General features: G+C 36.0%; 1 protein-coding gene across 2 annotated transcripts; it reads right to left on the bottom strand.

Annotated features, from left to right (window-relative positions):
- Positions 1–89,128: 89,128 nt before the first annotated feature.
- LOC149083927 (uncharacterized) lies at positions 89,129–121,145 on the bottom strand. Of its 2 annotated transcripts, none has more exons than XM_089234305.1 (2): positions 120,009–121,145; positions 89,129–90,393 (listed from the first exon to the last, which is right to left on the bottom strand). In XM_089234305.1, the coding sequence occupies exons 1-2, from the start codon at positions 120,490–120,492 to the stop codon at positions 89,741–89,743; spliced, it is 1,137 nt and encodes a 378-aa protein (XP_089090431.1). In that variant the 5' UTR covers positions 120,493–121,145; the 3' UTR covers positions 89,129–89,740. The 2 variants fall into 2 exon arrangements, with proteins under 2 accessions (XP_089090431.1, XP_089090430.1); XM_089234304.1 differs by having other exon boundaries at positions 89,269–90,411; positions 120,009–121,125.
- Between the last annotated feature and the right edge of the window lie 18,888 nt (positions 121,146–140,033).

Here is a 140,033-nt window from a genome sequence, read left to right as displayed (position 1 = left end):
ATTTACAAATGGACTTTCATGGTTCGTATGCAATATCATGTTGAGGAATGATTGATCGTTGAGAAGGTTTTCCTGTTGGGAGAGCAATTCGTTTATCAAGCTTTTTCTTCTTCTTTTTTTTTTCAAAATTTGGTATTAATCTATTGATAATTTAAATTTAATTGTTCGGGGGAAAAAATAATCATGTTCTTTTGATATCGTTGTTATTTAGAACAATAAATAATCATCTACTATTAAAGGGGTGTGCCACGGAAATTAAAGTCGATTTTTTTTTTAAAAAATCACTGAAGAATACAGTCATGCACGCTGCAGTTTGCAGTTAGGGAGGGCCTTACCACTGGGCCACAGAGTACTGACTGAAATATACAGACATGACCGCTGACCGCCCAGAGAGACCATCTGGGGATGGTTTGCGCTCTTTTCCAAAGGGCTAGTCCAGTAATCCGGTGTTTTTAGGTGGGTTTTCTTCAAGGATAGCAAGAGAAAAATACAGTTGGATCCCGTTTTAACGAATACAATTATAGCGAAAATCTCGTTTTAACGAACACTTTTGTAAGATAAGTTTACAAGGGAACAATGCGAAACCTGGAACTCCTTCATAACTAAATTTCGTTACAACGAAGTGATTTCTCCGGTCTCTTGGAGTTCGTTACAACGGGATTCGGCTGTATATCACTGCATGTCTGTGCAAAGAAGTTTAATTTTTTTTTTCGAGCAAATAATTTTTTCCTGGTTGATGACGCACATTGAAAGTCAGTATAAAATTATTTAAAAAAATATATTTTGAATTGCACTGCTTATACAGGGCCTTATCGAAGCCGTGCAAAGCCCCCCAAAAAATAGCACATGAAATACAGCTATTGAAATAATACTACTTTCTTTGTGATTCAAACTATCATAAGAAAAAAATTTAAAAATTTGGGTTGCAAATTTCAAAAGTAAAAAAGAAAAACATTTTAACAAATTAGCGAAACCACAGCCGCACATGCTATACAACAAACAGAGTTGCTGTCGTTAAATGGGACATCTATCAGCAAATTAAGAATGCAAAATGTAAAGAATATGACCTCACCTTATGTGTAAAGGCAATTTTGAATTTTTATCTTCAAACTGGTTGCAGTAATGAACATTTAAAGAACGCTCTGCACATATGCAAAACTACGCATTTGAGGGTTAAATGGACATTTCCAAATAACTGCTAGTACTCCCGTTCTTCCAGTTTCTCCGGTTCTCCAGTACTCCCGCACACCCTTGTCTGATATGCGCCGGATCATCGAGAGTTTACTGTACTCCATTTCAACACCAAGCAAATGAAAAAAATAAATAAAATAAAATCACCAATCGCGGGAAATGAAGCAATACCTACTGTAAATTGCAGTGGATAAAAATATTCCACGAAAAAAAGTTGAACATGACAAATATGTAAGATGAATATTTAGAGTATCTGTATTTTTTAGTCACAATTATCATAATTGTTGAGAAAGTGTTGATTAATAAGTTGCAAAAAAATTTTGAAATTTCGATTTCACACAGTGAAGAGTTCATTTTACCGAGGCTTCAATGAATGTTCGTAAAAAACGGGATCTTTTACGAAAAAAAAAAGTTGAGATGACCGAAAAATCAAATGACTAAATTAATGTACGTGCGAAATAAATCAGTTTCCGTGATAAGCACCCTCTAATTTTTGACTTTAAATATTACTTCAAACTTTGCACGTATACAATTTTGGACGTATAATTTCATTTTCTATTTTTTTCTTATCTAAGAAATAGTACAAGCCAAGGGGAGAAGATGCGTGGTTCAGGACGTGATCTGGCCACGCCGGAGGGCTCACCCGAGGCAACAAGCCAATGAGGGAAAACGTGGTTCAGGACCTGGTGCTTGGCCACCGAGAACAACAAAGGGCTCAAGCTCAATAGAGCTACAAAGACATCAGAAGAGCTCATCGGAATAAATTGTATATTGCATAATATAAATATTTAAATCTGTATATATATATATATATTTTTAATAATGTGTTTTTATATTCATAAAAACACACTTTATTATGCATGTGTTTTTATGAATATAAAAACACATGCATAATAAAGCACCCAACACCGCCCAGCCCGGGGCAATGGCTAAAATTGACAATGGTCGATAGAGCCTGGGCGGTGCACGGTATGAAATGAATGTCTAAGAAATAAATTTCTCAATATAATTTACAGAATACTTAATTATCTTGATACGTTACTTATGAAATAATCGGATGCAGTGAAATATCGGTGAATACTATGTTTCTTATACTTTCAAGAGCCTTAACCATCAGGGTAGAATTTCGTAGGGCTTATCAACAGGGCTACTACTACTGCTTAACTATACATGCACCTCGTACTCATTCCTCTACGGCAGCGGTTCTCAACCTTTTTGTGACTCGCGCAGCCCTTTGAAGTGAAAGAATTCTATAGCGGAGCCCCGTAGGCCGATTTCCTAATTATTTTTTCATCAAAGTTACAGATTTTACTATTCAAAAATATTTATATTTATTTTTTTATTTTCCTTAAGCGGCCGCGGAGCCCCTGGAGAGTGCACAAGGAGCACGAAGGGCTCCACGGAATTTCCAACGTACCGGTACATAATTTTGCGATGCATAATCGGTACAATTTTGATTGTGTTTTTAATTGGGTTGCTGTATTTTTGAAACATATGACATCCATATTTTTGTTATGGGTATCTTTTTCTCAGCCACCTCATTAGGCATTTTGCCTGTTGTGGCCTTTGTATTTGTATATAACGGTGAAATTTTTTTGCAATGACGAGAAGCACTAATTTCTACTTGGATGATTTTCCCTAAAAGACTTTTCACCGCTTTTCTTTCACTATTATTGTACATAATTTGTCTCCTGCGATTATTTTCCGGCTCGCGGCTATGAGCTAATTCCTAATTGGAAATTTGTTGTACAATTTTCATCGTCGTGGATTGTCTATTTGCAGATCTCTAATGAATTCGTTTGTTCTGCGATATTTATTAATTTGTGATATATAAACAATTAACTTTTTTCCGTGATTTCTGGAAACAGACTCCATATCCACAAAAAAGAAGATGCATAAAAATCACATTTTTGTTTTCTGTGGTATGAGTAGAACTCCCAGAAATAATTTAAAAATACCTCGGATAAAATTTGTTGAGATCACTTTGTACCTTTATCAACTGTCGCATATTTATTATAATAGGAAAAAGAGGAATAGACTACGTTTAGTTTGATGTCCGAGTAAGAACAGTCTATCTGATAATAAATTTAGATGAAAAATTTACCTGCCATGTTTTTAGAAATCGGGAGTGAGGGCAAACGACACCCGTCTTTCTGAAATTTAGGTGACGGCAATCGACTCATTTTTTCTGAAAAACAACTCAGTGTGAGGGCAATCGATCTACACTCAATCAATCATAGAAAACCCAATAAAAGCTCTATATATTTTTAAATTTTCTATGATTAAATATACTCTGTTTCTGCAAATCTCACTGCTAATCCATGCACCATCGAAAAACAACTTCAAAAGTAAATTTAAAATATGTAAATTAAATATGAAACACATACGAATACCGTAAATCAAAATTTTCTCAGGGTTATTTTCCCATTCATGAAAAACCAATCTCGTCTTATTTCGAATCAATTTGCGCGTCCTACTGACTTTTAGTTCAAATTTGAAATACCTCTAAAAAGCACAGTATTAATATAAAAATTTGGTGATGAAAGAGTAAAAAAATCATGAGAAAGGAAAGTTTGAAAAGGATCGTGACATATATTAGGGAATCGAGAATTCTTTAAAACATTATCATTATCAATTCCATGTAAAATAAAATAATATTACATGAAAAGGCGAGGGGGAAAAACCACACAATCGTGCAAATACGGAGGTGGTTTTAAAAATTGGATTCTTTTATGAGTATTATTCCACCCGTGATAAGAATCTTATCAATCAATTCCTTTTTATATTTTCAATTTCGCAAAGCGGCAACCAGCTTTGTAATTTTAGTTGAAACGTGTTAAGAAATAATAATAAATAAAAATTATTATTATTATTTATTTCTTTATCTCGAGAACAACGACAGCTATTAATAAATTACTAGTCGAATGGGTGAAAAGAAAAATGGCTGTTTTTGTGTGTGTGTGTTTGCGTTCCTTCCGATTACTATCAAAGTTGTAAAAATCACGTTTTCTATATATCGCCGACCATTACCACTAGCAGAAAAGGAGGTATAATTGAAAATATTGGCCCTAGAGTTGGTGCTAGTGTGTGTGTGTGTGGTATCGCTAAGTGAGATCTTGCTTGATGCTTTGCCTCCGAGCTATGCTGTTTCTAGCGTCTCTTTTCCATGTTTCTTTTTTTCTAACTTACTAGCGTAACTGGTTTCTTATCCAAACATCTGTAAAAACTCAGTTGTTTGTATGTGTCTCCTATATGTTTTTTTCCTTTCCCAGTGAAACTTCGTGATTTTATACGATTGGATTCGGATGTTTCTGGATATTGATGCTTGGGTATTCCAATATGAAATCCATTCACATGAAAACATCATTCTGAAGAACATATATATATTTTTTTGGTTTTTTTTTTGAGTATATAACGAAATTAATACAAACACAAACACAAAGGCCACAACAGGCAAAATGTCCAATGAGGAGGCTAAAAAAAAAGATGCCCATAAAAAATATGGACGTCAAATATAACCAAAATACAGCAAACCCAGTATAAAAGCATATATCACGAAAGAAAACAACAACAACACAAAGAAACTAATAATTAAATACTATATAATGCTCTGCCCATAAAAATGATTATGGTTGCCTTACCTAATTATGGACAGCCTCTCGATTTATTCCAATATGCCTATCGTACCTCTTTTTAAACGTGACAATTGTGTTAGAATTCACGACACCCGGAGGCTAACTATTCTATTTATGAACAACCCTATACATTGGAACCTCCCCTAACGGACATTCCCCGTTAACGGACACATTTCTTGATTTTCGGTCCCGTGGGATAGCGCTTTAATGCATTTCATCACCCGTTAGTTGCGCTCTCGATTAGCGGACGGTAAAATCAGGCAAACTCTAATTTTCTTCCCAAACTCTGACTTATTAATTTTTGGTCATAAATTTATGTTACATGAATTTATCATATTTCAACTACGATTGTTTTCAATCTCAAGCTAGTGTTGGTAAATGTGATAAATCGTCAATTAAATACCTGAACATATCTATGGTCCAAATGGTGAATTCAAATGCTAATGTTGGTTTTGTTTGTTGATACGCGCGAAGAAAGCCACCATTACTAGACTGTTAATGCTATTATGCATTCTTTTTATCATCTTCACAATTATTTTAGTTTAGTTTTTATTGAAATATATGTGTATTTCCATGTACGAGTAAAAATAATTAATTGGTTTAATGAAGAGGAGAAAGAAACGTTATAAATTTTCCTCATATCAGACTTGTTTCAAACTTTATTTGGGAATTATGCATTATAGCCGGTAAAAGTGATAAATGTAATGAAATTTAATAAAACGTTTTAATCGAGACGATTGGTGATTATGTGAATAACCACCGGTGTGTCGCTTTTGCAGTAACAGATGCATTTGGAACCAATTGCGACCGAAGCCAAACGTCGTATAAATGTGAAAATTGTATAAACAAGGAACAAGGTTCCACTGTATATCGCACATCTATATTAGCGGACACTCCCCGTTAGCGGAAAATTTTTTGATCCCATGTGTGTCCGGTATCAAGAGGTAAACGTAATCAACAGCAAATACTTATATGTTCTGGGACAGACCGAGCAAGTTCCTAGGAGCTGTATAGTGCAAGCATTATTTTGTTGTGTTTCCTTTCTTTTGAATTCTTGTTTTGTATCGAATATTGTTTATGCAATTAAAAAAGTACTCAAAAATTATATTACAGCATTCTAAAATCATACAGGGTGCATTAATATTTACATCACGCATCGCAAATTACTGGCAAACAGTTGATCCTAGAGGCATACTTGCAATTACAGAAAGTATCCAAACAACTTGTAAACCTAACATACATCATTAATATTAGAAAGGGTTGTAAAGTTATTGAAATAAAAAATGTAACTTTTTATATACGATCACCCTGTGCTTAAGAACCCAGTTAGAAAGTTTTTTCTGCGTCTCTCCCGAGGCCAAGAAAAGAATTCCTCGTTTCTAAGTGCAATATTCGCCTAGATATTTGAATTGAATGAAACGGAGAAAAATTGGGGAACAACATAAATAGGGGGGAGGGGAAGTAAAATCGCATTTATGCTGTTTTTAGTTTTATAAATCTTTGACGATTTCCTGCCTTTTGCCTAATCATGGCACCGTTGATTAACGAACTTTTGGCATTTTCAGCATGAAAACATTTCAATAGAAATTAGTCAATGCCGTCGAAATTTTTCTCTTCCGTTCTTTCGCCGATGTTCTTTAATTCAATAAAAAATTTTGTTACTGCTTGACACTTGAGAGAGCTTGAGAAATTCCGTACTATTGCCGCTGGGGTCCAAGTACCTCCATTTGGGAATCGCTGGAATGTAACTACGAATAATTTATTTGTTTTATGTACAGTCGAACGTGGTTAATTCGAAATCTAAAGCCACTGGAAAAAAATTCGAATTATCCAATTTATCTAACATGGATCCATAAAATGACTGCAAATTGCAACATAATTATTAACATTTACATAAGATAATAATTATCAATTATTTAAAATTTCATCATGTGTTACAAAACTGTTTTCCAAATTATAATAATTTGTAATTATAATAACAGATCTTAGCTGCTTCATTATTCCACTGTTCTGGAATCATCATCACTGCAGGGTTTCTTGACCATGTTCAAAGCTTGATTAACAGAAACAGTTCATGATGTTTCCCAAATTTTGCTCATCATTTTTGTGTAATCAAGGAAATATACTTTCATTTACGTATTGCACAATGTGTACTCTCCGATACTTTCCATACTATAAATGATAAAAAAATCCAGCTTGTGAATGGTACATCTTGATCCAAAGATAAAGTTAAAATGGGCATTAAGTTATCAAAGGAAGAGCAAGAAAAAAAGAATTTCCAATGGGTTTTCTCTATTTTAATGGTATATGTATCTGGGGCGGTGACAACAGATCTAATTTAGAACTAATAACAAATAATTTAAGGAAAACCATCAAATATAATATCTAGTCAGTATTCTTATTCATCAAATATTGATTACAGTGCTGATTATAAATTTTGATATACATAAACTTCATTTATATCGAATTTTACTGTTTCTACAAAAAAAACCAAAGATGGTTTACATTGCGACACACTCCTATACAAACAAGACAATATTGAATTCAATATGAGATCGTAAAACCTAAAAATGCACTTATTCAGAAACAATTTTTTATATTTATCACCAAGATCTTATAACACATTATGAAATGATTTAAAATTCGAAAGAAACATAAACCGCTTCAAAACATTGCTTGTAGACTACATATTAACTCCTATTTATTCAATTTGAAGAAACACCAATATCTGCCAAGTGTTTAACCGTGCTTTATTTAGGGAAAGAAACATTATTGGAGAAAAATAATAACCATACCTTGTACTGTGCCTACTGTTTGATCAACTTGTATTATTTATGTATATTTATAATGATATATATTGTGTTTCAATAGCATGTGTTTGCCAACGATAAAATTATTTGTGGTTTGATAGACAGATTGACAGATCATATATAGATTTCTCGGGTCTATTATGGATATTTGCTTTTGATTTTCTCCCCCTCCCCTCCATCCCACTGTGTCGTTTTCCCTTATTCATATTTGGTCTTCCCCGTTTTGTATGGCTTGTGTCAATAAATTCTAATTATAAATTTGTCTTCAAAGATCTGTTGTTAAACAACTTCATCGAGAAAAGCAAAGTCGGACATTTCTCCAGTAGAATTTTTCAAAAACTAAATTTTCTCCTACAGAAAACTTGCTTCTTTTCCCTCCAACTTCAAATTATCCAAAAAAATTTCAATTAAAAAAGTTCTAATATTAAATCCGATAGAGAACTCAATAAGAGTTCGTGAAACTTCGGATTAACCAAGTTGTATTGTATTTCATTTCCTCAGCCAAATTTGTACCCCTCTCTCTGAACATTTTTCTCCTCTGGTATCGAATCTTGGGTGTCTCTTCACATTTTTGTTAAGAAGTTGTCGCCTCGGAGGTTATATAAAAGCAACAGCTGTCGCAAGAGAAAGTCGAAAATGTTCACTGAAGGAGCAGCGTTTTGCTAATGATCATCACCAGGGACGAGCGTTTAAGAAACACCACATTCATCTTTCAGCAACATTTCACCATTAACAACTTCCTCTGCAAATAGTTTCCACCATTTCACAGTGAAAAAAAGAAGACACTATACACGGAGATTCATCCCAGAATCCTTATTCTGTAAAAATATATATTTAAAAAAAAACAAGAAAAAATATACTACAGAATATTTTTTTTTTTTCAGGCTCTTACTTGAAATAGCTTCCGGTTGTCAATCTTGTGTAAAGCTAATTCGGTCCTCCTTAACATTACTTAGACATTTGTTTTAATGGCCTGTGTAATATGAACTTTGTCGTGTCTAGCTCGTACTGTATACGTTATGTCCAACATTTTTCAAGAGAGTAACTTATTCTAACTCTTATTTGCTCTCGAGCACTGCAGTGCTCGATTTAGCACTCAAAAATATTATCGATGAGATCAGGGACACACCCTTTTCAGACGCGGGGCTCACTGCGAAAATAATTTCAGGCCACCTTGACCTCGATTTAATATACAGGGTGGGCAAAAAGTCCGTAGAAATGACATATAAAAATGAATAAAAACCGGAAAAATAACCGAAATAAAAAACGGCTTGCAGGGTTAGCATCGCTAGGGTCACGGGAATTTTTTTTGACATGAAAAGCCCCTCAAAAACAGCCGATAGGTGGCACTCGTACGAGCGACTTCGGTGGAAATATGCAAATGAGACGGTTGTAAGAACTTGCGCTCCTAATCCACAAGCAGTTCACCGTTGTAAACCGTGCGTGTGGACCTGCAGCACTCAGCCGTTGTTGGATTTGTGATTCGCCTGCAATGTGTTATACCCTGCGGTGGTGGTGGTCATCAGGAACACACACTGCTGTAATGAACGATTTGGAGGCATTCTGTTCGTTATTTGCGTATCTTTTCTTTGACTTGTATAGGTCAGCGCCACCTATCGGCAGTTTTTGAGGGGTTTTTTTTCCTGTCGTAAAAAAATTCCCGTGATCTAGCGATGCTAACCCTGCAAACAGTTTTTTATTTCGGTCATTTTTTATGAACTTTTGAAGTTCCCATGGACTTTTTGTGCACCCTATACTCCTTGAGAGGAGGCTCTCTCAGATTCAGCCATTACCGCAGAATATAGCAACAATTAAATGTGGAATTAACTTTGACTAACAATTAAACTTTGAATCGATGAAAATTCAGAACATTTCTAGTACAGAAAACGCGGAGCCCGGTGCGACCGCATTTGTTGGATATCCCTACGGGTGGCTCCAAGTGAGATTCGTGTGAGTTGATATTTCAATTAAATACCCTGTTCAGGAATCGACTGGCATTTTTCAGATTGGGGTTGTAATGTCATAACTGTTATCGTAGGTGCTCTTTTTCTGGAGATGAGCATAGACGGAAGAAAGAATAAGAAATATTAGAAATAATAGGGCAAAACACCCATGTTCTATGTGTTCAATGACAGCGCCGTCTAGTGGTTTAACGCTTGCGTTACGACCATGTATGACAAAAATTGCTTGTTCTGACGTGCCCTATCGGTCCTGGTCCTTAAAAAGTTTTGCCAATCAGTTCTGAATCATCCTATATATCAATATTCTTCAACCCCAGTGTTCTGGTCCGCGGACCGGTGCTGGTCCGTTGGATGAAATGAATTGAGAGTCTATATGTAAAATTGGTTTTTATTTCTGTTTTAGCCATCAACAGGTTTGCGAATTATTTCTCCTAATTATGTTGTTTGCCGGTCTTCACATTATTTTTCATATTTTTTGCCGGCCTGCAATTTATTTCTCCCATTTATGCGTTTTTTTTCCCGATCCACAAATTATTTCTTTTATTTATGTATTTTTTGCCAGTCCTCGAAATATTTCTCTAATTTATGAATTTTTTTGCCGGTCCTCAAAAAATATTTATTTTATTTATGTATTTTTTTGCCGGTCCTCGAAATATTTCTTTTATTTATGTATTTTTTGCCAGTCCTCGAAATATTTCTCTAATTTATGAATTTTTTTGCTAGTTTTGCTGGTTCTCAAAATATTTCCTCAATTCTGAATTTTTTTGCTGGTCTGCAAACTATTTACTTAATTTGTGAATTATTCGCCGGTCCTCAGAATATTTGCCCAATTTATGCATTTCCTTTTGCTGGTCCGCGAATTATTTCTCCTATTCATCTATATTTTGTCGGTCCTCGAAATATTTCTCCCAATTATGCATTTTTTGTCGGGCCGCAAATAATTTCTCCTATTTAGCATTTTTTGCCGGTTCGCAAATTGTTTGTGCTATATTTTTATACATGTTTTTCGAAAATTATTTCTCCTATTTATATATTTTTTTGTCGGTCCACCAAGTGTTTTTCCCCCTTTATGCATTTTTTGCAGGTGCACAAAATATTTCTCCCATTGGAATATGGGATTTATGTTTTTTGTTGTTTTTTTTCCGGTCAGCAAATTAATTTTCAAACTCATACATGTTTTGCACGTCTGCAAATTATTTCTCCCACTTCCACCGGTCCGCAGTTGCAAAAAGGTTGAAGAACATTGCCGTGTGTTTATTTTATGACATAATACCGAACAGTTTCTTGGGATCACCGCTTATTTGCTGCTCCAATCATTGCCCATAGCACTTCACGGCCCTTATTTTCCCATCTGGTTGTTTTACTGTGAGAGAAAGTATTTATTTATTTTCTGTTTACTTCCCCTGAAGAGGATGAGGGCGTTACGCACGGGTCTCATATGGGATAGAAATCCTGGGTTGGGGGCGAATGAAAAAATTATTTTCGTAGTCGTCAAAGAAATTTCAAGCTGTCAACACCGTTGTCAAACTGTTTATCTTGTTCATTAGGAGGACATCTTTGGCCCATTAGAGGGAGACGAAAAAAAATGGCTAGCAAAAGAGCCAAGAAATAACTGAAATTTTCTTTTTTCGTGTTCGCGTTCAAAGTGCGTCTGGAAAAGCCAATGCTTATTTTAGGTTTCCTTGAATAATTATTCGGTTTGGCACCCCCTTGGCGTAGTTTCTGGAGTTTCACTGCGTTTTGTTGGGGGGGGGGGGGTGGGGTTGTAAAGAAATTAGGGCGTCCCCTTGGCCTTTACTCAACAGTAAAGAATGCGCATTCCGTTCTATCCGTGAAGACGTTGGTTTTGGATGTTCGTGGAATTTTATTAATACAGTCGGCGCTCTCTCGTTATAACGACTTCCCCCCCCCCCCGTCGTTCGGTCGGAAACGGACGATAGATCGGAAAGAAACATGTACAGTCGCTATGTCAAAGCATTTGGGACTTATTATACCGATTTCGTAATGCAGGGGTGCAGTCTCGGGCCAGAAACTTGATTTTTAGGGCGGCCATAGGATTCGTACTTCACGGGACATTTTCGTAATTTCGGCTTTCCCAAACTTTTTTGTAAAATGTCCCGTTTTTTTCTCATTTGCAGAGTCTTCATTTGGATTTTTAAATTCAAGAATTAAGATTATTTTCATGATTTACAAATTATGTAATGATAATTACGAGCAAGTTTTAATTAATAATATAGGCCATAATCGTATAAATATATAAATCTCACATATTTGCCAAACATATACTTTCTTTTGTTGACTTAATTGCCTTTGACATTTCTTTTGGCTTGACAGAGTATTTGCATCGAGAATTTTTTGGCGATAATTGACAGTTTTATTTGAATGTGATTTTTCGGCTGTAATTTCCAAATTTTATTTGTCTTTGACAATTTTTTAGCTATAACTCATAACTTTATTTGCATTTGACAATATTTGTCGGCAGTGATTGGCAAATTCTCTTTCATTTGACATTTTTTCTTGGAGATATTGACAATCAGTGCCGTCTTAAAGGCCTGGGCCTACCTGGACACTGCCCGGGGGGCCTCAAACGGAGAGGGGCCTCCCCCAAATGAGATCTGATTGAAATTTTAGAGAATTTGCTTGATAGGGCCTCGGAAAAATCAATTGGCCCGGGGGCCCATGATACTCTTAAGACGACCCACTTGCCAATGTCCCGGATTTCTCGTATTTTTATGAAGGAAATATGGTCAGCTTATGTGTTTATTGAGATTTTAAGATACTTTCCTTCCGGAACACCTATCGCTGGCTGGGTGGAACCCCCATTGGCATTTGGCCCGCGGGTCGGAGGTTATGCCATCGAATGAAAGCATAGTTTCGCACACTCGTAGGCACGGGACGCTCCATATCCTGCTGCTGGTTCCCTAGACTAGGATATCACCCCCGGACTATATTTCTCAGAGGGGCCCCTTTATACTGAATTTATAATATGAGAAAAAATTTATAAGAATCCTCCCGGGCCCCTTAGATTGGTGCCCATGACGCTGTGTGGTTGTGTGTTCATAGTGACGGACTAGCGAGTACATGAGCTCAAACCCCACCGAAGGCTCAATTGTGGTCGGCTGAAGTTGGTTTTCTCTGGTTTGTAGCTTCAAGTCGTGAATGCGATTCCCGTTAAAATGTCTCGCCACAGAGAGCAGCAGGCCTACAGCGGCAAGAATATTGAATCATTATTATTTCATTCACAATTTGAAATATGATGCATTTTATCGCAAGTTTTATGCAGTCTTTCGAACGTTCAAATTCGGCACCAATTAGCTAATTTACAAATTTTGGAAATACTGCTATCAGATTCGGGACGCTATCTAATTATTATTCTATTATTGATGGTAATTATTAGATGGAGTTTTCATGTGATTTTCAAGATTTCATTTTGTGCTGAAAATTTCACGTGCACCTGATTATTTATCTCAATTACAGTAAAACCTCTCTTTTACGGACACCAACGGAACAAAAAAAATTCTTCCGTAAAAGACGGGAGTGACCGTTGATCAGGGGTTTGAAATGCACACTTTTGTTATGCAATGGGAAGTTATAATTTGGCGGAAAAAGAGGGGCGACCGCATCTGAGGGTGAGCATTGAGAGGGATTTTACTGCACTTATTGCTATTATCCACCATAATCACGTGTATCTCTAGCGTCTTGTGCAGTAAAACCGCTATTTTGCGGACACCGGTGGGACAAACAAAATTCATTCGTAAAAAATCGGTGACCGTTTATCCGGAGGATGAAAAGCAGTTTTACTATGCACGTGGTAAATTGTTATTTGGCCGTAAAATGGGGGGGGGGTGCAAAGTAAAGAGAGGCCGTTAAGAGGGCTTTTACTGTATATTGCTTTGCCTTTTACATAAACTTGTGTGTGACATGTCACATTTTCTCGCCCCCCATCCATAAAGAAGGGAATATCTAACTTGTCACGTGGTTGACGCTGTCACTCGGATGTCAGTCGGGAACGTTACGGAAGAGCCACTAATTGCCACAAAATAGCGATACACAGTTCTGGAATGCGTTCACATAAGGGCGAAGGAAAACTGTTTCCCGTTTTGTCGCTGCTGTCATTATGGAAGGTTGTCACTTCTTTTTTTTGTGACTGAATTCTAAATTTGGAATTTTTCCGTAACTGAAAGGGATTGCCTACTTTTACGTGAATACTTATTCAATATAACAATCTATTTATTGTTATTAAATATCACGCGTATATTTCAGTCAAAATTCGTTGCAACACAATGAATGAAATAATTTAAATTTACTCATTTTATATGGAATTTTAAACGTGAATTTCGGTAGAGGCTATAGCTATCATTGTAATGAATTTTCATTAATTGAAGAATTTCCATTGTGTTACCGGTTTTTTTTTTTTTTTTTAAATAACCGTTTAGAAATTTCACTCATAATTCTCCAAAAAATTTTTATTAAATTTGTTTCGTGATTTTTAGGTAAACTAATTTTTAGATTTTTCTATCAGACTTGTTTCACGATTTTAGAACTAATTTGTTTTCCGATTTCAGATAGAATTTATTTTAAAATTTTTGTCAATTTTTTTTATTTTACAATTTTTGTCAATTTTTTATTACTTTAACTTTTTTGTCAATTTTTTATTACTTTAACTTTTTATCAAATTTATTTTACGTTTTTCCATTAAAAGTATTTTATAAAATTCGTAAAACTTATCTTACTTTTTCACAAATTTCAATTTTCATTACTTTATATAAATTTCAATTTTCATTACTTTATATAAATTTCTATTTTCATTACTTTATATAAATTTCTATTTTCATTACTTTATATAAATTTCTATTTTCATTACTTTATATAAATTTCTATTTTCATTACTTTATATAAATTTCTATTTTCATTACTTTATATAAATTTCTATTTTCATTACTTTATATAAATTGCTATTTTTACTATTTTTCAATTTTCTATTTCTACTGTTTTACAATTTCATATTTCTACTGTTTTACAGTTTTCTATTTTTAACTATTTACAACTTTTTTGGCTGTAATCGACAACTTTCATTTGACAACTTTTTTTTTTGTGATAATAATTATTGCATATGGATCCCGATTTTCCGTACTTTTTATATAAAAAAAAATATGGTCTGCCTATTGACTTTTATTCTGTTGCGTGAAAACTTTCCTATCGAAACGCCTTTTTCGCGGGCCGGATATAACCTCCTGGCGGGCCGCATTTGGCCCTCGCGGTGGAGGTTGTGTACCCTCTACCCTAACGTATTCATGTTGTTGGAGTTCGGCTTGCTTCGTTTTGAAATGGTGCTGCCACCTGTCGGTTCCGTTCAACTACATAATTTCTGTATATCTTATTGATTCGAGAAAATTTATCAACTTTTCGACAAAAATAGGAAAATTTATATTTATTTGAAATTATTTTTGGAAAAAAACATATTTTTCATATACAAAGTCAAAATACCGTCGAATCCCGTTATAACGAACTCCAAGAAACCGGAGAATTCACTCCATTGTAACGAAATTTTGTTGTAAAATAATTCCAAGTTTTTGCATTGTTCCTACGTAAACTTATCTGGAGGATTAAAAAAAAGCGTTCGTTATAAAACGAAATTTTCGCTATAACGGTATGCGTTAAAACCGGATTCGACTGTGTTTATATAATAATATTTTCACTGAAAATAAACTGTACAAAACAAAAGTACCAAACGTGCAGTCGTATACACAACATTAAGGAAGCTTTTCATCACACACATAACGTCTTAAAACCCTCCCTTACCATTCAGACTACCTCGCTATAACGAACGCTTAATAAACGATGATAAATGTTCCATTTTTTCCCCCCTACTAATGTAATGACTTGACTATTTGTCTCTAAGTACACTGACCAAAAAAAAAAAAATGCAATTTTTTCCCCTTGTACACTGTTTAACCGAAAAAAAAGGGGGGCGAGAGAGTAACAAATAAGTTTTTAGGGTGTGAAAATCAACGCAAACACTAGTTACCTTTCACGCGACCTTCTGCGGTTTAAGAGGTGAGAGAGGGTCGACACACCAATATAATAATAATACGGGGTGAGAATACGCACCCCCCTGCGCACCTCCGGAAGCATGTAAACGGGGCGGTTGAAGGGTGCCAAAAATATTGAGTGGGTATAAATCTACTGTCAATTTTTTTTTCTCCCTCTCGTAACACCACTCATTAACTTTTACCCCCTGAAGTAGGAGGGGAGGGGGAACGAATGGGATTCCACTATAACGAATGGAAAGTCGGACGCCCCATTCCTCTCGATATAAGAGACAGGTGAGAGAGAGAGAACGCTCTGGGGGTTCCTTTACGAGCTGTTTCATTTACCAGATGGAAATTTATGAATGAGTTTTGTTACATATTCATTCTCTTGACTGAATAAAGCATTCAATGTAAGGGGTTGGGATTGCTATATAGTGAATAAATCTAATCTCAAATTGAGTTTGATTGGTTGTTAGTTTGCTCAATTGCTTCCACTGGTTCTTGCCGTTTGATCTGCTCATATGTTCTTTTCATGTGCAGACTGATTAGTTCCGAATGGATGCCTGAAAGTCTAGATCAGGAATCTTCAACCCCACCACGGTGCTTCTTCATGAAACACCCACAGTGCTCGATGCTCGCGTTCGATTTCGAGCTTGCGAACACTCTTGAACAACGTTCCAATTAAACACATTGTACAAATTATATTGAAGGATTGAAATCACCCTGATTTCATGCACTGGTATGAAAAACTTGCCGTTAGGGGGAGTGCTCTTCTTGTGGTTATAGGCACAGGCAGAGTGCTAGCTTCTAGAAGAAGGTTGAAGACCTCTGGTCTAGATATTGTAGCGGGGATCGAGATCTGTGCCTAGATGCTGTTGGTTGGGGGGATTGGTGTTGTAATCTAACTGTTGTCTATCAGCAATCTAGCTGCTGACCACTCTCAGTTAGATTGTGATTATTGTCGTATTCGTGTTGCTCACCGAATAAGGTGCTAAGCGAGATGACACGGGTGATCCCTAATTGTGTATTCCCCCACATGATATTTCTATTTCGTATATTTTCATAAAATCCACCGGTGAAACTCAACCCAATAAAACTGATTCTGGCTTCTAGTTCGCTAGTTATCAAACCCATTTGCTCACCAACAAGGTGTTAAGCAAGATGGCTCGCTCCGATGGATATTTTATATTTTACAATAAGATTCTCGTTTTGTTTGTTTGTTGTATCCTATGTGTATAATATGACAAGTGTAAGGTAACAGATGAGATGGCGTACCCCCCCGTAAAATGTACCTTCAACCTAATATATGTAGATAGATACAAATACAAATACAACACCACAACAGGCAAAATGCCCAACGAGGTGGCTGGGAAAAAGATGCCCATAAAATTATGGATGTCATATATTTCAAAACACAACAACCCAATCAAAAATGCAATCAACAAAAATTGTAGATAGATAGAGACGCTTACAATCCTGGACTGATGCGAAGCAACTTACTTCCGTTACCTCAGGGTTGTGTCAGAAAAATTAGCAAAGATTAATAGTAGTGCCCCCCCCCCCCTTGCCCCGTATTCGCAAGTATCAAATCACTCACGTCGTTCTCCCTATGAAGACAGCTATCAAGTCGATGGAACGTACAAGCCATTTGGCTAAAAATGGATAGCTGAAACCAATGACCAGAGAGAAAAACTGCACGTGCGCCCAGTGGCACATACGGCTGGAAACCGCTGCTTGGGATTTCAACGGACATTGCCACGAAGCTGGGTGAGAAGAGATCTCGGCAACGGGATAAGTCCAGTGGCAAAGTTCTGGCGTTCTTTCATTCAGTTAGATTGTTTGGGGGTGTTCAAGAGTTTTGCTAGTCTCGAGTAAATATTTGATGAGATCTGCTATAAGTCTCGAATTTCGCAACCTAGAAACCAATAGTTGAGCATAAAAACATGTTTGGGTGGGGTCTTATCTCACATCCGACTCATATCTCTGCCATATTCGACATATTTTTCCAGGAATAACAATTCAATTCACTGTGAATTCCGAGACAGAGCCCTTCATTTACCTCCCAACTGGTGATTTTTCAGCAATTATACCAATATTTCGTCATTGGGTAATTTTCCCGACTAATGGCACCTTTTTTTGGCTACAATTGACGAGAAGAACGCAAAGAAACAAAATAAAAACTCTCTTTACAATTACCCTACTTTAACACAAGAAGCTCGCTTCCTTCGATGGGCCAAAGAGTTATGAATATAGTGCCGGACTATATACAAATGCATACGTGTACAATCGAATCCCGTTATAACGAACGTCAAGAGACCGGAGAAATCACTTCGTTATAATGAAATTTCGCTATAAAAGAATTCCATTGTTCCTATGCAAACTTATCTGGGGGATTAGAAAAGTGTTCGTTACAACGAAATTTTCGCTATAACGGTATTCGTTAAAACGGGATTCGACTGTATAACAAGGCTGGGCAACTCACAAAAAATCTAGGCTTCAGAAAAAATTTTGAAACACCACAAAAACGCCCTCTTTCGTGTTGGCCGACATGCTGCTATAAATTCCGAACATACTGTGCTGCACTCAGCCTGCTATTTAGTAACTCTACGAAGAAAATTTTAGGCGTCAATATCAATTTTATAATCGTCATAGTCGCCATAGCGACTTTGCGATTTGTCCAGTCCTGGTACGGCAAAATATGCATTTGCATATTTTTGCCTTTTTTCAGAATTAATTCATATAAATTATGGCTGGTCCGATTAACCGATTAATCGGGTCGGCTAATCGATCAATTGTTAATCGCAGTTGAAAATTTTAGTTGAGAGTTAATCGACTCGATCAATCCGATTAAAATTCGATTAAAATTTTTAATAAAAGATTATGAATCAACTCGGTTTTTCGTGAAGAAACCGATCAGATGTCATAAAAACCGTGTTATTGAGTCAAATTGAGTTTGATGGAACTCCTCTAGGTGTCGCTGTGAAAGCTTTACATCAAAGGAGTATTAAAAAAGGCGATCAAAATTTATTGTCTCCACTATGAACAGTAGTTTTTCGTATTCATGGAAGCATCAGCTCATCTCATCACAAGTTCCATTCGAGAGAAGTTTCTAGGAAAACAAGCAACAGTACAATCGAAATCAGTGAATAATTAATCAAAAGTAACCGATTTAAAAAAACAAAAAAACAATGACAACATCAAAGTGAAGAAATTACAGGTTTAGGCAATTATACAAATACAAATACAAAGCCACAACAGGCAAATTGCCCAACGAGGTGGCTGACTTAAAAACATCATGGATTCCCGAGCCATATTTGGAGGCCCTACCTACTGCTGCTACACCACACATGCCCTCCCGCGGAACCCCCAACGAATCGGTACATGCGGGGATGTGCGTGTACGTGTAGTGAAACCTGACGTGAAGTATTTTTTTTTGTTTTGTTTCTCTGTAATCCTTGTTATGTGTAGTGCTGCCATCTGCCACCAGTTTTTCTAACTATGAGTGAAGTGTTATGCTTGAATGATTTACCGTTGTAGGACTGTTGCTCTCTGTGGCGAGACTTTTTAACGGGGAGATCGGCTCGCATTTGCGCCTTGAAGTTGGGAACCACAGAAAACCAACTTCAGCCGACCACCACTGTGGGGTTCGAACCCGGATCCTCGCATCGCGAGTCCGTCACTATACTCAATTTAATATTAACATATTAAATTGCTTGAAACCGGCACAGCCTTAATTTTTTAAACTATTCTTATATTTGTTTACATCTACCAAATAGGTGCGTGAAATGAATGAAATATATTCTTATATAGCATCTACTAATATTATTTGGTCGCAGAAATATTCCATTAAAATTCGATTAATCGATTAAAAAATTTTGATTATAAAGTTAAAAATTTTAATCGATTCCCAGCCCTAATATAAATGCATAAAATTGAAGAAATTTCAGTTTAAATTCATATTTTTGAAGTTTAACGCTGGCACGCATTGCGTATATAAAATATATAAAAGATAAATAGCATTTATGGAGAGAGGTGGTATTTAGTGATGATGTGTTTGCAATTTTTACTATTATCAGCAACTCAAGTTGGCAACCTAGAGGTCGTGTTTAAAATTGTCTCATTTCATCCTCATTAGATAGAGCTACTGCTAAAACTTTTGACGCGTCTTGTTTTTTGAACATGATTTGAGAAGAACCAATTACATTGAAAACTCGTTATAACGATACTCGATGTAACGTTAAATCCACCTAAAACGATATTTTTATATATTCATGTTTGGAAATGCCCATACTTCAATGCTAAAATGTTGCCTCTCGATACAACGATAATCCCTTACACCCCTATACAACGATATTTCTTTCTCGGTCAGCAGAGTATCGTTTTTTTGAAGTCTCACTGTATTTTATCTGTATAAAGAAACAATAAATTGTAGTTACTATACTAGGGTGACCAACTTACCCGTATATTTCCCAGTAAATCTTTCATTTTAGCTGATTCTAGCACTAGCATAGCGGCTACTACAAATTGGAAACGCCCGAATAAACAACGTAGGAGCGGTAGCCAGGACCAAAGGATGTTAAGAGGTGTTGCGAGCGCGATACCCGGTTCATCCTTGTCCGAAACTTTTCTTGCGGAGTATAGCAGAAACGGTGGCAACATGACCGCAGAAAAGATTGCTACCGCAGTGAGTTCCGTTCCGAGAGGTTAGCGAACCAACCTCTCGGTGAGTATTAAAAAAAGGCTACCTTTCAGAATTGGGAATAAATTGTAGCTCCCGGTTTAATTAGCCCTCGTGTGCAGAAAATGGCCGAATAATGCGACAAAAATTATCAAATAAACAACGTGTGAATATTATTTGCGATAGAATTCTGTTATTATTATTATTTTGTAAATGAATAATCACTTGAAAATAGAAAATATGCTAATAAAATAATAATAATAAATAATACAGTTTGCTTTTATGTGGGGTAACAATTTGATAATTTAATTTTTAACACATATTTCCTGATTCGGTTAGGAATTTTGGAATATTTCTTAATTTTTCGTGAACGTTTTGGGGAAAATTTTAGTGCATATTTTGGCATTGTCTAATGCATATTTTGGCATTGTCTAATGCATATTTTGGAATTGTCTAATGCATATTTTGGCATTGTCTAATGCATATTTTGGCATTGTCTAATGCATATTTTGGCATTGTCTAATGCATATTTTGGCATTTCTTCAGTGCATGTAATCCGGGCTCTGGTTATGAAATACCTCTCTATTCATAGGTGCGTCTGTAGATAACTTGAAGCATTTGGCGTACGCAAAGGGGGGTTTTAGGGTTCTAACCCCCCGAGCCAAGGCTATAGTGTTATTTTGCAGGAAAAAACGTAAACCCCCTCCCCCCCCCAGACGGAAAAAAAATCTGAACCCCCTCCCCTCGAGTAAATTCTGCGTACGCCTATACTTGAAGCTATATACAGATTTCAATGATAACTTTTTTCATGTATACGTACGAAAACCTGTTTTTTACCACAATTTTTTCCGGGAAGAGACTGGCGTTTTACAGAAATATATCGGTCCCAAAATTAACCAATATATATATTCGTATGGAAAATTTCACTCCGACCAACGCGAATTCGACTTACGCGCTCATTGTCGGTTACCTATCGCGTAACTTCGTGGTACCACTATAATAAAATCAAAAATTAGGAAAACGAGCATCACCTCACACTTCCAAATTTATAAAAAGAAAAAGAAAAAAATTAGGAATAAAGGAGTTTTCAAGAACCAAATTAAGTTTACAATAACACGTTCACATTTAGTCACTTCCCTGAATCACTCGTAAACAGAAGAAGAAAAAAAAAACCACTTGCAAACAGTCTTCAAGCAAGCAATCAAATAAGAAAGGTTCTCAGGGACTAAAAGCAGAACTTAAGTGACCTAAGTGACCCTACTAAAACGAAGTTGTGTTTTTCTTTTTTTGGCCTCGCGCTACCGTGTGGGAACACGCCCCATCATCTCCTCTCCATTGAGATAATTCCAGCTTGTTTAGTTCGTGTGTGTAGGTTTGTTCACAACAAAAACAACAATCATTCTTCACAACACGGAAAATTTTTCGTTTATTATTGTTTTTTTTACACGAACGCCTTCTTTCTTATTTGTCTCTCATTCCCTTAGGAAAGAAAAAAGAAAGAAGAACCTTTAAAACACAGAAAACAATTAACATTTTGTTGTTATCTGTCGTCGAAGAACATTAGTCACCCAATTCCTACTTCAACGGAATATTCCAAGAGGCCGGAATCGGTCAGCTTTTGGGTGTGAAAATCGATCGAAAGGTGATCGATTTTCATTTTCTTCTCTTTCTTTCTCACCATTTCTTATCGTTTTCCCCCCCTCCCTGTGTATTGATGGAACCGAGAGAAATGATTAAGGCGCTTAATTAGTATCTTGATTGCTCAAGTCGATTAATCGAGCAGTTACACACTCATAAGAGACTTGACTAATCTGACTGTAGAAAATGTGTAATTTCAACAAGAAAATTACAATGGCTTCAATAGATTATTCTTATGTTAGAGTTGAATAAATTCTGGATATATGGTTTTTACTAATTTTAAATTTGTTGTTAATTCTAAAATTGTCATGTAATTTTAAATTTTCATGATTCTCGAACTCGGTAATTTTTTTTCTACAAATCTCTATCAATAATGCTATCATTGATAAATTTTATTATTGATTTTCTTTATTATGTGTTTCAAACGTTTCCCTTTTTTTTTTAAAACCAAAATTTCAGTGTTTTTTTTTAAATACATTTCCTTTTTCAAACAATTTTTTTATGCATTTTTACTCATCATCTGAAAATGACGGAAATTAAAAAAATTACATTCATTAATTTATTTTAAACAATTTTTATATAATTTTGATTTATCTGTTGACAGAAATTTTAAGCAAGTTTCTATTGATTTTTAAAATTTTTTTATCGAGTCGAATGAATGTAAAAATCGATCGGAATGTAGTCGATTTTCATTTTCTTCTCTGGACATTGATGGAATAAAGCTACTTAATTAGTATCTTGATTACTCAAGTGCATCAATTGATGCAGTTATACTCTCAGTAGAGATTGACCAATAAAAACTATCAGTAGAAAATGTGCAATTTCAACAAGAAAATTACAATCGTCTCAATAAATTATTCTTATGATGGAGTTTGATAAATTCATTAATTCATTCGGGAAATATTTCTTTTATTAAGTTTGAAACTATTTGTTTCGTTAACAGTTGCCATATCATTTTAAATTTTCACGATCCTCTTGAAGTACCCTCCTTTTATCAAGTACGAATTTATTTTAGAATTGATTTTTTTTTCACTAATTCTGAATTTGTTCTTTAATTAATACTTTCATTAATGCTGGAATTAATAATTTTTTTTATAAATCTCGGAACTATTCGATTCGTTGATTCTGAAATTGCTCATAAAAAAAAAAAAATTCGAATTTCCGTTTTTCTGAAATTATTTTCTCATGGGTAATTAAGAATTTCTTCTGGAAACTATTATTAGAGTCACACCAAATGATAGCTCACAAGAAATTAGAGAAAATTTAGTCTTAAGTGAGTCATCAAGAACATTTTTATATACGTCTGTAGAACTGTATTTATAAGAGAACTTGGCGGGCCCTTCTCTCTCTGTATATTAATGGAACCGAAAGAAATGATTGCTTAATTAGTATCTTGATTGCTCAAGTCGATTAATCGAAGCAATTGTGCTCATTAATATCATCAATGATAATCATTATCATTTCTATAGTTGAAACATGGATATCTTGTTCTATTTTTGTAAAAAGAAAAAAAAAATATTTTTTTTATATTACCACGCATGCGTGACTCCTTCAAGCGTGGGGCCTTGCGTGACCGCATCTGTCACACACCCCTGAGGGCAACACTTGTTAATTTAATCGAATACTAAATATGTATACGTATATTCAATTGACAACATGGACCCCCAGAGGCCTATATGCTTCTTCTCCGCCTTCTATGAGCCATGACGTCAATTCAAGATGTCTTGGGGCGATCATCGGTCCGCTATATACAGACAACCCAGCCCAATGCCTGAGCGAGACATATTATGTGAAGCATGTGGAGAAACAAATTTCTAACTTTTCCTCTGCTTTTCTAACGAGGGCTGCGTTCATCTAAAACAAAATCATTCACATATAACATCATCTTGTCAAAGCAAAATTAATGCATGTCAACACCAATCTCTCATGTCACTTAGTTGCGTCTAAATGGGGCTGGAGGGCTTTCTTATGGTAATTGATAATGACAGTTGGAAAATTTTATTAAAAAGAGTGATTCTTTTGAAGTTCTCAATGCCCAAAATATCCGATTTTTACAGGTTATGACCCTGTGAAATTCACTAATAAACTTAAAACTATGTTAAAATGGGTATTTATGGGCACGAAAATTTCTAAAAAGGCATTTTTACCGAAAAAAGTATGAAAATGGGCAAAATAAGGCATTAAAAAAATTCATTTTGCCTGAACTTCAGGGCTCTAGTGATGAAAATAGTGCACAGGCGAGTTGCAATCATGGAGGGATCAAATGAGTGATCTAGAGCAGCGGTTCTCAACCTTTTTTGACTCGCGGAGCCCTTTTAAGTAAAAAAATTCTATGGCGGAGCCCCGTAGTTAGTGAAGCGGCCAAAATTAGTGAGCGGCAAGAGAAGCGACCAAGAAAGTGGTGCAAACATGTGGAGTGATCAGAAGAGTGACTTAAGACAGAGGCATATGCATGCATGTATAGGCAACTATACAGACTATTCAGGCAACAGAAGAGGGCGGTAAAATTGGAGAAAAGCGGCAAAAATTTGTCCAGGAGGAAAAAAACCACGAATTCACTTCTGTGCATATCGGTTCTCTGATATACAGTAATTTCTTCACTGTCAAACCCTGTTCTTATTGTTGATATCATAATCATGAACTAAGGTTGTTACTGACCGTTCAGAAATTTCATTCATTATTCTTAAAGAATTTTCCAAAATTTTTTCCCGCCAAATTTAACGCATAAGTTTTCGTGAATTTTTGTACTATAAATATTCATCAATTATGCTGTTTGTAATAAATTTGGTTTTTATTGATTTTATTTAATCAAATATTTTCGATTTTTTTTTGAAAGCAGATTTCAATGGTTTTGTTTTTTTTGAAAAAAAGCTGTTTCTTTTTGACATGGTTCTTATTTCCAGAATTTACATTCATTATTTTCCAAAAATTTTCAATTGGTTTTAAATTATTTTTAAATATAATTTTAATTTATCTGTTGATATAAAAGCAAATTTCTATCGATTTTTTGAGATGAATTTTCATCATTCAAACCAGTTATAAAATGTGAAAATTGATGGAAAGGTGATGGTTTGAATTTTTTCTCTATATATTGATGGAACTGAAAGAATTGATTACTCAAGTCGAATAATCGATGCAATTACACTCTCATAAGGGAAAAACAAATATAACTCTGACCGTAGAGAATATGTAATATAATTTCAACATGAAAATTACAACGGTTTCAATAAATTATATATTCTTTTGTTAGAGTTGAATAAATTCTGGACTAAAATACTTTCATTCATTCCGGAAATATTTATTTGTATCAAATTTCAAACTATTTGTTTCGTTAATTCAAGAGAACTGTCATCTAATTTTAAATTTTCCCGATCCTCCAAATATCCCTTTCATAAATTCCGAATTTATTGTAGGATTGGTTTTTTTTCACTAATTCTGAATTCGTTCTGGAATTAATACTTTTTATAAATTTTGAAATTATTTGTTTCCAAAATTGATAATTAATTTTTGAGTTTTCAATATAATGGAATTATTTTTTTATAGAATTAAGAATTTCATATGGGAACTATATTTAAAGAGAGAGAGATACATCAATTGATAATACACAAGAAATTAGAGAAAATTCCGTCTTATGTGAGGTCATTAAGAAAATTTTATACACGTCAGTGGAAGCGTATTTACTAGAGAGCTTGACGGGCTATAGCCCAGGGCAGTTAGTTGGGAGAGGCGAAAAATTTGTGGGATGAATGGTCAAGAAATTTGGTTGAATGGAAGAAGGGTGGCAAAAAATTCTTGTGTGTGTGTGGGCGACAAAACGAGGAATCCATCTCTACCTAAAGAAAGAGGGACTAGGTCAACGAGTGAGCAAATGAGTTACTAGACAGTGTACAAATACGTTAGTGACCGAAACTGTGTGTAATCACGTTAGTAACCAAAACTGTGTGTAATCACGTTAGTAACCAAAACTGTGTGTAATCACGTTAGTAACCAAAACTGTGTGTAATCACGTTAGTAACCAAAACTGTGTGTAATCACGTTAGTAACCAAAACTGTGTGTAATCACGTTAGTAACCAAAACTGTGTGTAATCACGTTAGTAACCAAAACTGTGTGTAATCACGTTAGTAACCAAAACTGTGTGCAAGCATGTGAGTGACCAAACGAGTATACTAGAGCGTTTCCTAGTATGTGAGTGATGAAAAGAGTGACCTAGCGAGTTTCTAATCATGGAGTGACCAAATGAGTGATCTAGAGAGCAAGAAATCAGATCAATAATCTGGTAAAAGTGTGATCAAGCGGGTTTGAAGTCACGGATTACCCGAAACTGTGAGGAAGCATGTGATTGACCAAATGAGTGACCTAGACAGAAAGAAATCAGGTCAGTCAGCGAACAAAAAAAATGACCCAGATATCAAAGGATCAGGCCAGTGAGTGACTAATGAAGTGACCTAGACAGCGAGGGACCAAGTTAGTGATAGGCAAAAAGAATTACCAAGATGTGTAAGCATTTGGAGTGACGAGAAGAGCGACTTAAAGGCAGAGGCGTATTTATAGAGACATTAGACTAAACAGGAAGAATCGGAAAAAAAGCGGAAAAATTTGCGTAGCCGACAGGTGGGAAAAACCACAAATCCACCTCAGCATGACTGTTCTCCGATATACAGTCGAATCCCGTTAGAACGAACGCCAAGAGACCGGAGAAATCACTTCTTCATGATGAAATTTCGCTATAAAGAAATTCCATTGTTCCTATGAAAACTTATCTGGGGGATTAGAAAAGCGTTCATTACAACGAAATTTTCGCTATAACGGGATTCGACTACGTAATATTAAACCGGAATAAATTCTGAATTAAATTCCTTTACTAATTTCGATGTTATTCTAGAATTGTTTTCTTTAATCAATCCCCTAATTGATAATTCTACAAATTTTGAAATTATTTGATTTTGTCGATTCCGAAATTGCTCATGAATTTTTGAATTTTCATTATTCTGGAAGAGTATTTCTTTACGAAATTATGAATTTCTTCTGGAAACTTGTTAGAGATACACCAATTGATAATTTACAAGAAATTAGAGAAAATTCAGTGTCATGTGATGTCATTAAGGAAATTTTTTTATACACGTCTGTGCAGAAGCGTATTTACAAGAGAGCTTGGCGGGCTATAGGCCAGGGCAGCTAGTTCAGATGGGCGACAAATTTGATTAGTCAGTGGTCAAGATAGTCAAAAAACTCGGTTGAATAATATTAGCGGAATGGAAGAGATAGGTGGCACAAAATACTTGTGTGAAGGCGGTAAAAGCATGAACCCACCCTAAAGAAACAGGGAATAAATGAATGAGTGACCAAACGAGTGATCTAGATAGTTTGCCAGCAGGTGAGTGACGAGGAGAGTGACATAGCGAATTTGCAATCATGGGCCAAATGATTGATCTACAGAGCAAGAAACCAGGTCAGTCAGCGACCAAAAAAAATTATCCAGACAGTGAGGGACTAGGTCTGTGAGCGACCAATAAAGTGACCTATACAGCGAGGGACCAAATTAGTGAATGACAATAGGAGTGATCGAGAAAGTGCGCAAGCATGTGGAGTGACCAGGAGAGTGACTTGAAGACAGAGGAGTATTTACAGCATAGCTTCCGCAACCTTTTTTGTCCCATCGCCCCCTTCTTCAGAAATTTTTTTCTCCCATTGCCCCCCAACGCAATCTAACCGATATGATCCTATGTTAAACCCGTAGCTTCTACCGCCCCCCGGGATATTCCATCGCCCCCAACGGGGCGTTAACGCTCACATTGGAAATCACTGATTTACAGGGACGTATACTAGGCAGGCCTAAGGCGGTATAATCAGAGGAAGGAGCGGCGAAATTTGTATAGCCGGATGTCGTAAAAAAAGCATAAATCCATCGCTGCATATCGGTTCGCTGATACAAAGCCTATTCTTATAGTTGAATATATCATAATCCTGAATTCTGGTTGTTACTGATATTTTTTTTTTTTTGTCTGTTCAGAAATTTCATTCATTATCCTTAAAAAATTTTATGTAATTTTTTTCCACCAAATTCAATTTGTAATTTTTCATGAATTTTTTTTTTTTGGGCAAATCTTTATGAATTATGTAATTATTGATAAATTTTGATATTACTGAGAGTTTTTTTTTATCATTTAAATAAAACTTAATTTTCGAATGTGTTTCCGAAATTTTTTAATCCAGAAATTCACCAGTTTTTTCACTAAAAAAATAAATATTTTCTTTCGAATATTTTTCCATTCATTTTAATTATCATTTGTAAACGACCGAAAAATTCTAGAATTTTTACACTTATTTTTGAAAATTTTTCTATTGATTGATGCAATTCGATCCTCATAAGAGACAATCCAATTGAAAACTCTGAAAGTAGGAAATATGTATAATTTCAACAAGAAAATTACAATGGTTTCAACGAACTGTTATGTTAGAGTTGAATGAATTCTGTGTGGATTAAATTCTTTCATTTATTCTGGAAATATTTATTTGTATTAATTTTGAAATGATTTATTTCGTTAATTCAAAAGAACTGACTTCTAATTTCAAATTTTCTTGATACTCGAACTATTCATTTCATCAGTTCCGAATTTTTTGCAGAATTGGTGTTTTTCCCACCAATTTTGGAATCTTTTCTGGAATCAATCTTTTCATCAATGCTGGAATTAATCTATAAGTAATATAAAATAATAATATATAGAATAACATGTCCCCCCGTGACTGATTCATCATCGCTGAGCCGAAACCACTATCGATATCAAATTCAGCCAATAGTTTTTTTTTCATGCCGTAAAGACTCACTAAGAAGGGAATCTTTTTCGAAATTCGTTCACATGGGAAATAGAAAAAGCGGGTTTAAAACCCGCTTCAAGAATTTTCACCGAGGACCGCTCTCCATTTCTTTCCTTACGAAGGAAAAAAGTCGTCAAGCGGGTGCTAGAACTCCCATTGCTACCGCAATATTTGCACATGTGAACGGGGCTTAAGGGTAAGTCAAAAAGGGGGGGGGGGTTCAAAGAGAAATCACGCCAAGCCGAAATCACTGAATGAAGCCATGAGATTCGGTCAGAAGTTTTATTTCATGACGTGAAGATTAAGTAAAAAGGGTTTTGTCGAAATTCGACCCCTAAGGGGGCAGGATCAGAGGTAACATAGAAATCTCGCCAAGCCGAAACCGCTGAAATTCCGGAAATCTGGGCAGAAGTTTTGTATTACGGCGTAAACACTAACTGAAAAGGGTAATTTTTTCTCGAAAATCGATTTCCTGGTGGGGGGGGGGGGGGTCAGCTCATAAGGGGGCCTCAAAGGTGACTTAGTGAAATCACGGATCCACTGAATCTACAATGATGAAATTCGGTTAGATGTTTTAGTTCATTGCATAAAGACTAAGTAAGAAGGGGGATTTATCAAAATTCAACCCCGCGGGGGTGGGGGGGGGGGGGGGTTCATACGGGGGGTTCAAACACAACATAGAGAAATCACGCACAGCCGAAACCGCCGAAATTCGTGAAATTCGGTCAGAAGTTTTATTCCATGACCAAGAAACTAAGAAGGGGGTTTCTTGAAATTCGATCTCCAAGGAGGGTCATCATGGGGTTCAAAGGTGACATATAGAAATCACACCGAGCTAAATTCATGAAATATGGGTCAGAAGTTTGGTCATGACGTAAAGAGGAACAAATAGAGGATTTTTCGAAATTTCATCTCTAAGGATGCCTGCCATAAGGAAGGGGAGGGGGGTTCAAAAGTAACGTTAAATCACGCCGAGCCGAAACCGCTCTGAAGCCATATTCATGGAATTTGGTCAGAAGACTTATCTCATGACGTAAAGACCAACAGAAAAGGGGGGGGGGGTTATCGATATTCGACTCCCTAAGGGGGTCAGGTAGTGAAATCACGCCAAACCTAAACCGCTGAAGCTATGAATATGAAATTTGGTCAGTATTTTCGTAATGCAGAGACTCATTGAGAAGGGATTTTTCAAATTTCAGCACTTTAATGGGGGGGGGGGGGAGCAATCATCACTGAGCCGAAATCGCTGACCATAAATATGAAATGCTGTCAATATTATATTGTATAATGCAGATACCCACAAAGACGGTATTTTTGAAAATTTATCTCCCAAGGAGGTCATGAGGGGGTTCTATGGTGTATGAGGGAATCATTCCAAATTACCAAATCCACGCGAGCGAAGCCGCAGCTAACAGATAGTATAAATTTTTAAATTATTTGATTCTTTGATTCTGAAATTTATCATCAATTTTAATTTTCATTATTATGGAATGGAGAATTTCATCTGGAAACTATTATTAGAGAGAGAGAGAGAGAGAGAGAGAGAGAGAGAGAGAGAGAGAGAGAGAGAGAGATACATCAACTGATAACTCACCATAAATTAGAGGAAAATAGTCTTATGTGAGGTCATTCAGAAACTTTTTATACACTTCTGCAGAAGGGTATTTGCAGGAGAGAGCTTGGAGGGCTATATCCAAGGGCAGCTAGTTCGAAGGGGTGACAAATTTGAGGAATGAGTAGTCAAGAAAATTAGTGCAATGAAAGAAGGGTGGCAAAAAACATTTGGACACGCTAAAACCACCTATACCTAAAGAAACAGGGACTAGGTCAATGATTGACCAAATCAGTGGTCCAGAGAGTTTGATCATTTTTTTGGCACCACGGTGTTTTTCTGCACACGAGGACTAATTAGACCGGGACCTACAATTTATTGCCGACGGCAGGCTTGGTTTTTATACTCACCGAGAGGTTGGTGCGGTAACCCCTCGATGGGGGACTCCCTGCGGTAGCAATTTTTTCTGCGGTCATGTCGCCATTTTTGTTGTACCCCTGTGTCACGAAAGAAAAAGTCTAAACATCCTCTGATACTTTAGGCGAGTATCTATCGACCTGGGCTACCGCACCCTATATATCATTCATTCGCGGTATCCCAGAGAGTTTGATAGCACGTAAATGACCAAAACTGCGTGCAAACATGTGAGTGATGAAGACAGTGACCCAGTGAGTTTGCAATCACCGAGTGACTAAATGAGTCATGTAGACAGCAAGAAACCAGGTAAACGATCCGCTAAAAGAATGACCATGCGAGTTTGAAACCAGGAAATGCCCGAAACTATGTAAAAGCATGTGAGTGACCGAGACAGCAATATGCTAGGTCAATAAGCTACCAAAATAGTGACCCACTCAGCGAAGGACCGGGTCAGTGAATGACCAAAAAAAGTGACCCAGACAGCGAGGGACCAATATAGTGAGCGACAAAAGGAGTGACCTAGGCAATGATTGACCAAGATAGTTAGTGAGAAAAGGAGTGACGTAGAACGTGTGCATGTAGAGTTACCAGAACAGTGATTTAAATACAGAGGCGTATTTTTACAGGAACGTAGACTTAAGCCGGGTTTTCCTAGGAGTAGAATTGCTGCGTCGTGAGCACCAGCGTGAAAACGCTGATTGGTTAAAAACCTGAAGTTCAGGTTTTTTGACCAATCACAGTTTTCACGCCGGACGCACAGCAGAAATCCTGCTCCTAGGTAAACCCGGCTTAAGCAGGCAATAGAATAGGGCGGTAGAATCGAAGAAAATCTGCAAAATCTGGGTAGCCGGACAGGCGGAAAAGACCACAAACCCACCCCTGCATGTCTGTTCCCTGATATATAGTAGACTGTTGACTATCTGAAGCCTGTTCTTATGGTTGATATCATAATCATGAATTCTGGTCGTAGCTGATATTTAGCAATGACCGTTCAGAAATTTCATTTATTTATTTTTAAAGAATTTTTCCTATAAATTTTTTCCCACCAAATTTAATGTATAATTTTTCATGAATTTGTTTTACAGATATTCATCAATTATGTTAGTATTCATGAATTTTGCCATTAATTGATTTCAATGATTTCCTCATGCATAAAAGATATGTTTTGGAAAATTTTTTAAAACATTTTTAATTATTACCTGTTCGTGTGCCCGGTATTCAAAAATTTACATTTATTACTTTACAAAAATTTCCCGTTGACTTATTTTGAATGATTTTTATATAATTTTAATTTACCTGTTGACAAAAGTTTTAAGTAATTTTCTATTGATTTTGGAAAAATCATGCCCTGTGCGATCATCTCCTTTACTATTGTCCCCTTCCACAACACCACAACAAGGGGCCATCCCTCATGTCGTGGCATTAAAATTGAATTGCTATTCTATTTCCGTAATCCATCTTCTATAGAAATTAATGTAACATTTAATTTAGTATGTGATGGAAGCAAAAAATATATTTTTTTCAGTTTATTTAAAATTGTTTTTATATTTTTATATGCCGTTCAACTAGTATGAATTAATTTAGCTCATCGAGACGAAAATTTAGATATCCAATCCATAATAAATAGACTAACAGGGTTTTCAAAAAGGGAGCCGCTATATTTTAGGGTGATACGAAACATCTTGAGAGTAACATTATACAGTAAGACTTCAGTATAACGTCATCCCGCCTATAGCGTCAGTTTGTTTTTTTTTGGTCCTGCTAGTACAATTTGTAACAAATTTTATTCGTTATTATGTCACCCCGCTGATTAAGTCATTTTTATTTGGTCCCGAGGGGGGACGTTATACCGAAGTATGGCTGTAATATCAAATTAAGACAGTAGTTTCCAACGGTGTCGCGTGTCACGTTAGGGTGCTTAGAGATCAGAAAGGGTTGCCGCGCTAACTTCTTCAGATACTCCTTTCCTAACGATATTTTCGCACACCAAAAAATTCCTGTGTAGAACACAGTATTTAAAATTCAGTCCATCACATCGTTTGACAAGCTGTTCTCGCACTAGACTCCAAAGATATTTGCGGTAGTGTAAAAACTTGATGAAAATGAGTAAAAAAGTAGGTCGAAAATTTATTATCCGTTATATTTAAAATATGATCATATTTCACGATTTCGATGAGACGATGACTAGTTTCACAAACACTTTCGCTACAGGCCATTTTGCCTTCGATAACATAACATAGAAAAAACTCAGTCATTAGTCATTACAATTAACAGTCGTTACAGTTTTGCGAAAACTCAATAACTCGACATAAATATGACAGTATATCAAACCAATAGTAAGAGGTCCATTCAATTGAAATTATTCAATTTTTACCTACGCGAGCGTGAACTCAAGTGTTCCTGCTATAATTATCACTTTGAGTTTATACAAAAGTGATGACCAGTCGACCTAATAAAATTTTATTTGTCTTAAAAGCGTGTAAATTTTTTCTATAAATCTCAAAACCAGCCAAAGTTCTAATTTTTGTGGTAATATCACTTCAAGGTTTAAAAATTTTAACTGTAATTTTTTTTAAACATTCTGAGAACGATTTTATCGTCACTCCTCTCTATAATGATGATCAGTGAGCCGGCTGTGATGTTTGTGGTGACAATATGCAAGAAAAACAATTTTAGAGATGAGTTTTTAAAATCTAAAAATATTACGTGGATTCGATGAATAGCATTGATACGTAGTTTTCCAAAGATTTGGTGTTTATAGGCGGAGATGCACTTGAACGGTTGGTGGGGGGGGGGGGAGACACAATGATGATCCCAATTCATATACAGTATATGCTCCTCCTTGTCATGAAAATTAGTGGAATGAAAGAAGGCTGGTAAAAAGGCACTTGAACGCGGTAAAACCATTTCTACTTAAAGAAACAGGGACTAGGTTAATGATTGACCAAATGAGTGGCCCGGAGAGTTTGCTAGCACGTAAATGACCAGAACTGCGTGCAAGCATGTGAGTGATAAAAACAGTGACCCAGTGAGTTTGCAATCGCCGAGTGACTTAATGAGTGACGTAGAGAGCAAGAAACGGTAAATGATCAGCTAAAAGAGTGGCAAAGCGAGTTTGCAACCGTTTAATGCCCGAAACTGTGTAAAAGCATGTGAGTGATCAAATGAGTGACCTAGACAGTTATATGCTAGGTGAATAAGCTACCAAAATAGTGACCCACACAGCGAAGGACTAAGGTCAGTTAATGACCAAAAAAGTAACCCAGACAGCAGGGGGACCAATATAGTGAGCGACAAAAGGAGTGACCTAGGCAATGACGGACCAAGATAGTGAAGGACAAAAATAGTGACCTGGAAAGAGCGCAAGCATGTGTAGAGAGGGGCGTAGACTAAGCAGGCAATAGAATAGGGAATAGGACGGTAGAACAGCACCTTCTAGAGATAGAAGGCCTCTGCACTGTTTACCACAAACGTCATTCAGACTACCTAGCAAGTTTGTCACATTTTGAAACACAGCATCCTATTTCGTTTCTTCTTATTTTGGCGTAGAATCTTCCTGATTGGCTCATAAAATACCGCATAGTGATTGGATGTGGGGCATAGAAATCGCCAATTCTGAGCCCGATCATTTCTTTTTCTCACAACGATGATACTGGCACGAGCAGGAATTTTTTTTTCCCTGAATATTCTGAGAGGGGAAAACGGACTACTTACTGACGTCACAAGCTGAGTGCAGTGGCCTTGCTGGGTAGAATCGGAGAAAATCGGCAGTCTGTGTAGCCGACAGGCGGAAAAGACCACAAACCACACCCCCGCATGTCTGTTCCCTGATACAGTCAAACCTCGTTATTGAGTCACTCTTGGGAGAGCAAAAATATGACTTAGTAAGCGGAGTGACGTGTTAACCGGGTGACGCACTAACGAGGTTTGACTGTATATAGTAGACTGCTGACTGTCTGAGCCTGTTCTTATGGTTGGGGATATCATAATCAAGAATTCTGGTTGTTACTGACCGTTTAGAAATTTCATTTATTATTTTTAAAGAATTTCCCTCAATTTTTTCCCACCAAATTTAATGTATAATTTTTCAAGAATTTGTTTTACAGATATTTATCAATTATGTTATTATTCATGAATTTCACCATTAATTGATTTTCTTAATTATTCCTTTCAAATATTTTCGATTTTTTAAAAATCCGGAATTCCAAAATGATTTCCTTATACATAAACGATATGTTTTGGAAAATAAATTTTAATCATTTTTAATTATTATCTGTTCGTGTGACCGGTGTTCAAAAATTTACATTTATTACTTTTCAAAAATTTTACGTTGACTTATTTTTTGAATGATTTTTATACAATTTTAATTTACCTGTTGACAGAAGTTTTAAGCAAATATTCTATTGATTTTTTTGAAACAGCTTTGTATCAGTGGAACCATTAGAGGGAAATTTGTGTTAAGTGTGAAAACTGATCGGAATTTGATCGAGTTTCATTTTTTATTCACTCTGTGTCCATTGATGGAGCCGAAAAGATTCATTACTCAACTCGATTAATCGATGCGATTGCGCTCTCATAAGAGACTGACCAATAAAAACTCTGACACTAGAAAATGCGCAATTTCAATAAAAAAGTTTTACAATGCTTTCAATAAATTATTCCTATGTTATGCGTAAAAATAATAATTATAGGAAAAATAATAGAAAATTTTACTTTGCACTCAATTATGGCCACAAGCATTTTTATGGACCACAACCTAGGGGGGGGGGGGGGGCTCAGTGATGATTGCTCCATACAACCTTTGAACCCCACCTAGGGGATTGAATTTTGAAAAATTCCCTTCTCAGTGAATTACAATGCAAAAATACTGATCAAATTTCATATTTATAGCTTCAATGGTTTCGGTTCTGCGTGATTTTTCCATACGACCCTCCCTGCCGAACTTAGGTATGGTGATCATTGTAATTAAATATAATTTCCATTTCATTTTTGTTATGCCTGATTTATTCGAGAAGTTTTATTAATATTGATCCTTCATCAGTTTTTAATATACAAACTATTCTAACATTGTACAATAGCATTGAATCGTTCCCCGCAACCAAAATTTGCATGCTTCACATCGAAAACTATAACCAGATCTCGCTATCATGATGCCTCCTCTGCATCTGAGGCGCCTAGGCCGTGTCCGAGTAGATCCATGCGTTAAGACGGCACTGCATACCGCACATACCACGCGTTGTTTATTTTCATACTGCGAACCGGTTTAAAAAACTAACAGTAAATTTTAATTGAAGAATTATGACAGAGAGTTCTGTTCTTTTTCGTTAGGTGGCAGCAGGAGTCCCAGCTCACTGATGTTTATTGTGCGAATACAGTCATAGTAGATTTTTGGAAATATACTAATTAGAGAAGAGAAAAATCTGCTCTTTTTACCGGTTTCCAAATTATATCTCTCATTTATGCTGGTCCGCGAAATAGTTGGCTTAATTTTACCGGCCCGCAAGTAGAAAAAGGTTGAAGAACACGGATTTAGTAAACTTGTTTTTTTTTAATCCACTACCTACCACGAGACAAAACTCATGGTTGCAAATGCTTTTGGGCATCGATAAATGCTATTAGAATGCAGCAATACCTCTCTCTCTCTCTCTCTCTCTCTCTCCTTGAAGAAGAGCCGACTCTGATTACGTTGCTAAAATAATGAAGAAAGCTATATTAGGACAACGGTGTCTTCGCAGTGTTGTCTACGACTTGTATTTTTATCAGCTTCGGCCTGCTTTAATATGGCATTTACACGACCTCGTCACGTTCTCTTGACTTATTATGAATTGAAGGAATCTCTTTATCTCTGTACAAGCTTCGACGATGGTGGCCAGAGCGAATAATAGCCTACTGTTCGGGAGCGTACGCAGAATCGACCTTTGGACACAAAAAGTTTTATTCCCGAGAAATTTCGAGTTACCACCCTTCAAAAAAGATTTAAACTAAAGGAAATCGGTTAAAATGTATAGATATAAAATTGATTTTCTGTGTGAGCGTGTGTTCTTCATCATCATCACCATCATCATAAGTAATCGAAAATATCGTAATTTAATTAAATGATAAAAAAATATTCATTCAAAATCATCGCAATTTAATTGAAGGATTTCAAAAAAAAAAAAAAAATTATCATAATAATTAGTCGAAATTATAATTTATTTGAGGGATAATTAAAAAAAAATTAATCATCATGATAAGTCAAAATTATCGTAATTTAATGGGAAAATTTAAAAACTCATAATTAGTTGAAATTATTGTAATTTTGAAGGATTTAAAAAAAAAAACAACACATTTTTTCTCATAATAAGGAGAAACTATCTTAACATAATCGAAGGATTAAAAAAATTAATCATCACATAATAAGTAAAAACCATTGGAATTTAATTGAAAGATTTCTTTAAAATTAAAATTTGGGAATTTAATTAATTAAATTAAAATTTTACTTTCGAAACATAGTAATTTTGTTTTTTAGTGTAGAAAGAACATTGAAATCATTTACCAATACATTCTTGATGAATATACAGGTATACCATGTACCCGCCCCCCCCCCCCCTCCGTATTCATGTTGAAAACAAGTTGATTTTTTTTAAAGTTGAAATTTTGGACAAATAACAATAGATATAAGTTAGGTTGAAGTTACCGTTATTTGATTGAAAGATTTTTTAAAAAATAATTAATAATCATGGCAAGTTGAAATTTTCGTAATTTTAATGAATGATTGAAGAAATTTAAAATCGCAAATTAAAATAAAATTTCTTTTTCGAATTTTTATCATAATGAGACGTAATTATCGTAACTTAATTGAAGAAATTAAGAAAATAAAATTAGAAACCAAAATATAATTTTAGGGGCCGTTCAAGTATTACGTCATTATCGAGGGGGGGGGAGAGGGGGTTTCCGATTTGCTGACGATTGACATTTGATAATGCTTACGTCATCAACCACCCTTTATGAAAATATGAGTTAGGATTCAGAGGGGCAGAGCTGATGACGAAATTTTGCTGACAAGGGGGAGCGGGATCAAAAATGGCTAAAAATTTGCTTACGTAATACTTGAACGGCCCCTTACGTAATACACACGTAGAGATAGAAAAAACAACTGATTTAGCAATTTTTTAGTGTAGAAAATATGATATTTTTATCCATACAAAATATGATAATTCATTTCTTGTATAGCGAAGTAAAATACAGGCTGTGTCCTGTAACATAACATAATTTATTTGTCCCAGTCAATTACGATAATACTACACAAATTACAGTTTACAATTAAATTGCATATTTTACAGTATTTGAAAGAAAATGCAAGAGAAAGAAAAAATATTTCAATGTTGACGGTAGAACAGCCAATTCATAATGTGATGAAGAAAGCTGGGACAGGGAAGAGAGCAGTATCTAAAAGCTAGTAAAATGCTCTCAACCCTGTGGCATCTCTGCTCTTGGCATCTCTAAGTACTAATGCTGCCGTTATCTCTTCAACTGATCAGAGGTGGAGTTTCAATTTAAAAAAATGCTCAAAATATATTCAAAAATTACCCTGTACCAGTTTTGAGAGCGGAAAAAAAAATCTAAATTTTTATACGGTCCCCATGATCTCTAACTTCTACTTAGAACGTTGTTGCCCTATCTTTCCTGGGGCGGACAAAAAATATTTCAAGTTTGTAAGTGCAATATTCGCTGAGATATTCGAATTGAAAAATCGGAGAATTGTTTGGAAAGGAGCGTTGTCTCTTATTTTTTCTCTGTTCTTCCATGTAACCTTACTCCGATTTTTTAATTGAGAAATATCTTAGTGAATATTGCACTTAGAAACATGAAATTTTTTCTGTTGGCCTCGGGAGATACGAGGGATCGTATAAAAATTTAGATTTTTTTTTAATTTTGTTACACACTGTATTCTCACTCTCAAAACTGATACAGGGTAATTTTTGAACACCTTTTCAGCATTTTTTTTAAAATTGGAATCACAACCATTACGACAGACTGTTGATGCGATAAATGAAGCATTAGCACTTTAAGGACACCCAGCATACCTTTTCACATTCACAAAAACATTCGAACAGAATGAAATTTAATTAAGTGACGTAAAAATCACATAATATTAAGTCAGATACAGCATTGACATATCGTATTGCAAGTTACTGTTGTATCACATATTGTGCAGTATAAATTCTAATGTAGTGTATATGACAGAAAATATTGTATATAGTTTACACTCTGATGAAAAATGAGTTATTGGATTTGACTGAAGTTTTTGAATTTATTTTTATCTACGAGCAATTTTAGAATTTTCTTCGATGCAGACGAAACTAAAACTTTTTCTCGCAGCTTCTTTATTTATGAGAAATCTATTAAAATTTAGGTGCAATCAAAGACTCGTGATTGTTTAGGTTATGCTGGTGGTGCCACCTGTGTTCGATATTTTGAAGTGGAAACGGCGAACGCTTGAATTCATGCTACGTCAGTATCGTGTTGTAGGTCTTCGTGCTCATTTCCAAGAGCTGAAATAAAAATTGAAATCCTCGTGAAATACTAAAACCTGAATATCTCAAATAAAATTTCGGTATCAGAGGAAAAAAAAAATTGAAAAAAATATGAGTAAAAAAATGAAATTTTTTAAAATTTTGATGCGATTTATTAAAATTTGATTCGAAAAAAATTAACCAAAATTTAAAAATTAAAAATAAAAGGTGTAAGATTCAAAAAGTGAAATAGCAAAATTTCCAAATAATTTTTACTAGTTATAAACTTGATAAAAATTCTATCAAAAATTTTTGTAGTCCAAAGAGATTTTAGCCTGGAAAGGGATGGAAATGCGGTCGGCTGAAGGTCCTGTTGGTCCTGACCGGGGCTTCTGGGACAGAGTGGGAGCCATGTTCAGGTTTCGTGGTGACCGGGGCTTCCGAGATGGGTCGTATGAATCCGCTTTCGGCCAGCGATTCCTGAGATATGGATCACGACTCAAAGCTTATTCGAAGGAGCTTCCTCGTCTTGGTCGTACAAATCCAATTACATTCCAGTTACAAATGCCCTTATTGCTAAATTAGTTCCACTGATTTCGACGAACAAACAGCCCATGGGTCACAAAGCCAAACTTGCGTTTTTAGTTTGGGTTCGCATCTGGAAAAAAAAGTTGAGATTCCCCTTCAGATACCTTCCTCCATAGCCAAGTGGGCGATAGAGTCGGGTGTTTCCCGGATCTGGGAAAATACTTTGAAACTATGTGTATAATCATTTTGTTCCGCCGCTGGTATGAGGAGCATCTTGATGATTTCGAAATGCTGGGCTGTTACAGAGAAATATTTTTGCCCCCTCTTCAGCCATGATTTTATTAATTCTGGGGGCAAGGAGTGACGTTGAAACAAGCCCATAAGAGGCCATTCAAGTATTACGTAAGCAGATTTTCAGCCATTTTTGACCCCCTCCCCCCCATTGTCAGCAAAAGCCAGCATAAACTCTGCTTCCCCCCCCCCCCGTCAGCAGGCTTAGAATATTTCCATATCTTCAAAAGGGGGTGGTTGATGACGTAAGCAACCTTCAAACCCCCCTCCCCCCCTTGCCATCAAAAGTCAGCAAATCCGAAACCCCCTCCCCTCTCGATGCTGACGTAATACTTTAATGACCCCTAATTATTACACAGATATGCCACTAAACCAGACATGTACTTTGTCTACATTCCTCTGTGGAATTTCTAACGAATTGGTGCATGTTGCAATGTGCGTGTACGTGTTGTGAACCTAATGCAAGAGTTCGTTACTGTGTAAGGCTTGTTATGTGTAGTGCTGCCGTCTGCAATCGATTTCTCCAACTATGAGCTAAGTGCAATGATTGAATAATTGTACCATTGTTGCTCTCTGTGGGGGAGACTTTTTAACGGGGAGGATAGGCTAGCATTCGTGCCACGAAGTTGGGAACCACAGAAAACCAATTTCAGCTGACAACTACAGATAAGTGACAAAAATTAATGAAAATTTATAATTCAGAGAATACAAAAGTAAAATGAAAGAAAGACAAAATCACTCTCCCAGAATTAACGAAAAAAATAATTGAAAACGAATTAAGAAATAATTACAGAATTAATGAAAGAAATAATTACAGAATTAATGAAAGAAATAATTACGGAACTGATGAATCAATGAAAGAAATAATTACGGAACTGATGGATCAATGAAAGAAATAACTACGGAATTGATGAATCAATGAAATCAAGTAATTTATAATACTCTTATTAGTTCTGAAATTACTTAATCAACCAAATCTCTGAGTATTCATAAATCCTGAAACTATTTCTTCAACCAATTCTGAAAAAAAAATATTCATCTGAAATTAGCTCTTCTATATACACTCTGAACTCAGTACAGAATTGTGCTTCGTATGCGCTGTTCACAATTAATTTTAGTGCTGCCATCTATATCTCATACCAAACTCTGTTTTGACAAATGCCTTGTTTCTTTTCCGAAAGATGGCAGCAAAATGATCGAGAATTAGAATGTGCTTAAAAAAAATGTTTAAAAAAAATGCACACGCACTTGAAAATACAGTAAAACCTGTCTTAAAACGGAATTGCAAGCGACCGACATGTTTTTCCGTTTCGAACACACGTTTCCGCTCAAGTAAAGGCTTAATTGATATAATGTGTAAAATAATGTAAATCTCGTGTGTGATTGAAATAAAATAAAAGTAAATTAATTCAAAATAAGAGATATGAAGAAATTTTTAAATTCGATGATTTCATAACGGTGTTTTTGCTCCAACCTAATATTTGCAACCCCCCCCCCTTGATTTCGCCACCAGGGAGTTGCCCTTTGCTTTTCTCTATTTTATTCTGGCCCAGCTTAGCCTTGCGATCACGGAATGTACACAGCTTGCATGCAATTTTGTAACTCCTGCATCCATCATTTTGAAATTCAACCGTTATACACTGATTTCTCCCACGTGGAAAAGCCTGCTGTTCCGAAAAATTTTGTTACAATTTCAGAAAGCAACTGCTATATGGGTCGTCACCTCAAGTTATCGAAAAATTATGACGGCTTAAGCGGAGTTCCGTCACATTTAATGTGCAATGTTACGAAAATCGTATAAATTTAAAATAATATGACATTTGTTAAAGTATGAATCAAAATAACAATATTAATCAAATTTATAGATTGCGAAATAATAGCAATTTTTTACCTCTTATTACTTAAATTATTGTGGTGAAATATACTGTACACTTTGATTCATACTAGTAATTTTTAATTTATAGACTAACAGAGCAACTGTTTGAATAAGTTGCTTTTGTTCAAAACAGAACTCTCTATTGCACATTAATTTTACATGAACATCAAATTTAATTTTAGTGTTTGAATTCTTCACCAGTAGTTCATGATGCAACTACAAAGTAATCTCGAACACTTTTGACTTGGTGGAGGGGCCCTGGGCAGGGAAAAATAAACAGAAGACCTCAACTTGGGAAAGAACGTCTAATTTTTTTTCAACAAAGATACTATTTTGTTTAAATTTCAAGTCCTAAATTAGTTGAGTCCATGCTTTCTATGATTATTTACTATCTGTGCCCGCGTAGCACTTTGACTTAAACTTGATTTAATTTAATTCTTTGATTTACAGGTTTTACTGTATTATGAGAAATAGACACAAAATATTATTATTAGTTTGATGAATAATCTTTTACAATAAATTTAACATTTTCGGAATTAACGAGAAATTTATATTTTTTTCGGAATTTCGGATTTATTACAGTTTTTGATTGAATAAACGAGAAATTGAAAACATTTCATGTTCGGGAAAAATTATTTTTGCATCAAAAGAAATTATCCTGGAAATCAATGTAGAATTTAATACTTTTCCCTCCTTTGATTCAAGAATGTTTTTGCTGAACTGGAAACTAAATTTTTTTTAAAGTTTTCACTTTCATTATTGACGAAAATTCAAATACTGGAATTCACGGTAAATGTTATGAAATAAGGCATAATTCATGATGAAGTGAAACTTTATCGAATGACTGCAATTCAAACAAAAGCAAAAATACAGTGGAATGAGCTTAATTCCACGGGCTCGTTATCTGAATCACTCGTGCATCGAATCAAACTTTCTCATAGGAATAATGTAAACTTGGTTAATTCGTTCCATTCCCTCCTATAAAAATGAATAATAAAAATTGCATTCGATCACTAATACAACACAATAATATATATATATATATATATTTAGACATACTGCATTCAAGGATTGAAATCATCCTAATCCCATGCATTCGTACGTCAAACTTGTCGTAAAGGTGCTCTTCATTTGGTGCAGCATATGGGTAAAGGCAGGGCACGCGACTAGATAAAGGTTGAAGACTTTGCTCTAAACGAAGAGGAGGACTATCGTTTTTAGGGCAGTGGCTCTCAACTCGCAGAGCCCTTTCGAGTGAAAAAATTCCATCGGGCAAAGCCCCGTAGGCCAATTTTTTAATTATTCATCAAAGTTACTGATTTATTTTTACTATTTAAAAATATTTACATTTATTTTCTTAAATTTTACTGGTTTTTTTTATTTTCCTCGAGCGGCCGCGGAGCCCCTGGAGAGTGCACAAGGAGCCCCAAGGGCTCCGCGGAGCACCGGTTGAGAACCGCTAGTTTAGGGCTATTAACGGACTCACTGTTGTCTGTAAAATTCTTTTGGTGTGACTTTGAAAAAGAGCCTATCAATGCACTTGCCTTTGCCTCCAAGGAAATAGGAGAGTGCATTGCCATTGGACAGATCCATTGCTCGCTTTGCCACAGCTTTATTTGGTTCTTTTCCACAAAATTTTGCACAGATTCCCACATTCTATTCATCTATCTGCTCTCATTTGAAAAGTGAGGAATTTTTCACTTCCTCAAACGCGGTTTCTTCGTTTCCAGTCACAGTGGAGGCGCTGTGTATATATATTTTGTATACATTGTGTAATTAGATCATTCTCAAATCTCTCCCACTTCCACATGCCAACTTCTTACTTGCCCACAAGTCTTTTCCACACTTCTTTCGAAATCCCAGGCTGCGGTCTCCGGCCTTTATGTGACACTGCGCTCAGCTATATATTTTAGTCAAATGGCTTGTACGTTGCATCGAGTTGATGGCTGTCTCCGTGGGGAGAACGACGCGAGTGATTCGGTACTTGCGAGCATGGGGCGAGGGGAACCATCACTATAAATCTTTGCTAACTTTTCTGACACAACTCTGCCTCTTTTGAGGCAACGGAAGTAAGGTGCTTTGCATCAGTCCGGGGATGTGAGCGGTTCCATCTATCTATCCTCAAACGCGATACCCTCCATAGAATCTTAATGTTGCGTGCAAAGGAGATGCATCAGTTTATCTACGGTCAACTTCCACTAGTTCTTGTCTTTCTCATTCACCTATAAGTCCCATGGTCTTCCCCCACAGATATAATCTCTTCGACAAATGTTGGTTCCTGTCTATGAGCTAGACCAGTGTTTCCCAAAGTGGGCAATATCGATCGCCCCCTGGTGGGAAATGGAATGGTCCAAGGGGACGATAGAACCTACTGATTTAACATAGGATCCTATGGGTTTACTTGAGTTGGGGGGTAGTGATGAGAGGAAAAAATTTATGATGAAGGGGGCGATGGAACAAAAAGTTTGGGAGACTTTTTTTTTTCTTTTCAAACCGAGCACAACTCAGGTCTATTGCCATAGGCAATTTACTACCTAGTGAGTTGTGCCGGAAGTGTAAGTGCGTGTACCTGACTGAGTGCGTATCTAGTGTTGTGTATGATTTTTCAGTGCTGCCATCTATATTTCAGAAGTGAAGTGAGTGATGTGTAGTGACTGAATATTTGTACTGTTTGTAGGACTGTTGCTATCTGTGGTGAGATTTTTTAACGGGGAGATCGGCTCGCATTTGCGCCGATGAAATGGATCATAGCTAGTTTCAAAGGCTCTGCTGAAATCGAGTTCATATAGTACAGCTAACATACTCCTCGTTTGTAACAAGACACTTCAGCTGTAACGTCAATAACTATTGGCTGTCCAGTCTGATTTCCAGACTAGAGAATTATTCGATTATTCGAAGAATTATTTCATTTCCAATTCTAGAAAATTAACCCTTTGAGACTAAGTCGGATTTGCCGGAAATAGCCGGTTTTTCTGCAACGCGTGAACCGAATAGGACTTTTTCGCGTCGGCAGGAGACGTGTAACTTTATCACGCTACACGTTTGTGTTTTCCTAGCGTGGTGAATCATCTGTTCTGTCGTCTGCAGTTCCACGTATTTTTTCCGTTTTGCGTAATATAATAGGGAGACAGAAAGGAAAGGAAACAACAGAAGTGAAGAGAAGATCGGTGAAACGTGACGCGCACGACGCATTTGACTCCTCCAGAAACAGTCGGTCAATCACGCCCAACGTAAAGCCCTGGCGTGAGGCGTGTTGCGCTCTGTAGGAAAGCAGTCGTACCGCTTTTCCTATTGGTGAGTGGACGCCGTGTCGCGTTGGGCGATAAATTTTGCACGCGGCACAGAAAACCTGTTCTTGGGAGTGGTTCCGGTGTGGAGAAGGCTTTTGGTGATTCCGAGCTGCCAAAACCGTGGTTTTTTTTGCGTGTGTGTGGCTACGCAAAATTGATCATTATAAAAATTGAACATATAAAACCGCTCACTCTGTTCCAGTCACGACCGAAAAATCGGTTCTGCGCAGTTAGAATTCACGTAGCGTGGCCTGTGTGGACCCGGCTTTAACGTGTTTTTTTTTTCTTTTTATTGTAGGTATTATTTTTTAAGCTCTGGCAATTCAGCTCTGTCTTCAATGATAAAACACACATAATCCTTGAAATCAGGGCTGAATTCCCTGAGGTTAAAAAAAAAAATGTTTACCACGAGAACACCCCCCCCCCTTCTCGCCCTGTCCATGAGTACAGTGTCTGAAAGGGTTAATGGACTTCGCTTATAACGTCGATCAATACACAACGACGTCGGATATAATGACCCATTATTTGTCGCTATCGCTTGCTATTTGCTTATGATTTTTTGCGTTTGCGAAAGAAATGTCTAGAATTAGGACTCGGTATTTTGAGAGAAATTATGTTCGTCTGTTGTTCTGATGATGACTAACAAAGAAAAAATATTAATTACATGTTTGATGCTTGAGTTCTCGCTGACTGACATGGCCGTTATACGAAAAAATCCCGTATTTTTCGGTATTTTTTGTTCTTCCTGATTTTTTTATATAAAAATTTTCTTTTTTTTTAATGAAGCTTAGCTCACTCTAATTCATAATCTTCATTAAAATCTTACAGGAACGAAGGTAATTTGCACAACTCATAAATTTTGCAAAAATGAATATGACTGTAAGTATCAATACAGTCGGTCTCGCTTAAACGGAGAGATATCAACGGTTAAAGCACATAATATCCGATATCCGATTAAGCGGGGTATTCAATTAAGCGGGAAACAATTCATTTGCTGTTTAAAACCGTTAGTTAGTTTGTACATTGAAAAGTGATGAAAGATCAATATTAACAACTCGTTTCTGGAATAAATCACATTTCGAAATGAAATGAAAATTTTATTGAATTACATTGTGATCACACGATACTTAAAATTTTTATTTTTCATTGAGAAAGTTTGCGTCCTCTATGGGTTGAATAAAGAACAAAAAATAAAATGATCAAATGAACGTACTGAAGACAAATTCGAGGTCAGTATTCACTCCCAAGTGTTAGTTTTTTCTTAAATCAGAAACATATTTTGCATTAATTTCAAATGTTCTGCCTAATAAAAATATTATACGCATAGTGGCTGATATGTACTGACGGTTGTCGTGTATATCAATCATGCAATAAACAAGAAAAATTAATTCTGTCTGTCCATGAAAAAAAATTTGGTTTTCCCAGTAGATTTTACCTGGTTCATTGGGGCCAACTGCATTCAATGGGTTTACGGGAAATTCACCGCTAGGAATATTCACAGCTAGGAAACAGTTCAATGCGGGTCAGAAAGGGAGTGAGTGAGTCCATGAGCGAGGGAGTGAGTGACCCAGTGAGTGATCCTAAATGATATACAAACAAATACAACGCCACAACAGGCAAATTGCCCAACGAGGTGGCTGACTTAAGAACATCATCGATCCCCGAGCCATTTTTTGAGGCCCTATCTACTACTGCTACACCACACATGCAGCCCCCCCCACGGAACCCCCAACGAATCGGTACATGCGGGAATGTGCGTGTACGTGTAGTGAAACCTGACGTGAAGTTTTTTTTTTGTTTCTCTGTAATGCTTGTTACGTGTAGTGCTGCCATCTGCCACCAGTTTTTCTAACTATGAGTGAAGTGTTATGATTGAATGATTTATCGTTGTAGGACTGTTGCTCTCTGTGGCGAGACTTTTTAACGGGGAGATCGGCTCGCATTTGCGCCTTGAAGTTGGGAACCACAGAAAACCAACTTCAGCCGACCACCACTGTGGGGTTCGAACCCGGATCCTCGCATCGCGAGTCTGTCACTATACGGACTACTATGGCGGGAAGTTTTAATAATGACTTTATTAGAAGAAATTTAGATGATACGGAAGAAATTACAAATTGCTCTTGCACAAGAGAATATATTCAATAATTCCATTAACTCTATATTTCACTCAGAATCTTCTAACGAAACTTTAAAGGGATAATAACAGAGAATTAAAAGATACTAAAGTAAGTGGATACGCGATAAATTAATCCCCTAAAATGCTTAAAATCACCTCCTGTTATCACTCTGATAGTATAAAAAACATTATTGATCATCAGTGTAAGCAATGGATTATTTTTTTATGATGAACTAGCTGTCACCTTACCAGCGACTTCATTGGTGTGGATTCTGCAATGTCAAATTCACTCAGCAATGATAACCCCTAAACCACTTTAACACCTGATGATCCCCATGGGTGATGAACTTTCAGTAATCCAGAGTCTTAGTGCGTATCTACATCTATATATTGTATATGAAATAACATGTCCTGACTGATTCGTCATCGTCGAGCCAAAACCGCTGCAGCTATAAATATGAAATTTTGTGAATAGTTTTGTTTCACGACGTGAAGACTGCCTAAGAAAGGTTTTTCCATATTCGACTCCTAAGGGGGTCATAAGGGGGCTTCAATAATGAAGGGGGGTCATACGCTGGAATCACGCCGAGCGGAAACCGCTGAAGCTATAAATATGGCATTAGGTCGATATTGTAATGTAGACAATATTATATAGAACAATCGGATTTTTTAATCATTTGTGACACTACTAGGTTACTAACTAATTCACTCACTCCCTCACTCACTTACTCACTAGGTCACTCGATCAATCACTTAATCACTGGTCACTCGCTCCATCACTTAATCACTGGTCACTCGCTCCATCACTTAATCACTGGTCACTCGCTCCATCACTTAACCACTGGTCACTCGCTCCATCACTTAATCACTCATTCATTCACTAGGCCACTCGCTCAATCACTTAATCACTGGTCGCTCGCTCCATCACTTAATCACTCATTCATTCACAAGGCCACTTGCTCACATACTCACTCGATCACTCATTCGTTCACTAGGCCACTTGCTCACATACTCACTCGATCACTCATTCATTCACTAGGCCACTTGCTCACATACTCACTCGATCACTCATTCATTCACTAGGCCACTTGCTCACATACTCACTCGATCACTCACTCACTGACTCAGTAACTCAATCGTTCACTCCCTCGCTAACTGACTCGCATCGAACTGTTGTCGGTGAATTTTCCGGCGGTGAATTTTCCTAGCGGTGAATTGCATGGTGAATTTACCGGACACGCATTCAATGTGCATATCGGCCACGCTAAATTTCTCTTTTCGTGATACGCATTTTAAATCACTGCAGATATGCTGCAACCCTGTATTTCTCGCCGAAGGTCAGCAATAAGAAAATAGTTGGCAATCCCACTGACTTGGCATTATTTTTTGGCGAGAATCGGCGATGTCTGGTATGATCCCAATTTCTACTATTTTTCTCGACCAAATATGGTCACTTAGAAAACAATGAAAAACATCTTTAATATTAGATTTTCCATCTGATTATTTTTTTAATCAAAAAAAGTTTGGGAAACGTCAACCTCGGTTATAACGACAAGATATCGCGATGCCATTAAAAATGAGTTAGTACATTCTCAGATGTTACTTCAACGTCATCAAAGATTTTCATGTGGTATTTTGTTAACGTGAACGCGGTGGCAAGATTATAAGAAATTATTGGATTCACCTAGAAAATTTCGGAATTAGTTTCCCATTCAATCGATCGGTTATTTTACTGAGTCACCGATATCATTGTTATCTCTGGTTTTACGTATTATATGGACTTTGATATCACTTATCGAATCTCACCTTAACCTGGAGGTTAGGGACAAAAGATGGGAAGAGTGAGGTGCTACTGAGTAAATGTACTGTCATGGGAATGAATGAATTCGATTTCTCTCATTCTAACGGCCTGTATTTCATTTATTTTTCTATTTTCTTGCTCTATCAGTTTACTCTAGAATTAGAGATAAAAATGAGATAGATCAATGAAAAACATTGTCTACGCGCGAGTCGGAATGGGAGAATCAAGAAAGTCGCATGAACGAAGATGGGAAGAGTGTATAAGAGTATTATTAATAATAAAAATTACAGAAATTATCCTATTCTTGTGATTTTATTAAAATATCTCTAAAATTGAAACAAATAAATTTATTTATATACTGATATTTTTATTCTCTTATTTAGAGCATTTTGTTGCAAAATTTTAAACAAATTAGTTAGATTATTCTGATTACACAGTTGAGTAATTACTAATTAACTGAATTTTTGTTATTTATATATATATATATACAGTATATATATAATTTCATTTGGTAATTCAATGCGTTGATGCATTACGAATATCCAATTTATCTAGAATTCGGCTTTTTTTTCAATTTTTATGTATCCAAAGCAGTGGCGGATTAAAGTCGGTCGAGGCTCCGGGCGCAAAAGAAAATATTGGGCCTCCCTTAAATTGTAAAACAATGTGAAGTTTGGGTTTTTCGGGCCCTTTAGACGTCGTGGGCTCCGGGCGTGCCCGGTGCGCCCCGCCGTTAAATCCACTTCTGATCCAAAGTATGCATCAAGTAGTCGTGAATTCAACGGGCCTACTTCAATGTCGTGAATTCAATAACCCAAATCCACGTAGATTTGACTTGATACTTTTCTTTAATCCAAAGTATTCACATTTATCGTGAATTCAATGATTTTTTCTGAATCCAAACCTTTGCTTTATCATAGATGTTATATTTATACCTTTCTGAAATCCCAAATTTTTCAATATTATCGTTGACTCTAATTTTTTTTTTTAATGCAATGTCCATATTGAGAATTCAAAGTTTCGATTGTCTGGAGTTTCAATTTATCGCCAATTCAAAATTTATCGCCAATTCAAAATTTATCAAGAATTAAAATTTTGAATTATTTTAAACAAGTAGTTCCATTCATCGTGAATTCAAAGTATATACAGTATTTTTTTGGAATTCAAATTTTCATTCTTCTGAATCGTATATTTTAATTTATAGTGAAATTCAATATTTTGATCTTCGTCATTCCAATGCTCGAATTTCTCATGAAAAATCAAATTAAATTCAAATGAATCCAATTTTAAATTTATCCTGCATTTAAAATTTGGTGTGAATTTTTTTTGGCAATGTTCCAGTTTTAGTTAGACTTAATAAAAATAATAAATATTGTATATATATAAAACCTCCGGTTGCCTTTTTTTCTATCTAAAACATCATAACCGTATGTTGCGATCCATAAATACAAATAAGAATACGAAGGCTACAAGAGGCAAATTGCCCTACAAGTTGTCTGAAAAAAAAAAAAAAAAATTATGGCAGACAGTGTCATAGACATGGCCGCAAGTCTTGACGTGAATACGTTTTTTTGTGCCTTAAGTCGCGTGGTATTATGTCATTACCATGACCATTATGTCTTTGGAATAGCTAACAAACGATACCAATGTCATCTATTTTCGTTGTGAACTGCTCGAGATATTGCGTAAAACCATTTGTTACGAATCAGGGCAGCGGGCCTGATGCCCAGACGGAAGGGGGGTATTGAAACCTCAGTGATATATATCAGGGGAGGCCAACAGTTGGCCCGCGGGCCGTGAAGTGATTTTGTGCGGTCCGCGACAAGGTAAAAGTACCGTGAAAAAATTAAATTTGTGATCATTATCTGAACTATTGGTTCCAACAGCAGATTTCGTGATTAACAAACTCCTTACAAACTTTTTATTTCTAGTGACGAAATTAATTTAATAACTAACTAATTAATTCAATTAATAATGGAGTAGCTTATACACCGAAGCTGCACCACTGATGCGGCCCGCAACGCTATAGCTGACCATTATGTTGGCCCGCGAACAGAAAGAAGTTGACCACCTCTGATATATATCATTGAATGCACCTTTGCAATGTGCATCTGATGATACTTTCTGATTTGCATTGCGTACTTCCCGAGATAAGATTGTTTAAACAATTTTGTCACTCATCTTTTTTGCGAATGCTCCAAGTATCGTCAGATGATATAAAAAGACGTATTCACGCATATAAAAATATGAATGCAAAATAAAAATTCAAAATTTCAGCAACCCAAATAGAGCAAGTTTCAAGAACAAGCAAACAAATACAAATACAACGCCACAACAGGCAAATTGCCCAACGAGGTGGCTGACTTAAGAACATCATGGACACATGCAACCCGCCCACACCCTCCCCCCCGCGGAAACCCCAACGAATCGGTACATGCGGGAATGTGCGTGTACGTGTAGTGAAACCTGACGTAAAGTTTTTTGTTTCTCTGTAATGCTTGTTATGTGTAGTGCTGCCATCTGCCACCAGTTTTTCTAACTATGAGTGAAGTGTTATGATTGAATGATTTATCGTTGTAGGACTGTTGCTCTCTGTGGCGAGACTTTTTAACGGGGGAGATCGGCTCGCATTTGCGCCTTGAAGTTGGGAACCACAGAAAACCAACTTCAGCCGACCACCACTGTGGGGTTCGAACCCGGATCCTCGCATCGCGAGTCCGTCACTATAACCACTCGACCACCACAGCGGCAATGAGAAAAATACAATATATTGCCTATAAGAAGGTATGGTTGTCTTCAATCTAAGTATGGATTGCTTCCAGATTTATCCCAATATGAATATCGTATATTCTCTCTTCACACACCCTTAGAAGTACAAAAAATCTTGAAATATCTCATTGTGATAAATTTCAAAAACCGTGGATCCCGCAAGCAAATTTTCCATTCTAAGGAAAAAAGTAAGAGAGAAAATCAGTCGAAGACAAAACAGAATATGGCGACACATTGAAACAAAAACAAGAAGGAAAAAAGAGCAAAAAGTCAATGAAACCTCTTCTAAAAACATCAAACAATAGAGCGTTTTCATATCAAAAAACCTCCAGAAAATAAGAAAAAAAAAAAAAATAATAATAAGAAGGAAGTCACGTTAGGCGGCCTGATACATAAGAGGCGAGGCGTCATCTTGGGAGAGAACGTGGAAAACAGATATTTCTATACATCAAAATAAAAGAAAAAAAGAGTTAATTTACCCTGAAAGCTTTTGTGCCCATAAACGGTCAGCGCAAGGTTAGTTTTCGTGGCTCCAAATCCTCAAAACAAAGGGTGTTTTTATGAAAATTTCTTGTTTCTTTATTATTTTTCCATTTAGAACGCGTGGCATCGAACGAAAAAGTCCGAAATATTTTGCGTTTGTTTTTTTTTTGTAACCCTACCGTCGTTTTATATGATGATCCGGGTAATTGGGGCCATTTTCTTTGAAAACCACAAAAAAAGAGAGTTTTTATTTTATTTTATTTTTTGTCGACGGCATATTTGTGAGATGATAATGTTACCAGGGGCCTTTCTTTTTTTTTCTTTTTTTTTTGAATGAATAGTTTTATTATAATATCGGTACGAAGAAGAAAAAGAATGTCGGAATTCATTGTCGGATTTAGTAACTGTTTTTGATCGTTGATGTAATTATTATGTAATTAGGTTTCGCGAATTTTTGAGGCGGTGAAAAATGTTTTTGAGTGTTTTTTTCGTTTATTTTTAAAAAAATCGGGAAGTTGCTGAAATTTTTTGTATTGAGATTTCGGTATTTTTTGGTAACGACTCGTCGCACTTCCAATTTCGTTAAGACAGCCTTGACGGAACATTAGAATAATTTTATGGAATTACTATATTAGCGCTGTATTTAAAGTTTGACAACTAGTTCTGAAATTCTTGCACGTATTTTGGAATTCTATATTCAGGCTAATTTTGAAATTCTTCATTCGGATGATTCTGAAATTCTGAAATTCTTCATTCGGATGATTCTGAAATTCTGAAATTCTGAAATTCTTCATTCGGATGATTCTGAAATTCTGAAATTCTGAAATTCTTCATTCGGATGATTCTGAAATTCTGAAATTCTGAAATTCTTCATTCGGATGATTCTGAAATTCTGAAATTCTTCATTCGGATGATTCTGAAATTCTCAAATTCTGAAATTCTTCATTCGGATGATTCTGAAATTCTCAAATTCTGAAATTCTTCATTCGGATGATTCTGAAATTCTGAAATTCTTCATTCGGATGATTCTGAAATTCTCAAATTCTTCATTCGGATGATTCTGAAATTCTTCATTCGGATGATTCTGAAATTCTTCATTCGGATGATTCTGAAATTCTTCATTCGGATGATTCTGAAATTCTTCATTCGGATGATTCTGAAATTCTTCATTCGGATGATTCTGAAATTCTTCATTCGGATGATTCTGAAATTCTTCATTCGGATGATTCTGAAATTCTTCATTCGGATGATTCTGAAATTCTCAAATTCTCAAATTCTCATTCAGTTAATTCTGAAATTCTCAAATTCTGAAATTCTCATTCAGTTAATTCTGAAATTCTCAAATTCTGAAATTCTCAAATTCTGAAATTCTCAAATTCTGAAATTCTCAAATTCTGAAATTCTCATTCAGTTAATTCTGAAATTCTCATTCAGTTAATTCTGAAATTCTCATTCAGTTAATTCTGAAATTCTCATTCAGTTTTAATTCTGAAATTCTCATTCAGTTTGAATTCTGAAATTCTCATTCAGTTTGAATTCTGAAATTCTCATTCAGTTTGAATTCTGAAATTCTCATTCAGTTTGAATTCTGAAATTCTCATTCAGTTTGAATTCTGAAATTCTCATTCAGTTTGAATTCTGAAATTCTCATTCAGTTAATTCTGAAATTCTCATTCAGTTAATTCTGAATTTCTGTGATTTTTTGTTAATTCTGAATTTCTGTGATTTTTTGTTAATTCTGAATTTCTGTGATTTTTTGTTAATTCTGAATTTCTGTGATTTTTTGTTAATTCTGAATTTCTGTGATTTTTTGTTAATTCTGAATTTCTGTGATTTTTTGTTAATTCTGAATTTCTGTGATTTTTTGTTAATTCTGAATTTCTGTGATTTTTTGTTAATTCTGAATTTCTGTGATTTTTTGTTAATTCTGAATTTCTGTGATTTTTTGTTAATTCTGAATTTCTGTGATTTTTTGTTAATTCTGAATTTCTGTGATTTTTTGTTAATTCTGAATTTCTGTGATTTTTTGTTAATTCTGAATTTCTGTGATTTTTTGTTAATTCTGAATTTCTGTGATTTTTTGTTAATTCTGAATTTCTGTGATTTTTTGTTAATTCTGAATTTCTGTGATTTTTTGTTAATTCTGAATTTCTGTGATTTTTTGTTAATTCTGAAATTCTCATTCAGTTAATTTTGAATTTTTGTGATTTTTTGTTAATTATGAATTTCTGTGATTTTTTGTTAATTTTGAATTGCTGTGATTTTTTGTTAATTCTGAATTTCTGTGATTTTTTGTTAATTCTGAAATTCTTTTCTTGTTTTCGAGATTCTTCATTTCGTTATTTTTGAAATTTTTCATTCACTTAATTCATAAATATTTTAATTCCGAAATTATTTTTTTTGATTTTTTTTGAAATTCCGAAATTATTTTTTGATTTCAAAATTCTGAACTACTTTCAATGACTGTGAAATTACTTGTTCGATTAATTCTGAAATTTTTCGTTCGATTAATTCTGAAATTTTTCGTTCGATTAATTCTGAAATTTTTCGTTCGATTAATTCTGAAATTTTTCGTTCGATTAATTCTGAAATTTTTCATTCGATTAATTCTGCAATTTTTTATCCGATTAATTCTGCAATTTTTTATCCGATTAATTCTGCAACTTTTTATGTGATTAATTCTGGTATTATTTATTCAATTATTTCAGAAATTATTAAAAATGCTTTTTATTCAACTAATTTCAAAATTCTTTTCATTCAGTAAATTCTGAAATTATTTTTATTCAACTAATTTCAAAATTCTTTTCATTCAGTAAATTCTGAAATTATTTTTATTCAATCAAATGACCCGAACGGCTCGTAAGTTTAGGTTATATATCAGAGTACACTAATCTTTGTTTGCGACTCTATAGGATTCTTTATTGTACTTATGGCTTTCACCCTGTCCTAGATCATTCCATCGCAGGCGATATTGCCTGCGTTGAGAAATACTGATTTAGATGACTCTTAGGAGATTTTAGATAAATCACAAAATTTAAGTTAGGCCGGCATTACACTGTAAAAGTTTGATAAAATCCATTTTATAAAACTGGAAAAATCCAACCAATGAAGCTCATAGGTTACATTCGAGCAAATGCAACCCATCATCTTATTGGTTGAATTTTTCAAATTCCATAAAAGAACTTTTAGAAAACTTTTATAGTGTAATACCGGCCTTACATAGAGAAACAAGTAAATTTTGAAGAAACTGATATGATATAAATGGAAGCAGCTAGTAACATTCCTGCACATTTATAGCAATAATTAAACGAGAATGATTATCGCGATCTCTTATTAATGCATATACGTAAATTGCTGACGTCAGACTCTCGAAGACATTTTTCTTTCTCAAAAGCTAACATCGAATTACATTGGACAAAAACCGCACGGAACATTTTGACTCATGTCACTTCCTGTGTCTGACACACACCACGGTTATCTTTCATTGCTATATTAGGGTCATTTATAACGGAACCTACGATTTGGTCACCGAATGGCTGGAGAGACACGTGAATTCCCCCTGCTGGAACACTTGAGTTAAGTTGGTATGCTGAATATTGAGATATTGTAAAATTATTTTGATAAATTCACAAGGCTTCACATATTTCTGCCGATTTAAAGCCAGCGTATTGCCGCAAAACTTAAAAGCATAAAAAACTTTCAAAGATGAATGAACTTGGATATTAATTCATACGTTATTTCAGTCCTATATATATAAGTTTCAATTAAAATGACTGATTAATTCTTGAAATGACCTAAAATGACACTTCACTAATTCCGAAAATATTTCTTTCATCTTGGAATCTATTAGTTCTATTCATTCTGGAATTTGAAAAAAAAATAATTCTGGAAATATTTGTTTCAAATAATTCTGGAAATATTTGTTTCCAATAATTCTGAAAATATTTGTTTCAAATAATTCCGAAAATATTTTTTTCATCCTGGAATCTATTAGTTCTATTCATTCTGGAATTGGAAAAAAAAAATAATTCTGGAATTGGAAAAAAAAAATAATTCTGGAATTGGAAAAAAAAAATAATTCTGGAATTGGAAAAAAAAAATAATTCTGGAATTTGAAAAAAAAAATAATTCTGGAAATATTTGTTTCAAATAATTCCGAAAATATTTTTTTCATCCTGGAATCTATTAGTTCTATTCATTCTGGAATTGGAAAAAAAAAATAATTCTGGAATTTGAAAAAAAAAAATAATTCTGGAATTTGAAAAAAAAAATAATTCTGGAATTTGAAAAAAAAAATAATTCTGGAAATATTTGTTTCAAATAATTCTGGAAATATTTGTTTCAAATAATTCTGGAAATATTTGTTTCAAATAATTCCGAAAATATTTGTTTCAAATAATTCCGAAAATATTTTTTTCATCCTGGAATCTATTAGTTCTATTCATTCTGGAATTGGAAAAAATAATAATTCTGGAATTTGAAAAAATAATAATTCTGGAATTTGAAAAAAAAAATAATTCTGGAAATATTTGTTTCAAATAATTCTGCAAATTTTTGTTTCAAATAATTCTGAAAATATTTGTTTCAAATAATTCTGAAAATATTTGTTTCAAATAATTCCGAAAATATTTTTTTCATCCTGGAATCTATTAGTTCTATTCATCCTGGAATTGGAAAAAAATATATAATTCTGGAAATATTTCTTTCATCTTGGAATCTAATAGTTTTGTTCATTCTGGAATTTGCAAACAGTAATAATTCTGGAAATATTTGTTTCAAGTAATTCTGAAAATATTTGTTTCAAGTAATTCTGAAAATATTTGTTTCAAGTAATTCTGAAAATATTTGTTTCAAGTAATTCTGAAAATATTTGTTTCAAGTAATTCTGAAAATATTTGTTTCAAGTAATTCTGAAAATATTTGTTTCAAGTAATTCTGAAAATATTTGTTTCAAGTAATTCTGAAAATATTTGTTTCAAGTAATTCTGAAAATATTTGTTTCAAGTAATTCTGAAAATATTTGTTTCAAGTAATTCTGAAAATATTTGTTTCAAGTAATTCTGAAAATATTTGTTTCAAGTAATTCTGAAAATATTTGTTTCAAGTAATTCTGAAAATATTTGTTTCAAGTAATTCTGAAAATATTTGTTTCAAGTAATTCTGAAAATATTTGTTTCAAGTAATTCTGAAAATATTTGTTTCAAGTAATTCTGAAAATATTTCTTTCATCCTGGAATCTATTAGTTCTATTCATTCTGGAATTTGAAAAAAATAATAATTCTGGAAATATTTGTTTCAAATAATTCTGAAAATATTTGTTTCAAATAATTCTGAAAATATTTGTTTCAAATAATTCTGAAAATATTTGTTTCAAATAATTCTGAAAATATTTGTTTCAAATAATTCTGAAAATATTTGTTTCAAATAATTCTGAAAATATTTGTTTCAAATAATTCTGAAAATATTTGTTTTGAAATAATTCTGAAAATATTTGTTTCAAATAATTCCAAAAATATTTTTTTCATCCTGGGATCTATTAGTTCTATTCATTCTGGAATTGGAAAAAAATATATAATTCTGGAAATATTTGTTTCAAGTAATTCTGGAAATATTTGTTTCAAATAATTCTGAAAATATTTGTTTCAAATAATTCTGAAAATATTTGTTTCAAATAATTCTGAAAATATTTGTTTCAAATAATTCTGAAAATATTTGTTTCAAATAATTCTGAAAATATTTCTTTCATCCTGGAATCTATTAGATCTATTCATTCTGGAATTTGAAAAAAAAAATAATTCTGGAAATATTTGTTTCAAATAATTCTGAAAATATTTGTTTCAAATAATTCTGAAAATATTTGTTTCAAATAATTCTGAAAATATTTGTTTCAAATAATTCTGAAAATATTTCTTTCATCCTGGAATCTATTAGATCTATTCATTCTGGAATTTGAAAAAAAAAATAATTCTGGAAATATTTGTTTCAAATAATTCTGAAAATATTTGTTGCAAATAATTCTGGAAATATTTCTTTCAAATAATTCTGAAAATATTTCTTTCAAATAATTCCGAAAATATTGTGTCTCTTTCAATAATTCTGGAAATTTTATTTCACTAAGTCTGAAAATATTTCTTTCATCCTGGAATCTATTAGTTCTATTAATTCTGGGAATAATTCTTTCATAAATCTTGAAAATACAGTAAAACCTCTCTTTTGCGGTCACCAGCGGGACAAAAAAATTCGTCCGTAAAAGAGGGGATGACCGCATCTAAGGGGTGTCCGTTAAGAAGGGGTTTTACTGTATTTTTCATTAATTCTGGACATTATTCTGGACATTTTGTCTTCATTCCAAAATGTTTTGCTTAAATATTTCTGTAAATATTTTTCATTAATCGCGAATTTTCATAAATAACGAAATAATCTTGGCTACCAACTCTGAAATAAACTTTTACCAGTAATTAGCAAGTTACACATTTAAAGCAATAAATTGAAATTTTTGGCAATATTTAGTGATATCCCGTACTTAGGACCACAATTTCTTTGCATTCTCATCGACGATGCATGGGGAACTTAAGTAATAAATAATAATTAATAAGAAATTAATAAGAAGTAACTTAATAATAATTGAAATGAAAAATGCCATAATAATTGAAATAAATAATTGGTGAATTGAAATAAATATTTTCATTCTTTCTGGAAATATTTCCTTCAATAACTAAAAAAATATTTCTTTTAATAATTGAAGCAATATTCCTTTAATTATTAAAAGATACAAAAAATAATTTCTTTTATTTATTCTAAAATTATTTCTTTTATTTATTCTAAAATTATTTCTTTTATTTATTCTAAAATTATTTCTTTCAGTAATTCTGAAATTATTTCTCATTAATTCTAAAATTATTTCTTTCAGTAATTCTGAAATTAATTCTTTCAGTAATTCTGAAATTTTTTCTCACTAATTTTTACTTATTACCATTACTTCTTTCTCCAATTTCAGATTTTTTTTTTTTCTTTAAAGTATCCGACTACCTTTCTTGTCACTTTTCTTTAAAATGGTTCTCGAGTGAACTTCAAATACATTTTTTGATAGAAAGTGTCTCGAAATGATGAAAACAGTGACAAATTTTGGTCTAGCTATCATATTTTGTATGAAGAAGTCGTTTTTATGTCAAATTTTAGGCAAATTTCATGAGATATTCGAAACACGATTGCAAAACATTTTATTAATGAAATGCTTTGTGATTTCCACAGTGCATTTAGCTAATAATGTTGCAGGTCATGAACCAAAATTTAAAGGATTGCATGATATGTTCATAAGTTACACCAAAATATGTTTAAGTACGTGTGAATTTTTTGAAATTTCATCCTACATTTTGTCTATAAAACACTAATTCAAAAAATATATGTGATAGACCTTAGATTTTGGTTCATAACCTCAACAATATATAGCAAAATACCACATTAAAATTTCGTAAGGATGCAATGCATCAATTTTCACAAATCATGTCACAAAGTCAAGTAAAATGTCAAAAAAAAGCATTCTTCGTAAAACACGTTTAAAGTCTTTATTCGCGTATTACTTGTATGTAAAAACGCAACACTAAAGTGAACGTAACTTTGATTCTAAGCATTATATAAACAAAACAAGGCCTGTTTTGGAATCACAACAAATAGGGCTTTTATAAAAAAAAATGGAAAAAAAAATGAAAATCCATATTTTTTAAAAAAATGACGTTTTCAACGTAGTCGGATACCTTAAATCCTGCAACTACGCAAGCTTTTTCGTCGGCGGGCCACTGCAAAAAAGCGTATATGCACGTAACCCGCGGGCCATGCGTTGAAGACCCCCCCCCCCCCAGTTTTTGTGGGGAAAAAAACATTACTTCCCCAATATCACACGTCCCTAAATGCACATGGCAAAAAAAAAAATAATAAATCTATATACATCTAGAGTACATTCTGGATGGATGTTAGAGGGTGAAAAATATATAACCGATATCAAAGAGATAAATTTATCAATGCATAAGGTTTATGGGGCGGAGGAAACAAGAAGAAAAAAAATAAAAAATGATAAAACGCAAAAAACTGGTATCTATCTCATGCTTCCAGTGTTTACATTCCTGGCCGTTGTCTAAACGGGGTGGAGTCGATCACATACAATGTCTAGCAGAAAAATAAAAAAAGAGCAGCACACTGCTTTCTCAAAAATTGATGCCATGTCTTCCATGTGGGTGGGTCGCACGGCAAGGGGTGAACCAAAAAAGTAAGAAAAAAAAGCCTCACTCACACATATATCCGAGCAAGAATAGATAGCACTAGGCGCCAAAGACCAACAGGGCCAAAGGTGGAACCCTGTGTGACCCAATCTAAACAATAGATAACTTTGTGAAGGCCCTTTCTCTCTTTTACCATCTGGTGCTCTCGGGTTACAATGGCTATGAAACATCGCACCCCCTAAAAAGTCTCTTTCTTTCACGCTCTATATATATATAACTATTTTCTTTTCGTATTACATAATAGTATCGAGCCATTTTCTTCATTTCCCCCCTTTATAACTATAGATGTCTGTATTTCATCTATTATGTATTTTTGTTTTTGTATCCGTCAGTATAAAGGCGTATCGATTCATTATTGTCTTTCTATACGCGTATGCAAACACCGATTAGACAGAGGAGCGATTGTACAGTGGAACCCTCGTTTATGAGTCGCTCAGTTATACGACTTTCACCTTTAATAGGACGTTTGGCTTTGGTAGCAATTGGTTTCCCCCCCCCCCCCATGCATTTTATTGTTAGAACAGTGGTTCTCAACCGGTGCTCCTCAGGGGCTCCGCGGCCGCTCAAAGAAAATAAAATAGGAAATAGTCATTTTTGAAAAAAAAAATAATTATAATTACTTTAGAATAATAAAAATAAATCAGTAATTTTGCTGAATAAGTAAAAAATAGTAATTTCTATGGCGGAGCCCCCGAAGACCATGCCCAAAAGGGCGGGTCGAGTCAAAAGAGGTTGAGAACCGCTGTGTTAGAATAATTCATTTATTCGACGCAATTGTTCAACGTTTTCAGGCAAGAAATTGGCCATTTCGCAACGGGGCCAGCCGCTTCGCGAATTGCGCAAATTTCGTTTAACGTTGGCCAGCCAGTTCGCGAAGCAGCCGGTGGTCAATTGCCAAAGTTCGATATCGAAAGACATGATTAGGGGATCATCGTCAGGTTCGTGTATTTTTCGTGATGATTATATCCACGTTAGTTATGCAGCCAATCAAACCGCATTCACGATGAGGTAATCATATATATATTTTCCGCGAAATTTGGCAGAAAAACTGTGTTTATATAATTACTTATATAGTTTTTTCTGTAAAATTTCACTTCTTTTTCTATCGTCACATGGAACTAATCCAATAAAGTTGCTTTTTCATTCATGTATCACACGTTGGCGATTAAAAAATGGATTTGGCGTCTACTTTGCCGTCTTACGTCAGCACATCGAGCTTTGGCCAGGGATCTCTGACCACTTCGGGGAATGGCCAGCCAAAGTCCGAATCATTTCTGCAATTCGAGCTTTGGACAAAACTCTTGGCCGATTCGCGGAGTGGGCGGTCCCGTCGCGAATTGGCTGCACTTCGGGGTTTAGCAGTATCATATACTTACATCAAATACGCACAATGTTTGTATACAGTAAAAACACGTTGCTGTTCTTCTTGCATAAGTCGTCACCGCAAAAGCCACAAATTTTAAGGTGCTTGCTGACGTATGCGAAAATTGCCAGTGAACTGGCTGAAGACCATTTAGAGTGGACACTTGGGTGATTTGTCTATTCCTTGTTTCTGAGAATACGCAGACTCGGTGAGCCCCAAAGAAACGGGTTTCGATTCTTATGACGGCCATATGTCCTTTCAGAATTTTTTTTTTCACTCAGATACTTTCAGCGTTATCCCCAGAGGGTAAGAAAGTCCATTGTAAGCATTTGGAGGATACAGGTCTGCGGATAAGAGACACATACGGTACACAGTAAGTTCTTTCGATCATTTCCTGTAGTTATGGTGCTTTGCTTGCTGGCTGTGTCAAATCCGCCGTTCGTAAAGTCGAGAGAAAACGAAAAAAGCACTTTTTCTCTAAAAAAAAACAAACCAAAACTGTAAATTTTTGGCAGAATTTGGCAAGAATTTCAAATTAGTGATGAAAGTTGATCTTGTGAAATAATTGAAAATGCCCTTCTATCAACAGTGAAAACGATTACAAAACAGAGAAACAAAATCAAAGACCAAAAGCTGCCGATTGCAAATTATCTACTGCCAAAAAAAATGAGAGTCAAAGGGAAATTTTCTCCGGTCGAGAAGATTTTAGCGCAATTTTTTACCCAATGTCGTGTCCCAAAGGCAGGGCCGTAACTAGAGGGGGCGGGGCGGGGGCAACTGCCCAGGGTGGCAAAATTTAGAGGGCAGCAGTTTTAGGTGGGAACAAAGAGCACCATTACAAAATTATCAAATTTTAAAACTGTGGGGGCGGCGAAAATCCTAGTTACGGTCCAGCTAAAGGTAATGTTCTAGTAAATTTTGATTTGAAATGTGATTTCATTTTTATACAATTAAATTTTATGCAATTAAATACATCGAATTTTAAATACATGTGCATGGACCCCAGAGCTGCCCTTAGAGTGTGCACCAAGTGCGGTCGCGCCGGGTCATTGTTTTAGGAGGCCCCGCACTTTCAACAACAATAATAATTCCTTTCATAAATTCTGGCGTATTCCGCATTTCCATCTAGAAAGAAATAATTCTAGAATTTTCTGAACTTTCATCGTTTTTAGAATTCTGAGTTTTCATCAAGTTCTGAAATTATTTTTTTTTCAGAAATTATTCTGAATTTTCTTAATTCCTAGAATTATTTATTTTATTTATTCTGAAAATTTTCACCAATACTCTAGAAGTATTTCTTCCATTAATTCTGAATTTTGGTAGACGCTGGAATTATTTCTTGCATTTATTCTTAATATTCGTTGGTGCTGGAATTACTTCTTGCATTCATTCTGAAATCTGAATATTCATTGGTGTGCTGGAATTATTTCTTGCGTTTATTCTAAATATTCGTTTGTGCTGGAATTAATTCATTTAATGCATTTATTCTGAATATTCGTTTGTGCTGGAATTAATTCATTTAATGCATTTATTCTGAATATTCTGGAATTATTATTATTATTAGTCCTGGAATTATTTCTTGCATTCATTCTGAATATTCGTTGGTGCTGGAATTATTTCTTGCAGTTATTCTGAATATTCGTTGGTGCTTCAGGAATTATTTCTTGCAGTTATTCTGAATATTCGTTGGTGCTTCAGGAATTACTTCCTGCATTTATTCTGAATATTCGTTGGTGCTGGAATTATTTCTTGCATTTATTCTGAATATTCGTTAGTCCTGGAATTATTTCTTGCATTCATTCTGAATATTCGTTGGTGCTGGAGGAATTATTTCCTGCATTTATTCTGAATATTCGTTGGTGCTGGAGGAATTATTTCCTGCATTTATTCTGAATATTCGTTGGTGCTGGAACTTGCATTCATTCTAAATATTCATTGGTGTGCTGGAATTATTTCTGCATTTATTCTAAATATTCGTTTCTACTGTAATTGATTCATTTGGTGCATTTATTCCGAATATTCATTGGTGCTGCAATTCATTTCTTGCATGTATTCTTTATTTTCATGATTTTGATTTTCTGCATTTTTGATTTCTCCTCTCCCACACAATATATAAAATTCGGAGCTAAGGAGGCCTTGAAATTATCAAGACGCTATTACTTTGGCCCTTACGCGTCTGGTAAGGGCGGCCCTGACGTGGAGGGGGGGGGGAGAGAAGTAATTTTTTCTTTTAAAAGTCTCTTTTTTTATTCGATTTACAAATTTATACGACGTTTCGACTCCGCCTGTTGAACGTCGTATAAACGAGGTTCCACTGTATAATGAGGCGATTGAGTTGTATCTGTCGTTTGTCCAACCATTTGACGTATTCTTTTCCGTGGTGTATGTAAAGCATAATAGACACGGAAGGAAATATGAGCGAGAACACGGTAATCCTATATTTATTTGGGGCTCGTTATGGAAAAGGTTCGACAATGTCTTGGTGATTACTGCTGATTTATGAGGGACACATGTGCTGCAATGGATAGCGTTTTAGAAACGTTTGTATTGATATTTAATGGGTTGGTTATGTGATATCAAGTTGGAATCGATGTTTGTATCAGACCAGGGGTCTTCAACACTTGGCCCTTTTGCCGTGGCAAGCCCATGAAAATCACGGATACGCTGCAATCTACATCTCTCAATGGAAGCCCATGGCCCTACTGATTTTTATCTGAGTGGGAGGCACGGTCATACACACGACTAATGGGAAATAAATGAGGCAGAATGAAGCGCGAATCCCTCACTGCCCGGTTTGAATGACTTCAGGTTCAGTATAGGGCCAATGAAAATTCAGAATTCATGAAATAAATAATATTACAGAATGATGAAAATTAAGAAATAACAGGAGATAAAATTCCAGAATTGACGAAAGCCTCCATTAATTTATCGTAGGTGGCTCCACTCCGGGGCCTAGGATTATCCTCATAATTTTTGTTTTCCACACTGTAAGTTCATAGAGAGAGAGCCCGTTACGAGTGTTACCTGGGAGCCCATCAAATACATCAACTTAGGGGGCCCTACTGCAAGATCGGGATGGGGGGTATGGGTCTCCGTGCCATGCCCGATTGACACTAAAGATCTGAGTCTGGCGGGGCCTGGCTCTATGATGTTGGGGGAGGGGGTAGCATGATGAATACAGATGCTCGCAGGCAAAGGAAATATTTTATTCCCACATGAAATGTGCCCTCTAGTTCTGTTTTCTTCCTGATGGGGCATATTGTCTTTTATTTCACTTGTGCACTCTGACCTATTTCTCTGCGCTTAGAATTTCGATATCTGCTGAATTTCAAAAATAACACACGCTACCTTATGCAATAGAGGGAAAAATTTCTTTCTGCATAGCAAAAAATCTCTACGTATGTACACGGAAGTATTTGTACTCAGTCATTCCCAGGCTATAAACGTCCATATTTTGTAAACTTATTAACCATGCAGTGGAGGATTAAAGTCGGTCGAGGGCCCCGGGCGCGGAAGAAAATATTGTGCCCCTTAAATTAGGAAAAAGTTTGGGTTTTTCGAGGCCCTTTAGAAGTCTGGGCCCCGGGCGCGCCCTGCCGTTACATCCGCCTCTGTAACCATGAAAAAATGATGCCATTTTTAGTTACTTTTTGTCCATAACCAACAAACGGGTAAAACTAAAATTTTATCAGCCACAAAATATTCCTTTCAGAAAACAACTATACAGTAAGCTACAGGATGTACGAGTACTATTGAGAAACATCATTAAAACTGGAGAACTGCTTCTGCCACCTATCAAATAAAATACACAACTGTTAATGATTCTTCAAAAAATAATTGATTAAAAACAGTGTGCATAAAAAAAAGCACAATAATATGATTAAATTTTTAACCAATAATATTAATTAAATATTAGTTAGATATATGAGTGACACTCAAATATGCAAACAGAACTATAATAATATAATCGCAAGGAACTCGCGTTAACTACTTATAACTAAAGATGTATTGGGAGAAGCTTGATTTTTCTAAGCGGCATTACTTATATTATTTTACTGCAAAAAAATATCAACTGTTAAAATTTGCAGCAAATTTGTTATTTTAGTTTATATATAATTTAAAAATATATATTTATTGATATCAGACCAATTTGTTTTTAATGCGCACATCATTATTCACCAATTCTTTTTTTGAAGGATAATTAACGGTTGTGATTTTATTTTATAGGTGGCAGAAGGGTTAAGTGATGTTTCTCAATATAATACTGTACCGTACAGTATTGTTATTTTCTAAAAGGCATATTTTGGCTGATTAAATTTTCTTTTTACCCGTTTGTTGGTTATGGACTAAGAAATATTATATTATGTTGTTGTTAATGTTGGTGTGTAACTAAGAAAGACATTTTTTCTGGTTAATAAGGTTACAAAATATAGACATTTAGAGTCTCAGAATGACTAAGGATGAGAGTACTTCCGTGTACACGGAGTTTCTACTGCGCAGAAAAGAAGGTCTGGTGTAGGTGAAATTAAAGAGAATGCGTCCACTATCTGGAGAATGAAAAGGACCCTTGGTACCATCGATATAAGAATTTTTATTCAGCTCATTCAGTTCAGCAGGGTTTTTTTCCTCATTTCAGCCTCATTTTCCCACGACATTCGAGAAATTTACTAAGACGACATAATTTTAGCTCTCCGATGCTTTTCCCGCCGAATCAGGATTCATCGTTTTGTGGTCTGTGGGCTATACAAATGCAGCCTACTCAACCCCCCACATCCCACACCGTAAATATGTCTGTGGGACACTATCTTTCTGTCGTTCACATACTCTCACACCCTCTAGGTCACTGTTTTCATTCCTCGCTCACCAGGTCATTCTTTTTTGTCACTCACATATTGCACACTGTTTTGGTCACTCCACATTCTCTAGGTTAGTCATCCAAGTGGTCTGGATTTTTTTAAAAACGACACACTATCTCGTTAAAATTCAAAACAAAAATCAGCTTTGCGAATACCAGCGCAACAAGAAATTTTTCTTCTGGTGTCTGAAAAAACCCCCAAAAAAAAAACTGTCACGGAACCCCAGAGCTGCACGGAATGCTAGTTGGAAGCCCGTGGCCTAGATACGCAATTCCAGGGGCGGGCATGCACTCTTCCTACGCATTTCCAGTGGTTATTTGAATCACGAGAGGTAGGGAATCATATAATTCACAGTTCCCCAAACTTTTTGTTCCATCGCCCATTCGAAATGTTTTTTTAATTCTCATCGCCCCCCAACTCAAGTCAACCCATAGGAACCTATACAAAATTCAAAGCTTCTACCACCTCCCCCCCCCCGGACTTTTGCATCGCCCCCCCCCCCTCCAGGGGGGCGATATTGCTCACTTTGGGAAACACTGATGTAATTAATGGTAGTGTAAGACTGTATGAAAAAAAAAAAACGCATTGTCCATTGACATTCACATTCTAAGAATTTTTCTGTAATGGTAAGATTTAAGATAACTATATGTTATCTCTAAGAGCAAAACTGTTAGCAGCTTGTTATTAGAAACCCAGTTATTATACCAGACATTGTAAGAAAGAAAGTAAAAAAAAAAAAAAAATGAGTAGAAAAGACAGAAATCTAATCTTTTTTTTGCAAGAAATTAGTAGAGCGCCGTTTAACACCCAAAAGGACATTATCTTTCGGCTCTCTTCTTCTTCTAAAAAAAAAAAAAACGAGAAGTTAAAGAAGAGGCCCCGATAAATTTCTGATTATAAGGCTTTATCGGTAAATGATTAATTTTTTCCCCATTTTTTTTCCATGTTATTTTTTGGTTGGTTTTTTATGAACAGAATTATATTAAGGAGGTCCCTGGTGGTGCCCGTGGATGATTGACAGTCTAAGGCAGTTGAGTGATAAGACGCTTAAAGACTTACTTACTTTATACTCTCTGTCTCGCCTAGCTTTGTCGGCTGCTTAGGCATATGCCTCTTTCTCTCTCTCTATTTTTTTACAGTAATATTTTCTTTTATCGATTTTTTTTTTCTTCTAGCAACTCGATTTTTGCAACGATGACAGAAGCCGAATGACCTGAGTAACCGGCAGCCGCCGGGGGCCCCCGAAAAATATAACACGTGAACACGACGAGAGTGGGTAAAGAAAGTGGTTTTCTAAGAGAGAGATTAATAACCTTTTTATTTCGTTTTTCAATATATCAGTATTTCAATCTCATTTGAATATTGTTTGAGGGTATTTATTATTATGGATTGATATATTTATGATATTTATCGAAGGTGTGGTACGGGTACTCCCTAAAACGGACGGGAAAAGTTACGGTATTTATAGAATCTAATAGAAAAAAAAAATAGATATTTTGTTAACTCCTGAATATATAATGCCTAGTTTTTAATCAGTGGTAAATATTCCTGAAAAAATACATATTTCAATACAATTTTATCTCTCTTCACCGTTACAACCGTGTATTACAGTAGTTATCTTCAATTTGAATAGAATATCATTTATTGTTAATTGATTAATTCATTTAACAAAAAATTGGAAAAGTGAAAAAAGCATCTATCAGCTACGACTGACTAAGGCCGGGATTGCACTACAAAAGTTTGATAAAAGTTATTTTATGAAACTTGAAAAATGCAACCAATAAGAGCATCTATTACATTCGATACAATGTAACCGATATTGGTTGCATTTATCAAGGTTTATTGAAAACGTTCATCGTGTAATTCCCGGCCTAAGGAAAATAAATTTCTACCAAAGAGGGAAAAATATTTAAATAACAAATATTTAAAATACCGTAAGAAATGGCACTGAATATTAGAATTTAATTTCTCAATTGGATACATATCAGTAAAAAATTGCATAAAAAAAAAAGTTGCTCCAAACAATTCAGTAGAATCTGCGAAGGTGAGAACGCTACTGAAGCCAAAAAGCCATTGGATGGGCATAGGCTTTGAATCAGCTACAGGCAGTGTATATATTGTGCATAAAAAATTACCCATCTATAGAACCTTAGTGGAATAAAGTTAAAGTCATGATTTGATCCAATGTATCCCAAAGTGGTCAATATTACCCCCTCGAGTGGGAGGGCGATGGTAAGGTCAGAGGGGTTTGGTAGAAGCTTCCTGTTCAGTGAAGGATCCTATGTGTTGATTTGAGTTGGAGGGTGATGAGAAGTAAAATTTTTTAAAGAAGGGGGTGATACATGGCCCACACATCCTAGACCAGGGCCCCTAGGCTGAGATCTTTTGCGGGGGCCCCCCTTTATGCTGAATTTATAGCGTGAAAAAACAAAAAAGGATGAGAATCATTCCGGGCCCTATCAGTCCTACCTTTGTGGGGGCCATGGGACGGTGGAACAAAAAGTTCGAGAAACTGTGAGTTAAAGCAGTGCAGTGGTTCTTAAAATTTGGCCACCCGTGGCTCTCCTGCCCGATTCATGATTCGACTAAGGCTCCCCAGAATTGTTTAGTGAATATTTTCACTCATAAAAATTCAAAGCACGAATAGGAGGCCAAAATCAATACCTCCAGATCGTCGTGACACCTCGGACAAAGATTGGCAGTAGGAGTCGCGACGCACAATTTGAGAAACAATACACTACAGCAGGACCGGAACTAGAGAGGGCGGGAGTGGGGGAGCAACTGCCACGGCGGAAAAAAAAATTTAGGGGGGTGGAAATTTTAGGTGGGAACAAAGGTAGTTCCGTTTTGTGAAATTATTCAATTTTTAAGATGTGGGGTGGGGTGGGGTGGGGTAGCAAAATAATGCTTGTCCCGAACGGCAAAAATCCTAGTTACGGCTCTGCACAAGAGCATTAAATAATCAGCGCTAATATCAAGGAATTTAGGTTTAATTGATACATTCATTCAAATCGAGCAAAATTCCGGTCTATCGCCACAGACAATTTACTGAAAAAGGGTTGTGCCGGGATTGTGAATCTGTGCCTAACAGCCCAAGTGCGCTGTGGCCAGGCGGTGAACCACCTCTATTTCGCCTCTGGCTCAAGGGCGTAGCGAGGGGGGGGGGAGAACTTGGGGGTCTGGTCCCCCCCCCCCAAAATGTGAGAAAATGACCGAAAAAAGGGAAAAAGATGGCCAAATCCATTGTTCTGTCACTTTGGTCCCCCCCCCCGAAATGAAAGTGGTCCCCCCCCCCGAACGAAATTTCTGGCTACGCCCCTGCTCTGGCTGTTTGGCTCTGGTGAGCCCGCTGCTTGTCTTTGTGGCCAGCCCAGGTGCTGGACCACTTCCACTCCGCCTCTGGCTGTTTGACTCTGGTGAGCCCGCTGCTTGTCTTTGTGGCCAGCCCAGGTGCTGGGCCACTTTTATTCCTCCTCTGGCTGTTGATTTTGGTAATCCGGCACTAGATGGTCTGATACGCGCTTGATTAGCGAGGGTCTACTCTTCAGTAGTTTACGAGTCTTCGTTTGACTCGGGGTCCTTGGATACGTTCTCTTCGTGTGAATCTAGATATCGTTTCACAATTCTATAACTACTGCGTTATAACCTGTTGGCCCGCGGTTCTTCCGGGAATTTTTTTAATTTGGTTTCAATTAATATAAAACCACTTTTTCTCACTAAATCGTCGTCCTTTCAATAAACATTTTCTGATGAATCGAGAGCTAATGGGAGATTAATAAATCTACTTCCGAACCCGTTATCGTACTGCCATGATAACAGAAAATACACTATTAAAACAAAGGGGGGTAAAAGACGTTATTTCTGCAGTTTCAAGCAAAAAAAAAACACCCCGCAGGAAGTTAATAATACTTTGTCCGTAGAAAACTTAGCCAGATAAAGATGCTGCTGCCCGACCGACATCGTTGCATAATCGACGATTCTGTTGATGTCGGCAGTCGATAATAGGACGGGGTGTGTCCGGTCCTTCAATGTTCAATAGACAGGGTGTGGAAACAAAACCCGGTATTAATTCCCAGAATTTCTAACGTTAGAGAAATTCTGTTTTTTCTTAACGTTTATTTCAGAACTGACAGTAATTCATAATCTATGAAACAAATGAAGTGACGCTTAATGAAAACTCAATTTTAATGGAAAAATAATAATTCCAGAATAAAAAATGAAATTCTTCACTTATTTAAGAAGCTTGTATCCTCGTGAACCTAGATATTATTTTACTAAGGCTGGTTAGATTAATCGATCTCTTGTCGATAGCAGTTAAAAATTTTAGTTGCGTTCGGTTTCAAAATTGAGTTTTAAAGTTAGATTAAAATTTTTTTTTTTTTTAAAGTTTGTGAATTAACTTGATTTGTTTGAAAAAGCCGATTATATGAGTTACATACAAATTATGTTCCTATGCATTTTATCCATAACATTTTGGATAAGTGACCATACGTGGAAATACTGTATTTGAATCAATATTTTGATTAAACAATCAATATTTGAAAGTCGATTAAACGAAAGCTGATGATTTCCGTTTCAAATTGAGTTTGAGGGGAATTTCAGAAGACAAGACAAAAATTTATTGTCTTCACTATGAATAGTAGTTTTCATGTTCTTGAAAGCATCGACTCCTCTCCTTTTAATAACAATTTGGGAGGAGTTTTTAGGAGAACAAGAGCAACAATTTTATCAAAAGTAGTTTCGAAATCCGTGAGAGCACCTACTAAAGAAACAAAAAAAACGACAAGATCCAAGAGAAGAAATTTCAAGCTTTTGACAAAATTAAGTTCAGCACAATTAAACCTTAATTTCTCGAAATATACCTACATTTGTCTACATCTATCGAATAGGTTAAGTGAAATGAATAAAATGCATTTTTATAGCTTCTATTTATATTACATAGTTGCATAAAATATTCGATTATAATTCGATTAATCAAGCGATTAATCGATTAAAACTTTTTTGACTAACCCGTTAAAAATTTCAATCGATTTCTCGGTTTTACATTGTACAATTTTAAATACTGCGTTATAGTTTGTTGGCCCGTGGATTTCAAGGAATTCATCAATTTGTTTTAACTTGAAAAATCACTTTTAAACTAAATAACCGTCCTTTCATAAGCATTTTCTGATGAATCAAGAGATAATGTGAGATTAATCCGAACCCCGCGAGGAATCCCGGCATCGTATTTCCATGATAATGGAAAATACAATATTAAAACAAAGGGGTAAAAGACATTATTTCTGTAGTTTCAAGTAAAAAAAAAAACCGACAGAAAGTTAATACTACTTGTCGCGGTGGAACTCGCCACACACATAAAGACGCTGCACGAACCGACATCGTTACATAAACGACGGTTCTGTTGATGTCGGCAGTCGATAATGGACACGGTGGGGAACAAAGCCCGGTATTAATTTACAGAATTTCTGGCATTCCACCATTTTAGTAAGACCGGGATCAAATTAGCCGAAGAAAACGAGAGGTGGAAAGGTTAATGACTTTTTACGCCAGTGTGTGGAGCTTGGGTAGCCCGTCCGTCTATGATATGCCCCTTGCGTCATCAAGAGATCCGAAAATTCTTCTCAACCCCGACACAACACACACAAAAACTCGTTTGATAGATCGCTGTCGGTCGTCTAGCTTAAAACTAACGGACCCGTTTTTAAGAACCCGGTCTATGAAATACCCTCGTGGGGGTTGATAACAATGATATTCCCTGTAGGGAGAAATGTGAAGTCCTTTTTTTAACTCGCCTCGTCATCATACGGAGCATGCCGCCGCTGCTGCTGCTGCCAAATAAGAAATTAAATGAAAAAAAATAAAATAATAATATATATAATGGTGTGGGACATGGAAACCCATTGTATTAATCAGTGGAGGGGGAAAAGAGTGAACTCGCGTGTGGCACACACAAGACTTTGGAACCTCCATTACCCTTTCCACCTCGTCGCTTGAATAATACAAACGGTGCCATTGTTGTTTTTTAAGAAAACGGCTTTCCAAGTGAAAATAAAAGACTGACGAGTTAGTGTTTTTCAAGGCTATTTGGTTTGGTTTTGGTCTCTGGTATTGGAGACCACCTCACCCCCGTTTTTTGGTTTTCTTGCCGGTTTTTTTTGATTTTCGATGTGAGAGATCTCATGTTTTCATTAAGGTTTTTATATTTTTTTATTTCGAAGGCAAGAGGAAAAAACATGTCGTTTTTACTTGGTGCCAGGCGCGTGCCTTGTAAATTTATACCGTAAGCACTTAAGATGCTGCTGCTTATGTGTGTTTTGGCTTCTCCCGATCCGTCAGATGACGCCAATGCCTATATACACAGGGACGTTGTTGAAAACCACTTGAATACTGTGTTGGTTGGATATGGCAGTAGCGATAGTATCGAATTTGATCGATCAGATGAATTGAATTTTTTCCTGTTAGGTGCGGGGGGAAAAAGGCTGATTCTCAAAGCCTCAGGCTATGTCTATTTAATAAGTTATTTTTTTTTTCTAAGGCGCTCTGACATAAAGGGATTCTATTGAATTATTGGAGCATTTTTTGGAGTATTTTAAGAGTATAGTATTTAGAGCATATATTTTCAAAGTATTTTTGAGCATCTATTTTTAAAGTATTTTTAGAGTATTTTCCGGAGCATCTATTTCTTAAGTATTTTTGGAGCATTTTCCGGAGCATCTATTTCTTAAGTATTTTTGGAGCATTTTCCGGAGCATTTATTTCTTAAGTATTTTTGGAGTATTTTCTGGAGCATCTATTTCTTAAGTATTTTTGGAGCATTTTCCGGAGCATCTATTTCTTGAGTATTTTTGGAGCATTATTTTGTGTGTGTGTGTACGCATAATTTTTTTTATGTAATTGAGAAATTATTTGCTTATATAAAGTATAAAAAAAGGCTGATTCAAAGCCTCGGCCTATCTAATAACTTTTTATCCGTCAGATGTTCTGACTTAAAGGGATTCTAATCAATTTTCGGAGCATTTTCTTGGAGCATCTAATTCTAGGGTATTTTTGGAGCATCTCATTCTAGGGTATTTTTGGAGCATCTCATTCTAGGGCATAATTTCCCAAACTTTCTGTTCCATCACCCCCTTTCCCTTCTTCAGAAATTTTCTTCTCTCATGCCCCCCCCCCACCCCTCCTAACTCAAGCGAACCCATAGAATCCTATGTTATACCCGTAACTTCTATCGTCCCGCTGGACCCATTTCATCGCCCACCAGGGGGTGATATTGCGTTTCCACTTTGGGAATTTATTTTTTGAAGCATAATTTTTCAGAGCATTTTTTTTTTTTGGATGCATAATTTTTTAAAAATATTTTTTGATCTAATTGAGAAATTATTTGTATACTCAAAAAAAAAAATAGGCTGATTCAAAGCCTCGACCTAATAACTGTTTTTATTTCAGACCTTCTGAACTTAAGGCAATCTAATGAATGTTTTGTGGATTTCCTGAGATCATCTATTTTTTACGTAGGTGATGTTTATCTAATATTTTTTAGAGTTTTTTTTAGAGCATCCAATTTTGAATATTTTTTGAGCATCTATTTTTTTGGAGCATATATTTTTAGAGCATGCAATTTTAGAATATTTGTTGAGTATTTATTTTTAGAGCATTTTTTGGAGCATATATTTTTAGAGCATTTTTTAGAGCATCCAATTTTAGAATATTTTTTGAGCATCTATTTTTTTGGAGCATATATTTTTAGAGCATGCAATTTTAGAATATTTGTTGAGTATCTATTTTTAGAGCATTTTTTGGAGCATATATTTTTAGAGCATTTTTTAGAGCATCCAATTTTAGAATATTTTTTGAGCATCTATTTTTTTGGAGCATATATTTTTAGAGCATATATTTTTAGAGCATGCAATTTTAGAATATTTGTTGAATATCTATTTTTAGGGCATTTTTTGGAGCATATTTTTTAGAGCATTTCTTAGAGCGTCCAATTTTGAATATTTTTTGAGCACCTATTTTTTTGGAGCATATATTTTTAGAGCATGCAATTTTAGAATATTTGTTGAATATCTATTTTTAGAGCATTTTTTGGAGCATGTATTTTTAGAGAATTTTTTTAGAGCATCCAATTTTGAATATTTTTTGAGCATCTATTTTTAGAGCATTTCTTAGAGCATCCAATTTTGAATATTTTTTGAGCATCTATTTTTTTGGAGCATATATTTTTAGAGCATGAAATTTTAGAATATTTGTTGAATATCTATTTTTAGGGCATTTTTTGGAGCATATATTTTTAGAGCATTTTTTAGAGCATCCAATTTTAGAATATTTTTTGAGCATCTATTTTTTTGGAGCATATATTTTTAGAGCATGCAATTTTAGAATATTTGTTGAGTATCTATTTTTAGAGCATTTTTTGGAGCATATATTTTTAGAGCATTTTTTAGAGCATCCAATTTTAGAATATTTTTTGAGCATCTATTTTTTTGGAGCATATATTTTTAGAGCATGCAATTTTAGAATATTTGTTGAATATCTATTTTTAGGGCATTTTTTGGAGCATATATTTTTAGAGAATTTTTTTAGAGCATCCAATTTTGAATATTTTTTGAGCAACTATTTTTTTGGGGCATATATTTTTAGAGCATTTCTTAGAGCATCCAATTTTGAATATTTTTTGAGCATCTATTTTTTTGGAGCATATATTTTTAGAGCATGCAATTTTAGAATATTTGTTGAATATCTATTTTTAGGGCATTTTTTGGAGCATATATTTTTAGAGCATTTTTTAGAGCATCCAATTTTAGAATATTTTTTGAGCATCTATTTTTTTGGAGCATATATTTTTAGAGCATATATTTTTAGAGCATGCAATTTTAGAATATTTGTTGAATATCTATTTTTAGAGCATTTTTTGGAGCATGTATTTTTAGAGAATTTTTTTAGAGCATCCAATTTTGAATATTTTTTTGAGCATCTATTTTTTTGGGGCATATATTTTTAGAGCATTTCTTAGAGCATCCAATTTTGAATATTTTTTGAGCATCTATTTTTTTGGAGCATATATTTTTAGAGCATGCAATTTTAGAATATTTGTTGAATATCTATTTTTAGGGCATTTTTTGGAGCATATATTTTTAGAGCATTTCTTAGAGCGTCCAATTTTGAATATTTTTTGAGCATCTATTTTTTTGGAGCATATATTTTTAGAGCATGCAATTTTAGAATATTTGTTGAATATCTATTTTTAGGGCATTTTTTGGAGCATATATTTTTAGAGAATTTTTTTAGAGCATCCAATTTTGAATATTTTTTGAGCAACTATTTTTTTGGGGCATATATTTTTAGAGCATTTCTTAGAGCATCCAATTTTGAATATTTTTTGAGCATCTATTTTTTTGGAGCATATATTTTTAGAGCATGCAATTTTAGAATATTTGTTGAATATCTATTTTTAGGGCATTTTTTGGAGCATATATTTTTAGAGCATTTTTTAGAGCATCCAATTTTAGAATATTTTTTGAGCATCTATTTTTTTTGAGCATATATTTTTAGAGCATATATTTTTAGAGCATATATTTTTAGAGCATATATTTTTAGAGCATATATTTTTAGAGCATATATTTTTAGAGCATGCAATTTTAGAATATTTGTTGAATATCTATTTTTAGAGCATTTTTTGGAGCATGTATTTTTAGAGAATTTTTTTAGAGCATCCAATTTTGAATATTTTTTTGAGCATCTATTTTTTTGGGGCATATTTTTTTAGAGCATTTCTTAGAGCATCCAATTTTGAATATTTTTTGAGCATCTATTTTTTTGGAGCATATATTTTTAGAGCATGCAATTTTAGAATATTTGTTGAATATCTATTTTTAGGGCATTTTTTGGAGCATATATTTTTAGAGCATTTCTTAGAGCGTCCAATTTTGAATATTTTTTGAGCATCTATTTTTTTGGAGCATATATTTTTAGAGCATGCAATTTTAGAATATTTGTTGAATATCTATTTTTAGGGCATTTTTTGGAGCATATATTTTTAGAGCATTTCTTAGAGCGTCCAATTTTGAATATTTTTTGAGCACCTATTTTTTTGGAGCATATATTTTTAGAGCATGCAATTTTAGAATATTTGTTGAGTATCTATTTTTAGAGCATTTTTTGGAGCATATATTTTTAGAGCATTTTTTAGAGCATCCAATTTTAGAATATTTTTTGAGCATCTATTTTTTTGGAGCATATATTTTTAGAGCATATATTTTTAGAGCATGCAATTTTAGAATATTTGTTGAATATCTATTTTTAGGGCATTTTTTGGAGCATATTTTTTAGAGCATTTCTTAGAGCGTCCAATTTTGAATATTTTTTGAGCACCTATTTTTTTGGAGCATATATTTTTACAGCATGTATTTTTAGAGCATGCAATTTTAGAATATTTGTTGAATATCTATTTTTAGAGCATTTTTTGGAGCATGTATTTTTAGAGAATTTTTTTAGAGCATTTTTTGGAGCATGTATTTTTAGAGAATTTTTTTAGAGCATCCAATTTTGAATATTTTTTGAGCATCTATTTTTTTGGGGCATATATTTTTAGAGCATTTCTTAGAGCATCCAATTTTGAATATTTTTTGAGCATCTATTTTTTTGGAGCTTATATTTTTAGAGCATATATTTTTAGAGCATGCAATTTTAGAATATTTGTTGAATATCTATTTTTAGAGCATTTTTTGGAGCATGTATTTTTAGAGAATTTTTTTAGAGCATCCAATTTTGAATATTTTTTGAGCATCTATTTTTTTGGAGCATATATTTTTAGAGCATGCAATTTTAGAATATTTGTTGAGTATCTATTTTTAGAGCATTTTTTGGAGCATATATTTTTAGGGAATTTTTTTAGAGCATCCAACTTCAGAATATTTTTTGAGCATCTATTTTTTTGGAGCACTTTTTTTTGGATGTACAATTTTTTAAACATATTTTTTGTGCAATTGAGAAATTATATTTTTACTCCGAAAGAAGGCAGATTCAAGGCTTTCCAACAATCAAATTTTTTGGAATTCTTATTTTTTTATATAATTGAAAATTTTAATTTTTACTGTTATAATGTATAGTTAAGGTGGCCAGATGCCCCGGTTTTTTTTGCTTTTTTTCCCCGGGAAAGGCTGTCGGGACGCCCGTTTGTCCCGTTTTTTTTGCTTGCGCAATGGAATAGAATAATTTTCAATATTTTTCCAAAGTTTAACTTTTTTTTTTTTAGTTACGTTAGATATTATGCTAGGAATTTATTATTTCGGTTATGTTTTTGCCATGTTAGTACTTTCTTCCTTTCAAACCGAGCACGATTCCTGTCTATTGCCATGGACAATTTACTACCGGTTGAGTTGTGCCGGAAGCGTGAGTGTGTAACAATTTGAGTGCGTATATGGTATTGTGCGTGTGAATTAGTGCTGCCATCTATATTTCAGAAGCGAAGTGCCATGCTAATACTTTCTTTCCTTCAAACCGAGCACAACTCAGGTCTATTACCATTTATGGGCGATCCATGCTAATACTGTATTCTTACTGCCTTGCTGATAGCTCTTATTGATATGGCAGTGCACTTAATGATTATATTCATTATGCTGCTTGGCAGCAAGTAGCCTTACAGAAATATGAATTCAGGTTTTGAAGGAATTGTGGCCTTATTGGTTTGCAGGCAGGAAATTCAGAGAATTTTGACGCTGGGATTACAGATGATACAGTAAAAACCCCCCTCTTAACGGACACCTTTTTTTTACTGACGATTTTTTTTGTCTCACAGGTGTCCACACAAGAGAGATTTTACTGTGTTAAGGAAACCAGACATAGCCCGGCCTTTGCCCCTATATGGGATATAAGCCCGTTTTCTCCTAAGGTTGGGATTGTCTCTTCTAGGGAAAAGCGTTTCCGGTGTTAGGCCGGGATTTCACTATAAAAGTTATGTAAAAGTGCTTGTATAAAACTTGAAAAATACAACGAATAAGTTGATCGGTTACATTCGAGCAAATGCAACCAATCAGTTTATTGTCCCGGTTGTTATTAATGGATGCCCAGGTTTTTAATGCCCTGCACAGAGTGACATCTGGTCACTCTGTGCAGGGCCGTAACTAGGATTTTTGCCTCCCGGGGCAAACATGATTCCGTGATTGGACGAATGCATACTGTGATCCTTTTATATGTAAAACCGTACTTTTCCCGGCATGCCGGAAACGAACCAGACCCTAACATTAAAAATCTGGCATCCCTGTGGTGGCATGCCTGTTAATGCCGGGGAATATGGTAGTTATATTTTAAAACTAAAATCTAATCCGTTTTGTTTTTTTTAAAGTAAAAAGTCTCATCTAATTGAAAAGAAGGAATTTTTCTTTCACCAATTCTGAAACTATTTCTAAAGTTAATTCTGAAATTAATTTTATCATTATTTTTGAAATTATTTTTATCATTATTTTTAAAATTATTTTTATCATTAATTTTGAAATTAATTTATCATTAATTTTGAAATTATTTTTATAATTAATTTTGAAATTATTTGTATCAATTCTGAAATAGTTTCTTTCAATAAATCCGAAATAGTTTCTTTCAATAATTCTGAAATAGTTCCTTTCAATAATTCTGTATATACACTGTTCATTAATTATTAATTTTCATCGATTCTGACATTTTTTCAATAGTAGCGCAAATACATTGTTCATTAGTAATTGATATTTTCGCATATTTCCAAATTATTTCTAATATAAATAAAGAATTTTCATCGACTAAACGTTTCCACACACAGCCGAGATCTCCCATTAAAAACTCTCGCCACAGAGAGAGCAACACATCTTCACAACGGTACAAATATTCAATCATTACACTTACTCATACTTTGAGAAATAGACGGCAGTACTAGAAACTCACTGAATAGTCTTTACTTGTTAAGTAGGAGAAGACCCTTTAAATGCCTAATTATGAGGACTTGAAGGAATCGACTAGGAGTAGAGGCCTAAAGTCCAATCCGAACCTTCTCGTGGTGGAGCCTGTAAATAGCTATGTTTAACACGTGTTGAACGGACGCGGATGGGATTCCTCCAATCCGCTTTGGACAGCGTGGAGGATTACGGCAAAAAACACTCTGAAAAGAAATATGAACTCTTTCAATAAACTAAAATTCACGCACACCACTAGAACCGACTGTTAGGCACACATACCCGTTCCGGCACAAATTATTTTTTTAGTAAATTGCCTGTGGCGATAGATCGGAGTTGTGCTCGATTTTGAATAAATGAATCAATTTAACCTGAAAACCCGATTAACATTGCTCAATGTGTGTTCTAGTGCAGTGTTTCTTAACCTTTTTCAGCTCATGGTCCCCCTATCGATCACATTTTTTTCTCGTGGCCCCCCTGTCCTATCCAGGGGCCCCCCTCTACCCTCATTCAAGAGTGAGATACTTTCTATTTTTTTTCTTATGAATGGAATTTTAATAAATCAGATCAATCTCTGGAATCCTGGCTAAGCACGGATTCAAAAATGGTGGATTATCATCCCTCCCAGGAGTCAAATTATATGGTAAAAAATGGTCTGTGTAAAATACGGCACGATCCAACGAACATGCGTGATAAATCGACCCTCCCAGCACATCAAATGTTGCTTTGGTGGTCCTCCATACTTAGCTAGAAATAACAGCTTACATAAATCATGGTACCAAATCCCATATAGTGCAGTCCCCTCCCATTATAGACAGTAAGACACGGATCATGCCCACATAGACCCAAGGGTTAAGATACCCCTGGTTCTATGGACGGATCTGATGAATTCTGAAAGCAGTAATATTTTTCAACCATGTTTCACTTTTAAACCTTTTCTAATCACAGCTCTCTACGACTCCCTTCACCACCTGTCGTGGATCACCTTTCTTCTGATTTTCTCCCGTGGCCCCCTAGAATATCCCAGGACCACAAGGGGGTCATATGGCCCCAGGTTGAGAACCACTGTTCTAGTGTATAGCAATACCACATAGAAACTTTTTTGTCTTTTCTTCATCATTTGAGAAATTATTTCCAAAATTAATTCAATAAATTATATCTTTTATAGATTCTGAAATTATATCTTTTATAGATTCTGAAATTATATCTTTTATAGATTCTGAAATTATATCTTTTATAGATTCTGAAATTATATCTTTTATAGATTCTGAAATTATTTCTAAATTTATTCTGAAATTATTTCTAAATTTATTCTGAAATTATTTCTAAATTTATCTCTGAAATTATTTCTAAATTTATTCTGAAATTATTTCTAAATTTATTCTGAAATTTTTGTTTCAATAGTTCTAGAAAAACATTTTTCGTCAATGTTTCGTCGTGTTGATTAATTAAAATTTCATTAAAAATTGATTTAATAGAAAGAAATTATTTATTTCATAAATTATGAAAGTATTTCTCTGAATAATTATGAACGTATTTCTTTGAATAATTATGAACGTATTTCTCTGAATAATTATGAAAGTATTTCTTCCATTAATTTTTTTCGCATTAATTCCGAAATTATTTGTTTCATTAACTCTGGAAGTACATATTTTATTAATTATTACTTTTTTTCAATTCCGCAATTATTCTTTTCATCAACTCTGAAATTACTTTTATGAATTCTGATACTTGATGAAATTACAGTTTCATCAGTTCTGCTTATCTCTTACTTTTACTTCTCTATCTTACTTCTACTTTTATTAGCTATAACTTTTTTCATCTAGTCTGAAATTATTTCTAATGTTAATTAAGAAATTATTTTTGTTACCATTTCTGTAGTTTATTAAGACGTTATTTCTATCATCACGGTCAAAAACACGGTAAAAATAGATGAATTTCAGGTATCTATCAGATTTACAGATACGCTTGGATATTATGTATAACCACCGCCAAAAGTGATAAATTTATCAAACTCACCGAGCCAAATGGCGATTATGCATAGTAACCGATTAGTCACATTTACCGTATGCAGAATGCAGAGCATGCCACAGAAATTTTAGAAATGTTTCACTTATAAAAATGTGGAAAGAAGTGGAAAAGGTCTTTCTTTAGTAGAAAAATTTGGTTCCCATGTTATTCTAGATGAAATGTGTTTGTCTTGTAGCTCTGGACGATAAAACAAATGCCATCCATTAATAGATGCTTTCAGATATCAGATCACATTTTCGTGATATTTTATATTCAAACATTACGTCATTTACTAAATCGGAAGCTTTTAAAGCCATTTTTTTTACTCTTCTATGTTTGGCTTATGATGGGAAAATAGAGGAATCGCTCGGAGGAATTCGAACTGCCGAAGTTGGTTTTTATAGCTCCCGTTCTTTCTACGAGAAGGGCAGCGAGCACACCAGTTTTTTTTTTTTTAAAGAGTGGAATTGCTATTTACTGAGTTGGGGAGAGAAATTACAAGTTTGTTCGGTTTAAGGTTTCGTTTTTTTTACGCATTTTACCTCCCCACAGTTTATCTCTTGTTTGCTGATTATGTCAAAGATTTTCATCTCCCTTTTTAGTTTTTCTTCCTCTTCATTTCAGTAGCCATATTACCACTGAATGGACCCTTTGAATAGATGGGCTTTATCGTTAAGAGAAGAATGATCATGATGCCGAAAAATAAATGTTCAACAATCGTTAACGATTCCTCTCGCAAAATTGCATATGTATGTTTCTCACATATATTGATTAGATCGTTGTATAGAATAGTTACTTACTGTAGATATTTTTATCAGTTTTATCCTGTAGAGCAAATATTTCCGAGAAAATCAGTTCAATGTTGTCATCTGTTCGATATTTTAGTTTCAAGTAAATTAGTTCTTTTTCAGTGATAGCGATCAAATCCCGTTAACCCTTTCAACGGCAATCCCGAGATATCTCGTCAAACCTGATCTGCTTTATTTCTGTCACCCCGAGATATTTCGTCTTCTAAAAAACGCAGTGAGAAGGAAAAATAGAGAACGAAAATACGCTCAGTATAAATGATGCAAAAATATTCCCCCCCCCCCCAAATAAAAAAAGTATCCCTCTTCCTAGAAAACCGCAACACACATCATGGCAGGTGTTTTTGTATCATAGTCAGAGAAACAAAAGCGATGGGCGGAGTAAATTTTATTGTTGGAGGAGGGTGAAAGCAATTATCTGCTCGCAATCGGGGAAAAAATTCTTCTTAAAATACGTGGCAATTTGGGAAGGTTTCGTAATTTCAAACGTGGCAGTTATAATGCAGACCAGGAAAATTTTAAAAATCGCTTAAAGGGTTAATGCAATGAACATTGGACAGAGGAAAATTTATAATCCAATGCATTTTGATGCATTGCAGTTTAGATTGGCAGTTGTCTTATAGAGTGCGCCAGTTTGATCGTGTAAATGAAATCAATTCTGTATTGAAGGGAGTACGAAAGCCTGGATAACCAAGCGGAGATGAGGATGCGGTTCGGAAACAACAAAAAAAATTTCATATTCCTCTGTAGGGTAATCGAACCCACAAAGGAAGAAGGAGCGAGACAGAGCCTAGTCATGCCTGTATTTCTTTCCTGTCCGGTTGAGTGTGTGATCTACCATTGAGCTACAGAGGACAGATATTTTCTTTGCTTAGAACCAGGGTGGCCAACACCTGGCCCGTGGACCGCGACGGGGTGAACATACTGTGTCATATAATGTGTGATTATTATTTGAGCTATTGATTTTAACAACAGACTTCATAATCAACAAACTATTTATATTCATTATTTCTGGTGGGGAGAAATTATTTACCATCTTCTCACCATACTGTCTCCTTGATCGCCTAAATTGCTCATAAAGTTCTGCTATGGTAATTTTTTCTTTCCACCACCTCGTTAGGAAATTTACCTGTTGTGGCCTCTGTATTTGTAGATTTAAACTATGAATGTATTAGATAGAATAATTTGCAGAAGAATCTGTCTTATTTAGAACGAAACCAGATTAACATTGAATAAGTGTCAGTTTATGAAGTGGTGGGAGTACAAAGCCCCATGTTAGAAGTTTAACGACCAAGCTGTCCGTGTTTCTTCTTATCATTTATAGCCTATAGCTTATACAAATCTGTGAGTTTACCGGATCATTTTACTGGTGCGGCTTATAATGCGGTAGGTGAGGCCCGGGACGCTGCAGCTAGTCGCTATGTTAGCTCTCGAATCAAAAGAAGTTGGCCACTCCGCCTTAGAGCGTATGTATGAACGCTGAACGGAGGATTGCGCATAGACAGCCTCTTAACTCAGCTAATAGCTCTTACGACGTTAGAACCCAGATGGCGACGTATAGAGAGAAACGGTCGCTGTTGTTCATACGAAGTACGAAAGGATAACCAGCTTGTCGTCTCAGCTTGGATAACGAAGCTGAGACGAAGATGAAGTTCGGGAAAAAAATTCACATTCCTCTGTGGAGAATCATACCACCAACCTCTAATTGCCCCAGACAAGTACATGTAATCTGAGGAATAAAAATATCTGTCCTCCGTAGCTCAATGGGAAAGCACTCGCCCGGACAGTGATAGAAGTCGGTAGTTCGATACACCACAGAGGAATGTGAATTTTTCATGCCGAGCTTCATCTCCGCTTGGTTATCCCTGGCTTTCGTACTCCGTATGAACAGTGGAGAGGGACATCGCGTGCGTTTCTCTCTCTCTGTGTTGTAGAGAAATCAACTTTTCCAAATTTACCCTTTAATTGGCAAGCATTAAAATATCCACAGGAGAAAAATTTTGAGGGATTATGTATTGAGAAAATGGAGTACCCTGAATACTATTACACGACCAAAAAAAAAAGATTACCAATATTAAAAAAAAATATGGAATGAATACTTCAGGGAAGCACCCTGTATTTATATGATTTAAGTAGATTTGAATAGCCATTTCTATTGTTTGCCAACTTCTCTATCATAGTTGAAAAATGCACAGTAGTATGTCTCCTCCACACATGGTATTTCCCTTCAGAGTGCAAGGGTCAAAAATTGTTCTTGCTTTGGCTCCTCAAGAAATAGGAAACGTGTAAACCTTTGAGACATTCTGCTGGTAATTATAGAAGCTTCATGAACCGCTCTCAAGTAAAGATCGAATGTTTAGGAGTTGCTTAGAAGCGTTAATGCTTAGAACATAAATTAGAAACGAGCTCAAAACACCAAAGGTTGAGAATCCCTGTGATCTATGGCTTCAATTTTATGGTCCTTTTCATATGACCCGAAATGCAATAACGAGCACCTTTTGCTCATTAAATTTATATTTGAGTAAACTGTTGGTATAATTAAAAAAAAAGTCACACAACCATTTGTCTTATGGGTTACACCAAATCTATTCTGATTACGGTGATACCTGGGCTAACCAAGATAATTCGTTCCGGAGAATTACATTAGTTAACCGAAACGCGATTAACGATAGATTTCTTTGAAAAATCGTTTAATTCGTTTCAGGTACGGTACAGCGCAAAATTTAAAGATGAAGCACTCAAGAAGAGCCACTGTAGAAAAAAGGGAGAAAAAAACTGATCGATTGTTGGGCCGATTGACTGAAAGCACAATTGGATAAATGAAAATTTACAAAAAGATGAGAAACTGAAGATCTTTTTATTTCACACTGCAGTATAACCTCGTTTATATGTCGCTCACTTATACACCGTTCACATTTATACGACGCTGGACTTCGGTCTCAATTCGTTCCAATACATTTTACTGTTAAAATAATTCATTTAACCGATGTAGAACCTCAATTATTCAACGTCTTGACTTAGACTCGAACTTTAAAAAAAAAAAGACTGTAATTTACACGTCTTATATAGTGTAATGCCACCAAATACGCAATTTTTGTAGACAGTGTGAAAACGAGTTGCTCAGAAACAGTATCTCTTGCTATTGTCACCGCAAAAAGTCATACATTTCAGGATGATTGCATTGACAGATGCGAAAGTAGCCATCGAGCTGGCTGATGACCAATTAGAGTTGTCACTCGAGTAATTTGTTCATTGCTTGTTTTTAAAACGCAGACACCAAAGAAACGGGTTTTAATTGTTTGAAAGGTAACCATATATATGTCCTTTCAGAGATTTTTCTCCCAACATTTTCATCGTAGCCTATTCCTAGAGAGTTGGAAAAAAAGATGAGAAATTTTCATAAGCACACAAAGTTAATGTTCTACTAATTTTAATTCTCTAAGCGATTTGAAATGTGATTTAAAAATTCAATTTTCCTTTTGTTTTGTTTTTTCTCTCTCTCAGGTATGATAAGAATGAATTTTTTATAACAGAGAGAGAGAGAGAGAGAGAGAGAGAGGAAAGAGGAGAATCGGAGATGCAATTGAATTAAATTTGCGTAGAAATTTATAATGTTTGGCATGTCTGTTTGTGAAAGTGCCGGGGGTGTCATTTTTGTAAATAAATCTCTGTTGTGCGCGCGACCTACGCATTTAAACAACGTTTTGACACAGCCTCTACAACGTCGTATAAACGAGGTTTCACTGTACGTGCACAATCTAGACGTAGACGCACATTTCGGCATGCATCGATTCGTTCGAAATTCCGTAGAGAAATGTGCACGAGGTGCATGCACGGTTAAGTAGTGGTAGTAGTAGTATTCGCAGTGTCTTGCTCTGAAAGAACGTCTGCACTGAAAACATTCAAGTCTATGCTTATTTTTCAATGCATTTTCTATGGATTGGCTTAATCTTTCATTTTACTTGAAGTGATTCAAAAACTTTTTGAAAGAGAACTTCGTACATCTGGAAAGAGATTCCAGAGTCGAACGTAAATAATTACTCGGATTCATGTGACAGTAATTCTGATGATTTTGATTGGCACGAAATTTCAGTTTACAACGCTGCTGTGATATCTTAGTGTGTGTGCATCCATGCCAACAAAAACGTCCGAAACCACAGAAAACTTAAGAAAATTCATAAAAAAGAAACCATTAAAAATTTTCATTAGTCGAAAAATCCGTAAGCCGAGGTATAACTATACTCCATTGAAAATTCATTACATCATTGTGAGAATTGACGATTTACAGTACTGAAATGACTTAATTGATCTATAGTAAGTCCTAATGCATGATATAGAATTGATTTTGAAATGATAGAGTTGTTAAATAAGTTAAGTAGTTTTTTGATAATTGTAATGTATCAAACTGAATTTTAATAAAGCTCTGAAAGGTTTACGCTTTCTGTATTGAATTGATTTAATTTGCGGATTTGAGAGAATTAAGTTAATCTACCACACTGCTTTGATTTAATGTACAATTTAACAAAAAATTTAACTACAACGAACTACTACAATCAAAGAGATACGGAGTCAATTTGATCTGGGAAAATCAACGGGATTTATTTGATCTTGCAAATTTAATTTAATCTACTATACAGCATTGCCTTAATTTACAACATGGACTTTATTTGAGCTATTCTGAATTAATTTAAGGGGGTTGGTGACCGCATATTTTCCAACACACATTTTCAAATTTTCCAGTTTTTAAATACTATGAAATTTTCTGCGTCCAACTGTGTTCAAGTGTTTGTTCTACCTGTACCAAAAATATTTTTAAAATATTTTAATATAAACTGCTGACAGGCATTACACATGCTGATGTTTTTTTCACTAAAATGTTTTTCTCAAAGTTTTTTTTTTAGGTAAGGAGAACATTCATTTGAACACCACTCATTCAAATGTCTTAAAACTTTGTGTGTCTCTCAACACTGTGGTTCTGTATTACTTCAAAACGAGGAATTTGTTATTACAATTATTTTAAAAAATTTTATTGGCACAAAATATGGGTAAATATTGGTGATTTTTGAAAAAGTTGCATGTTTTGGAGTTAAAATACGAGAAAAAAAAAACAATCAACTATTATAAAATTCTAAAAGCTCGTGTTAAAGTAAGTATGCAACACCACAGTGTTGAGAGACACGTAAAGTTTCAAGACATTTGAATGAGTGGTGTTTGAAAAAATGTTCCATATCTAACAAAAAAACTGTTCTGAGAGAAAAACAACATTTTAGTGAAAAACATTAGCATGTTTAATGTCTCTGTGTATGTGTGTGTGTGTGTGCCAGCAGCTTATATTTAAATTCTTTAAAAATATTTTTAGAATAAAAACTTAAACACAGTTAGACGCAGAAAATTTCATAGTATCTAAAATTTGAAAAATGTGTTTCATTGGAAAATTTTTGTGCACCATAAGCCGACTTTTGATTGATTTTTAAGCTGTTCCCCATTGATTTTTAAGCTGTTCGCAATTGATTTAATTTGTTATGAATTGGTTTATCCTACGATGCGGAATTGATCTGATGTACAAGGTGTCCCATAAATTCATAAATTGTTTAAAATTCATAAAAAATGTGGTTTTTTTTTTGTTGAAAAAATGTTATTCTTACGAAGGTGTGTTTTTTATGTGTGTGTACAGAAAAAAGATTCAGTTTTTGTCAATGGAGGTTGCGCACGAAAGCAGATCAGGAGTGATTGGACCCCTGAACCTTTCTGTTCTGTGCCCCCAAACGTTCATAAAGCTTCAGCCAGTTATTCGTGACTGAGGTTAGACAACTTCCCCAATATTTGATTTATCCACTAATGTCAATATCGCAATGGAAATCTTACATAAGCACCATTTAATGGAAAAATTCAGAAATGAGCTGCTAATCGTGCACCCTGCATTTTACATGACTCTAATTTGCATATTTCGTGATTTGTTCTCGAGCAGTGCCCTCGATGGGCAAAATTTGAACTATTTGTTTTTCTGTACCAAAAAAAAAAAAAAAACCGCCCAGCGTAAGAATTTCTTCGCACTCAGTCCACATTCAAATATATAAATTCTTTCAAATTTTATGATTTTTGAACTATTTACGAAGTTATGCGACACCCTATACAGCAATGATCTTATGCAGATCATGGTCCCACTAGTAATAAAAACGGGGGGGGGGGGCATAAGCGAGAAAAAAGACAAAGAAAATGTGCTGGGTGTCTCTCTCATATGGATTTAATTACCATTTAAATTCAATCTGTGCATTAAGAAACTCACTCTGTTACCGATACATACAGTGGATACAGTGAGACGCTTCTTCCACAACGAACAAAAACCAATTAATCAATTTAAAATTTCGAGTCATTTAATGAATTCAATGCAACAGAGGCGCTCGTGAAAAAATGATGAAGAATTAACGATTTATTTCCTGTTCAAAGTTGATTTCATCAGCGCAATGAAATCGAATGTAATTGATTGATTGAACAAGAGGAGAAAAAAATGACCAAATAAATCATTAATGGAGTATTTATTGCAGAAGTTCATCAAAAATGCTCCTCTTTCTACAAATTTTGCAGTTTTTTGAAAAATAAATAATATTTGTAAGTTCGATTTTTTTTTTTCAAAAAAAAAAAAAAAAACAACTTGAACACACAACAAAATGGAAAAAAAAAAAATCTTTGGTTTTTTTTTTTTGGTATATATACATATTTGGTTATTGGCTCTTTTCTTTGGTTATATGCACGTGATAATAAGACTAATACAGCTCCGACCTGCGTGCTGTACACCTACGAACAAAAATCTAAATCTATATGCAGGATGAAAAAGAAAGAAAAAAAAATTGTAAAAAAGTGATCAATATGAAACTTGATCAGATCAAATGTTAAGTCGGATCCAAACCCGCAGCGCTACGCAGCTTCAACCCGCGCAAAACCGGTTTTGAGAAATGGCTAGCATAGCGTGGGCTATTTTAGCGGTAAATTTTGCGTATCCACCCGTTTTGTGCAGCTCAGGATCGCGTAGCGCGGTGGGTGTGCACCTGGCTTTACGCGATAAAAAAAAAATGTCATGTTTTACATGTGGGGGTGAAAATGTATAGTTTTTTTTTGTTTTTTTTTTAATGTTCACCATCCAGCCATTGTCTGCGAGGTGCTCATCGGCTGCATGTTACTGTACGTCGGGCCATTGGCGACGACACCCGCCTGCGGTATGCTGTGCATCATCTGACCGTAAGTACCTACGGTATACTGGGTGGGGTTCGCGCCCGTTGCGGTACCCGTCGACGGATGATAAGCGCCGACGGGGTACGCGTTGAGGGGTGCGCCGGGATTGTAGGACGGTGGGCACGGTTTCCCGTCTTTCACCAGCACCGGCACGGTGACCCGCCTCGGCGAAGACGAACTGTGGTGGAGGCTGCTGGCCGTCATCTCCAGCGTCTTGTCCTGACGCTGGCGCTTGCACTTGTACCGGCGGTTCTGGAACCAGATCTTGACTTGGGTTGAGGTCAGCTTGAGGACGCTGGCCAGCTGCTCCCGCTCCGGCGCGGACAGGTATCGCTGCTGCTTGAAACGCCTCTCCAGCTCGTACACCTGGGCCTGCGAGAACAGCACCCGAGGCTTCCGCCGAGTCCTCTGACGGGCCTGCTGACCCGCGCTGCCGGAGTCGGACGCGGACGTCTTCGTCGACGATGCCGTCCCCGAGGACGCCGACGAGACGGCTGAATGAGATTGCTGCGGCGGGATGACTGAACTGGACGGGTATCCTGTGGTGTGACATTCTGCAATGGAGAACAAAACTGTAAATGAATTAAAAAGCAGATAATTTAAATATTAAATAAAAATAGTAACATATAGATGTATATATTAAAATTCGAATGGATCAAAAACAAGAATTAATTATTAATTAAGTTATGACAATCATAAATGAAAATTTTCATCGTTTGTTTTCGCAGTTGATGATGCGGTGGTATCATAGCCTATTTAGAATATAAGTAGTATATAGGACCCCTCACCCACTTCCCTCTTGGACAACAAAAAATCAATCAAAAATCTCAAAATCGTGCGTTTTTGTCAGATTAAAAATGATGATAATATATATATTGCTTAGCTAGATCAATTGTAACAGCTCTAGCTATTCAAAATCCTGAGTAATTATGTGAAAAATTAAACCATGAGAAAATATGAAAAAATCAAGTAATTTATATTTAAAAAAAAGGTAGAGAATTTTGTATAGATGTGTTTATTATAAGAATTTTTTTATACATATATATGTCTACTAATATATCATACCCTGTAAAGGGTCACAAATGCATTCTCTTCCTATTCTGTCCCAAAACAATCAAGGTTGGATTAGGCCGGGATTACACTATAAAAGTTTGATAAAATATCTTTTACAAAATTGGAAAGAAACAGCCAATGAGCTGTTGGTTGCATTCGTCCAAATGTAATCAATAAACTTATTAGTTGAATTTTTCAAGTTTTATAAATGAATTTTTATAGTGTATTCCCGGCTTTACAGAGAACAGCACACATTATTTTCAGACCTTTCCTCTTCTACCTTAAGCCGGGATTACACTATGAAAGTTTGGTTAAAGATCTTTTACAGAACTTGAAAAATGCAACTAATAAGCGTATGTAACCAATGTGTGTGAGGTTATTGTTTTGTTTTTTACCTTTTGTAAAAGATCTTTCATCAAACTTTTAGAGTATAATCCCGTCCTCACTTAACTTTCCACCTTGATAATAGCCCAACTCACATATGATACTTAGAGTATTCCATATTACTCAACACTCCATCTGTGAAAAACTAACGTTCCATCTAACCGGACCCTAGCTAAAAATGAGCACAGCACAATAAATGACAACACTTGTGATTGATGTACATTGTGCTTAGTTTGAAATTATTGGACACATTTTCAATAATTAACGAACACTTTTGAAAACTTGCCTGAGGCCAGCATTACGGAATAAACTTTTGTAAAAGTGCTTTTAAAAATCTTGAAAAATGTAACCAATAAGCGTATCGGTTACATTCGAGCGAACGTAACCAATAGTCAGGGGTCGGGAATTCCAGCACAATAGATACGTTTAAGAAGAAGTACGATAAACACATATTAGGATAAATCAAGAAGCTACGCATACTTAGATACTACAACCTCCATAATATATTTTATGGGCAGTGTGTTGTATATTATTAATTATTAGTTTTTCCTTTTCGTGATAACGTATATGCGTTGCTGTATTTTGGTTCCCTTTGACATCTATATTTTTTATGAATATCTTTTTCCAGCCACTTCGTTGAAGAATTTGCCTGTTGCGGCCTTTGTGTTTGCGATGATGTTGACAACCCAGAGAAACAGATTCTATAGCGTCATGGGAGCATTTTGAAATTGTTTACGACTGTTTTACTTGAAAGCCATACCTGAAGGCAGAGAAAACCGAGTGTATTCATATTTCACCCGACTATTACATATTACCCGAATGCACTATATGTATATCAAGTAGACTGGAAATTTAAGCACTAAAAATGGCCCAGTTAGGCATGCAGAAAGGCACTAAAAGTTCCTTAAATAGGCATTTATAATAATGGGGGGAAAAAAAGGAAAAATAACTAAAAGCTACGAAATCAAAGGTTCAAAATACCTTAAATAAATTGACTGCACTCACTAAAGATAATTTTTCAACAACAGGTTATAATAACTGCACTTTATTAGCTAATTTCATATTATTATGCCAAAAAACAGCGTTTCGGATACTTCAAGATTAGGTCGGAGTTTCATTCAGTCGAATACTCGTTATTTAAATTCCTGACGTGAAAAATAGTGCTATGATGAAATTAAAGAGTAATTATTTAAAAACGGAAACCTTTTTCATATGGAATTATTAAAAAAAAACATTATAACCTAATATGTTCCTAACCACATGTGTGTTTTCGAAATTTTTCAAACATTATTGAATTCGGTTTGCATCGATTAACTTGCTGTGGTTGTTTGCAATGCATTTATTTATGATTTTAAAAGATAAAATCAAAATTACATGGGCACACGCGCCCGCAGCCAGAAATTTCGTTCCGGGGGGGGGGGGGACCACTTTCATTCCGTGATAGAGCAATAGATTTGACCTTTGACCACCTTTTCATTCGGGGGCCGAAGTCCCCCTTTTCGCTATGGTCTTGTGGGCACACTAGTGCTACACCCTTCCCAGTTGTAGCAATTGCCGTCAACTGATGGACTATTGGGAGTGTCATCGGTCAGCTATTCATTTACAATGCTGCGCAATGTGTGATCAAGACATTGTGAAACATGTGAAGAAACAAACTTTCTAGTTTATTCTCAGCTTTTCGTATTTACGGCTTTCTTTCGTTTGAAACGCTTATAATTTTGCTGAGAATTACCCGGTTGGTTGATAGCTGCCTATGTAAATTCGCCACTTCTATGCCTAATTTTCTTGTATCTCAGACGTGCCTATGTATCACCTAAGAGGTGTCACGACCCCTGAAGTAGAATTTTCAAAAATGACTTCAGAAAATATTTCATTCAGTTGTAAATCAAATGCAGAAAAAATTCCTGTCATTAGGTTAATTTGTCCTTTCAAAATTTTGCAGAAGTGTGTATTCGACATGCGTTAGTGAAATGAATCCCGGATTTATCAATTGAGTAATTGGAAATATTTTTAAAAAAATGTTGTGAAAATTCCGATTTTTGAAATTCAGAACAAATCAATCGATTGAGACAAAATTTTTTGGATTTGATTTTGAATTGACAATGAGTCATTTAAAAAAATTTGAAGTCATTTAAAAGTCGGTTTCAGGGGACGTGACACGTCTTAAATGAGTGGGGGACTTACTGACAAGTAGAGCCCGGATTGGCCTTTTTTAGCATTAATGCATATAAATTCATAAAATATAAGAATTTTCAGAATAAGTGCATATTTTTTTGAAAGTTTATTTAAGCGTAATCACATTTTTATGATCTTTCAAATAAATATTGCTAATAATACAGTAAAACCTCTCTTTTGCGTTCACCGACGGGATAAAAAAATTCGTCCGTAAAGATGCGTGGCCGTTGATCAGGGATATGAAATGAATACTTCCGTTATACAAAAGGGGAAAATATTATTTGGCCGTAAAAGAAGGGTGACCGCATCTGAGGGGGGGTGTCCGTTAAGAGGGGCGGGGGGGGGGTGTTTTCACTGTATTTTTAGAACACCGGTTTTTCTGCCGCAGGTGGAATATAGTGAGTTAATAGAGATGTTCGTATTTTTTTTCCAAATTTCAAGTGTTTTATTATTAAGGCTATTTCTAGAGATATGTCAAAAGCGTTCAATTTTTTTTTAAAAATAGTGTTGAAATTCCTTTATTACCGGTATTTCGTTAACTAGAAATAAAAAATGCCTAAATAGAAAATATGTAGTTGTTTTTTGCATATGCAGGTTATGTTTGGAGATTTTTTTTTTTGTACATGAATATGCACTAAGAAAAATAGAAAATATTTATTTTAAAAACATATTTGCTTTTTTTGTATGGTGATTTTTGAATGCATATTTTTGAATTTTTTTAGTGCGTATTTTAGCATTTTTAAGTGCATATTTCGTCATTTTAAGCGCATATTTCGTCATTTTAAGTGCATATTTTGGCATTTTTAAGTGCATATTTTGGCATTTTTAAGTGCATATTTTGGCATTTTTAAGTGCATATTTGCATATTTTTAGAGCATATTTCGTCACTTTTTTAGTGCATATAATCCGGGCTCTACTGATAAGAATTGATGCTGGGCATAGAGGTCGATTGCCCTCACGCTTAATTGTTTAAAAAAAAAATGATTTGATTGCCCTCACCACCTGATTTCTTAACACAGTAGATAAACCCTTCATCTAAACTATTATTAGACAGGCTATTTTAGTCGGACAGAGATAGCGAAACATCGTTCATCCCTCTTTTTTTCCTATTATAATATGCAAAAGTTCATGTACATAAAGGTTCAAAGTGACCAACCAGAACAAGTTACATCCGAGACATTTTTTAGTTATTTCTTGGAGGACTTGCAAACGGTTTCCGGGTTATTAGGCCATGGTCTAGGAGATTTTCTTCCTGACGTTAATAACCCGGAAACCGTTTGCAAGTCATTTAACGCCGGCCGTGAAAGCCTCAGACAATATTTTATTTCTTGGAGATCTACTTATGCCATAGAAAATATAGGGTCGGCAAAAAGTCCGTAGAAACTTCATAAAGTCAAAGATAGATGACGCTAAAGGACAAGACTAATTTATTTCGCGCAAAATCGAAACTTAAACTGTCTCGAAACGGAATAAAAAAAATTTGTCCACCACAACAGAATAAAATAAAAATGTATTAACTGACATCGTCATCAAATTACTCTGTGGCTGAGCTCAGTTATAATAGATTTCATTAGATGATGAATTACAATATAAATTAAGAAATAATCATCTATTTAGAAATTAATGTTTCAAGTCAACAGCAGAGGACGCTTGTAAAAGCATTTCTTCTCTGGCACACGTAATCAACACATTTTTGTGTGTGATCACTCTCCCAATTTTTCAACCAAATTGCACATAATTTTTATGTATGGTTACTGGTTATTTAAATATAACATTTCTGAAATTTCGGAATTCCCTCCCCTTTCCACCTATAACAGTGGTGCTCAACCTTCCTGAAAACAATGACCAAATCTGAACCAATTTGTCGGACAACGTGTGTCCCGTATTACGGGACATTCCTGTAATCTTCGTTGTTCGACATTTTTCTTATTCATTTGTCCCGTTTTTTCTACACTAATTATTTTAATTTGTAATATTTACCAAAGTCGTGAATACAAAGCGTTTTCGTAACATAAATTAGATTGTATGGCAAAGTATTATAAATTGTACATGTTTGATAGGTTTAACGCTTTGTCCGCTAATTTTTTTTTTCTTTTTTTGGAATTTTAATTACGATTAGCGATTGTGCCTATTTCTGGCAATGTTTTTGATGACAATTGGCGATGTCCCGTTTTTTACGGATTACTATCTAAGAATACAGTTTACCGAATTTTATTTTTCTCGGTGAATTATGGTCATTTGGGAATATTTATTCGTGAAATACATTTTTGTTTACTGCGATTTGTAGCATTTATGTATTTATTTCCCACACTTCAGCAATTTAAGCAGTAATCATCAAATTTCATTTAAAGCAATAAATTGCAAATTTTGGCAAAATTTGGCGATATACCGTATTCAGGATCGCAATTGGCTGCATTCCCCTCGATGATGTATGATGAACCTAAGTATGAGGGCAGAATTTTATTTAAACCCATATGGGTATTACTGATATCAGTTTTCAACAGGTGAATAATTTTTTCAAGTCAACCTGCGGATCACATATGCCATCGTCGCAGACCATCTATGGTCCACGGAGCATAGGTTGAGAAACGCTGATCTACAATGACGAAAATGAGACTGAAGGCAATCGATCGGTCTTCGGCGGGAACACGGAAATTCAAACCCTTCCATTTTGATAGCAATCGACAGCCTTCTCGTACTTAAAAATTACAACTACAAGTACCTCAATTAATTCGTACGAATGTTGCAAATTTTTAACCTAAAACTCTTTTTTGGAAGTTCTCAAATGCTAAAAATATTTAAGTTCTGCAGAATAAGGCCTCTAAAATTCACGAATAAACATAAAACAACATCGAAATAGGCATTTACGGTAGGGAAATTTCAAAAAAGGCATTTTTACAAAAAGCATGAAAATAAGAAAGGAAAGAAATTTATAACATTTTGCCTGGACTTTTATATATAATAAGAGGAAAATACCAAAAATAATTTAATAAAATTTTAAATTTTATAACGGCATATTATTTCAATAACTTTTAATATACCTAATAAGCAAGTGATAGCATGTATCAATGTTGCAAGTCTAAATATCGCCGTATTCTACTTTGCTTTTAACTAACTTATTAAATATATTTAGTTTTTTTTTCAGAATTTTTAGTGTTTTTAATATATTTCGATTTTTTCAGTATTTACAGTTTTCTTTAAATTTTTGTGTGCTTTTTTCAGAATTTTCCCGGCTTTTTTCTTTGATATACATATTTGTTTTTCTTAGTATCAATCTCGTTATAACGATATTCTGTGGACCAAAAAAAAAAATATCGTTGTAGAGCATAATTTACCTACTGATGTTCCACGGACCCCTCGACCAGCGGTTCTCAACCGGTGCTCCACGTGTGCACCTCCCGGGGGCTCCGCGGCGACTCGAAGAAAATAAAATGAATCAGTAAATTTGATAGATAAGTAAATAAGAGAGGCCTACACAATGTTCTGCCATAAAAATTATGTACAAAAAAAAAAGGGCTCCTTGAGTCAAACAGGGCTTCGTCATACAAATTATATGCAGAAAAAGGCTCCGCGAGTCCAGAACTGATGCCCTAGATTTTCGTGAGAGCTTTTTTCGGGATTCCGCGGAGTCAAATGTTACGAACCCTTAAAAACTACGGAACCCCCGAAAAGCTATAATGGGGAAAAAAACTTTCTTGTGACTGATTGTAACAATTTTATGCATACAATGCAGAATCGTAAACACACAGGAAAGAAAAATAATCATAAAAATCTCAATATTATATACGGAAAAAAATATGTAAATAACACTAGCTATAATACCCGTTGCTGCTCGCGTTGTTGCTCGCAATTACTGGGAGGGTTGAAAAAGTGACAAACCAATATAAAGGAACAAACTATAACGCTGGTAGCATTATAAAAAAGTGACAAACCAATATAAAGGAACAAACTATAACGCTGGTAGCATTATAAAAAAGTGACAAACCAATATAAAGGAACAAACTATAACGCTGGTAGCATTATAAAAAAGTGACAAACCATTATAAAGAAGTGACAAACCATTATAAAGAAGTGACAAACCATTATAAAGAAGTGAAAAACCATTATAAAGAAGTGACAAACCATTATAAAGAAGTGACAAACCATTATAAAGAAGTGACAAACCATTATAAAGACGTCTGAAACACATTGCTAGGGAACCACGGTAACCAAAGTAAACATTCCGAAAGTGATTGTTGGATGCCCAAGAACTATTGTTGCCCGACAGTTTTTTTTTTGCTCATTTCGGGCATCTGCCCAGCTCTTTTCCAAGATTTCATTTTGAGCGCAGTTTCAGTATGTGAGGGCGTATGACCGCATCATGGCCCCCACATCCTAGAGCAGGGCCCCTTGGCTGCGATATTTTGCGCATCCCCGACCACACTTTCACGCGCCCCTTTATGATGAATTTATAGCGTGAAAAAGCAAAAAAAGGTGAAAATCGTCCCGGACCGCAGGGCTGGAGATTTGTCAGCCCACCTCTTGTGTGGGGGCCATGGACCGCATGCTATCTATTAGGAACGTTGGTTGGTTGCCTTGCAATTCCTAATTTGGCCCTTATCTGATCATCCGTTTCCCGTATAGAGGTGTGATTCTAATTTAAAAAAAAATTCTCAAAATGTGTTCAAAAATTCCCCTTTACCAGTTTTGAGAGTGAAAATACAGTGTGTTACAAAATAAAAGTAAAAAAATCTAAATTTTTGTGCGGTTCCCCCAATTTTCCAACTTCCAATTACAAAGTTGTTGCCCAGTCTCTCCCGAGGGCAAGAACAAGCTTGAAATATTTCAGCGAATTACTGCACTTAGAAACACATGGAATTTGTTTTCTTGTCATCTGGGTCCTCTGGAGAGACAGGGCAACAACTTTCTGATTGGAAGTCAGATGACAATGGGAACTGTTTAAAAATTTAGATTTTTTTTTAATTTTATGACACACTCTATTTTCACTTTCGAAACTGGTACGGAGTGATTTTTGAGCATTTTTCAGATTGGAGTTGTCCTGTACCAAGAGATAAAAGCCGAATTTCAATACATTGTACAATTTTTTTTTGGAAAATTTATTTTTTTTATGTTCTTATGCAAACTATTAATTCTTTTCTTTTCTTCCTTGAATATTGTCAGGAAAATCTCTTTGGCTGGTAGTGAGATTTTCCGTATTCCAGAAAAACCAAATTGCAGTATATGGCTTCGTTTTGAGCCCAGCAGCAGTATGTATGTACCAGTCTACTAACTATTAGGATCATGAACTTATATCCAGATACGTTGACTACACATTCGCATCTTGGATGCAAAGAAAGCATTCCTGCAGAATGAGTGTAGGAACCCGTCGCATCATCATCGTCGATGAAAAAAATGGTAAGTTCATTTTTTGTGATTTTTGAAATGCCCACGTCGGGCATGTGGTCGGAAAAAAATACATACTCCGTCGAAATTTTTACATGCTCCGGACATGTCGTGCAATAGATTTATATCTAGCCCTAGTCTGATAAACTATAAAATTGGCTTTATGCTTCGTTTTGAGTTTGCCCCTAGAGAGCGCTAACAAAAAGTAAATATTTATCTAAATCTTCAACAATAGTAATGATTAGGGATACGTAAATTTTGCAAAAAAAATATTTTTAAATCAGAAATATCGCATTTATTCGCAAAAAAAATTTTTTAATCAGAAATTTCGCATTTATTCGCAAAAAAAATTTTTTAATCAGAAATTTCGCATTTATTTGCAAAAAAAATATTTTTTAATCAGAAATTTCGCATTTATTCATAATAACGAATTCCAAATGAAAATTTCACTTTCGTTCACACACACACAAAAACAACTCGAATAAATGAAAGGGTTTAAAGCAAAAATTTCGCATTTAAAAAAAAATATATCTCTATTTTCTATTAATTTAACCTTACTTTTCGGCTTCTTCGACTGTATTTATATCTAACACAACATCAAAGGGGAAAGAAGTGATGCGTGTGGTTTCTCTTTCAAGCACGCTCACAAGTACTGAGCAAAATTACTTTTCCACTTCAAAAAGTGTAAATTACCTAGATTTCGCGAAAAAGTAGTAAAAAAAAATCAGATTTCGGCATTTATTTGTCAAAGTTGGCAAATTTCGCATTTATCGCGGTTATTTCGTAAATTTCACATTTATCGCGGTTATTTCGTAAATTTCACATTTATCGCGGTTATTTCGTAAATTTCACATTTATCGCGGTTATTTCGTAAATACGAAATTTACGTATCCCTAGTAATGATATATCTACATACGTAATCTAATTACATCAATACATAATCTAATTACATGAATACATAATCTAGTTCAGTCACATAATCTAACTAAAAACTAGATTATTTTCATTCCATGCAAAAAATTCAAATAATAGCTTCTCAAAATAATTTTTAATTAAAAATTTTAGGACTTTTAAATTAAAAAATTATATATATCCCAAACTGTGGGTCATGACCCTCTGGGGGGGGGGGGCGACTGCATAAATAAGCGAGAGGGGAGGGGTTGCGAAAGATTTTCCAAAATTTAAACGTCGTAAAATAAATTTATTTCATTCTTCACGACCTAACCTAAAACATACCTTAACTCTTAGCTGAGCTACTTATTATCAATGGGCGCCAGGGACGTAACTAGGATTTTCGCCGCCCGGGGAAAACGTGATTTTGCCGCCCCAACAACTTAAAAATTCGATAAATTTATAACGGTGACCCTCACCGTTATAATGTGAGTGATTGAGTCGTGTCCACCTAAAACTGCCACCTTCTAAATTTTGCCACCCGGGACAGTTGCCCTAATGCCCCCCCCCTCCCCCCCCCCCGATAGGAAGCCCTGCAATCATTCAACTTTGATTGGTTGCTAAACACAAGTTGAAGTATCCGCTGCACACAAGCACGAGCACTGACGTATCTCGCGATCAGAATGTCCGTTTTTTTTAAAAAAATTCCAAAAATGTAGAGTTGAATGCGCATATGTGAATAATATCGGTGCAGCGAAATCTATCAATTAAATTTTAAATGAAGTTTAAAAAAAAGAGAGAGGGGAGTCGCCAATATAATTCCTGTAAAAATAGGGGGGGGGGCCCAATTTTAAATGTTTAGGAACCACTGATCAACAACATTAATATATGCTATAGTAAGAATATACGAAGCTAAAAAGACCTTTCAGAATCTTACTACAGGGTGCCTCATAAATTCTTGAATAGTTGAAAAATTTATTCAAAGCAATTGGAATATTTGAATGCGATTTGCGAAAACGATATTCTTTTCTTTGATACAGAAAAAAATTTATTTCATATTTTATTGAGGACTTAAAGCACACCCTGTATGAAATTATAATATGGTAGCCTAATGTAAACCTGAACGGATCAAAAATTTTCATCTCCCGTAATTTTTTTTAACCACTTATTTTCTGATAATGAAACCATACTTTACATAGCCATAAAAGTAAATTTTATTTTGCTATGCGTCAATGTGTTGCCTAGCCGTGGTCAACCAACACCACTTTGTGGTTGGTTGGGTCAAGCGGCAATTAGAATTCCCCCCTCAAAATGTACCTATTTTTTTTTTCCAAGAAGTTCGATTTCTTCCGATTTTCAGCAGATACAAAGCAAGGGGTATAGGGAAAAAGTTTCCCATTGAGAGAAATCATTTTTACAAAATATCTGGGCTTGTGCCAATGCTAAAATAAGAGACTTTCACAGAGGCGAGATATCTCGTCATTGGCGCTTAAAGGATTAATCCATAGTAACTCGTTTTGATTTTTAGGAATTTTAATGCATTTTTTTAAACGTTTTTTTCAAGGTATTTCTGTTTAATCCAGTTAAACTTAAACTTTTATTTCAGGATGGAATCTAATATTTGATTAGTGATATTAAGGGGTCACATACCTCTTGATATGGGGAAAAAAGTTAAAGCATCATTAAAAATACTATTTAATCATTTATTTATTAGAAATTTTTTTTCACATATTTTTGATTAAATATGCTATCCTATGCTGGTATAAAATTTCACATATTTTTAATACTTAATTTTTTAAAAATGTTCCAAACAATACATTAAAAACAGCTGGCGCGAGTTTTCTTTGATTGATTCTGAATTTTTATTCATAGGTAGATATTTTTCAGCGTTCCTGTATAATATTTCATAATAATGCATGAGTCTTTGAATGCATTCCCCCCCCCCACCCCACCAAATGTATAAAATCGGGGCTGAGATGTCCCGAAATTATTTTCGCACCGGACCCGGTGTCTTGTACGGGTGGTTCTGTAAATACTACAGTATGACAATCTGGTGACCCCGCGGGCGTCAAAGGAGGTTCGAATTTGGCCCGTAATGTCTAGAGGGTTGAAGACCATTCTGCTTTAGATGAATGTTTTTTAACCTTTTTTTTAGCTCACGGGTGCCTCTTTTGCATATTTTCTTTTCGTGGCTCCCCTGTCTTATCCAGCTCCAGCCCACCCTCATCCAGGAGCGAGATCCTTTTAATTACTGAATTTAATTTCATGAAAACTAAAATTTGCAATGAAAAAAATATAAATAAGGTGGATTTATAGATTCCTGGGCCCCCCAGAAGCGGATCTAGAGGGCGATCATTCTTCCCAAAATTCGTCTGTTTCGTAGGATACGAGACAATCCAACGAGTCTACAAAAAATCGTCCTCTTCCGACACGTCACCTTGGGCCCCGTGTCTATCATGGGCTAGAGTTCATTGAGTTTCTTTCTTGGGTGGGGGGGGGGGGTATGTGCAGGGTCGTCTCAACAACAGAAGGCCCCGGGGCAAAGCGGTGTTCTTGAACCCCATACTGTAACAGTTGTATGTTCAATTTTATAAAGTTGACAAGCTGTCCAATTTTATAAATTTTGTGGTCGGCTGAAGTTGGTTTTCTGTGGTTCCCAACTTCAAGGCGCAAATGCGAGCCGATCTCCCCGTTAAAAAAGTCTCGCCACAGAGAGCAACAGTCCTACAACGATAAATCGTTCAATCATAACACTTCACTCATAGTTAGAAAAACTGGGGCAGATGACAGCACTACACATAACAAGCATTACACAGAAACAAACTTTACGTCAGGTTGCACTACACGTACACGCACATTCCCGCATGTACCGATTCGTTGGGGGTTCATTGGGGGTTTCGCGGGGGGGGGGGGGTGCATGTGTGGTGTAGCAGTAGTAGGTAGGGCCTCCAAAAAAATGGCTCGGGGATCCATGATGTTCTTAAGTCAGCCACCTCGTTGGGCAATTTGCCTGTTGTGGCGTTGTACTTGTATTGTAATAAATTTGCCAACAACTTGCGAAGATCATATTACCTTACCAGATCTCATCGAGCAGGCTTTCTATGGGCATGAGGCAGGCTCCTTGGTCATCATCATAGAAGCTGGGCCATCGGATGGGCCCAGCTTCTATGATACTCTTTGCTGGATTCTGAAAGTGGCCACATTTTTTTCCCCCACCTTACTTCACTCGAACGCTTTATTTCTTCACAGCTCTCTGTGGCCCCCTTAACTACCTTTCGTGGCTCCCCCACCCCTTACCGAATTTTCATCTATGGCTTTTTTTGAATATCACATGACCGCAAGTTGGTCATATTGGGGGTCTATATGACCCCAGTTTGAAAATCACTACTTTTAACCCGTTCCGCGGAAACCCATTAACTAGAATCCGAACAGGAAAAAAAAAAAATCATAATTTTTCCAAGCTTTTCTCAGCACTTAATGACATTTTTCACGCCTATCTGAAACCATATGCTTTACTTCAAAAAAATCAAATTAAAGGAAAAAAAAATCATGAAAATACTATACTGACCAAACCCTACTAAAAAAAAAAATCATGAAAAATTAGGTGGTGGTATCATATACAGTGTATGTGTATAAACACGTGTGTAGCCGTATTCTGTCATGATCGCAGCGGAAGGACATCCAACACTGCCACGGGTCGACACCAAGGGTCACGATCCTCTCGCGGTTACGTGATGATGTTCCAAGCGGTGGATAAATTACTCTTAAAACCAAAAAAAATAAATTCGGTGGTGGGGGGGGGGGCTACTGTTTTTTATCGAACGTTTTCATCAGTAAGGTTGGTTTACATCGCTTTGGGTCTGGCACGCTTTATAAACTTTTTAGCCGGCACTTTTTTCACTAGCGTTTGAATAAGATTCCCTTCCATTTTATTTTTCTTACAAGATGGAAACTTTTTTTCCTCTGTTATATATATAAAAAAAATAAGTGTGTATATGGGGACTGAGAGAAAAGAGTGATGATTATGACGAAGGAATGGGAGAAAGAAGCAATGTATATCTGTCAGAAGAAGATTTCGAGCAAAGAAATGTTTAGTTGTAAGAAACGGAAATAGCTTTTTCTTGCTTTTTTTCTTCTTCTTTTGCTCCCCCTCTTCATTTAATATATACTGTGAAATCTCACTGTTAAGAGAGACATGAGAAAAAAGGATTTTAGAGAAACAATGATGGAAGGGGTTCGCTTTGATAGCGAGGCTATAGGTACCGTTCCATCCCTTCCCGATTCATCCTCGAGTCGAAATAATGTCGTTTCATCCCGAGTTTCTTAAAAAGCGTCTCGTTCTGATTCTACCTTTTCTTCAATCGTCCTTTTCTCTATCTTATTCTGACCAAAGAATAGAAGACTTCATAACTTCAAATGTGTATGTTACGGTAAAAGCCCGAAGACTGGTAAGACCAGGGTTTCACCAAGGCGAGTTCAGTTGGCAAAAGCCCGGAGACTGCAGTTGGTAAAAGCCTGAAGACTGGTAAGACCTGGGTTCCACCATGGCAAGTTCATTTGGTAAAAGCCCGAAGACTGGTAAGGCCTGGGTTTTATCAAGGCGAGTTCAGTTGGTATAAGCCCGAAGACTGGTAAGACCTGGGTTCTACCAAGGCAAGTTCATTTGGTAAAAGCCCGAAGACTGGTAAGGCCTGGGTTTTACCAAGGCGAGTTCAGTTGGTATAAGCCCGAAGACTGGTAAGACCCGGGTTTCACCAAGGCAAGTTCATTTGGTAAAAGCCCGAAGACTGGTAAGGCATGGGTTTTACCATGGCGAGTTCAGTTGGTATAAGCCCGAAGACTGGTAAGACCTAGGTTTCACCAAGGCGAGTTCAGTTGGTATAAGCCCGAAGACTGGTAAGACCTAGGTTTCACCAAGGCGAGTTCATTTGGTAAAAGCCCGAAGACTGGTAAGGCCTGGGTTTTACCAAGGCGAGTTCAGTTGGTATAAGCCCGAAGACTGGTAAGACCTGAGTTTCACCAAGGCAAGTTCATTTGGTAAAAGCCCGAAGACTGGTAAGGCATGGGTTTTACCAAGGCGAGTTCAGTTGGTATAAGCCCGAAGACTGGTAAGATCTGGGTTTCACCAAGGCAAGTTCATTTGGTAAAAGCCCGAAGACTGGTAAGGCCTGGGTTTTACCAAGGCAAGTTCATTTGGTAAAAGCCCGAAGACTGGTAAGGCATGGGTTTTACCAAGGCGAGTTCAGTTGGTATAAGCCCGAAGACTGGTAAGACCTAGGTTTCACCAAGGCGAGTTCAGTTGGTAAAAGCCCGCTTGGAAACGTTTTTATTTCGGATTTTTACCAAGTCAGAACCCGTTTTTATTGAAGCGATTAACCATCATGAACTTATTAGTGCCTAACTCTGATTAAATCAACTATCGTTATTTTTTGATAACCACAATTATTTAATTCTAATAACAGACAACGCTTCTCGCCCTGACTTTTATTCCGCTTATTCGAACTTTCCTCCAATTTTTAAATTCAAATATCTCTGTGAATATTTCACTCAGATACATGGATTTCTTTTTTTAGCCTCGGGAGAGATAGGGAAAACAACCTTTTAATCGGGTTTTTGAGGACAGGGTATCCCTATAAAAAGTTGATTTTTTTTTATTTTAGTAATTGGGCAACCCTTTGCAAAATATGAATGATGTATCTGAGTTTTACACTTTATGTGGGCACTTTTCGTAATTGGAAGTATGTCTATAGGATCAACAGTTCGCCAGTAAAATGCACCAAGGTGAATTAAGTAATCACTCTGAGCACCATTACTACTAATTCGTAAATTACTTATTATCAAAAAATTTTCCCTGTAATCTTTCAGAATAAATTGCTTATCATCAGTTGTTCCATAAATTTCGTTTTTTTTAGTTTCTTTCGGATTTTTATCAAGAGTCTTAATAAGCATGGTTATTAATACAGCCCAGATTATATGCAAATGCGTATGTGCATGTTTTGGCCTTTTTTGGCATTAATGCATATAAATGCATAAAATCAAGGAATTTTCAGTGCAAGTGCATATTTTTGGAGGTTTTTATTTCAACTCACTCAATTTTTTTTAACTTTTGAAACAAATATTGTCCATAATATTTTCATAACATAGGTTTTTTTTTTCCCCGCAGGTGAAATTTAGTGAATTTATACATATTTATGGAGTATTTTACGAATATTAACCGTTTTATTGTAAGGCTATAAAGAGATGTGTCAAAGTGTTTAAGTTCTTTTAGAAATATTGTCAAGATTCTTTTGTTACTGCTATTTTCGTTATTGAGCAGCTACAACAAATTGAAAACTAAAAAATGCCTGAATAAAAATATATAGAAGATATTTGCATGTGCGGTATATAATTATATATGAGGAGATATTTTTTTGTAAATGAATATACATATGCACTGAGAAATAGAAAAGATGCATTTTTTAAAGAAACATCTGCTTTTTTTTTGCAAGGTAATGTTTTAATGCATATTTTCTCATTTTTTATACATATTTCGAAATTTTTGACTTTTTCAAAATTTATAATGCATATTCTGGGGTGTTTATAACTGGAATGCATATTCTGGGGTAAATTTTCAGTGCACATTTTGGTATATTTCGAATGCACATTTTGTATTTCAAGTGCACATTTTGTATTTCAAGTGCACATTTTGTATTTCAAGTGCACATTTTATATTTCAAGTGCCCATTTTGTATTTTAAGTGCTTATTTTTGCATTTATAAGTGCTTATTTTTGCATTTATAAGTGCTTATTTTTGCATTTATAAGTGCTTATTTTTGCATTTATAAGTGCTTATTTTTGCATTTTAAGTACATATTTGCATATTTTTAGAGCATATTTTGCCACTTTTTTTAGTGCATATAATCTGCGATATAGTTATTATACTTTAAAGTGTTCATAGGAGAAAAAGCGGGAGTGTTTATATTTCGTTGTGTTTTACCGTTTTTGAAGATTCCCATGCACCTCAGGAAAGACATTACACTAATTAATGCACATGATCTGCAAGGATGAATAAATAACAATAATGTCAAAAGTGGCTTCTATAGATACCAGTGTGAATCTATACAATGTCTCAATAATATTTCTCGCACAATAATAGTGCTAACTAACACCAGCTAGTATTCTTCCGGCAATGGTTACAGAATGTTTTCGTTGGAAATTGCTCATTGTTATCTGAAGATTTGCCATAATCCAAGTTCAGTATAGCAGGGTTCGGCATTAATTGCTGTAATAGTGTTTATACTTTGCGATGCTTATAGGAGAAAAAGCTAGAGTGTTTGTATTTTGTGTTGCTTGTTAAATTTTTTTTTGTTGAAAAAATGTCACCATACCTTTGGCATTCAAGACAGGTTCAGCCAAATTGTAGTGCTCATGGTAGTTTTTTTTTTTGCAAACGTGTAACCAAATATGGAAGAGCGGGTAAACTTTGCCTAATAATACTCATAAAAAGTCACCAATGAAATAGGCAAATACAATAAAAATGCAAAACTAATACATTTCGACAAGCTATGGGTGTCGCCTTCAGAAGATAAAAAAAAAAAATTCTCGTCAAGACGTTTGACTTAGGCAGACGTATATTTTTTTCCGTTCCGCTGAGCAACTGAGAGTTAAGATTTGGTAACCAATGCAAGTGGGATCCTCGGTCAGCGTGATATTTTGTTATCCTCTGAGGACGACATCCATGGTGTGCCGAAATGCATTAGGAGTTTTGCATTTCCCTTGTGTGTTTGCCTTTTTCGTTGGTGATTTTTCTGATTATAATCAAAGCCCCGTTTACATGGGAAAGAGAAAAAGCGCGTTCAAAACCGCTTCAATTTCTTTCCTTACGAAGGAAAAGAGTCGTCAAGCGGGTGCTAGAACTCCCAATGCTACCGCAATAATGCGCATACAAACGGGGGCTCAAATGTATTCAACTTCACTCATAGCAGGGTATTTAAACATCAACAATTTGGATTTCGATTAGTGCGCATGCCAAAAAAAAAAAAAAAAAATGTTCTTACTGGCGTTATCTGCTGTTGAATTGAAGCATTGATGTGTGTTTTTAAAAAATGTTTATCACTTCAATTAGATAGATTAATGTTATGCGTTATTATTTTGACAAGAAAATTAAATTTAGAACAATTTTTGATACGATCAAATATCGGTAACTGTGCGTGCTGAAATGATTTAGTTTCGATTTCTAACAGTTTTCTATTTCACACGTACAAATTTTGATCATATTTTTCACTTCCTATCGTATTTTTTGTTATCCGAGAAATCGTTTTCTCAATAATTTGCATAATACTTTATTATTTTGATGAGTCGTACCCACTTATAAAGTGATCGGATACACAATGGAATATCGGTTATTATGATGAGCTTCACTTATATCTGAGCTTCTTGAGCCAGAACTCTTGAAATAACGTTAATGTGGTTTTTTTCCATATCGGGGATACGGACTCCATATCCACCGAAATGAAAAGAAATACAGTCGAATCCCGTTTTAACGAGTACCGTTATAGCGAAAATCTCTTTTTAACGAACACTTTTCTTATCCCCCCAGATAAGTTTGCATAGGAACAATGCAAAAACTGGAATTCCCTTATAAAAAAATTTTTGTTATAACGAAGTGATTTATCCTGTCTCTTGGACTTCGTTATAACGGGATTCGAAAGTGAAAACTCAGTAGTGAAACCTCTCTGCAACGATACTCTATACAACGATAAATCCCTCTACAACGATATTTTTTCAAATCGTATTTGGATTACCTATAGCCTAATCTCTAGTGGTAAACTCCTCTCGATACCACAATATTCTTTACTAAGATAAATCTTTCTATAACGACATTTTAAAAGAGGTAGCAAAACTGATACAACGATATTTTTTCTACATTTTGCTCAAAATCCCCTTCAATTTTCAGTACTGTTTAATTCCTTACCGGTTTTTGTTCTTTCTAGGGGTGTCTAATAACATCGGTATTTTGCAATATCTTCCCTTCGAAAGTGTTGATGACGTTGCTGTACTACTTTGGTGTAGTACAGAGAGTGCTGTAACTACCTCACAGGGTGAAATAAGTAGCTGAATTTCTCATTTAGAGCAACTCACCAATTAGAATTTTTTGCTGTTTAATAAATGCTTCTTATAAATGCATTTTACTTTGGTATTAATAACGCCAATTCAGTCGCTATATGGAGGTTCACTGTATTTTGTAGTTATAAGTAGAAAATAAATAAAAAACGTCTCGGATGAAACTTGTTCATTTCACTTGTATCTCCCTCTTTGTGTTCTCATCAAGAAAAACAGGGATGGAACCATAAGTTTTCCTTTGCTACCAGATAATTTGCCAAATAATGCCTTACATAACAGGATAAGATACCCCTGCAATGCCGAGAAATCAGGGGGGGGGGTGAGGGCAAACTACCTATCTTTTTGACATTGGGAGTGAGGGCAATCTACTCAGTTTTTCACCCAAACGATTCATCGTGATGGCAATCGACCTACACTCTTGTAGAAGGATTTCATTGTCACTTAGAGGATTGTTGAAGGGTTTCATTGTTACTTAGAACATTGCTGAAGGATTTAATTGCTACTAAGATCGTTGTTGAAGAATTGATTTAATTTTTACTTACAGCATTGTTGAAGGATTGATTACATTGTTACTTACAACATTGATGACGATGTGTAATTTTATCGGTATTCACGCATTTCGATTTATAAGTGAATACACATATTTTATGTTGCTGAATTACACTGTCAATTTACTAATAATATGAACTAAATTTTTTTTGTTTTGTATTTGCGTCATATAACTGATTTTTTTTAAAATATGTAATTTACTCGCTCGTGATAACAAGTGTATAGAAATGCATATGAAATGCACGTTAATAACCAATACCGTAAGTTATGCATGTAATAATGCATAAATTGATCAAAATATAACTTAGAAACATGATGAATCTCTAATATGAACATACTTTAGGAAATGTATTACAGTTGTCTTCAATCTCGTACAATATTAGGTGATTAACGGAATGATTTGCTTCTGTATATTTCAGCCGACGCAATATTTATAGATTTTTTTGTTTATGTTGAAAATTAAATGATTGTCGGACTAATATGATATGATATGTTTTATAGCCGACTTCATATTCTATCTTCTGTATTGAATTTTATTTGCGTATACATGTTTATTTTATTGTTTATGCGTTCGGAGATTTTTTTTAAACATATTTATTAGTGTCCATCTTTTATGCATTTTCCCCTTTACATATGTTCGTGTGAGTGAAAATTTTATTGTTTTTTACTGACATTTTCTGCTGTTTCCTTCCAATTTCATTGACTGTTTGAATTGTGCACCTGTGAAGTTAGAACTTGCACCGATTTGTGTATATTAAATTAATGAATAAATTAAATAAATAAATAAAAGATCTTATTCATGCATCGAAATACAAATAATAAAAAATAAGTCGTAGTAATAATGTGGCAAGAAAATGACGAAGAATTTTGGGAATGTATATTTACAGTGTGATGTGTGTAGTGAATATGGGTATTGAAATTCTCTGAAGTGAAGTTGTTAGCCTATCCAAGTACCTGCTCACGAATTGCTAATGGTGCCCTGGGGTAAGATGTAATTTATTTGCCAGGCTGAGGGTTAGTATCTTTTACTTAGAGCATTGTTGAGGGAATTGATTGTTACTTACAGCATTGTTGAGGGAATTGATTGTTACTTACAGCATTGTTGAGGGAATTGATTGTTACTTACAGCATTGTTGAGGGAATTGATTGTTACTTACAGCATTGTTGAGGGAATTGATTGTTACTTACAGCATTGTTGAGGGAATTCATTGTTACTTACAGAATTGTTGAGGGAATTCATTGTTACTTACATCATTGTTGAGGGAATTCATTGTTACTTAGAGCATTGTTGAAGAATTTCACTGTGAGCGTTGTCGTAGGAATGCATTGTTACTTTAAGCATATTTGAAAGATTTCATTGTTGTTCGAAACATTACTAATGCATTTCGTTGTTATTTAGAACTTTTTTGAAAGTTTTTGTTGTTGTTTAGAGCATTGATTCACTTTTATTCAAATCATTATTGATAGATTTCATTTTTATTCAAATCGTAATTGATAGAATTCATTTTTATTCAAGTCTGTGTGTATATACACAGTATATTTAGATACATATTTTGTTGTTAATTATATAAAACTTTCTTGTTGTTTTGAGCATTGTTGAAGGATTTCGTTGTGTTTCAAAGAATTCTTGCGAAACCTCACTGTTATTCACGGTCTCGTTAAACAAGCTCATCGTCATTTGAAACATTTCTCAGAAATATAATTATTACTGTTCGTATAGCAGCATTTCTCTAAAATCCCACTGCTATTCTGAAAATTATTTTCAAAATTTCATATAAGTCGAAGCATTTTTGATTATTATATGTCTACCATAATTATTCACATAATATTATAATAATAAAAAAAACATAATTATTATTCACGCAACATTTTTTCAGAAATATTTTTGGTACCTTCGATCCGAAAACATAGATAAATATTTGACTCAATAAGAAAAATTCCCACTCAATCGTCACTCGAATTCGGTTCGTAATTTCCTTTTATCATCGATATTGTCTCGCCGTTACTGTAAATATTACAAAATAACGATAACAATAATAAAAAAGCCATTTCTTTTCCCCCCTTCTTCTAGTTTCTCACTTAAAATTGATTAGCCACTTCTCTTATTATCAAATAACCTCACTTACAGAAGTCATGACCAGCTAAGGCCAGATAAAAGACGAAATTAGAGAGCCGTAAAAGAAAAGCAAAACAAAAAAAAAAGTACGAACTCTCTCTCTCGAAAACGTGATTTTAAAGCAAGCGAGTTGAAAAAGGGAGAGAAGAGAGGCCCGAAAAACTCGGTTTTTCTCATAAATCTGAGCATCTATGGCACTCTATTTAACCTTTTAAAGTGCCTTTCGAATAACACTGTCATCAAATTCCTTGAGGCAATTCCCGCGTGGAAAGATTTGTAACTACGAGTAGCAAATAGTGTGAGCGTGTGTGTGTGTGTGAATAAACTTTGTGACTTTGTGATCCCAGGAATGGGGTTGTAAAAATGTGAGGGGGGGGGGGAAGGGAAAAGGAAAGTTGTTCCTTAATTTTTATTTATTCACTCTTAAGATCATCATAAGGAGCTTCAATCGTCCACTCCATTCCTCAAGTAGCCAGTGTCTGTCTTAGCACGTACTACAGCCAACAACAACCTGAAGTGAGATGTTTCTAGAGCCCCCATCTTCAGAGCCAAGAGCACCCACTACAGAGGCTTCCTCTAAAGAGGTGAGTGTGTGTGTGAACCCCATTGAAAGATTCATTGCTACCACTGTGTTGTTGTGGTTGTAATATATAATATTGATCTACTCCCATTTCCCCTTTTTTTCCCGGGAATGCTGGGAAAAAAAGTCACGTATAATCGTATTTGATGTACGATTGCTTGAATATGTATCAAGTGCATTCTATACGAGTTTTTTTACTCGATTATCAGCTTAGTGTTGTTCTTCGGAACCTGATGAATGTTTTGGGTTCCGTCGAGAGTCCCGGACTTGTGGCCCTTCTTTGCTGGGACAGAGCGGCGGGTCATTATCTGGCTAGAAGGACGACTTCTGACCCTCGCTAAACGAATTTTCCGCCCCCCCATGAGCATTTTTTTGGAAAGTTTACTTCTATCATTATGGCATCTAAGTATATTGGAACTTATGAAATCAGTAATAAATACAGTGAAACCTCTCTTAACGATCACCCCTCTTTTACGGCTAAGTAGTAGTTATAAAAATATGCATTTCAAACCCCTGATAAACTGTCAGCCTTTTTTTTTTACGGACGAATTAATTTCTTCCGCCGGTGTCAGTAAAAGAGGAATTTTACTGTAATTTGAATTTTAATACCCTTGTTCAATATTTTATATTAATATGCGCTAAATGGCGGGCTAAAAATGAAAATAATATTAATGCACGTCTATAGACCAGTTATCTAAAATCTGTTGTTCGCGAGTGTGTCTGCCGTGGGAACAGATTTGTTGCCACGATGCTCACGGACGAACCCAAGAATATTCGATGTTAATTTTGTATCTCGTACGTTGAAAGCACTTCTTGGCAACAAACGCTTAGAAGGGTTGCGTAAGCCTAGAAATTTGGTTAGGCAGATACTTCCAGCAGAAGTAAAACAGCGTCGTCTCATCAGAACTTGTTTTATTTAGCAGTTCTTTAATGTTTTTTTTGAAGTAGAAAGTGTATTGAGATGCCCTCTAAGCCCTCAATCAGTGTTGCCAACAGTCATAAAAATTTCCAACAAGATTGTTCATCAAAAACAACTAGAAGCCGGGATTAATTGGTTGAAACAACCAGAATTAATTTTAGATATTATCTGGATGACCATACATCCCCGTATTTTTCGGAAATTTCCGTATTTTCACGTATAATTTAATTATAGACTACTGGTACACAGGAAAATTTTTGAAAAAGACCAAAGATCAGAAAACAACTAGTAACTAGATAGGTATTTTATCCGAATGAATGACCGGAAAAGAAAGACCAGATCTAGTTGGAAATTAACCAAGTTGACAACACTGCCTTCCCTCAATTGTAAAAGAACCCCCTCCCCTTCCAGGACACTGCCAGAAGGACTACTGAACAAAAAAAACCAATTCATGAAGTGGAAACTGTTTCTTCTCCAGGATCGACCTACTTCTACTTGAAAAAGACACGGGGTCCATGAAAATAAACTATGGTTTAAACGGGAGGGGGAAGGGGGTCCAAGGGTGAAAAAAAATTAGGGAACATTGAATTAGTAGCCATAATGGTTTCGATTTCATTAAAGAGTTTTGGACCTTCATAACGCTTCGTTTTATATGACGCTAATTGAAAGTATTTAGTCAGTTAAGATACACAGTATACTCTGGAAATAATCATTATCGACATAATAGATATAATTCCTAATGTCTATTTCTCAATATTAATCACTAAACTGGGAGGTTCTTTCTCAAAGAAGACGAATCTGGGAAAAATATGCTCGAGGTCTACCATAACGGTTCAGCTGGGGGGGATTCTTCAGAAACCACCTCTACTTTTGAAATAGCATCGGCCAGATTTCGGTTTGCAGTAGCAACGATTCAAGCCCGCAAGTCCCGACCAAATCTTCAGAACTTCGGCACGTGTGCAATTTCCGCAGGGCAAATTTTTTAGCCGACCATGTAGATAGCAGGTTGCTGCCATTATGTATTAGTAAGCATTCCCGAGAAAGAAGCGGAGCTCCTTTCAAGTTGCATACACACTCACGCCCACCTATTATAGGTGAATGATTTAAGATCCCTTTTATGGACTTGAGCCCTGCGTCTATAAATAAAGTTTCTTCTCTTTATCTCCTGTGTTGAAACTATACGCGGGATTATCAAAAGTTTCCAAAGCTATTTTTACATTTATTTATAGGAAACTTGGCTTGAGATCTCCATTATTACCAACCAGCCTGGAATGGTGTCTCGGTATCTCTCCTACTCCCATACCGGATACATACTGGAAATTTGCATTTTTCTTAACAATTTCTTTTAACTTATTAAACGCAAATTCTCAGTTTGATATGTTTATTATTAATCTATAGATTATTATAAAATTTATGCAAATAAATTGATCAGACGCACGACTCAGCCTTGACTAAGGTGAAAAGATTCTGGGCCATATACATATTTGACATATTTCAAATTTATTTTCTGTTTGTTTTCGATACTAACAGACTACTTCGGGGTCAAAAATTACAAAAAAAAAAAAAATTGGAGGCTTCCAACAATGACATTCGGAATGTTTCTAGGCTTCGGCAATGATTTCCGGGATGTTCTTAGGCTTCAACAAAGACTTCCAAAATGCTTCTAGGCTTCAACAGCGACTTTCAGAATCAAGGAAACACATTTTCTAGATACTATGCTGAGGTGAAACAAGTCATCTTGTCTCCGCCGGGACTCGAACCCAGGCTGTTTTGCATACCTTGATATCTTGGGTGGGCTGAGAAAAAGCCGTCTATGTCGCTCTCTACCGTCCCACCTGTGGGCCATTTCCTGAAGTTAAGAGAGGATACAAATACCACTACTTCAGCGCCTTACGTCACAGAGGGTGAAATAAGGAAGGCAGCGCCGTGTCTCTCCGGTGTTGTAGATGGTGGCATGCACTTGCCTGGTATGCAGGACGGCCTGGGTTCGAGTCCCGACGGAGACAAGGTAACTTTTCTTTATGAATTCACCTCAGCATGATATCTGTTTCCTTGATATCTTGGGCTGAGAAAAAACTGTCTATATCTGACTTTCGGAATGTTTCTAGGCTACGTTAGGAATGTTTCTAGGCTATGTTAGGAATGTTTCTAGACTATGTTAGGAATGTTTCTAGGCTATGTTAGGAATGTTTCAATAAATTTCGGAATAATAATTTCAGGTACAATTCCCTAACAATTCGTTTTATTTAAATAGTGCAGGGCCCCATATTTATCCACTTTTAATTGGTTATGTGATTAAATTTTCATTTTAAACAATTTGAAAATGCTACATGGTGAATTTAAAAATATTGCCAATTTCATTATTTCACAATATTTGGGAAGTGAATGATAAAGATGATTTTTTTGATTATTTAGATTTTTTCGGATGCTAAGAACTATAAGACACGAAGATAGAGAATTATATTCGATTCGAATCTTGTCTAATAACATGATGTTTGCATTTTTGCGTGTTCGAAATCCAGTATTTTCAATCGTGCCGGTCTAGAGCAGGGGTTCCTCACTTGGGGCCATATTGGCTCCCTTGTGGTCTTGGGATATTGTAAGGGTCGCACGCGTGAAAATCGAGAGGAAAGGGAGATAAAAAAAATGTGCTTAAGGGCCACACAGAGCCATGAAAAATATTACCGATGTGAAGAACAACCGATTTAAAGGGAAATGTGGTGAGAAAAAGTGTAGACTTCCAGAATGTTTCCAGACTCTCAGAATGTTTCTGGGCTTCAGCAACTACTTTCGGAATCTTTCTAGGCTTCAACAAAGATTTTCGGAATCTTTCTAGGCTTCAACAAAGATTTTCGGAATATTTCTAGGCTTCAGCAACGACTTTCGGAATCTTTCTAGGCTTCAACAATGACTTTCAGAATGTTTCTAGGCTTCAACAATGGTGAGAAAAAGTAACTGTTTTCATAGTCCAGCTGGATTTCATTTAGAACTAGAGCAGTCTTACTGTATTGGGAAACCCATTCATGGCCCCGGGGGAATTGTGTCCCAATTTTAATTAGGGACTAGAATGATGAAATCCAGTGCTATGATCTTCGAGAACAGTGCGCAAATATGTATGCTGTTCCTTCGAATTAAGTAGGCCGTGTCGGACCCCAGAACATCACTTTGGCTGGAAGCCTCACGATATTGAGCCTTGCCCTGCATAAAACCAAGACAAGCGTGAAGCTCACTGAATTGTAATCCAGGGGTCCGGAGATCAACAATCATTTATAAATATTTTGTTCTCTACAAACGTACTCAAAAGAATCAATTCGATAAGTGGGAAAGAAGGAGAGGGTCTTGTTTCTGGATGAAGGAGGGAGGGAGGCCCTGGATTAGACGATGGGGGAGGGACAAGAGAAGGAAAGGTGGTCCTAAGAGTGGGATATGCGAGAAAACAATTAAGAAACACTACTTCATACCACACATCAACTCCGGTCATGTATCGCCATACGGAAATTTCCAACCAGTGGAGCTGGGTAGGAAATGAAGGCTCTATCCATCGTTGGTCGCCCCAGACTCGGTAGGTAAAGAACTTGCTTCTGACGTTCTATGCCTGGACTCGAACCCGTGGACCTCGACTGTAAGCTTCATAGCGGATGACAAGCATCTAACCACTGCGGCATTCGGACGCTGTTATTAAAAAAACATTTGTCTAGACTCTAGAGCAGTGTGTCTAGACCGTTTTCACCGATAACCATTTCGAAGCGCATTTTGTATCCATGATCTCACTCCTGGTTTTAGGAGTAAAACATCTTTTTCACTTATTTAACTGACTTTTTAAGTAAATTTATAGCAAAAAAAAAAAAAAAAATTACAAATAGATAGATCTGAAGATAGAACTCCTGGTTGAGGTAGCGTCGGAGCCAGGAGAGAATTTATGGAGGGTGGGCCCGAGGAAATCAAAATTTCCTACATCAAACTCGAGACGAGCACCCACAAGTTCGGAACACGTCTGACGCCAATGCCTGGGTGAGAGTTCAGTGGGCCTACCTTTTTGTGAAGATTCTATGCTGGGCCGTTTCAATACTATGAGCCTCATCAGGGCAGTTCTGTGGCCACTTAACTGGAAGTAACACCTTCCATACATTTGAAAATGGGGTGCGATAGCCCAGGTAGATAAAATACTCACCTAAAGCACCAAAGAATGTTTGGAGGTGTCGCGAGTTCGATACCCGGGGATTCGTCCTTGTCAGAAACTGTCCTGGTGCGGGGTTGCAACAGGAACGGCAGTATGACCACAGAAAAAGATTGTTACCGCAGGAAGTCCCGCACCGAGGGGTTAGTGCACCAACTTCTCGGCGAGTAGGCCCCTATCTGTTCGGTATCGGCAATATTTATAGGTTTCGGTCTAATTAGCCCTCGTGTATGGAAAATGAACGCAATGAGAGATAAAAATGGCCAATGAAAAATCATGGTATCAGATCTCATGCTCCCTACGGGAATGAATTGATATGCCCGGATGTGTCAATGGGTTAAGATGGGTTCCTGGATTTGATTTTACTGGCACAAAGGGACCGCGGAATATAAAAGTTCAGGAACTCCTTTATTAGAGTATAATTTTTAAATTTTCTAACGAAGGCATTAAAGTTATATCATAGCTATTATTATGACTTCAAGTTTCAATACCTGAGATTCAACACGTTCAAGTGTGACGAACCCTAAGCCTGGACCAGTGCCGTCTTAACGCATGGGCCCACCCGGGGCCTCAGGAGAAGAGCCTCGCAAAAATGAGAATTAGTTCAAATTTTGGAGAATTTGCCTGGTAGGGCCTCAGAAAAATCACTTGGCCCGGGGGCCCATGATGCTCTTAAGATGGCCCTGGCCTGGACATTCAGCAGTACCGAATTTCTAGAAAATTTATACCGTAAAAACAGTGATTCTCAGAGTTCGCCGTGGCAGTTGTCAAACATTTTCAAGAGAATTTCTCCAAATTGAAAGTACTGCTTACGCACATGCATGGTAATTAGTAATATAGTTAGACTTTAAGCGAACCATTTTTGCATAACTGTTATTGTAATGAGGGGGTCGGTGATATACGAATGAAAATCAAAGAAGGGATGAATAAACGAGCACTAAAGGTGTAAGGATCACTGGTAAATGTGACACTGGTTTAGATTACTGAACCAGAGGTGAGAATGGAAAATTATCACTCGGGTAAATGCAAGCACGGAAAAAAATTATTACTTAGATACACAGGAAAAAGTAATTATTATTCGGGTAAATCACCTCGGAAAAATTATCCCTCGGATAAAGCAGCACGAAAAAAATTGTTATTCGACCGGCGAATATGCATAATACTCACACAAGCGTCGTTGGTAAATTTGATAAATACTGAAGAAGTTACCGCTTTTACCGAGATTGTGCATAATAACCACACAAGTGTCGTTGGTAAATTTAATAAAAACAATATATGGAATTTTAATCGCCTTTTAAAGGTGATAAATTTGAGATATCTGTAATTCACAGATAATATCTGTAATTATGCATAATAACCTAATGTAATTGGTGAATTTGATAAATACGGGAAAAAAAAATTCCAAATGTGTCTAGTATGTGCGATGCATACAGGGTGATTCAGAAAAGTTGGGAAAAACTTTAAGAGGTGCTAGTACACACCAATACAAACAATTGTGATTAAAGAATGCATGGTCCTACATGAAACGCAAACGCGCGCAACCGCGTTTCGAAACTGCCGCTCCGCAAACATTAAAACGACATTCACGTTGAAATTTATCTGGAGAAAAAGAACACCATGCATGCATGCAAATGTAACCAGGGGAAGAAGAAGAAGAAGAAACTGTATGCAAATCTGCGTCGCAGTGAATAAAAGTCACGGCCGCCATCCCGTACGTCACAACTGTTGGAACGGTTCCGCGCTAGAATAACTTGACAGGGCTGGCGTTTCATACATTTGCATGTTCTTTTTCTTCCGATAAATTTCAACAGGAATGCCGTATTAACGTTTGCTGTACGGCCATTTCGAAACGCGCTCGCGCGTTTGCGTTTCATGTTAGACCAGTGATTCCCGACGTGGGCGTCAACGCCTCCTTGGGGGCGCTGGAATATTTCAGGGGGGTGGTAGAAGCTACGGGTATAACATAGGATACTATGGGTTAGATTACGTAGGGGGGCGATGGGAGAAAAAAGGTTGGGTAACTATGTGTTAGACCATTCATTCTTGGATGACACTTGTTTGTATTGGTGTCTACTATCACCTTTTAAAGTTTTTCCCATTTTTTCTGAATCACCCTGTATACGCGGACCCCGATGTAATAAATTTTACGATCATATCCTCGATACAATTATACAATACATGCATGAATTATTATGTGTGGTATATCATATAGTACGATTCATCATGTCTACCAACGACGCGACGCTTGGGTATTATGCATAGTGTTATTTAAAAGTGATATTATTTAGTACTTATTAAATTTATCAACGATGCTTGGGCACTATGCATAATCTCCGGTAAAAGCGATAAATCTAAGGACATTTATCAAACTTATCAAAATTCCCAGCGATCATGCATAGTAACCAGTTATTATATATACTCCAGCGTGGCCGGACCCCTCGGGGTAAAAGGCTTATATCCCCCTCGGGACAGAGCCTGGGCAGAGTCTGGTCTTACAGTTATTATGTATAAGAACCGGATTTATTCCATTACCGCAACATATAAACCTTCAATGACTCGCCCAGGCCAGACTTTGCCTGCATGCAGTGTCCATGATGCTTCTCTTCTATTCCATCCATAAATATTAAATAATCGTATGACATAATCAGTATCCCGCCATTCATTCGAGTAGACAGGAATATATCAAAAAATTATCCTTAATATCCCATCGTGAGTTTTCGTATCTTATCTCATATCAATAATCCCTCTCAACGTCTTTGATAATCGATAATTTAAAAAAAAAAATGTTTCTGGATATTTATGGCGTGAGATTAATAATGATGTCAGTATAGAGACACTTACTTTTATCAGCGTCATCAGGGCAGGGCACAGCGGCAACGTGATGCTGCGCCGATGACCTCAGCAGCGCCCCGCTGTTCGCAACCACGGAACTCGCTCCGTAACCGGGACTCAAGTCGTGGAACTCGCTGACCACGTAACTGTTCGGGCTCTGACTCGGGAAAGGCGGGCACAGGTGCGACAGGCTCTGCACGTGCGGCGAGGTCAGCGGCGCCCCGGACACCGTCCCCGCCGCGGCCATCTGCTGGGGCGTGTAGCTGGTCCTCGGGTAGTCCCCGAAATGGGGTCCCGGCGACATCCCCCCGGCCGTCGTCGTCGCCGCCGTCCCCATCGCGTAGAAAGTGTCCTCGTCCAGCAGTTTCTCCAGGCTCTGCGCGTGGAAGAGCAGAGCCTGGGCATCGAAACCCGTGTGATCGGAAATGTTGAGGATGTCTTTCACCGAGAAAGGGGTCGTCGATGTCGTGGCCGCCTGTGGACTGGCCAGCATGACTTGGTTGTAGCAGCCGGGGTCGCACCACTCCAGCGTTAACGCCTCCAGTTTTCTAACAGTTGTTGAAATAAAATTCGACCAGAGAGAACAGACTTCAGACTGTATTTCGATCTCGACGCTCAAAACACGCGCGGTGGCATCAGTATCTTCATCCAAAAATTCAGACTATATTCCAATGTCTTAACACTGTCTCTCTCTACAGACGTTTCTTCTCTCCACACAGTCGGTGTTGACGCAACTAGAACTCGTCCAAGACTAAGACACCATTATTCTCAGCCGTTATGGAACCATTTTTTCTTGGTTATCGGGTTATTTTTTTTTTGCTTTCGGTTCACCACAAAATGTTTTACACACACACACACACAAAAAAAAAAATATAATAAAATAACACCGATAACAACACACGCGACTTTTTCTTTCCGTTTCAGCGATCAAATTTAGATCCTTGGATTATGAAGAAAGAGGAGGAGGAGGAGGAGAATGCCATGAACATAATACATCCCTGTGACAAATAATTCCAAGATGACGTCTTCGTCGGTAGGTTGGACTACAACCATTGAAAAACAAGGGGGAAAAAAAAATCATGAAAAAACACCGAAGAGGAGAAATATTCTAGAAAAATAATTTTTCCACCGGTGAGAGAGCGACTCAGTGCGCGCTCTCTCCGGAGTCTTCATATTGTTTGGGGTCTGGAAACCACGCCCCGTGGGATCTCCGTCGACGAATGGGATTCGTGGAAATCGACTGCATCATCCAATCATTCCCCCCCACTCTCCGCGCTGCTGCTGCTGCTCCACGCGGAAATGGCGCGTCATATTTTTAGTTTTTTTTCTCTTGGAGGAGATATGAAGTATGGAAAGAGAGTCTCTGTAGCCAACGGGGGGGGGGGGGTTTCAATTTCAACGTTGTTATCCGTATCAGGCTCTTATGTGCGGTCCACGCTTGTTGCACATGGGGGGTAATCGTTTTGCAATGTCCGGGGTTACCGTCCCGAGGTTTGGATGGCGGGAGATATCTCCGTTGTATGGGCGAGGTCGGTGGGGAATCACCGGGTGGAATTTATGTGAAGAGCGTTACACGCGTGAGATTTTGTGGGGTTTTTTTTTTTTTTTGCAAATTTAGGGGCGTCACGAATTCTGAGCAGGATCGTGACTGGCAAGGTACCGTTTCATGTTTTTCCGGATTCATCTTCAAATCAATGGCTTACTTTACCAGGAGAGGGGCATGGTGCGAAAATTATTGCGGGGCTACACAAAGACGTCTTAACCCTTAACTGGCGTTGTGAAAAATTCAATATAGGTCACGTACTTCGTGGCCCGCAGATAAGTCTGGCAGAACGGCCATTAAAAATTGTGTCGTGGCACCAGCGAACCCAATCTTAATTCAGTTCAGTTCAGTTCAGTGAAAGATTCTGTGCGTAACTGGCATCGTGGTGCAATTTTGAACCCAACAAGTATTAATGCATTTTAAAAATCAACAAAAGAAAATTATTTTCCAAAAAAATGGTCTTTTATTAAGACACTAATGACTTTTGAATTATTTTTTTTAAATTATACAGGGTGTTCTGTTAATGGACCGACAAGCTCAGAGGGTTGTTAGTAGACATCAAGAGGAACAAAAATTGCAATGAAACGTGGTGTCGCAAACCACGCTGAGACGGGGGGTTAAAATCACGAAAAATGCATGCAGGTCTCGACGTCACGCTGAAACGACAAAAAGTTCAGTAATACATACAAACAGTTATAACAGATTTATTTCATCAATTAATACAAGAGTTGTTGGAAGTGGCAGCCGCTGACGTCATTGCACAGTCTACAACGACGTAAAAACGATTCCCGGACGCGTTCCAAGATACCGGGTATGCTTTTGATGTCTGCCGCAGCGACGACGATCCGCGCTACGAGATCCTCCGGTGCGTCCACAGGCGTCGCATAAACGAGTGATTGAAGGCGACCGCATAGGAAAAAGTCACACGGATTGAGATCCAGCGAACGTGGAGGACAAGCAACGGGTACCGCGCGTCCAATCCACCTCCTTGGATTGGACTGGAACTCATTTTCACCATCTCAACGTGGTTTGCGACACCATGTTCCATTGCAATTTTTGTTCCTCTTATGTCTACTAACAACCCTCTGAGTTTGTCGGTCCATTAACAGAAGACCCTGAATATTATATTTTTTGAAAAAAAAAAACCACAATTTTCATGATTAAAATATCTTCAGAAAATAATAATTACTATATTTTTACAATATATACTATAATTTGAAACCGTTATCAAGAAAACCGGTGCTCTTCCGATATGCATTTCAATCTGAACACTCCGGGCGTCAGACAAAAGAAAGGGCCATTCAAGTATTATGTAAGCAGATTTTCAGCTATTTTTGACCCCTCTCCCTTGTCAGCAAAACACTGACCCCCCCCCCCCCCCGTCAGCAAAATTTCGTCAGCAGCTTTTCATATCTTCAAAAAAGGGTAGTTGATGACGTATAAGCAACCTTCAAACCCCCCTCCCCCCTTGTCATCAAAAGTCAGCAAATCCGAACACCCCCCCCCCCCCCCCCCGATGCTGACGTAATACTTGAATGACCCCAAAGACGCAAGTTGAGTCATTTTGACCTCACGGAAACTTTGATCCATGATATAGAGCAGTGTTTCTCTCTCTCAAAGTGGCAATATCGCGCCCCTGGTGGAAGATGGAATGGCCCGGGGGGGGGGCGATAGAAGCTACGGACTTGACATAGGGGGTGGGGTGACTATGGGTTCACTTGAGTTGGGGGCGATGAGAGGAAAAAAAAATGCTGATGAAGGGGGCGATGGACAAAAGGTTTGGGAAACTGATGTACAAGTACAAGTACAAATACAACACCACAACAGGCAAATTGCCCAACGAGGTGGCTGACTTAAGAACATCATGGAGAGATCCCCGAGCCATTTTTTGGTGGCCCTACCTACTACTGCTACACCACACATGCACCCCGCGGAACCCCCAACGAATCGGTACATGCGGGAATGTGCCTGTACGTGTAGTGAAGTTTTTTTTGTTTCTGTGTAATGCTTGTTATGTGTAGTGCTGCCATCTGCCACCAGTTTTTCTAACTATGAGTGAAGTGTTATGATTGAATGATTTATCGTTGTAGGACTGTTGCTCTCTGTGGCGAGACTTTTTAACTGGGGGATCGACTCGCATTTGCGCCTTGAAGTTGGGAACCACAGAAAACCAACTTCAGCCGACCACCACTTTAGGATTCGAACCCGGATCCTCGCATCGCGAGTCCGTCACTATAACCACTCGACCACCACAAAACAGTACAGAGGGGAAGAAAAAGTAGAGTAACATGACAAATTTGTCAAACACGTGTAAACAACTAGCTTGAAAGGTACTGAAAATAAGATTGTCCGGATGAATTTCTTTCTTAAGGGGTGGTAAAATGAAGAATGCGTGGGGGCGAAAATGATCCCACCACGCCAGTTAAGGAGGGGGGAGGGGGGAGATCCAAAAATTCATACATTATTACAGAAGACATCAGTAAAGGAAGAAAATATGAACACATAAAATTTAAACGTAAATTAACACGAAAATTGACGAAAATAATTCCAAACTAATGAAAATTAGGGACAAATATACCGGGGTAGCAAGGAAAATCCGATTTTACTGGCGAACCATTGATCCTACAGGCATACTTGTTATTTATAAAAAAAAGTACCTTAATAACGTGTAGACCATAGATTTCCAACTGGTGTTCCGCGGAACCCTAGAGTTCCGCGAGAGGTTTTTTGGGGGTTCCACGGAATAAATCTGTGACGCTTGATTTACATTCTGATTTTTGACGAAATTTTAAAAATCACAGAACCCGGAGAGCTTCGACTGAAAATAATTTTCTAATCATTGATACTCGTAAAGCTGTTCTTGATTGGAAATTCTGAGAATCAAGTATGCAAATTAGGAGGTGGAGCCCCAGCGTATCATTTTGCCCGAGATCCCCCCATGATTATGCCATGACGGCCTTGAGGATGCCACGTGAGAGAGTTAGAGAAATATTAAAAATTAGTTTGAGTTCTGCCGAACAGAGCATAACAACCATCAAGGGTTCCGTGGAACATTTATTCATTCATTCAAACCAAGCACAACTCCAGTCTATCGCCCTAGGCAATTTACTTCCGATTGTGTTGTTCCGGAAGTATGAGTGTCCCCAACTCCTCCAAATCTCCTGGGTCCCCGGGACGCGAAAACGATTATATACCTTGCATACATCACATAATACACAAAGCTGCCTCGTGACATTTGGCCAGTCGTGGCCCAGTCTTCAAAGTTCAGCAACCGCACGAGCAGTTGTCTAATTGGCGCTGTTTTCAGTGCGCTGCATCACGACGGTGCAGCTTTTGGTTTCCGTTTTTGGCGCACCAAATAAGACGCCATTAAGAATATGTCATATCTTCATAAAGGGGGTGGTTGATGACGTAAGCATCATCCAACCCCCCCCCCCGTTGTCAACAAAATTGGAAACCCCCTCCCTCCCCATCAATATTGACGTAATACTTGAATGATCCCAAACATATTAACCGGTATATTTTGGTGTTATGTTTGGTGTTATGGTATATTTACGTGCATAAAATTTTTACCAGTTATGCAGCGTATAAAAATAAATAATATATGATACCATAACCTACTTTGTTGGTTTTCGTGCCGCATTTTACCGGTTGGAAACCAACAACTAACTTTAATTTAGAAATCATAATAGATACTTTAGTTTTTGTTTGATAGATGGCGGCAAAATTCCCTTATTTTTTGGGACGCATATTTTTTCCCCCAACTATTTTGCGTAGAAGGGAAATGCTCATAAATATTTTCTAAAATTTTAGAATATTCACAGAATTTTTACCCCTTTCGGACTTCATACACAGTATAATAGGACCATAATAATATATAATTTTTTTTGGAATATATGTTTTTTACTTTTTTATATACACAAACTAAGTAAGCAGTCTTTCCTCCCATGAATAACAGCAGGATATACGTACTATTTCACTGGAAGTGAGGTTTTCCGTTTCTCAAAACAGCCCAGTCGCAGTATATGAGGACTCCTGACAGTACTGGGTACTGTTAAATATCAAGACCGTCATAATTGACCAAAATATGTTGACTACACAATTGCATCATCGCTGACAACTTTTTTGAAAGAATTTCTTTGAAATTTTCCGATTTTGTTGTTTTCTTTTTAAAAACTTTAGCGTTCTATGCATGCATTTGTAGTTTAACATACAGCGTTGTTTCATACGTTGGTGTTTAAGAAAGGGCTCTCAAATTCTACTTAGTGATTAGCAGACGCGGGGCCGGGTGCAAAAATTACAGCAGGTCAGGGGCATCTAAACATTCATGGGGCCCTTTTAGCTCCAATTTAATAAATTTTGTGGGAGAGTGGGAATCGACATTCAAAAAACTCATACACAGTGGATGATTCTTATAACGTTCCTACTCTTTTAATTGGGAACGTTATACGAGTCATTTACTGTACACGATTTTTATAACGTCCTCACATAGAACATTTTTCCATTTGGTGTAACTTATTTCCCTTGGTCCCAACTCTTACTAACGAGAGGTCGTCACAAAATCGAGATTTCCCCTTTAAAGAGTTCCCGCTTGCAACGTTTTTTCGAGGTGGTGTTTTTGAAAAACATTATAAGCGGGATCAGCTGCATATCATTACATACAAGGCTGACGAAAAATATCCATACAAAAAAAATAATTATAAAAACGCGATCTAATGTAAATCAAAACAAAAATGAATGGAAATTTTGAATTCGTGAAAATTTAGAACTGAAGAAAATTTTTAATTGATGTGAAAGAAATTATACCAAAACTAATGGGAATTATTGGTGAGTGAAAGAAATACTCACACAGAATTGATGAAAATTCATTACTAGGTGTGAATTATATAAAAAAAATAATAATTAAAATAAATAATTCCAACGCCTATATGAAAATCGGGAGTTTATGAAAGAACTAATTTGAGAATCGACGTAAGCCTTCAATAATTTGGGACCCTCATTGGATTAAGTTTGAATTTGGTGCCTTGGACATCAAATACACCGGCCCAAATCACTGCCTTTCCCTAGAAAAATAATAAGAGGTATTTCTCAAATTACTATTTTATTATGTAATGGAACGAGTGAATCATTTGGAGCGTAATGGAACTGGTAATTCAGCATTTTCAAGTCATGCCAAAATACCCTGAGGCTGCATTTTTAGAACCTCATTCTTATTAACCTAACAGTCCCGTATTTAATCAGTTCATATGTTTGTAGGAGAGAAATATGAATACCTCGTTAGTTTCTAAAGACTTATAAATTTTTCCCTCGTTAGGCCATGTCGATAAGATCGATAACCGGTTCGTTCTAATTAGACCGAAACCTGTTTACGACGAATTACACCGTTTCTGTTGTACACCGGCGTCAGGAAACTCCGGTGTACAACAGAAACGGTAACATGACCACAGAAAAAGATTGCTACCGCATAGAGTCCCACACCGAGAGGTTAGTGCATCAACTTCTCGGTGAGCAGTCTCCTATAAAAAAAAGTGCTGTTCGTAATCGGCAATATTTGTAGGTTTCGATCTAATTAGCCCTCGTGTGCAGAAAATGACGGAGGTGCGGCAGCAATGATCAATGAAAAATCATGGTATCAGATCTCATGCTCCCTGCGGATATGAATTGATATGCCCGGATGTGCCAATGGGTTAAGATGGGTTCCTGGATTTGATTTTACTGGCACAATAGGACCATGGAATATAAAAGTTTATAAGAACTCCTTAGTGCATAATTTTTACTTTTTGAAAAAGAAGGTATTAAAGTTATATCACAGAGTTATTAATATGATTTCAAGTCCTCAATTTCAACACGTTCAAGTTAGACGGACCCTAAGCCTGAAAATTCAGCAGCACTGAATTTCTGGAAAATTCAGAGCTAAAACAGTGATTCTGGAAGAAAGTTCGTCGCCAGGGGGCCGACCAACTTCTCGGTGAGTATACAAAAAAAAAAAAAAAAATGCCGTTCGGAATCGGCAATAAAAATTTTAGGTCCCGGTCTAATTAGAACTCTCGTTCGTTAGGACCGTAGTTCGACAAAAATGACCAAATGATCTAAAGCACTTCTGACGCTCAAAACCACATTTGCCACGCGAATTGAGTTCATGCTAGAATTTTACAGATATTTTTATTCACACATTTTCCTATTTTATTCGCTATATTATTAATTTAAATCGTCGGACATCATCGGATACATGCATTGATTTTGAGAAGGGCGGTGAGTGCTTCCAGTGCATTTGTAAGCCCGGGTTCGAACCCCACCGTCACCGCAGTGGTGATCGGCTGAAGTTGGTTTTCTGCGGTTCCCAACTTCGAGGCGCGAATGCGATCCGATCTCCCCGTTAAAAAGTCTCGCCACGGAGAGCAACAGACCTACAAACAGTACAAATGTAATTCAATCGTAACACATCACTCACTTCACTTCTGAAATGTAGATGGTAGCACAGAAAAATCGCCGCTGTGGTGGTGGAGTGGTCATAGTGACGGACTCGCATCGCGAGGATCCGGGTTCAAACCCAACCGCCGCCACAGTGGTGATCGGCTGAAGTTGGTTTTCTGCGGTTCCCAACTTCGAGGCGCGAATGCGAGCCGATCTCCCCGTTAAAAAGTCTCGCCGCAGAGAGCAACAGGCCTACAACGCTATAATTATTCAAATTCAAATTTCCTTTATTTAAGATTTTTAAACACAGTTACAAAACATTTAGGGGCTAAGCAAGCTTGTGAGCCCACAAAACAATATCCGATACATAGCTGTCGGCATAAATAATAACGAGAGAAAAAAAGAAAGAAAAAAACACACATACATATAACACCAAGAAATAAGTGGCAACAGGAATGGAATTCTTGAACAAAAAAATTTGGCATTTAGCAGCGTATGCAAGATAGAAGAAGGTTACATTACAATATCAAACAGATAATTGAAATCTTCTTGAGTTAGTCAAGAAAATTCATTATTATGAATCATGATTCATTACAATGAATTATTCATTCATTACACTTCACGCTCTATTTAAAAAAATTGGTTGCAGATGGCAGCAGTACACATAACAAGCATTACACGGAAACAAACTCCACGGTAGGTTCACTATATGTACACACACATTCCAACATGTACCAAGTCGTTAGAAGTTCCGCAGAGGAATATGGGCGAGGTGCATGTCTGGCTTAGTAGCACTGAAAAAATCAAACACAACACTACATATGCACTCAGACTGTGTGTTGGATACACACACAGTTACACTTCCGGAACAACTCACTAGGTAGTAAATCGCCCGTAAACGGTGATAGACCTGAGTTGTGCTCGGTTTGAAAGCATTTACATTTGTAAAACGTGTCCTCTCTGGACTGAACCGTGAAAAACTGTGAGCAGGACTATTTGATGGGTCCTTAAATTCATAAGATTAAAGACTAAAAAACTTTAGCACCTTCGACGACTGAAATTGAATCTTCCGTTTCGTTATGTTTCATCTTATTAGTGTATTTATAATTTTTTGAGTACTCATAACAAAAACAGCGAACTATGAAGAATTGATGCGAAATTGCACTTCTTTCAACATTTTTTTTCACGTTTCGAAAAAATTGGTTGCTAATTTTGCACAAAGATGCATTTTCTTTATAGTCACTTGCTGAAATTTTCAGACTATTTGGGTGATTTTTATCGGAACAAAGGAAAAAAAGAAATCCCAAGTAATGGAGCAGCAATGGAACATACATATATATATCAAGGCAGGCGAAACTCGCTTATAATGGCAGATTGCTGCTGAAGCCTCTTTATATATGCATGACTTTTAATGCCCATAACAGAAAATCATATAAATGCTTTTCCTCGAACTAATTGGAGCACCTCATTTTCTTTTTATCTTATATACATACATATATAAGATAAAAAGTATATATTATATATATATATATATAGAAAAATTTACGTAATGAAAAATTAATTTTTGTCGAAACTCACCAATACCAGCACCATAGGCAGCTATAATATGCAGTGTAGTTAAAAAACATTTTTAAATTTAGGAAGAGATAGATGGCTTTTTCTCAGCTCGAGATATCAAGGAAACAGTTATTTTTCTGATATTATGCTGAGGTGAACTCTGAAAGGAAAGTCATCACGTCTCCGCCGGGAGTCGAAACCAGGCCCTCTTGCATACCGGGCTAGCATGCTACCATCTACACCACTGGAGACATGACCCTGCTACCCTGCTTTCCTTTTTTCACGCACTGTGGCGTGAGGCGCTGAAGTAGAGGCAGCCGCCTCAGCTTCAGGAAATGGCCCCCGGATGGGACGGTTTAGAGAGAGAGAGAGAGAGAGAGATAGATGACTTTTTTTCTCTGCTCGAGATATCAAGGAAACAGTTATTTTCCGGATGGGGCCATTCAAGTATTACGTAAGCAGATTTTTAGCCATTTTTGCCCCCCCCCCCTCCGCCTTGTAAGCAAAACACTGACCCCCCCCCCTTATCAGCAAAATTTCGTCAGCAGCTTAGGATATTTCATATCTTCAAAAAGGGTGGTTGATGACTTAAGCAACCTTCAAACCCACCCTCCCCCCTTGTCATCAAAAGTCAGCAAATCCGAACCCCCCCCCCCCATTCCCGATGCTGACGTAATACTTGAATGATCCCATATTATTCTGAGATGAACTCATTTCCTGAAGTTGAGAGGCTACTAATGCCTCTACTTCAGCGCCTCACGCTATAGTGCGTGAAATAAGGAAGACAGAGTCATGTCTCCAGTGGTGTAGATGGTAGCATGCTTGCCCTTTATGCAGGAGGGCCCGAGTTCGAGTCCCGGCGGAGACGTGATGACTGTCCTTTCCGAGTTCACCTCAGCATGACATCCGGAAAATAACTGTTTCCTTTGTTGTTGAAGTTAAATGTTTATGTATGAAAAAGAAATTAATTATGTGAATTGAAAATTTCAAAACTTTAGAATGAAAAATCGTAGAATTCACACACAAAAGAGAATGAAAAAAGTCGTAGCTAATATCTAGGGCTCTCTCGTCAGGGGGTAACACCCTGACATTAGCTTAACACTGAACGTTTCTAAGAGCATCCCTTGGCCTCTAAAGCCCAAATAGATGCTCGATTCCCCCCCCCCCCTTGACACGTTCTGCTGTAGTATCATTGAATTCAAAAATATAGAAGAATCAAAATGAATAGCCGGCTATTTATTTTGGGGGAAAAAAAAAAAAAAAAAAAAAAATATATATATATATATAAGTCGAATTCCGTTCTAACGAATACCGTTATAGCGAGAATCTCGTTTTAACAAACACCTTTCTATTGCCTCAGATACGTTTACATAGGAGCAATGCAAAAACCTGGAATTGCTTTACAACAAAATTTCGTTATAACGAAGTGATTTCTCCGTTCTCGTGGAGTTCGTTATAACGGGATTTGACTGTGTGTATATATATATATATATATATATATATTATACATAATAATCGGTTATTACGCTTACTTATCAGTCGTATTGGTGATAAATTTATTACTTTTACCGGCGAATATGCGTAATTCCCAAGCGTCGTTGGTAAATTTGATGAACAATAAAAAAATTATCATGTTTAACCGGTGAAGCATAATATTTAACCACATAATACCAGCAAGTGTCGTTGGTAAATTTGGTAAATACATGAAAGATTTTCAGTCTTCAAAGAAGTTACGAAAATTCTCTTCTTCCCTCCATTAAGATGTCTTAAAATTTATTAATTTTCCGATTGGTAATTGAGGCTACAAACAGCTTAGAATAATACAGTATACGAACTTTTACTATAGATACCCTCTTTTTTCCGAAATAAAACTGCAAGCCATCAATTCACATCCATTGGAGAAAAGTAAATAAATAAACGTAAAGATATGTTTCAATACTGAGGGTTTTCAGATAAGAAATGAACGTTTTTGTGTGAGCAGGATCGACAATATTTGCTTCTGTCAGGTTGTGCGTATCGAACACATTTGTCCAATGAAGACTGGCTATTCACCAGTTATGTTTGGATTCAAAGGTCAGAAGATTTAGTGCAGCTGTAAGGAGAGAATCGGAACGGATTCAGGAAGGACAGAGTTTGCATTGGTCCCAGACATCAGTAAATATTTTTTTATTCACCTGCATTTCAAAATATGGTCTGGTGATACGTCCCCATTTCGAGATTAGGGCTGTGGTCGGATTTTATTATTTCTCGCAGTTCGATACTCCATCATCAAGCAGTACGGTCTAATAGTCGAAAATTCAAAATGAATTTCTAGGTATAATAACTCTTCTAGTGGAGTTACAATAATAATAATAAAAAAATACAGTCGAATCCCGTTTTAACGAATACCATTATAGCGAAAATCTCGTTTTAACGAAAATTTTTCTAATTCCTCCGGATAGGTTTATATAGGAACAATGCAATAAGCTGGAATTCCATTATAACGAAATTTCGTTATAACGAAATAATTTCTCCGGTCTCTCGAAGTTTGATATAACGGTATTCGATTGTAGTAATAGTCATTCGGTGAGCTTGAATTTAGCATCAGTTATGGTCCAAACCTAGTGATCAAGGTGCTTTACCCTCAAAAATGTAATTCTAATAAACAGTTCTTTGCGGTTTTTTCCGTTACGCCACTGAAAAATTTACACGTTTACCGCATAAGAAAAAAATATACAGTGGAATCCCGTTTTAACGAATACCGTTATAGTGAAAATATCGTTTTAGCTAACACTTTTCTAATTCCCCCCCCCCCCAGATAAGTTTAAATAAGAAAAATGCTAATACCGGGGAATCCTTTATAACGAAGTGAATTCTCCTGTCACTTGGAGTTCGTTATAACGGGACTCGACTGTAATATAAAAACTAAATAAATATATGTCCCAATTTTTGACAATCTTGTAAAAAAATAATTGTTTTTGGAAAATTAACGAAAAACTGAAACAAAAAAGTATTTGAGTTTTTTGTTTTTAATTGAGTGAAATATTGTCTTAGAAGTTGATTTTTTTTAATATTTATTAATTACATGTTTTTGGAAATTGATTTAGTAATTTTCAAGTTCTGGAAATGGATTTGAATTTTTTTGGGAAACAAATGATTTAAATATATTTTTTTTCCTCTGAAAATTTATTCAACAATTTTTTTCCGACGATTGAATAAGCATTTTTTTTAAAAAAATCAATTAAAGAATTGTTTGGAAAAGAAATTTTGGGAACAAATTGAAAAATTTGGAAGCTTGATAATTAAAAAACAGATTAAAATGAACGTAAGTTAAAAAAAAAATTAATTAAATCGATGAGATATGATTGAAAAAATTCTCATCATTAGGCCAATATGAGACATCATAAAAATTTTGATGCAACCCTGGTATCCAGAGATGAAAATTTTTTGTAAATTCCTAAATTGTTTTGAAGCCAGTGGATTTCTATAGTTATAGTATAGTAAAATAATAGATATAAAATTTCACTGAAATAAGTTTAATGATGATGTTTCTTAAATTAGTTATAATTGGTAAGCACTTTTTAAACAAATAAACCAACCAAAACCAGAAAATTAGTTCAAAAAAAAAAAAAAAAATTGCGATGAAAAGTTTTACTCAATAAATACATAGGACTAAAATTGCAAAAACTTCTGGCTATTGTGTTAAAAGAAAAATGTACACTGATTTCCATAGGCGTAAGCAGAATGGGGGGGGGGGGTGTTTCAATTTTTTTTTTCTTCTCAAGGGGGGAGTTTACGTTTTTTAGTGAAAAATAACACTATAACCTCGGCTTGGGAAGGGGGGGGGGTTTAGAACTCCATAGAGGGTGGTTAGAACCCCAAAACCCCCTATGCGTTCGCCAATGCTTATTTGTTATTGTTTTCCTCATGACAGAAGTACGAATGTGCAATGCCATCGGAAAAAAAAGAACGTGGAAAATGAATGTCCGATGCTACTCTATGAGAGTTATTTTCATAAAATGTTTTGTAGCATGTGTTTCATTCAATAGGAATACACATTCGCGTTTCAGGCGAAACTTAGATAACCCATAAAAAAAAGTTAAAATTTGCACTTTCGTGCTTCTGGCATGTGACGGGGACGATATATAACTTTTTATATACAGTCGAATCCTGCTTTAACGAATACCGTTTTAGCGAAAATCCCTTTTAACGAGCACTTTTCTAATCCCCCAGATAAGATTACATAGGAACAATGCAAAAACCTGGAATTTATTTATAACGAAGTGATTTCATTGGCCTCTTTGAGTTCGTTATAACGGGATTCGACTGTACAATTAATCTATTTTGTCTTTATAAATAACATAATTTAAATAAATGGGTCTCAACCGGGGGATATATTGCTCTTTGTGGACAGCCCTGGGATAATCAAGGAGAGGTGGGGAGAAGCACGGGTGGAATCTGCTGAAAGGGGACATGGCAAATGATTTAGTTACTTGGAAATATTTTTTGTAAGCTATAAATTTACTCAAAATCCAACGCAATAAGTAGGAAGCTTTTCACTTCTGAATGGGGATGGGGGTGCCTCCTGGTTATATTTCTTCTTGGGCCGCAAGGAAAAAAATAATCCAATTACGGCTATGGGCAGAGAAAGGTTTATAAACACTGTTCAAAATCAATACCTGACCTTTTAGAGGTTGAATTTTCCGATTTCTTTACGTTAACGGACCAAGAGTTCGTGGATCGATTGGTGGTTCTAAGGAAAGTTTCAAATGGAATTTGAATACGAAAGCAATCAGATCATGTTTAAACGTGTGGTATGTGGCCTTCATCTCATTATCTCGAGGCCATCCACGGAAAAAAATTTTCTTAAAAAAATCTCTCTCAGCTTCCATCAACAAAGTCACTATTCCTTCAAAGATTTCAAGAGCAGAAGAAAAAAGAACAACAAATTTTCTCCAGAAAACTTCCTAATCTTTCGTTGTGTATAAGGTTCTACAAAATATTGCCACTCACACGACTATCAAAAAAAAATTCACTTTTCTCTAAAATTGCCACACCCTGTCTAAGGAACCCTATATTTATGCGTAAACTATATGGAACAAAAAACGGAAGTCTGTCCCTTGTCAGAAAATGGTTTCCTAAAAAAGAAAAATTTTATTATTATTTTTTTCCTCGTATACAATTTTTTTTTTGTTAATGCAACTCTCTCTCTCTTGATGTTATAACAGAGACCGGGACAGTCTTCTAAGTTTATGGAGACTGTCGGTTGGTCTTGACAGTCTCTAGATAAGACCAATGTACGTGACACATTCATTTTTAGCCTTCTTATGAAAAAAGCTTTCTTTTCTTTTCCATCATAAGAGAGAAAAATAGAATGGAGCTCACATTGAAGGTGGTGGTGGTAGGGCTGTAAATGTAAAGGTCAATGAAGTACGTGGCCCTTTCTTTTCTCAAACGTCTCCACCCACCATCAGCTTCCCGTTGTAAAGTTTGCCCTACCAAGAGGAAAAAGAATGGAGGCGATTATTTCTTGGAAGATACCAACCAGCACATGAAAATGATATACATACATACATATATAAAATAAACTTTCTTTATTTTCTTTTCGTGCCACGGCCCATCCTGATATTAGACACCACTGTCTCTGAGACTTGTGATACGAGCATGTATGTCGTTGGGGAAGACCGGAACGAGCATGAAGAGTTCGTTACTATCCATGTCCATGGCGGATTTCAGTGGCGAGATAAACAAGATCACGCGAGATTCAATTTTTTTGTTCATGGATTTGACCAATGCTTTTGATTGCGTGGAGCCTACTTATGCCCTGATACGAATGGCAAGTTCGTGAGCTTGCTGCCGTTGGTACAACAACTTTATCGGGGATTCCGAACGCTTTATTACAAGGTAGTTAGAAATAAACTGACAATACTCAGACGTATGTAGCGCGTCCAGCCATTTTTTCCCATGGTCCAAATAACGTATATACCAAGTGTCAATGAACCTTCACTCGTATATTGGGATGCCGTAGATGAGAAATCTCAAAAACCAATGAACTACCTCCACCACAACGGGCGCTACATAAGTCGGAGTAGTGTCAGTAAAATTAAACGGACACTACTCAGCCTAATTATACCGACACTACCGACCTATATAGAGCCCGTTGTGGTGGAGGAAGTTCATTGAAACTCGATATGTACGTTACTTGGACAATGGGAAAAAGATAACTGAGATAAAAAAAGCGCCCCTTTCTCACCAGGTGGTCAAAAATTGAACTGTTTTCTATTGAATCTTTCTTTTCTCCCATGGTCCATGTATCCTAGATACCAAGTCTCATCAAAATACCTCCATCAGAATGGGCACTACATACATTTGAGTACTGTCAGTTTATTTATAACCACCCTGTACTTGCTTAAAGTTTGGAGTTGGGATATTTCTGCGGAATTCACATCGTTATGTACAGGGTGCATCAAAAGTTCGTCAAAACTTTTAAAATTAATTACAAAGGAACAAATGCTGATGAAAAATAAACTAGTGATTCGCATGAATGGAATCGGAGATGGAATTTGTTTTACAGTAAGAAAAATAATTAATTGAAAGATTGAACAATATATGGCTCTGGCATGCAATGTATGAAGCGGATTATACAAATAGGGTTGCCGGAATCGAATAAGGAATGCACGTGCATTCATTGAATTTATTGACATTTTTCATAAATCTGCATCGAGTATTTGCAATTCAGCGGCTTCCTATTGTTATTAACTACTTTTTTTTATTAAAAAATTGTCCGTCTCCCTCTGATGCGATTCATTTGTGAAAACCATAGTTTTCCTTTTGTCATTATTTTCCCCTTTTTTTAATTAACTTTGAAGTTCTTACGAACTTTTGACTCAGCCTGTACATATCCGTTGCATAATGTCCAATTTATTACCAATCATAGGCAGATGGCCAACAATTTCGATTATACGGATAACTTATCGGTCACCCTGTTCAGCACAGAAAGTGACGACATAAATGTCAAGTTACGGTACTGCTACTGACATACTTGTCTTCCAACAGCAAAATAGATTAGTGCAAATATTTCCCACTGTGTGTTCCGATTTCAGGGGGTTACAAAGTATCAAAAGCTTTACAAATTCACCAATGGTTATGCAATAAAAATACCATATATTTTAGAATTATCAATGCTTTTTTTTTTTGCTTGCTTATAAAAGTGGTCAGTATCATCAAACGTAGAAATGTTTGGAGATTAATCGGAAAATTCTTCAAAATGAAAATTTATTGAAAGGAAGACTCTCTCTCTCTCTCACCGAAGTTAAAATTCCTCGAAGGTAAAACTCACCGAAATGAAAATTCCTCGAATGGAAAATTCACCAAAAAAACATTTATAAACGTAAACTTCACCGAAAGGAAAATTCACAGACAACAGTTCGCTATTGAAAGTGAGTTACTGAGTCGGTGAGCAACTGTTAGGGCACAAACATGGTGCACGCTGGTTTCGGCGCCGTTGCTGCTTGAATAAAAACCAATTGGTAAAAATTTGATGTTTTTTAGCTAATCCGTAACGGTGCCGACACGCAGATTCGAAATCCACGTGCACTATTTTCGTACCCTTAGAATGGGTAAGCGAACGGGTGATCGAGAAATTGAGTGGGCGTGAGATGGAATTAGTGAGAGAGCAAATGAGTGAGGGGGGCAAAAGAGTTGGTGAGCAAGTGATTCATCGAGCGGGTGGTATAAGAAGTGATAAAGTGGCAATGAGCAAGTGAGTGAGTCAGCGAGCGTATGATATAGCAAGTGAATGGGACAATGAGGGAGGGAAAATGTAGAATCAGCAATTCATCAACTCGCTCAATAATTGACTTGTTTGCTCATTGACTTAATCGCTCATGCATTCACTCACTCGCTCTCTAACTTACGTATTCATCAGTCGCTCTCTAACTTGCATACTTATCATTGCAACGCTCGCATATCTAGTCCAATACTTGCCCACCGACTCAGTCACTCACTTATATCGCTACCGTGTGGTGTTTTCGGTGAATTGTTGACGTTGGATTTCTGGTAGTGAATATTCCATTGTTATCAAATTGTTAGCGATGATATTTCCCTGAATCGTTGGAAACATTATCGATCCATGATGTTTATTTTCTGCGTAATTGAATATATATATATTCATGGGTTTAATCTAGAAATATCATTACGGTAACCGCATAAAAGGCAAGAATGTCGATGTGGTTTATCGCGATTTTCAGAAAGCACTTGATCGGGTCAAACATGGAAAACTCTCGAAGCGTTTACGTGAGATTGAGGGCAACTTGGATAGAATTATGGTTGACAGATAGGTCACAACGGGTTATGGTGAACGGGGAATTTTCTGATTGGACCGGTGCCAAAAGAGAAGTCCCTCAAGGAAGTGTCCTCAGCTCCATAATTTTTTCACTTTGTATCGATAAACTCGATCAGGGTATCGACGGGATTGTTAGCAAATCCGCAGATGACATGAAGATAATGGGGGTTGTGGGAAATCCAAACGATAGGGGGATGCCTCAGACAAACGTGAATATAATTGCAGCATAGGCAAATGAATGGAGCATGACCTTTGGAGCTGATAAGCGCATTGTCGCCTCATTTTAGTTTGAACAACCCACGTTTCACTTACGAGTTGAATGCTATCACTATTCCGGATGCAAGTAGGGCCACAGATTTGGGAATTCCCATTTACGAGCTTTTCTGAGCATTCTTCAGCGGTTGTCAAAATTCGAATAGCAGGCTCGGTTTCATTTTCAAAAAGGTCTCTCCACGTTCTCCTAAAGTCATTCTTCCACTTTTCCGGGGCTTAGTTCGTCCTGGACTGGAGTATGCTATAAGGTTTTGCAGACCATACCTACAGATGGACATAGACTTCGTTGAAGGGATGCAGAAAAGAGCTACGCGTGTCCTTGTTGGCACTCAGGGTTTGAGTTACGAAAAGCGACTTATATGTTTACATTAGAAGAACGCAGGTGTCGGGAGGGGGGGGGGCATATGATCGATGTGTTCAAAATTTTCAATGGGATGGATAGGATGGACCATGAATTATTAAAACGCCTTCAATCGACTGCTTTGAGAAGGGGACACCAGTATCGTTTATTAAGGGAAATAGCCTACCTCCGGGGGTTGTGAAAAAGAAGTACGGTAAACATAGTGGGATAAATCGAGAAGTTATTCATGCTTAGAATAAGACAACCATAATTTTTCATATGGACAGTGTATTTAGGGGCGTATCCAGAAATGTTGTTTGGGGGGGGGGGAGAACCAAAGTGATAGAACTATAGATTTGGTCATCTTTTTCCCCTTTTCGGTCATTTTCTCACATTTCGGGGGAGGAGGGACACCCAGATTCCCAAGTCCCCCCCGCGCTACGCCCTTGAGTGTATTATATAGTATTAATTATTAGTTTTTCCTCTCGTGATAGAATATACTTTTTTTATATTGGGTTGCTTTATTTTGGTTAGATTTGAGATTCATATTTGTATGGGCATCTTTTTTTTCAGCCACCTCATTGGACATTTTGCTTGTTGTGTCCTTTGTATTCGTATTTGTATAATGAACTTCCTTTGCTTATACACTACTGTTTACCTATTATTCGTAACAGGCAGTTTTTCAAATGGCAGATAGTTCCAGATAATTCCACCTAACCGAAGCAAATTATGCGTTAGCTTTCCATCTACTTGTCGTTTAGCTCGTTAAAAAGAGAAAAAAAAAACCATATAAAAACAGTTCAAAGAGAAAGAAGCTAGGAAGCGATTTAATAGGCATAGGATGTAGTATAGGCACGTAAAACTCCACGTGGCACCCATCACGCACGGAAAGAACAATAAACTCAAGTCACTCGGAGGTGGCGGCATCTAGCGGCCGCCCGCGTATAACACGACGGACCTATCGATCGACACACACTTCCATCTACGTTACAGAGACTCTTCAAAAGTGTTTATTTTAAACGGAGTTCGAGATGTTCATCAGGAGTTTTTCCTGCCCCAGTCATGGGGGAAATGTTATTCCCACTGGGAAATGATGTACATAGTCGGGTTGTGTTTTTTTCTTTCTACTATGCGAATGCTGAAGATTTCCCCTCTTGGTTTACATCACCAACATCGCTCTTATTTCACCCTCTTTACAGCTGCCTCATCGGCCAGTAACTCATGTTTACCAGCTTTTATGGGAGCAGACATTTTATTTAGTCCGTGGAGATGCCGCATCAATCAAGCATTACCTCCACGCCACAAACAAATGTATACAGAGAAGTCGTTTTTACACCAAGAAACACGCAACGTGTATGAAATGCTCTATACCATCAACACGAGTGACGACGACGACCATAATCCGATTCGGACATGAGGGTTAACGAACCTCTTGTGCATAAATATCTCGTTAACCCCAAAGCCTACGTTTACTTTGAGGTGAGACTATGTTCAGTGCCGTACATGTTCGATCTATGACCCGCGGACCAAATGTGGTCCTCGAGGTCATCTGATGTGACCCGCGACATCAAACCTAATTTTGTA

Source organism: Pholcus phalangioides, unplaced genomic scaffold (assembly GCF_987345545.1).
Source record: "Pholcus phalangioides strain wild (caught in Gottingen) unplaced genomic scaffold, Ppha-v1.0 ptg000008l_1, whole genome shotgun sequence".
NCBI classification, from domain to species: Eukaryota; Metazoa; Arthropoda; class Arachnida; order Araneae; family Pholcidae; genus Pholcus; species Pholcus phalangioides.
This window is presented reverse-complemented; position numbering and strand designations above follow the sequence as displayed.

What these genes read in the sequence shown, in the direction of transcription:
- LOC149083927 (XM_089234304.1), bottom strand. Translation starts at nt 120,492, where the DNA reads ATGCTGGCCAGTCCACAGGCGGCCACGACATCGACGACCCCTTTCTCG. An exon ending in CCCTGATGACGCTGATAAAA is followed by an intron (nt 90,412 to 120,008) that starts GTAAGTGTCTCT and finishes ATTCATTTACAG; the next exon opens with TTTTGTTCTCCATTGCAGAA.